The sequence below is a fragment of the Bradysia coprophila genome, assembly GCF_014529535.1.
Source record: "Bradysia coprophila strain Holo2 chromosome X unlocalized genomic scaffold, BU_Bcop_v1 contig_12, whole genome shotgun sequence".
Lineage (NCBI taxonomy): Eukaryota > Metazoa > Arthropoda > Insecta > Diptera > Sciaridae > Bradysia > Bradysia coprophila.
In genome coordinates this window covers 5,072,428-5,214,015 of record NW_023503293.1, presented here as the reverse complement: position 1 = coordinate 5,214,015, position 141,588 = coordinate 5,072,428, and the positions used below count along the sequence as shown (strand labels likewise).

Below are 141,588 nucleotides of genomic sequence, written 5' to 3'. Positions count from 1 at the left end.
AAAAAGAGAGAGGTATTGACGGCTGGATTCAAAATTGCATAATTTGCAAAGACGCTGTTTCGGCCTCAGTACACCACGGTGGCTCTCATCAGTTGTTCCGTAACATACCTTCACAAGACAGAATGAAACTCTCGATTGAAGAACTGGTAGGAGCTTCATTTTAGGAAACGTTGTCATGAAAGTATCATGAAATGCCTAGTATTCGCACTAAACGCGAAAGAAAGAAAGAAAGAAAATCACCAAAAACTGGTGCCCTAGGAACACAATAAAAGCCAACTTTAACACAGCTCAATAGTCAGATACCATCATCAGGTCAAGCCTTTCCATTAATACAACACTTCTTACCTTGGGTACGAGCTGCAGGCTTGATACTCAAAAATTCTTCCTTCGATATGAGTGCTCTTCGTTACAACAGGGGAAAACGCTTTTCGTACTTTTCGAGCTTCAACCCGGTTCTCAGACGTTATTACTGCTACTTCACAGAATTAAACAATGCCAGCTTCGCACGACTATTCCAAAACAGAAGAAAAACGACAATGAAAACAGGATCGACTCAGTCACTAGTTTTCACAGGCTGCTAGTTTACAAAAGCAATTACACAGACAACACTTTCATTCCATTTCATTTCATTTTCCATTTTATTTTCATTCTTCATTTCATTTTCTATTTCATTTTCAATTACATTTTCAATTTCATTTTCTATCTGCCGTTCAAAACCACTATCATTCAAATTTCACTTCAGTTTGACTTCAACTTCAACTTCGAATCCAAACTTCTTCACATCCGCTTGAAATCCTCGACCCGCACGGACTCAAATCAAAACTCCCGACTTACGAACCTGTCAATCAAACTGCGGAACTCACCAATATCCACTATTCCTACTTCGTCTGGACTTTCTACAGCATTTAACAGCACTTGATTCACAACATCGTTCTCATCTTCTTCATCGCTAGATATATCCTCATATGTCCCGTCTTCAGCTTGTATCGGTTCCTCAATACTGTTTGCAATTGATTTGGTTCCACCAACAGTCGAGTTCCCTTTACAATTCACAGTTGTTTTTCCAGATGTTTTTTCAACGTTTTCCGCATTTGTACTAGCACTGCAGTCAGTGGTCGTAATTGATTTTCCACCGGAGTCTTTCGATTTCTTTTCTTCAATGCAATCATTGTGTTCATTGCTTTTCCTCTTCAAGGTACTTTCAGAATTCAAGGTACTTTCAGAATTCAAAGCAAAAAGCTGAGAAAGATCCCCTTCTTCAAAACCTTCCACCAGCGCACTGACCGAGTCAAATTCTACAAACACATTCTCACGTACCCACTTTATATCACTGATGACGCCATCCCAAATAACTTTCTCGTTCCTGTTCACTCTATAGACGTGGTCATACAGTCCATTCATCTCGTTCGAGTACATCAACTTGAATCTATTCGAGATGCTCTCAAGACGATTCCACCACATGCGATAACACCGCCCATCCATTCTCGATTGAACATCCGCTTTGATATTGTTGATTGTTTTTGTTAAAGCCCAAAGTGCCAGTTCCAGAGCGCGTTTTTCACGTGCCATTTCAGAAATTTTTTTCTCATTTAGTGCCTCAACGTGCTTGCTTCCTGATGAACTTCCTGTCTTATGCATAATCGCGCCTTCCAAGAAATCTTTTCAAGTTTTTTGAACTCTCCAAAAGGAACTTTCATATTGTTGACTCGTTCAAGTAATCCTTTCCGGCACAGCTTATAATTATACTCTTTCAGATGCAGAATCACTGACTTCGTTGAATTCATCAAGCAAACACGGTTCATCTAAAAAATAAAACAGAAACTCTCTCATCCAGCAGCCAAAACAAACATCATAAAGACAGAACTCCAGCCACTCAAACTCACTAGAAACAACAAAACTCTCTCAATCACAAACCCCTTCAAAACTACTCAAGCCCTCTGCGCGAGTAACTACACTAGGAAATAAAACAATGATAAGTCGATCTGGTTGCACACAACCCTTTATTCTTCCTCCTTCACTTAGTCTGATTGACTAGACATTTCAAGACGTAACGAGAATTTTCGGTATCCCATTTGCTGAAAAACATCTTCACGATCTCAGACTTCCGATACATAGAATGATCAGGAAAGCTTTCTACATGCTTCCCACATGGGGAGCTCGGATCCTTAATTAACGCTTCGACGGACCGTTGTACATCAAAATTGTTAGTGGTTGCGACGTGAGAAAATTCACAGTCGTTACAGCGTACTTTGAAAATCGCATTCTTTATTGACGAGTGACGGCGTGCATCTTTCATTTTAGACAAAATCATTCTTCTATTACTTGACGAAGGCTTCGGAGCAAGCTTGACTCTCAATTCATTTTCATCCACAACCGCCTGAATCGGTTTGAATATGGAACTCACAAACGGACAAGAAACATACCGAAAACCACGGTTTTCTAACGACCGAGGAACTCCATTAAGAACAAAAGGTCTTACATGCACGTTCTCAATGATGAATTGTTCGGATAGCTGCTTCTCACCAATATATTAGTTAACATGCTCTTAGTACGCTCCACAAATTCAGATGACGTCACTTCATATGCTTTGCTGATCAATTGATGGACAACATTCATCTTTAAGCCAATAGGGTGGTACGAATGGTAATTCAAAATCATCAAACAACTATAGTGTTTCTTCAACCAGCGACTAGATATGGTTGAGTCCTCATTTCGTCTAAAGACGCAGTCCAGAAATTCCAAGTCCTTATTTGAATCCTCTTCAGTGACAGTTAATTCCATTCCTACGGTTCGTGATATGTTTTCTTTTATAGCTGATATTTGATCATCACGTATGGCTGCGAAGATATCATCAGCATACTTGTAGAAAAAAGAGACTACGGTAGCATCCAGTTCTCGTAGCGTTTCGTGAACAGCAAAGTTTGTCTGAATCTCAGCTAAAACTTGAGCCAACCTATTTCCCATCGCTAGGCCCTTCACTTGTTTAAATAATTTTCCTTGGAAAACGAAGAACGTTGCATCCACCGGCGTAAAACTCCAAACACTTCATGAACACATGCAAAGGACGGAAGTCGTTTCCGGAAATTACATAATAATACTGCAAGATGATCTTGAACGTTTCAGCAAGCTCGATGTTAGTAAACATGGACACGTAGTCGAATGAACCACAACTTATGACCTGGTTCCATCCTAAAGTTACGTAACTCCCGCGTTAAACCTTCAGAATTTTTGACGTCGTACTGATTTAGACAGGAAGCTATCAACTGTAGCTTCTCAAGCAGCCAACCCGACAGGAATTTCCCTATCATATCAGTTGAAGCTATGATTGGCCGTTAAAGGTACACTTTCCTTGTGTATTTTAGGACAGCCATAGAACAAAGGCATTACAAAAGATTCTGAAGAAACAAGGTTCCTTGCATTTCCATCTTTCTTTAAATACGGATTGATAAGATTTGCAGCTTCCAGGTAGGCCCGTTCGACTTCCAATTGTATTTCTGATTGACTTCTACCTTTGACGTGCTCATAATTTCCACTTGCAACATTCTCGTCAAGATAATCTTTCACCTTCTGCACATAATCCGCTCTATCCATGATCACGGTCTTTCCACCCTTATCTGACGAAAACAATTATCACACTTTTATTCTTCTGTAGAAACTCCTCCGTTTTGAAGCATCAAACTGTGTATGTAACACTGCGCCTCTGTCGGAGTTACTCCTGCATGATTTTGATTTTGATCACTAGCTAGGAGTTGCTTTCGTAGATTACTGAAACCGAAGTTGCTTCCATACCATTCAGCGTAGTTATTGCAGCCCATAACAATCTTGTTCATACAAACAAACGCATCAATCATGGACGAGAAGTCGAGGGGTCTACAATAATTGAACGAGCTTCCCAGCGACGCAATGAACTTCACTTGGACCGGTATATCGCGCTTCGTCAATACAACCACTGCTTCTTCATTGTAGTATATTCCGAGATATTCCAGGTTCTTCTTAATATTACCAGAATACCTCATCGTCTGGAACGCCTAGACAGACCCGCTTTTAGACTCTCACCAAACAGAAACACATCAAACAAAACGGTTATCAAAATTGTAAATCTAGTCGCAGTAACTGTATCAACATCATGCTGACATACCACAACTATGTCGGTTTTCTTTAACGTTACGATTTGGTAACGGACTAAATAGACAATAATGAAAAACCATACAGACAGGCAAACCAGACTTACAGAGCTTCACTTGCTCTTCCCTTTCCCTCTACAATCACGTTCAGTGAATGTGATAGACAATCTATCGAAACAAAGACGCTGTTTCGGCCTCAGTACACCACGGTGGCTCTCATCAGTTGTTCCGTAACATACCTTCACAAGACAGAATGAAACTCTCGATTGAAGAACTGGTAGGAGCTTCATTTTAGGAAACGTTGTCATGAAAGTATCATGAAATGCCTAGTATTCGCACTAAACGCGAAAGAAAGAAAGAAAGAAAATCACCAAAAACTGGTGCCCCTAGGAACACAATAAAAGCCAACTTTAACACAGCTCAATAGTCAGATACCATCATCAGGTCAAGCCTTTCCATTAATACAACACTTCTTACCTTGGGTACGAGCTGCAGGCTTGATACTCAAAAATTCTTCCTTTCGATATGAGTGCTCTTCGTTACAACAGGGGGAAAACGCTTTTCGTACTTTTCGAGCTTCAACCCGGTTCTCAGACGTTATTACTGCTACTTCACAGAATTAAACAATGCCAGCTTCGCACGACTATTCCAAAACAGAAGAAAAACGACAATGAAAACAGGATCGACTCAGTCACTAGTTTTCACAGGCTGCTAGTTTACAAAAGCAATTACACAGACAACACTTTCATTCCATTTCATTTCATTTTCCATTTTAATTTTCATTCTTCATTTCATTTTCTATTTCATTTTCAATTACATTTTTCAATTTCATTTTCTATCTGCCGTTCAAAACCACTATCATTCAAATTTCACTTCAGTTTGACTTCAACTTCAACTTCGAATCCAAACTTCTTCACATCCGCTTGAAATCCTCGACCCGCACGGACTCAAATCAAAACTCCCGACTTACGAACCTGTCAATCAAACTGCGGAACTCACCAATATCCACTATTCCTACTTCGTCTGGACTTTCTACAGCATTTAACAGCACTTGATTCACAACATCGTTCTCATCTTCTTCATCGCTAGATATATCCTCATATGTCCCGTCTTCAGCTTGTATCGGTTCCTCAATACTGTTTGCAATTGATTTGGTTCCACCAACAGTCCGAGTTCCCTTTACAATTCACAGTTGTTTTTCCAGATGTTTTTTCAACGTTTTCCGCATTTGTACTAGCACTGCAGTCAGTGGTCGTAATTGATTTTCCACCGGAGTCTTTCGATTTCTTTTCTTCAATGCAATCATTGTGTTCATTGCTTTTCCTCTTCAAGGTACTTTCAGAATTCAAGGTACTTTCAGAATTCAAAGCAAAAAGCTGAGAAAGATCCCCTTCTTCAAAACCTTCCACCAGCGCACTGACCGAGTCAAATTCTACAAACACATTCTCACGTACCCACTTTATATCACTGATGACGCCATCCCAAATAACTTTCTCGTTCCTGTTCACTCTATAGACGTGGTCATACAGTCCATTCATCTCGTTCGAGTACATCAACTTGAATCTATTCGAGATGCTCTCAAGACGATTCCACCACATGCGATAACACCGCCCATCCATTCTCGATTGAACATCCGCTTTGATATTGTTGATTGTTTTTGTTAAAGCCCAAAGTGCCAGTTCCAGAGCGCGTTTTTCACGTGCCATTTCAGAATTTTTTTTCTCATTTAGTGCCTCAACGTGCTTGCTTCCTGATGAACTTCCTGTCTTATGCATAATCGCGCCTTCCAAGAAATCTTTTTCAAGTTTTTTGAACTCTCCAAAAGGAACTTTCATATTGTTGACTCGTTCAAGTAATCCTTTCCGGCCACAGCTTATAATTATACTCTTTCAGATGCAGAATCACTGACTTCGTTGAATTCATCAAGCAAACACGGTTCATCTAAAAAATAAAACAGAAACTCTCTCATCCAGCAGCCAAAACAAACATCATAAAGACAGAACTCCAGCCACTCAAACTCACTAGAAACAACAAAACTCTCTCAATCACAAACCCCTTCAAAACTACTCAAGCCCTCTGCGCGAGTAACTACACTAGGAAATAAAACAATGATAAGTCGATCTGGTTGCACACAACCCTTTATTCTTCCTCCTTCACTTAGTCTGATTGACTAGACATTTCAAGACGTAACGAGAATTTTCGGTATCCCATTTGCTGAAAAACATCTTCACGATCTCAGACTTCCGATACATAGAATGATCAGGAAAGCTTTCTACATGCTTCCCACATGGGGAGCTCGGATCCTTAATTAACGCTTCGACGGACCGTTGTACATCAAAATTGTTAGTGGTTGCGACGTGAGAAAATTCACAGTCGTTACAGCGTACTTTGAAAATCGCATTCTTTATTGACGAGTGACGGCGTGCATCTTTCATTTTAGACAAAATCATTCTTCTATTACTTGACGAAGGCTTCGGAGCAAGCTTGACTCTCAATTCATTTTCATCCACAACCGCCTGAATCGGTTTGAATATGGAACTCACAAACGGACAAGAAACATACCGAAAACCACGGTTTTCTAACGACCGAGGAACTCCATTAAGAACAAAAGGTCTTACATGCACGTTCTCAATGATGAATTGTTCGGGATAGCTGCTTCTCACCAATATATTAGTTAACATGCTCTTAGTACGCTCCACAAATTCAGATGACGTCACTTCATATGCTTTGCTGATCAATTGATGGACAACATTCATCTTTAAGCCAATAGGGTGGTACGAATGGTAATTCAAAATCATCAAACAACTATAGTGTTTCTTCAACCAGCGACTAGATATGGTTGAGTCCTCATTTCGTCTAAAGACGCAGTCCAGAAATTCCAAGTCCTTATTTGAATCCTCTTCAGTGACAGTTAATTCCATTCCTACGGTTCGTGATATGTTTTCTTTTATAGCTGATATTTGATCATCACGTATGGCTGCGAAGATATCATCAGCATACTTGTAGAAAAAAGAGACTACGGTAGCATCCAGTTCTCGTAGCGTTTCGTGAACAGCAAAGTTTGTCTGAATCTCAGCTAAAACTTGAGCCAACCTATTTCCCATCGCTAGGCCCTTCACTTGTTTAAATAATTTTCCTTGGAAAACGAAGAACGTTGCATCCACGGCGTAAAACTCCAAACACTTCATGAACACATGCAAAGGGACGGAAGTCGTTTCCGAAATTACATAATAATACTGCAAGATGATCTTGAACGTTTCAGCAAGCTCGATGTTAGTAAACATGGACACGTAGTCGAATGAACACAACTTATGACCTGGTTCCATCCTAAAGTTACGTAACTCCCGCGTTAAACCTTCAGAATTTTTGACGTCGTACTGATTTAGACAGGAAGCTATCAACTGTAGCTTCTCAAGCAGCCAACCCGACAGGAATTTCCCTATCATATCAGTTGAAGCTATGATTGGCCGTAAAGGTACACTTTCCTTGTGTATTTTAGGACAGCCATAGAACAAAGGCATTACAAAAGATTCTGAAGAAACAAGGTTCCTTGCATTTCCATCTTTCTTTAAATACGGATTGATAAGATTTGCAGCTTCCAGGTAGGCCCGTTCGACTTCCAATTGTATTTCTGATTGACTTCTACCTTTGACGTGCTCATAATTTCCACTTGCAACATTCTCGTCAAGATAATCTTTCACCTTCTGCACATAATCCGCTCTATCCATGATCACGGTCTTTCCACCCTTATCTGACGAAACAATTATCACACTTTTATTCTTCTGTAGAAACTCCTCCGTTTGAAGCATCAAACTGTGTATGTAACACTGCGCCTCTGTCGGAGTTACTCCTGCATGATTTTGATTTTGATCACTAGCTAGGAGTTGCTTTCGTAGATTACTGAAACCGAAGTTGCTTCCATACCATTCAGCGTAGTTATTGCAGCCCATAACAATCTTGTTCATACAAACAAACGCATCAATCATGGACGAGAAGTCGAGGGGTCTACAATAATTGAACGAGCTTCCCAGCGACGCAATGAACTTCACTTGGACCGGTATATCGCGCTTCGTCAATACAACCACTGCTTCTTCATTGTAGTATATTCCGAGATATTCCAGGTTCTTCTTAATATTACCAGAATACCTCATCGTCTGGAACGCCTAGACAGACCCGCTTTTAGACTCTCACCAAACAGAAACACATCAAACAAAACGGTTATCAAAATTGTAAATCTAGTCGCAGTAACTGTATCAACATCATGCTGACATACCACAACTATGTCGGTTTTCTTTAACGTTACGATTTGGTAACGGACTAAATAGACAATAATGAAAAACCATACAGACAGGCAAACCAGACTTACAGAGCTTCACTTGCTCTTCCCTTTCCCTCTACAATCACGTTCAGTGAATGTGATAGACAATCTATCGAAACAAAGACGCTGTTTCGGCCTCAGTACACCACGGTGGCTCTCATCAGTTGTTCCGTAACATACCTTCACAAGACAGAATGAAACTCTCGATTGAAGAACTGGTAGGAGCTTCATTTTAGGAAACGTTGTCATGAAAGTATCATGAAATGCCTAGTATTCGCACTAAACGCGAAAGAAAGAAAGAAAGAAAATCACCAAAAACTGGTGCCCCTAGGAACACAATAAAAGCCAACTTTAACACAGCTCAATAGTCAGATACCATCATCAGGTCAAGCCTTTCCATTAATACAACACTTCTTACCTTGGGTACGAGCTGCAGGCTTGATACTCAAAAATTCTTCCTTCGATATGAGTGCTCTTCGTTACAACAGGGGGAAAACGCTTTTCGTACTTTTCGAGCTTCAACCCGGTTCTCAGACGTTATTACTGCTACTTCACAGAATTAAACAATGCCAGCTTCGCACGACTATTCCAAAACAGAAGAAAAACGACAATGAAAACAGGATCGACTCAGTCACTAGTTTTCACAGGCTGCTAGTTTACAAAAGCAATTACACAGACAACACTTTCATTCCATTTCATTTCATTTTCCATTTTATTTTCATTCTTCATTTCATTTTCTATTTCATTTTCAATTACATTTTCAATTTCATTTTCTATCTGCCGTTCAAAACCACTATCATTCAAATTTCACTTCAGTTTGACTTCAACTTCAACTTCGAATCCAAACTTCTTCACATCCGCTTGAAATCCTCGACCCGCACGGACTCAAATCAAAACTCCCGACTTACGAACCTGTCAATCAAACTGCGGAACTCACCAATATCCACTATTCCTACTTCGTCTGGACTTTCTACAGCATTTAACAGCACTTGATTCACAACATCGTTCTCATCTTCTTCATCGCTAGATATATCCTCATATGTCCCGTCTTCAGCTTGTATCGGTTCCTCAATACTGTTTGCAATTGATTTGGTTCCACCAACAGTCGAGTTCCCTTTACAATTCACAGTTGTTTTTCCAGATGTTTTTTCAACGTTTTCCGCATTTGTACTAGCACTGCAGTCAGTGGTCGTAATTGATTTTCCACCGGAGTCTTTCGATTTCTTTTCTTCAATGCAATCATTGTGTTCATTGCTTTTCCTCTTCAAGGTACTTTCAGAATTCAAGGTACTTTCAGAATTCAAAGCAAAAAGCTGAGAAAGATCCCCTTCTTCAAAACCTTCCACCAGCGCACTGACCGAGTCAAATTCTACAAACACATTCTCACGTACCCACTTTATATCACTGATGACGCCATCCCAAATAACTTTCTCGTTCCTGTTCACTCTATAGACGTGGTCATACAGTCCATTCATCTCGTTCGAGTACATCAACTTGAATCTATTCGAGATGCTCTCAAGACGATTCCACCACATGCGATAACACCGCCCATCCATTCTCGATTGAACATCCGCTTTGATATTGTTGATTGTTTTTGTTAAAGCCCAAAGTGCCAGTTCCAGAGCGCGTTTTTCACGTGCCATTTCAGAAATTTTTTTCTCATTTAGTGCCTCAACGTGCTTGCTTCCTGATGAACTTTCTGTCTTATGCATAATCGCGCCTTCCAAGAAATCTTTTTCAAGTTTTTTGAACTCTCCAAAAGGAACTTTCATATTGTTGACTCGTTCAAGTAATCCTTTCCGGCACAGCTTATAATTATACTCTTTCAGATGCAGAATCACTGACTTCGTTGAATTCATCAAGCAAACACGGTTCATCTAAAAAATAAAACAGAAACTCTCTCATCCAGCAGCCAAAACAAACATCATAAAGACAGAACTCCAGCCACTCAAACTCACTAGAAACAACAAAACTCTCTCAATCACAAACCCCTTCAAAACTACTCAAGCCCTCTGCGCGAGTAACTACACTAGGAAATAAAACAATGATAAGTCGATCTGGTTGCACACAACCCTTTATTCTTCCTCCTTCACTTAGTCTGATTGACTAGACATTTCAAGACGTAACGAGAATTTTCGGTATCCCATTTGCTGAAAAACATCTTCACGATCTCAGACTTCCGATACATAGAATGATCAGGAAAGCTTTCTACATGCTTCCCACATGGGGAGCTCGGATCCTTAATTAACGCTTCGACGGACCGTTGTACATCAAAATTGTTAGTGGTTGCGACGTGAGAAAATTCACAGTCGTTACAGCGTACTTTGAAAATCGCATTCTTTATTGACGAGTGACGGCGTGCATCTTTCATTTTAGACAAAATCATTCTTCTATTACTTGACGAAGGCTTCGGAGCAAGCTTGACTCTCAATTCATTTTCATCCACAACCGCCTGAATCGGTTTGAATATGGAACTCACAAACGGACAAGAAACATACCGAAAATCACGGTTTTCTAACGACCGAGGAACTCCATTAAGAACAAAAGGTCTTACATGCACGTTCTCAATGATGAATTGTTCGGGATAGCTGCTTCTCACCAATATATTAGTTAACATGCTCTTAGTACGCTCCACAAATTCAGATGACGTCACTTCATATGCTTTGCTGATCAATTGATGGACAACATTCATCTTTAAGCCAATAGGGTGGTACGAATGGTAATTCAAAATCATCAAACAACTATAGTGTTTCTTCAACCAGCGACTAGATATGGTTGAGTCCTCATTTCGTCTAAAGACGCAGTCCAGAAATTCCAAGTCCTTATTTGAATCCTCTTCAGTGACAGTTAATTCCATTCCTACGGTTCGTGATATGTTTTCTTTTATAGCTGATATTTGATCATCACGTATGGCTGCGAAGATATCATCAGCATACTTGTAGAAAAAAGAGACTACGGTAGCATCCAGTTCTCGTAGCGTTTCGTGAACAGCAAAGTTTGTCCGAATCTCAGCTAAAACTTGAGCCAACCTATTTCCCATCGCTAGGCCCTTCACTTGTTTAAATAATTTTCTTGGAAAACGAAGAACGTTGCATCCACGGCGTAAAACTCCAAACACTTCATGAACACATGCAAAGGGACGGAAGTCGTTTCCGAAATTACATAATAATACTGCAAGATGATCTTGAACGTTTCAGCAAGCTCGATGTTAGTAAACATGGACACGTAGTCGAATGAACACAACTTATGACCTGGTTCCATCCTAAAGTTACGTAACTCCCGCGTTAAACCTTCAGAATTTTTGACGTCGTACTGATTTAGACAGGAAGCTATCAACTGTAGCTTCTCAAGCAGCCAACCCGACAGGAATTTCCCTATCATATCAGTTGAAGCTATGATTGGCCGTAAAGGTACACTTTTCTTGTGTATTTTAGGACAGCCATAGAACAAAGGCATTACAAAAGATTCTGAAGAAACAAGGTTCCTTGCATTTCCATCTTTCTTTAAATACGGATTGATAAGATTTGCAGCTTCCAGGTAGGCCCGTTCGACTTCCAATTGTATTTCTGATTGACTTCTACCTTTGACGTGCTCATAATTTCCACTTGCAACATTCTCGTCAAGATAATCTTTCACCTTCTGCACATAATCCAAATCGAGCTAAACAGTTAATGGACGGTCGCTCTCTGATGACAGTTCAGACGAGAAAATACTTATTTTCTCAACTCTTGTTTCTCCATGGAGTGAACAAGAGTTTTTCGTTTAAGTTCTGTCAATTTTTAATTTTTAATAGTAGATTATTCACCTCTATCCACATGTTTATTTAGACACTTGGGGAGTTATTGCATGAGCCAAAGGCGAATGTTATAACCCCAAGTGTATATAAAATAGTATACATTACTCGGACCTAGAAGGTCTAATTTTTGGCCTTAGTGACATAATACACTATTTCTTTTTGCAACTGTCACTTTGTTTTGGTTTTGAAAAATAGTGAAACAAATTGTTGTGTTTGTTCCGTGGAAAAAAACGGTTACTCACGCCTCATACGGATATGTTCACCTCGGGAAGATAATAATAAAAAAAAAATTCTAACTCGAACGAATTGCGGCAAGAGCGTTCGCTCTTGATGGAACTTCCTATTTTCTCCCCTTGGTAAAGAAATAACCATTTCTCAAAATCAGTGACGAAAAGCAGAAGTTTCGCTGACTTAATTGAGAAAAACATTGCATGCAATCGAGTGAAAAAAATTTTTAGGGCCACGATGTGTGCTGTCGTGCTATTAGACATCCAGTGTCGAAAAAAGAATTTACGACCCAGTTGCATAAATAACTATTTACAGTTGAAACAGAGGGTGGCGTTTCAGATCGCTTTTCTTGTCTCATGCTATAAATTTTTGGTATAACTTCGCTAGTCCATAAAAGTAATGAGAAATAAAGAAAACAAAGTCAGTCATTTTAAATAGCCCCATTGTGACAAATTTCCACGAATTGTATGGCTTTTATATAGCCAAAAAAATGCCGTGTACATCTGTAGAAAACGACACGTTTTCATTTTTTGAACATTTTTCTATTTAATCGGTCTCTTGTCTCTCTTAAAACAATCAACAAAACCCAAATACTTTCACCGAATAGCATTGCCGATGCTAAGACGATAAATTTTCCAAGCCGAACGGAAAAAATACACTTTTCATTCATACAGTACAGATTGTGTTGGGGAAAATACAATATGCTTCTACTCATGTATACACATACAGACTTGAGTGATCAAATTAGCCGATTTTATTTTGTATAGGAAAAAATATCTTATGAGTGAAGTGAAGTTGAAAAAAAATGAAATTCAAATTTATATATATTGGAAAAATTCGAACAATACATTTTCTGGGGAGTGTTTGTTATGTTATCCTTAAGATTAGTATTATTATGTTCAGATACAGAATTTGATTACGTTCTAACAAGGGTAAAGGACACCATTTTTTTTATTGTCCTGGATCTTACACGTAGTATCTTTCAAGCGAAACATTCGATTACAAGTAGAACGAGGGAAACGACATTTTATTCATCGTACTAACTAAAGATTCCTAAGTCCCTGAAAAGTTATTTACATTTCATTTAATTCGTCCTTCAGAGCGTTACTGAAAACAAGGAATAATTTTATATATTTCCGCTCACTAGAACAGTGGAGATACTTTCAGTTCATTGTACGACTACGACATTTTCATATATTAGGACTAATCAATATGATCTACGAGATAAAATGGAAAATGTCATTTCAAATATGGTTCCTCTTTAAAATTTCAACATTATCAGTTATCAATTATCAGCTCTGCGCCTTAATATCTGAAAAAGAAAGAAAAACGATCTTAGATTTTATGTGGTAGATGGCGTCACCATCACCTTAAGCTTCTCTTTATGCTACAAGGACTACTACAGCGCGCTCTGGGCCTTTTCTCTTTCACTGAGAAAATACAGATTTATACTTGCTCCGCGACACTGTAAATAACGGTGGCAGATATTTTAAAAGTGGTAAAAGGTTCGAAGCGCAGCCGAGGTCTGTTTACCATTTTTAGCACACAACCCTCAACGTATTAAATGCATACAGTTCACTTTAGTTATATTTTTGTTACGGTTTATCGGAGCTGATAAATTTAATTATCGATAAACATATTATAGCCTCGCTAATCTTTCAATTTGAGATTACCCAAAAGTGTAACTATTCCCATATATTATTTTATTTAACTGGATCCGTACTACCGTACTCTGTACCTTCGTTTCGTAGACATACTAGAAAAATCACGAGTACACGGCAGCATCAGGCAACGCTGATTAAACGAATTAGAAAGAGCGTTGTTTATAGAATCGATGGTGTCTGATAAACTATTATAGGTGGCTGGCATCGTATATAGCCATTAATGGTCACTCTAGGTCCATTTAAATTACCATTTTCAGTTCGATCGTAAACGGTACGACTGTAGCAAGGAGTTCGATACAATTCTGGCCATTAATGGTCACTCGAGGCGGGTTTCATGCCGTTTTTGCTGGAAATATACCTTCTGAAAATTCGTTGTGTATAAAAAATGTACATTTTCAATGTTATGTGCATTGTAAACACTGGCGATGATTTACAAGTTGCAGACCTCTTTCCGATGACGCAAAGGGCTTGTTTTATCAGAAAAATATACTTAAAGAGGGCTTCACATTTGTTGTCCACACCAGCGACAAAAGTAAGTTATGCTAAAACAGTGTTTTGTCGTATGGTTTTGTAAAGCAAAGTCCAACAAAATCTATCTATCGAAACCATCTGAGAGCTTCGGTTGGCCTCAAGGGACTATAGACAGAGAATACCGACTGAAATAGCACAATCGTCACTATTCCACTACTATAATAGTTAACGGAGGTAGCCTTTGTTGATCAGCTAGAATTCTTTTACTTTCTCAAATTTTCCAGCCGTAAGTTATCGCCACATCGGCTAATTGCCTTCAATATTTTTTCCATAGGTAAATAAAAATTTTAACATTTCGGAATTTTTTATATGTACATAGAAAGGACATCGACCCTGGAAGCCAAAACCACTTTCAAAAAAATTCTTTGAAGCTTGTGTGGCTGGTGAAAGGTGAGCACCGAAAAATTGCAATTTTCTTACAAAAATTTCTCCAGTTACATAAGCCGTACAGGGTCGTGTGGGGTGTCATTACAAAGGTAATCACATGTACTATTGAGCCGAATAGAACTTATTGGTTTTAAAATTCATCCAGACTTACACTGTTCTTACAGAAATTTCTCGAGGTACACAAAACGTACATGGTCGTGTGGGGTATCGTTAGAAATAGAAGTTGAAAGGTTTTAGTGTCCATATTTAACCGCATATGCATCCAAACCCCATATCCCTATTTGGCCCAAAAGCACATAAAATTACCTTTCAAATGATACCCCACACGACCATGTACGTTTTATGTACATCGAGAAATTTCTGTAAGAACAGTGTAAGTCTTTGGTTGAAAACTTTAACTGTACATATTTCAGTGTGGATGAATTTTAAAACCAATAAGTCTCTATTCCCTGTATGGCTCGTGTAACTGGAGAAAATTGCAATTTTTCGGTTTTTGCTCCCCTTTCACCAGCCACACAAGCTTCGAAGAATTTTTTGGAGGAACAAAGAGATAACAAAACAAAAACGGCTTTCAGGTCACAGTGTTTTCCTGTAGTTGATTTTTTCGATCTATAAAATATTTGAGGATTGAAATGCTTTACTCGCCAACTACAAACGGTACTTCTGTAAAAGTAGGTTCACTATAAACATTAAGAGTAAACATAACAGCCCATCCATTTTTCGAATAACAAAATCGTAAAAGGTTACACATGGGTGTTACAAAAGACTCTCTTGAATATGATTGTCCATAACACACACAGATCCTGAGCGCCGAATAAATCGAAATCCATTGGTAAGTTGTTTTTTTTCCTTCATATATTTATATATTTCCAAATATTATTTGTATAAATATGTTCATTGATCAGCGTTACTACATGTATATTGTATATACTGTACATCGTGTAGTAAATATATTATTTTTCATCCGTGCGGCATGAATATCCCTATTTTCTCCACTCAAATGCAGTGAGAAGATGCCGTTTTGGTTGACGCCTCTCTCTGAGGTCAGAAATTTTTTATTTTCTCAAGTCTTGCTTTTCCCATGGGGCGAACAGGAGTTTCTTTTCTCTTTGCAACTATCAATTTTTTTTCGATTTAGAAAAATAGTGAATCAAACTGATGTGTTTGTTTCGTGGATAACAACTGTGATTCACGCCACGCACTCAGTGGGAAATATAGGAAATTCCAAGTTAAGCAAATGTTGGAATTTTCTATTTTCTCCCCTTGGTAAACAAATAGCTATTTCTCTGAAGAGCCATGAGATTTCTTAAACTTCGAGTGGTTCTATTTTCTTTGAATACAACAGTCAGTGGAGAGATCATTCATCGTTCTGTTTTTTTCTTCCATCGTATAGTTAAGAGTTGAATCCGTACAAAGAAATGCGAAATCAAAAAGAAAATACGAACGAGAAAAAAATATTAAATTTCGTTCACGACCAGATATATTTCTTCCCATTTCATTGTCTAGTAAATAAAGATTTGAGTGGAGTTTCTTTGCAAAAAAAAAAGAGGAAAAAAAGGTTTGCGAGTAGTGACTCGAATATAAAATGATTCCTTTCATCAGAATCTTCCATGAAACATCAACGTATGATATTACAAAAATTAATATGAACGCAAATAATTTTGTCATAAAAAAATTAAAAAGAAAAACCTCGAACGATTATTATTGTCTTTTGAATAGGATATGAGTGAGAAGAACGTTTTCATATGCAGCAGCCAATAAAACCATATTAGCGGATGATTGAATTTTATTGCTTTTTGAACAGAACTTTTAGATGAAGTTTTAAACAGCAAAAGTTTGTGTCTATTGCGCAAGTATACAAGAGAGAGATAAATACTTTGAAAACCGTACATTAAGTTCTTCCTCGAAATGTTGTTGCTTTTGAGGAGCGGGAAATTTGAAGCCCAAACCGAGCAATTGATATACATTCCCACTCCTCTGAGAAACACATTTCCAAGCAAGAACAAAACGTACTATATTTTACGTGTGTGCGCAATATATCCTATCTAAGGACGGAAGCAGAATAAATAACACTTCTACAGACTGTGACATCCACTAGTCAAAACAATAATTTCCAAGAATGTAATGTTACCTTACGTCTGCCGATATCGAATTCGGAATAGAAATTTTCAACCTATTGATGTTCGTCTATTTTTATTGAAAATAAAGAGAGTGTTCCGTTTTAACATTTAAAAGTTTCTAATAGCTAAACGCAAATTACTCATTACAGTAACTTTGTGAGCTGACAGACCGCAAATTTTTGAAAAAAATTCTGTTCGTTGAAAAAATGCGAAATAATAGTCAATTTTCGCATGAGCAGGCAATAAACTAGAATACGTTGGATGCTGCGACGTAATTCATTGACTCGGACACAATTTTGTGATTTTGTGTCCTTGTGTAATGAATTACTTTCGCAGCATCCAACGTAATCTACTATTACTTCGGATAATAATAATATTTTACATAATCTCGTTTTCGTGTGTTTTGGCTTCTCCTCGGATTTACAAAATTCACACAAAAACTCTACCTTGAGGGATTCTTTTGAAAAACAGCAGACCGAAATCGAACGCTTGGAATTTTTTATATGTTCCCAGTAAGGTATATTCGACCCTAGAAACCAAAACCACTTTTTAAAAAAAATCTTCTAAGCTTGTGTGGCATGTGGTGATTATAAACCGAAAACATGCACTTTTCTTACAAAAATGTCTCCAGTTACACGAGCCGTACAGGGTCGTGTGGGGTGTCATTAGTAAGGTAATTGAATGTACTTTAAGTAGTCTTACGGAAGTTTGCTGCCTTCTACGATGAAATGTAACCGCTTTAACATTTCTATTTCTCATATTTCATCGTAGATGCTTCCAAACCCACATAAGACTCTATTTGCCCTGGAAGAACGTACAATTACCTTTCTAATAACATCCACTCGACCATGTACATTTCAGTGTGGATGAATTTAAAACCCAATAAGGCTCTTTTCGCCCAATTACCTTTCTAATGCCACCCCACACGACCCTGTACGGCTCGTGTAACTGAAGAAATTTTTGTAAGAAAAGTTCATGTTTTCGGTTTTTGATCACCTCACACTAGCTACTCGAATTTTTTTTTTTGAAAGTGGTATTGGCTTCTGGAGTCGAATACCTTACTGGGCACATATACAAAATTCCAATGGAAAATGCGTCCGATTTCTGACTGCTGTTTTTCAGATGAATCACTCTTTTCATTTTTTTTATCCCGAGTTATGTAATGGATTTTACATGCCAAGGGCACCGAATTAAGTGATTGAAAATTATGGTTTTCGACACATGTAGCATGCGAAACAATTTATCAACTGTAATGTCATAATATTCACATTTTCGGTAACACCAAAATGGGCTAGATTTAAATATGTCATTTCCAGAACGTCAATTTATGAACTGAAAATTTCGATAATTATTCATATGCCCACCGTGAACTTCGATTATTTCTTGTTTATCCACTTAAAAATGACAGATTCTTGTCAGTGTACTAGATGTGTGATTTATTTGAAGCCTTCAAATTGAAAGTGTCTTTTGCGCGCACGATGTGTTGACGAACTCGCTTTGCTCGTATCATATCCACTAACAAGGTATGACCTACTTTCGAAAAAAATATGCACGTTTATAGGTGCTTAGTATAGATGCACTTTGCCGACGCACGTTGTGTCCCATGTCATTGCTCTTGTTACGATTCTGTTAAGCTCTCGGTATCTGGGATACATAAGATTGCCTCGGTTTAAAGTTGGATTTCTTTTATATGCTTCTAAAAGAAATGGTCAAATATACAACCAATAAAATAATTCGAATATCACAACCTTAAAAGCAAAAACAAAAAAAAGTTTATTCAACTTTTATTTTCCCTGATTTCAATCTGCTGAAAGTTTATTTCTCCGAAATCATGACCTGCCTTCACAACGAAAATCCATTTTCATATCACTAGCTTACCAATAATCAGTTCTAAGTCCAAGAATACCTTAGTCCTAAATTGTAAAGAAGAGAAAATCTTCTACCATTTATCAGGCTTCTTTCTCTATGAAATAAGGAAAACAATTTCCGAATAACAATTTCCAGTCACGTCGTCACACTGCAAAACTTATATATTTTACATATTTGCGAAACAATGGTATGCAGTACATGCATATAGGAGGGAACTACCATTTGCAGAAAATGGATACTCGTCAAGAAAATCGTTGGAACAACGAAACGTTATACAAATACAAAAATTCGTAATAGCTAGCTATCGAACTCCGAATCAGAATTTAGCTATTCCAATTTCTTTGGATTTCTTATTGAGATGTCCTCCAACTTAATTAACTGGATTTATTCAAAGGACGTTAGTCTCTTTGTTGGTGAACCATCTAAAGAACCCGAATTTTCAGCATAGTATTGTCTTAAATTACAGCAAAATGCGTAGAACTGAGGATTTTCAATGATTTTCTCAGAAATTTCTTTGATTTTAAGAGGATTTTCTATTCCTTTTTTGCTTGATTTCAAGTTTTTCCATCAATTTTTACAGTGTTTATTTTCAACTCTTTTGGAATTTCTTGGTTTTTTAAGGATGTTTTTTTGGTTTTCTGAGAACTTTCTTGGAAATTTTCCAGTTTTCCAAAATTCTCAAAAGAGTTTCCAAGGATTTTTTAGTCTTTCAGCCATTTGCAAAAATATATGGTAGAACGAATGAAGTAAAAGATTTTGCATCAATAAACAAAAGAAGACACAGATTGGCTGACTATCTATACATACTGCTACGCCCTTACCGTAAGTAAAAGGTTAACACATTCGCTCCACTTATTTCAGTGATTGAATTCACATTTTGTCACATTGAAGTCGTTTTCGACATACTTATATGATAACAACACCATAAAACTAGATACTTTAACTTCGTCTTTGTACTCGATATCTCGACTCGACCAAATATTGAAAAAAATGTGAATCGAAAAAAGTTATTTTTTCATATTCGAGTACAAATCACAAAAAGCGATACATCCACCAGTCCATGAATCTGAACTTAATATGATGTTTAACATAGAAATTTTCTTATTCCGACATAATTTAGCCAGTGGTGATTCAGTTGAACTTGTTAAAAAGTTGTTAGATAAGATAAGTTGTTAGATACATTTAATTGACGACGATTTCGGTTATATTCTGGTACTAGAAAATGGAGAAAAGTTTTGAAGTTATTGATATTGGCCTAACGACAACCGAATGGCTTGTAAACAGGATTCATTTAAAATTATGTTTTACCGTTTTTGAACATTTGAATCATTTATTTTGTTGTCATTTAGATAACGGCTCTTCACCTGAAATATTTAACAAGTTTCATATTTACCCTCAAAAACATTGAACAACAGCAGACTTCACAAATTATGTGTCAAATCGAATTTCCACCTAATGTTTTTAAATCTCTTAAACCTGTGCACGAGAGTCTAAACGCGCGATAAATACGATTAGTACACCGACATCAAGCTCTTTGGTTACGACGAAGCTGTAAAGAATTATTTGTTCGAAGAAATTAGTTCTGTCGAAAAATTGGAGGGTGAGAGTGTTGCAATTAGCAGCTGTTGTCTAGAACTTAACCTATGGTCCCATTTTTTCTGATAAAAAATTATAAAAAAACGAGCCATCAGAACAGTCGGAGCGTTTGCTGCGACTGAGCCCCGTATGAACCTGTATACCTATTGCGCTCGTGACCCTAGAGCGTCTGTCACCCTACTTTGACCGTAAGCCTATTGCGCCCGTAATAGTAAAATTATTATGAAATGTTAACATCGTAGAAATTGCGCATACGACGTTCCTTTCAAATGTAACACAAATTTCAAATTGACCTAAAATTTTAATTTATTGATTATAAATACACATACGGCTTAGTAGCGGTCTCAATCCAAGAACCCAAACTCCAAAAACATTGTATTCGGCCTTCGATTACAAATAAAAATTGCGAAAATCCGATGAGATTTACTCGAGTTATAAGCGAAATATACTTAGAGCCGAGGCCGAGTAGCGGCCTTAGTCCAAAGACCCAAATTTAAATTTTTTTTCAACAACGTTCTATTCGGTGTTCGATTTTATTTATTTATTTATCACATCTTTTAACGTCGATCTAATACAGACAGACGGTACATATAAACAAGTAATCAAAATAGCGAAATTATCAAAAAGTAAATGAAAAGAAAAACAGTCCAATTACAGTTAAATGAAAACGAAAAAAAATAAAAGAAAAGAAAACAAGACAAAAATGCAGTCTATATCACAGGTAACTGAAGGCTTAGTCAAACAAAAAGAAAACGAGAGGTAGAGAAGTATAAAATCCAAAACCATATAACAAATCGGAAGAACAGAAAAAACCAAAACAGTCGACAAGAACAGTACATAAAACCTCAGTCTACGAACAATAGACAGAGTGGTCCAATCTCCAAACACATGATCAGGAACATTTTTCAGCGCAGTCCGAAAATGAATACGAGGCAACGACGGGCCTTATTGAACGGTGACATTGTCAAATATTGTCTACTGTGAACTCTAATCGTAATGAAATCAGCATAACGAGCCGCTCTCTCCGTCCTGTTCAATGTAATCATCGATCGTAAATGCGGTGACTTCAATTTTCCAACAATTAATGAATGCATAAAGAGGATCGTGGCATTGATACGTCGTCGAACCAAACTACCATTTTTAACTGAGCACATCTGTCCGTGTATGGTGGCGAAATATAGTCTTCCGTCAGATGGCGTCTATCGTCGCCCAACATAAACCAGACGAACTGTTTTTGTACACTTTCTAGCCTGTTCTTACCTTACAAATAAAACAAAAATTAGGAAAATGGGATGAAATTTACTCGAGTTATATGCAAAATACACTTAGCGCCGCAATACCACAATTGCAAGATACATTAAAAGTGTGTATTACAGTGAGATCAACATTAAGGTTACACTTTAAGGTTATCGGGTTACAAGCCACTCGATTTGCAACACATTTTTTTTTCAGCGTAAGTACTCTTTTTTATTACCTAGCAACACTGCAACTACGACAGAGTAGAGTTAACCAGGCAGGAGCGCTGTTTGGTATAGGGACCTGAATAATCTAGTAGCCCTATATTTTTGCGTATACAATTTTTTTATTTATGTTAGTGTTCATTTGAGTTCATTTTCATACAGTGTATTAGGTCACTTATTTGAAAATGAGCCGCTCACCGCTCTTGTCTGGTTTATTTTACTCTGCCGTGCTGCAACTCTTTCTTTTCGAATGCATGCGGTGCGTTGTTAACCTCGGCTTCGCCCGGGGAAAAAAGGATAGGATTCTGGTTTGAAATTTTCTTAAACGTTTCGCTGATATCATCCGAATAATAAATGTTTTCAGATCGACGAATCTGAAGAATTTAATTAAATTTCAAGAAATTACTCATATTTGAATGGTACACCGGGTTTTCAATCAAACATATTCCCAATATTGTCTGAAAAATTATTAATCTTCAGCATTTTCTTTAATTTCTAATATTCCCATTAAAAACAAGTCACATTGATTGAACCGAACATTTTATTGATACACAGACACTAAAACTTCCGACTAAACAAAATTCAAAATGTGCGCCGAAAAGTGGAAATGAAAAATGATACCAACGTGGCAATATGAAAAATCAATTTCCCATTTTATACATCATTCTGTCGGTTCTGTCAAACAATAACATTTCATAAAAAAAAATATTGTAAGTGCATTCGCAATCTAAATTGTAAAAGAAATATCACAAAAAGAAATAAATTTCACAAAGTTTTGCCATCGTCATCAATTGATATTCGAAATATCTGAATAATTGGTATGTTAAATTAGATAAATTAACCGAATCATTTAGTCGTTCTATACAAAATTTAAAAGAAAAATTCGTAAAAGTGTATAAGTCAAGTGTTTTGTTTCGTTTTAATACGAAAAGAATTCAATTTCTGTAAGTATAGTGAAAATAATTCTAAAAATTGATGTTATTCTATTAGCAGCTAGTGGCAGTGTTTCCTTGAAACCGAATTGAAAGTGCTTCAATGATGTATATTGAATTGATTACACTTTGCAAAAAGAAAGAAGAAAAAAAATTGTTTGTGCAATGATTTTTCCAATGAAACCTTTCAAATGTTGTTTCCATGCCATGATTAAATTGTTATTTTGGTGAGTGGTTTGTGAATTGGTAATTGTTTCGTACATTAATAAGGACAGTTTTGCGAAACTTGCCCACACACACACACACACTGTCTAAGTTGTCTAAGCTTGTATACATTCATCTGATGTATGTATATGTAAAGCTACTTTTCCTAACTAGTGGTTAACTATCGCGACTTCGTCGCTTATTTTCCACGTCGTTTAGGAAAAACGTTGTTCCTAACTTATGCTAAAATGCTCTTTTAGCGAATTCGTTTCCAGCTCCTCATTCACTAAAAAAACATTTTAGCATGCGTTAGGTAAATAACTATTATCAGTCGTTTCAAGAACAGCAAACTCTCCTATTAAATCTGTTAATTGACTGAATTGATTTCCCATTCCAATTATTTTCATTTTATGAATAAATCTTATGCTGGGTTCAGTTCCATGCATGGCTGGATGTGAAGAACCAATGTTTAAAGAAAGCTTAGCAACAATGTGTTGATAAAAATAACCGGCAATATTGAATATGTTACAGGCTCCGCTTAGAATATTGTAAAGTAATCCAATAGATCACACCGGTCAGAACCGGAATCATTCGTTTATCGATTCACAAAGTATTTACAAATCAGTACTCAGGGTGAGAGTGGAAAAAATTTGAAAATTTGTGACATATCTTACTCTTTTGTTTGACCTCCCAGTTTTCCCTCAGTTGTCTCACATTGTATGGATACTTCTTTTTTTCATTAAAACGGCTCAATCCTGGTGTCATGTCAGTCAGAAACGGTGCAGCAAGAAGGTAGAAAATATATCTAGTTTTTCGACGTTCATTGGAAAATGGAAAACTCTAATATGTAAGCGACAGTAAGGGGTAAGAATCACTGCACTGTTAGGTTAGGTAGTTGTTATTCAGCGGTTGGCTTTTTTTTAGAGTAAACAGCCTCAATACAAATACAAATCACATGCTCTACGGGGAAACAGTGGTCAAGTCAATTTATTCACTGAAATTTGCAAAACACCTAATTGGTCCTTTGTACATAGCCTCCGAACTACAGATCCCGTAGCAAAGTTATATATGGACGTGTTGTTCATCATAAGCCATAGGGAACCATTCTTCTTTACGTGTGTTTGATGTAGGACCTCAAGTTTCAGATGATTCCCTGGTTCATAATAAACAACACGTCCATATATAACATTACGTCGGTTCTTGTTATTCGAACGTTATGCACAATTTACTTTGTCTGTTTTGCAGTCGACATTTTAACACTCAACGAAATTGGGTTGATAAAATTTCAAAGTTATGTGAATTGACATCCAGTCTATGTATTCCAGGTAGCACAACAATCGATCAGTCGCACCTTTTCAAATTCAATGGAATTTTTCGTTTTATCGAACAGTCGAATTACAGACAATACATCTCAAAGTGATGTATAAGCAAACAAACAGCCACTAAATTGAGAAAATTGAGATGCACGTATCACATTGTTTTTACCGTATTTGAGAGCACAACAACTACACAGTCTATTTACTATCTTATTGATAATATACAGCGTTAAAAATTATGTTGTTGACAAAAATGAAGTGTTTATCTCCACGTCACGTATAGATCATGCGAATGAAATTTTAAATAAAAAAATTCCAGTATTGACGTCATTCGATTCTATTTTGAATAAATTGTTCACAGAGAGCAAATTGAGAGTGTTTGTTAGATGCTACACTTGTTCAATATGGTTCAATTTTGTATGCAAAGTCAAAATGAGCAAAATACCTAATTGCCTTTCTTTTCTCAAACCTGACTCTATGCAAACACTCGTTTACAAGCATGTTCAAGGGCATGTTCACAATAGACGTCCACGAATCAAGGGGAAAAGTGTTGCCGCGAAAGATGGAATTCTAGTTAACCTAAAGGGACAAATTAGCTTCCATATTCCGACATGAAGACGTTTCTGTAGAAACGCTGGCCATAATTTAAACGAGTGTCTATTCTGGTTTTCGCAATGTAAACTTGTCCATTCCCTAATCTCCGAACGTATTTTATGAACGACTCCCAATAGGAAAGTTTAATCGATAACAATAACCGATATGTAAGTTGTAAATTTCATGTTTTGAACACGCTGTCATGTTGCCAAGCTAAAAATGTTTGTTGTTGTGTCTCCTAAAAGCAAATTATTTTTTTAAAATATTCCACTCGATGATAAAATAAATACTTTGGTAAGGTTATGGGGTCTGCAATACTGTGAACGTTTGTCTGTCGTTCTTGAACGAAATTCGGAAAACTTGTTAAATCAGAACAACTGATGAGATGAATGGTCAAGACCTCAAATCTCCGCTCTCTACAGTTCCATAAATGTTCACACAAAACTCAAAAACTTGACGATCTCCCGCCTGCAATAACTTCTCTGAGTCTCTATTAATTGATTTATTAATTTGACATATTGAAGGAATTAAATAATAGTGATTAAAAGTAAAACTTTCGTTACCAGTGCATGTAGTGCCTTAAAAAGACATTAAACACTCGATCCACAACTATTTTATGAACATCACAAAGCTGAGATCCATTTCAGGACAGGTACTAACGTTGTACCTGATAGATCAATTTTCAACTAGTCTGTTAAGAGCAACAGTTAAAGTTCACTAATACACTTTGGACGCCAATTTTGATTGTCTATAATGTAACCTGGCTCAGATCGACATTACACTTACCTTCCAAACACTCAAATACAAAACGGTGAAACAATGTGGCATTGGTTTCAGATAATCACTTAGAACTTATGTGCACCCTTGTGCTCCCTTATTATTTAACAAATAAAATTTAATTATTAAAATTGTGCAGTGCAGCCTTATGGATTATCTCATAACGCCGTTAATAAATGCGCTACCTCTTGCTATATTTAATTATAATGGAAGATGTGGGACAATATGGAAATCCGTTTTCCATTTACTTTTTATTAATATGAAAAAATTGTCGATTTTAATAAGATTATTCAAATGAGCACCATAATCAGTTGGATCTATGATTTCAACGCTTTTTAGAGACCTTGCAAATTATATCCAGCTCCATTTTTCGTTTATTTCCTTACTATTTAACTACGTACGTTGGTCATTTTGGTATCCTTAAAAGCAAATGTTTATTTGATGATTAACGGTAGATGCGAAATTTCTAAAAAAATCCACAAATAGTGTCTCAATAGCAGATTTATTTTCAACCCGATTTTTTCCTGCATTGTTCCCGTGCATAGAGATCAAGGATTCGGTAAAGCCGGAGGCCCGGTTTAGTCAATTGATACTGATTTTAACTAAGCTAATTGGGTATCCTTCACAGGTTCTGTCACGCTATTAGGGAATCCTTAAACGAAGTTTTGGGTTTGACATTTTTCCGTGAAACGGATGGGAAGGTCTCAATTTCGTCTAATTTTACAGTCGAAGGAAACTGAATACCGGGATGTTTTCTGATATGACAGTTTGTTGGGTCCACATATTTAACCTAACAAATGAAAACCTAGATTTGTATGTTTCGTTACTATCGTGCTGAGTCTGGTGCGCGCATTCCCAAAAAAAAGACAGTCATCACACTCACTCCTAAATATCAGAAAACATTAATTCCTCCACTGTAATGACTTTATTACGCAATTCGAGAAAGACTCATAATCATAAAATCATTCAAGTGTTTTGGTTAAAATTGTAGGGTTGGACTTTCGTTTGTCTCCGTTCTTTTTAAAACTATTTTCAAACGGAAAGCGTGATTGTCGATGTAATTATTAATTCTATTACTTCTTTCGTTTAAAGTGTTGGCTAGTGTTCGATAAAAAATCTTTCACTTCATTAGTTTTCTGTTCACATCATTTTTCTATAAGAGTTAGCACTGCTCACTAGAGTTCATTGCTTATTTTTGACGACATTGTCGATGACAAATGATTATCCGGTTTGTGATATTCCGTATTCCGAAATCCACGAAATCGTATCGAGGAGATCATATTCATAACGGACTCGTAATAGAATGAGGCGTTTCATATATATATATATATATATATATATATATATATATATATATATATATATATATATATAACGGAAAAAAATCGCTTGATAGTGTCATACAATGTGATCTGTTGATCATACAATCCAGTCTTGTTGATGGTAAAATTCACCTATAATCCACTTATGAATAAATGCGCTCATTTGGAATGAGTCGAAATATTCGGATAGAAGTGCAGACTAAACAGTGCAGTAGTACAGACTTTTGAGGTGGAAACATGTGCATAGTTGGAATTTTATTATTACGATAATTTCTATCTGATGAATGAACCATTGTATCATTCTTAAGGGTATGGTTTTCTGCTTGTGAGACATTTCAACGATCTGAGATTGGATAGTTGCAATAGTAGAATTTTCAGTCAGTTTTTCATCAGTTTCTGAAGAGAACAGTCTACTAGTTCTTACCACAGTCTTACATCGATTTTTTCAAGAGAACAGTTCTCCAGTTAGAATCTTTTATCACTTTTTGAGCAATAGTGTTTATACAAAGTTGATATTGGCTTAACGATAGAGCAAAGTGTTGTCTATACATGAATCTGTTAATAAAAGTGCAGTTGGAACCAAATTGTTTTTTTTTTCATTATTATTTCCGTAAGTGCAAACATAAGTGAGTCCCCGAATCACATTAAATCCCATCTAACCGGGCCCTGTCCGGGTTTCACAGGTTTTAAAATTTAAATCATTGAGTCAAAACGCATTTAACGGAAATAAATATTTATTATTGATTCAGTGATGCGAGGCTTTATACCGGCTAATAGTAGCATAATAGACCAAAAATTCTGTTTAAACATTTTCAACTTAAAAATAAATATTTTTTTTATATATCTATCCACTTTGCAGAAACCGTATAATGGATCACACCATAATGCATGAATCGAGCACCCCAACATCACCAACATTGTCTGGAGAGGGCTTTGTGAAGAAATATTACAGAAAAGCGGCGCACAGGTAAGTCCCATTTGTGCTATGTGCTAGAGAAAGCACGGTAAAGAAGCAGGAAATTTTAATTTTTCTTTTTGCTAAATATTTTTCTGTGCCATTAAGTACACCGTCAATATCTTATTATATTAAGTATATTATGTGGAATGGGAACGTTGAATAGATCTTTTTTGTAAGGAAATGGAAGAAGATTGGAACCGTGTAACATTAACAACATGGAGTACAATGTATATACCATGCATGACACGTGCATCTATTCGATTGTTATATAGAGACGCAATTTATCGATAAAAAAAGGGAAATAAATTCACTTCCCGATTAATATTCATTTTGTAGCTGGTACTCCGCTACAGTTTAAAGCGTCTAAATTTAGCTTTTTACATACACAGCGAGATCGCGGACCATAATTACAATAAAATGATAATAAATAAATGAAATAATCTATTCGCTTGATTTATGCGACGCATGACCCAATAAATCTTCCATGTGTATACACATATATGTACATATTACACATGGATGTGCTTCATAAACTGTATAAACTGTGTACAAGCGGTGTGTTGTGTGAGTTCGGATTTTATTTTGTAAATATTCTATCCAGATCCACCACATGAACGTTTCCATGCGGAGCGCATCATAATTACCATCTCGGAATATCAAATATTTTGTGTTCATAGTCGAACAATTTTGTTATAAATTGAACATTTAAGACATTGATGCAGCAGCATTCTCACTATAATGTTATTTATATTGAAGTGAATTTATTGAATGCATGGAAATTTGTGCGCTTCGATATATATATATATAAATTCTGATCATCAATAGCCGTTCCGAGAACATTTAACATGCAAGAGATGCACAAAAGATGGATTTTCCAACATTGAAACGCACCAGCCATGCATCTGTTATTCTCGTTTTCAATTTTGAAAAAAGAAAATATTGAAATTGGAATCGATTGCACAGTATACAAGCAAAAGCTGACTAAGTTGATCAAATTGATTTTTTATTGTCACTTTTCCGTATGAAAGGGAAACGGCTCGAATAGCAATGAAATTTAGTTGGGGCTATTTCGATTGCTTCCCAGAAATTCATTTATTTAGGCTGGCTTCGTTCAATTTCAATATTCAGTCGGATGCTTGCCATCAGCATGTACTCAGCATTCTCGGAATCAGACATGCTCATAAAGCGCACAAAATTTTCATAATTAGTTCTTGGTATTATATTGATATAGCGTTCTTCTGATACGTGTGGTATTTATGCATCAAGTTGCTTAATGAGCTGTTTGCTTAATGGGCTGTTTACGCAATTTACGAATAGCTTACGAGTGTTATTTTAATATTGCAATGGTATAGCTTTTCGGCACCAGTTATGAGATAAAAATGTTATCTTCATCTGCGTTCATATGAGCCAAGCCAGCTGAAAAACTGCTGAAACAAATTGCGTCACGAATTTGGTTGGGGTTAACTTTAGCATACTTTCCTGCATTATTGTAATGAATTGATTAGCAGATTAAGAGGTTCCGAGCCTACGCTGAAATTGTAGCCTACATTTCTGCGTTTCGAAATTTTTGATCGCTGATATCTTTTTACGAGAGCCCTTTTTGAAAAATGTACGACCACATTTTCGAGTAAAAATATGTCAGCTTTGAATAAAAAATAAAATTGTCTGTGAAAGTTCCATGTGCTTTGAGAAAACTGTACCGATGCCCCAAATTTGCATCAAAGGTACACATTTCTCAAAGCACATGGAACTTTCACAGACAATTTTATTTTTTATTCAAAGCTGACATATTTTTACTCGAAAATGTGGTCGTACATTTTTCAAAAAGGGCTCTCGTAAAAAGATATCAGCGATCAAAAATTTCGAAACGCAGAAATGTAGGCTACAATTTCAGCGTAGGCTCGGAACCTCTTAAGAGAGCTCACCCCTTGGCAATTTTCTAGCCTACATTTGTGCGCAAAAATATTCGTTTTTGATGACTTCTCTGAACCAAAATCTTTTTTTGAAAAAGTAAAACCATTAAAGCATGCAAAAATGTGTTACTTTTGAGAGAAAAATTGGTTTGGGGATGATAACTTATTCCACTTGGAGAAACCTTTGCAAATGTGTAAATTTATGTGTTTTGCAAAGGTTTCTCCTAGTGGGTTAAGTTATCGACCACAAACCAATTTTTCCCTTAAAAGTAACACATTTTTGCATGCTTTAATGGTTCTACTTTTTCAAAAAAAGATTTTGGTTCAGAGAAATCATCAAAAAACGAATATTTTTGCGCACAAATATAGGCTAGAAAATTGCCAAGGGGTGAGCGCTCTTAACCCTTATACTAACTTGTAATTTTTACAAAAGTCCAAAGATATGTCAATTTTTAGAAATTATAACGGGTATCAAGTCATATATTGATTTTAAAGTTCATACACAAGGTATGTACCACTACCACTTAGTAACCATTAAGTTACTTCTCACCGAGTTACATACAACATTTTCCGTTAAAAAAAACAGCAAACGTTAACTGTTCGTCGCTGAATTGACACACCTTGTTGCGTTTGTATACAATGATACCTTTATGATCTTGTTCGTCGTTCTTACACAAACAATCCGTCTGATTTTGTGTTTGCAATGCGTCGTCACAATTGCATCATTCCGTGTAACAAACTTTGCAATTGCATCTGTGAAAAATTTCTGAATCACATTGAGTCAATCGACTAAACCCAAACAAAATAATGAAAAAAAATCAAATTTTTTAAGGTCAATTTTCGCAAGTTCGTTCATTCTTCTCACACTCGATACATGTGTTTAATCCAACCCAACGCCAATGATAACAAAAATTTTGTTTTTGAATAAGTCCTGACCAGCTTCATTAATTGCGATAACCTTTAATCGATGGAATGAAAATTGCAATTACTAAACATAAAACAATCAATTTTTGCACAGAGTCACTCACTGCTTTAGAAAGCACAAACTAATAGTGGCTATTAATAGTCCTATTGCGATAACGTTCTCTGCAGGAACGAATATATAAACGATCTCAGAGGGGCTGAGTCAATTAAAACGTTTTTTTTTATTTTAAATTGTACTAAATCTTTATTTATTCACCTGACCGGTTTCACTAGCTACGCTAGTATCTTCAGAGGTTGATAACTGATAACTGTTTAAAAATAAACCACATCTCTTCAGGCCATGGCGACAGTTGCAAAGAAATGACCAACCTCTATGAAGTGCATGTACAAGTCTAGTGGCACTTTCATCTCATTTCATCACCTGTACTAAAACCGGTACTAATACCTGAAGTATGAATACGGAATACCGACTATCGACTAAAACTGAAAAATTGAAAGGAAATGTTTGATTGGCCTGAATCATTTCAGAAAAACCGGTATTAATTGGTACGGTACACGGGATACCGAATACCGGTATAGTGTAAACCTGTATAGCAGGGCATACGTTTGTAAAATTAATTCGTACAAATTCTCGAAATCCTTAAAAATTCCAAAATTAGGAATTTTCAGAAATTTAAATTCTTGAAATCTTTGAAAATGGACGAAAATCTAAAAATCTACAATTTTCAGAATTTCAACCCTAACGACGATTGAAATTTAAATTTTGATACCTATCATACATTATAAACAAGAACAAACATCAATTTTTGTTTAATGCAAAAGGCATTAAAAACTTCGTCGTTAGATAATTTCATAAATATTAATTATTCATTGAAAATTGTCGTAATGAAATTAAAAGCTTCAAAACTTTTGTTTATGAATTAAATTCTGATGTAACAACAATGACAAATTTACACATTTTTTTCGAAATACCTCTCACTGAGCTCCTTTTCAAGTCACACTTTGTTAAATTTTGACAACACCAAGCTTCCGTTCGGAACGTATATTATAATATATATTACAATATGGTGCCATTAATCCATAAAACATGAAAATGTAGCTGGAGAAAACAACAATAAAATGGCATTGTGTTCGCATCTTTTTGTGATTCTGTTGTTGTTTTCACGAGAGTAAAATTTCACGGGGGTCCACCAGTCACACGAGCCATAAACAAATACAATATCGCAAGACGTTATGTTTATTTTGATTACCGAACCACTTACTAATAGAATTCATTTATTAACTTTTTAACATTAACTTTTCGGATGGAAAAAGCCGTAGCAAAATAATGACGAGCTTTTCTTTTCAGTGTATTATGGATCTGTAAGTTAGACGTACAATGCAGCTGAAAGAAAATAAATTTAAGATTCCATCTCTGAGCAGGTCTCTGAGCTAAATTCCGCACGTATTTATTCCGTTCATTTCCTTCTCAGAATTTTATTGTAATCGTATGAAAATGAATGCCTATACCTCTTTAATGCCAGTAGCTGTTGTTCAGCTTTATCTAAACATGAACTGCGAAGTTTCTTCTCATTTGAAATATCTTTTGTTTATCTAAAGACATTTTCAACATGTAAATATTATGGAATTTACTATAATCCATTACTACGTAATATCGTGTACAGTGTATATAGCAAGCAGCCATAGAAAGATAATTTTTTCCACAGAAAATGATAAAATTCAAAGGAGTATCTTCCGGTCAGAATGCATATATAAAGTGGGAGATAAACATGTTCAGCTTTGCTTTAATATAATCCGCTTTCGGCTATCTTGAAAAATAGAGACTATACTGCAACCCTTGCTGCAACTGTATTTGAGCACAATAATTGTTGAACTGATATGCATGCGAAGTAAATTTACCCATAGTCTTCAAAAACACTAAACTAATAAACGTGCCATGTTGAACAAGTTCACTGATGGTAAACAGGAACAAACACTGCTACATTGGATGATCAAACTTTAAACCGTAGAATTTAGAAAGCTTATGGAGCTTAGCCTTAGCTTATCACATTCTCACATAGAATTGGGCTGACAGTGCTGTTCTGTTCCTCAACGGATCGAGATTTGTGTGTGACGTTTTTTTTTTTTTGAACAGAACAATCTCGAAAAAACTCTATCAATGGGATCGGACGAATGTTTTTCTGTCGTTTCTCAACAGTCAGCTTCACACAATTTACTGAAATGTTCCATCAAATAAATCGAACAAAACAAGTGTCAGTAACATTGATTTTATCGACAATAATATTTTTGTGGAAAGATAAGGAAATTGTACGATTTGCTTTTTTTGTGTGTACTACTCGTATGCGATTTACACATAATCGTCGCGTCAGTCATATTTGAACAGTTGTGTGTTATACACGGTGTTATTAAATATTAATCTATTTGTTTTTTCATTCGGTTCTGTGGTGAATATACAACACAGCCAAGCTTAATGAGCAGTAATTAACGTTCAAATCGTTTTGTTTTGTTAATATAAAAAAGAAGAACATCAACTTTGAAGTGTTACTGAATTGCATAGTATAGTCGTAGTGAATGAACAATCGTACCTGTAGTCATTTAAAAATATTATTAATTAGAGCCTAAGAACACAAAATGCCTGAAATTTCTCAAGATGCATTCGAAGATAAATATCCCGGCATTCCACCGATTTCACCGCAAGAGTTACGCATTCGGGCCAATTCGTTCGGCAATAAAAAACTTCTGTTAGATGTCCCATCCGAAAATGGCAGCAGCCGATGTAACAATGATCGGAAAAAGAAATTGAGCGAAGGCGATTTCGATAGCTTTCATCATGTTGGAGTATCCGATCTCGCTTATGGCTATAAACGGGAGAGTTCTCATAGGTAAACAAAATTATTGATTGCAATCTATTCACCAGCTTATCTTGCAATGTGCATTGTGAGCGGGATCTGATTTTAAATTTAAAGCAAACAGCAAGTATACGTAAAATTCACTTATTTGTTCCACAAATAACCATCAGAGCACGGCACATAATATGGGATAAAGACATGTTTTCCATCAGTATCAACGTGCTTTTAAGTAGGTCATTAACATATATGAATAATACGAACGTTGTGTTTAAATTAGCCGACTTAGTGACCAACTGAAGCTGTTATAACACATAAATAATGAGACGCAAAACATTTGCGTACACTTGACCGATTGGCTCTACGCATATATATCGAGCGTGGACCATCTCTTCTCTATATGTTTTCGTTTCTAAATATAAATTTTCTTGTGGAAATATTTTATGATTTTCAGTTGCAGTGGAAATTATATTTATTTTTGTAAAACGGTTTAATGAACCTTCAACCGAGTCAGCAGCATCGTAATGGCAATGGATGGTCTATTCGAATGGTATACAAAGACACTAAGTGAAATAAGTGTGGGGCGAGTTATGCTGGTTAAGGTGAAACGTTCGTCATTTTAAACCACGTAATGCAAACTGAATTCAGTGAAATGAATGAAATCCTTTATACGTTGGAAAATAGACTCGAGCAAAGGAAAATTTAATTAGTTGGTCCTCTACTTCACTACAGTTCAAACTTAATTTTACATTGTTAGAGAGACCTACGTAAAATGCTGTTTGTCTGATGTTGTGGAAGCTGTTTTATTGTACACAATATGGAAGGGATATTGACTTTTTTGTGTTGGCTGGTTAACAATATTCGTAAGAGATTTTGCCGTTTGTTTGGTTTTCTTTTCTTTGAGTAGATTTCGCAGAATTAATCTGAAAACTATGTAGAAATCATGGGTAAAATTTGAAGTAGAAATCGAACCATCTACAACATAACATTGGACATTATATCGTCCATGTTCGTTACTCCTGCTGGTTACTTTTCGCATTTCACTCATTCTCATTTCGATATTACATCACTATTTCGGTTAAACTGTGACTCAAGTTAGCCGTTTGTGGATGGTTGTGGTTCTCTCTGTTTGAAATATACATCGAAGTAAAATGGTATAAGACGATTAAATGGGAAATAATCTGTCATCAAACTTGAATCCCTTTTTATCGAATTCTTTATGGATTCGGTTCAGCAATAACTTCTGTAAGTTTATTGATATTAGTTTCTTGTTTGAAAGAGCCATTTCTAAATAGAAATTGTCTCAAGATAGATGAGAAGTTTCTGTAATTTCAGTTTGTTTTTTGGCTCACACTTATACAAAATACATTATTGCGTGGTGTAGAAGGTGTGAAAAACAACAGAAAAACGGAATGTAAACTGGAGGCAGGCGGATATTCAGTTGTTGGATTTAAAAATGTATATCATTTGCAGACGACAAGAGTACATCACTTAGCGTGAAAGTAACACTAGTAGTCACAGAGTACTCACAAAATTCTCAAACACCATTAATTTGCCCATTTTCTCACCTGAACATTTACAGACATTTTTCCTTTTGTTTCTCGTAGAGGTGGAACACCATTTTCATGAGTCGGTAACCTATTTTGAAATCCAAAGAAATTGCGTTTAATTTAGGCAATGTTGGAAGCAATTTTTACCATACTTTTTCTCCGCTGTAAGTACAGCCATCGGCACCATCTAATTTTATTGTTATTCGAAGTAACTCCGTAATTTCCGACCAAACGACTGGCGAAGATCAGAACTCTAAAATTAGGTAGTGTAGGTTTAAAATAAATTGTGGCTGAACGATTTTCTCCTATCGTCTCACGTACCTGTGCTTGCTTTCATAGTAGCATGGTCTCTTAAATTTAATCAGCCGTTACTCCACCCATATTCTTCCTAATTTGACGCATAATTAAACGCCTGATTTCAACTAATCCAATAGTTAACAAAAATCTGTAGACATGATATTTGAATTAATTAGTTCGGCTTATCGTCATGAGTCATTTGCGCAAACTCTTTATCGAATCGTTAGTTTGTTTAACAATATTACTCATTGCCAGTGTAAATGTCTGTGTTATTTATCGAAGTCATAAAATTTTATATTATAATCCGCTGCCCAACCACAAATCACTTAGAAAATTGTTCACATGAAAACTATAAATAAAACTAAAAATGGTAGAAATATTACCAATCATATTGGAATTAATGGTGAACTTGTTGTGCAACACTGTAAATAATCCAATGAATTTTACCTATTTTGCCTACAAATAATTTCGTATTCTCTCTGTCGCTATGATTTTATTATAAATATTATAAATATCGGTTAACTACCACACGAAATTCTCTGATTTACATTTCTATATTAAGAAACATATTTCTATAAATAAAACACTGCGCTTCGGTAAACATTGCGGATAGTAATATATGGATGACCTTGAAATTTAAAGTTAATAAAAATGTTTACTTAATGCCTCTCATATGCAAATGGAATATTTTTCGTTAAACAAATCGAGACGTTGCTATCTTTTGCGTTTCTGAGTTTTTTTTTTTTTTGTTCTTCTTTTAATTAGAAACAAAAATACAAAAGCTCGAATTTCAGACTGTGAATAAGTGAAATCGAATAATCAATAGATTCGGGTGTTTTTCGTTCTCATTTATTTGTTTTTCTAATTATAATTCTCTTTAAAGATCTTATATTAATATACCGGATGGTCAAACAGAGCATTTTGTACGAATATATGCTAATTTCGATAGCTGCAAGCTACGTTCTTCCGATTGAACGTAGTAATAATTAGAAATCTAATTGAAATTGGAATTTCGAAATGGTTTACGAAATGTATTAATTGGCAATTTTCACTTATCGAATATTAAGCAGATAAATAAACAGACGAAAAATAGGTTTTGCTGAGTCATTTGATAAAAAGAATTATGTTTTTCCTAACTAGTAGGATCGCTAGTAGATATCGCCTCCGGCTCGTGCTGGAAACCCCTCATTCGCAAAAACTGTCTTTTAGCATTCACTAGGAGAACAAATAACTATTACACTTCAATATCAGAGAAAAAGTTTTTCGTATTTATTTTTGAGAGAATGAATCTATTGAATCCGAACAGAAAAATGAAGCTGATACACAGGCGGAGAAAAATAAGAAGATACAATTACTATCCGATTCTTTGTATTCATACCATTATGTATGTACGAAATGTATGTAACTTGGATATCACATGTGGAATGTAACATCAATTGGATCGTAATGCGACATCTTTCTACCACTGTACCGATATACCACTGTATTTAAGATAACACTCGGTTCCACTGTATAAAGTATAACCATTACTACAACAACGATTTCTTCGAGAGTCATGATCTGTGGCGAATTATCCCTGCCCAGACTAAAAAATCTCCAAATTTTCAAAAAAATATATTTTTTTAAACTTAAAAGCTTAAAACTATGATAAAGCCTTTTAATGCGTTCCATGGATTTAGTCAGTATTCTTCTTCACCGCCCATTACTACCATAAAGACACGAAACTGATGATAATCTGGCATCAAAGTATTTGATTTTGAACTGACATTGAACACCGAATTTCAGGTGGTGAAATTACATGAAATTTTTTATTAATTTATCAGCTGCACAAGTTGTTTTTTAATGTTTTTTTCAGTAAAACGGTGTTGTTGTTTATTTACGGTTGAAAATGTTGTGATATAATGCGGTAAACTTGTTTTTCGTTAGAAAATTTTTGGCGTCCATTTGTTTGTTTACAAAATTTAATTTAGATCAACCGTCCAGCTTGTTATGTGTAAAAATTTATGGAATATTTTTTTGCATCAAATTTTTTAATCTATTTTCGGCATGACGTTAAGAGCAGATAAATCGTATGTTCGAATGCACAATAGATTTTCGAACAGAAGAAAGTTCTTTTTCATGGAATTCGGAAAAAGACGTTCTATGATTGTCATTTCGAATCTCAACGATTGACTGTCGTTCTCTTAAATTCAACTTCATTTTCTGAATTCAGAAATTAGGATTTTTTTAAAGAATTCGATATCTGAAAATAAGGTCCTAATGGTGTCTGTTTTTCCAAGAACTTTCCACTGTAAAGGAAATTTCTTAAGCGTCTCTTGTAATAGTAATGTATGTACAAAGGTTTTTTTGTAAGCCTATGTCTGATAAGTACTTATATTTGATATCGTGCAGACAGCATTCACTTCTTTTGACCTACGGTTTTTTTTTAATAGATTGATGCCAAACCTTCTGCTACATAATAGAGTCAGAGTACAACGTCGTTATAACCAGTCTGCTAAAATAAAGACATGTACAACAGTCAACATACCTACTGAAACGGTTTGAATAAATCATCAGATTCAACATTTACATTCAACATTTCTATTATCTCTTTAAATATTACTTAAGTTGGATTGTGTTAGCTACTATGGACACAATTCAAAGTGATCATCTTTTCAGTCGATTTTATGACCGAATAATACAAATAGTTAAGACATCCGTATATATTCGTATATGAAAGTGTGTTTCAATGGTATTGTTGGCCCTGTTGAATATTGAGCGTTATGAATGTACTGTCTGGTATAAGCTGTGTTGTTTTTATCAACATTTTGGTGAACGTTAGAATGGAAATTGTGTAAACAATATTTAGAGGAAGAACCAAAATTAATCAAATCGTCTGAGTCGGACAAATTGGATTCTGAAAATCTCAAATCATAGAAAAGTTAGGATTTTTATTTATTTATCAACATGGCTAAAGTGTTGCCTACATTCGGGCACAAAATTATTATTATTTTTGATGAGAATTTTAAGCTCGCATCCTTTTTGGAAAAAGTACGACCAACATTTGGTGTTAAAATGTGTTAGCTTCCCGTAAAAAATTCAAATGTTTGTGGACCGAGAAAACTCAAAATTTGTGTCAATTTTCATGAAATATTGAGTTTTCTCGGACTGAGGTGACACCACCACAAACATTTCAATTTTTTACTGGAAGCTAACACATTTTAACATTAAACTATTGTCGTACTCTTTGCAAGCCCGAAATCATCATCAAAATAATAATAAAACAAGGCATCAGAACAGTCGGAGCGTTTGCTGCGACTTAGCCCTGTACAACCCGTAATCCTATTTCGTCCGCAACCATAATACGTCCGTAGCCCTAATAAGCCCGGAACCCTAATACGTCTACAACCCTCTAATGCGTCTGTTACCAAAATGCAAGTCAAGTTGGGCATTGTCAAATTTACTGAAACTGTTCATTTTTAAAATTGCGCATAGCGCAATTACGAAAGCCCGTACGAAGTACCTTTCAAATAAAACCAACAATTTACGACATTATTTTAGAAACCCAAAATTTTTTGCCAACTTTCCATTGGGTATTCAATTACCTCTCAAATGAAACAAAAACTAGCAAAATCGGATGAGATTTACTCGATTTATGTGCAAAAAACACTTAGGGCCGAGTAACGACCTTTGAGCCCTCCCAACAAGCCCACGTTGCATCTTACCCAAAAACAATGTTCAGCAACTTTGTTCTACTCGTCAATACCTTTCATTTAATATATCACAAGCAGCTATTGCGTGCGTATTTCGGTAGATATCGTCGAAAGACTGAAAAAGACCTATAGGGCCCTAGCTCTGGAGGGGCCGACCCTACCATGCCCATTTTCAAACTTGACCTTACTTTTGTCGATACCAATCGAAAAAAAAAGAAAAAAAGGTTGTGATTTACTCAAGCTAGAGGGGTCACGGACGGACGGACGGACGGACATTTTTTTTATTGCGGATTCGTCATCTATGAACATAACCGAATGCTTTGCCCTTACTGTCTGCTTCCAATTCGACGTGTTACAAACGGCATATTAATCTTATAAGCCCCCAGTACTTCGTACGGGGCTAAAAATTGCCCGAATGTAGGCAACAAGTTAGCATGTGTAGATTCCTCTTAACTTGCTATCCTACAAATTGGAGTCAAACTCAATTTTACATTTACAAAATGTTAGTAGCATGTGTCACAAATGCAGTGACGAAAGTGTGATGTCTTCGCTTCCACTACGTTCACTGCACTACAGGGTATTTTTATAAAATCTCTGCTATTACAACAAACCGTTTGCTATAATATACAAACTGCGGCATTAAAAAAAATGATGTCTAATTTTAATATCGTAATAATCGCTGTCAACATTAACGTTAAATCAAAATATATGTAAAAATCGGCTTTGTCAAGCAATTTAAAATGATTCACTTTATAGTTTCCTACATTGCCCATGTGGTGCTATAATAATATTTGTAAAAATTGTAGTGATATTAGTGCAAAACTTTACGGCAGAGAAGGGCGAACACAACACAGCACATATGAACAACATTTCATTTTATTTTATATTTTTTTTTGTTGATTGAACGTACTGGTCGTTGGTTGTAGGATTTTGAATTTTATGTGTGCCTTTTTCTAGACATTTTTTTTTCTCAGTGTACGTGAACCGTTTTAAGTGAATGCATCGGTTGTCGTTTATGGCGCGTGTGGAATAGCAATTTATAATTTCTTTGTTTTTAATAAAATTATCAGCGTTCGTCGATTTTAAAAGCCAAACGGCACATACTCAAAGACTTCATTTTGTGGATATAATTGTGTGTTGTGCATTGTTTTTGATAGAATTGAATTAATCGCCGATATTGTTTTAAAGAGGCAACATCATTAACCTGTACGAAGCTTAAGTAATGAGTTACTCCAACTATTTTCTTTAACTTAATTTCAAGCAATGCGTGAATTAGCACTAAAGTTAAAAGGAAAATTCTAGTTACATATCAACAACAACAACAGCAATAACAACAAAAAAATGCTGAAAGAGTTTTGTTGATGTTGATGAAAACAAAAACAAATGTGTGTGCGTTGAACACAATTGTTTTTTTTTTGCTTCATTTCTTTCTGGTTCACAGATATTGTAGAGCATGACACCATTTATTATATTGTTCAGTATACATGATAACCTTGAAGTGATTATGGCTTACTTTCGACTGATAGCAGCGGAATGGATATAATTTGTGTTCAATAACATTAGCGTCAATCGTTTTCTTTAACTTTTTTTTTGCTGCTAACTGTTCGTTCATTAATCCGACGACAACGTAATGATTTATAGCGACTTGAATTTTTAACTTTCCATTCGGTCAGCCTGCTAGTCGATACAATGAAGATTAACCTTTCACAGACGGCTACTACATACGTTATCGACCAGAGCCTATTTTTAGGAATTTAATTCCGAAAAATTCCATAAAATTGGTTTAAAATCTCAAAGATTAAAAACAAAAATTTAGAAATTTTTATGGAATTAAACTCCTAAAAATAGGCCCTGATCGACAGTCACAACCATAAAAAAACAGCCATGAACTATAATGGCAAAAAGTTTGTTAAAGCCAATGATTGTGTGTGAATCTTTTGAAAAAACTTCGATCAGAGGAAGTTAGCCGTATCAGAGATATGATTTCCGTCTGTGAAAGGTTAAAGGCGATTTTTTTTTCCTTAAAAATATTTTCTTTTGTCTCAACTAAAGTAGCTGTATAGTGATTATTTCGATTATTTTGCTGTTATCACAGTGTCCATGTGCCTTGTGTAAACAGTATGACAATATGCATAAAACTGAGATAAGAGCATTTAGTTTACACTATACGATTAGTCGACAAAAGATGATAATAGAGTCCAATCGTTCGATGTTCAACATTCTCTGCTACACTGGTTTTCTGATAAGGTTGAAACTTTAGGGTTCAAGGGCAAGTTGAAATAATTATCACGGCTTTTTCGGTTAAGGCATCAATGTTTTCAATACGGCACGGGCTAGAGTGTTCTTGTTGTCATAATTTATACATGAGAAAAAGTAGCGTCGAGCAGAGATATGTTCATTCCCCGTCCATTGCACAAGGAAAGATTCTAGAAATGTCAGAGTCAGTCGTATGTACTCTCTCATAAATTTTAAACAATAAACTGATACCGAAAAAGTCATCCAGTCATCCGTCAGTTAATAAATTCCGTTGCATTCAATCTACAAAGGTAGATGTTATTCTCCTCCGTGGTCGAATTGGCTGGGTATTGATTCGGTTAGGATTCGCTACAGAAATTATTGAGTTTCGAATAGATGTCACAAATAAGATTCACGCAGTTACATGACATAGTGTGTACAAACAATAGTTTAATAGTTTGGTCCAAAGAACTTCAAATAGTTTTCGTGGCGCTATTTGAAGCGACAGTGAATTGTCTCTACCATTAATGAGAATAGCTCACTATAACATTACATTCAATCCGCCCCAAGGGGCGAATAGCACATACAATAATAATCTTGCCCCGGGCGTTAGTCAGTATCGAAAGTTAAAAATGGCAAAAAAATGTGAATCCATTTTTGTAAGAAGCTTTTCCGGATTCGACTCAATTTTAAAGAGCTTTCCCGTAACAATATGAATGGAATGTTCTCACGTTTATATATTGCCATTATAATACCCAAAGTGTTTCAGCCAACAATGGAATATTTTCGTTTATTTCAACATTCCGAATACAATTTTTTTTTTGCCAGGAGATATATCACCTCACCACACATCCTTTTCGTTCATTTTCAATTTCAAATAAAACATTGAACCCAAGAAAAGCTAACTTTCCACTCGAGGTTCATATAAAACGCGACCTCTTGTTTAATGCAAAGTTTTAATTAACTCGTTTTGTTGATGTTACAGTTTCCTCTCTCGCACAACAGCTCACGAACAGAAAATGAAATATGAAATGTTACACCTTTATTGCGTGTACCTGTCCAATCAACCTCTAGACTACTCGTACACCGTAAGCCGTCCTAAAAAGTTATATACATATCGTCCCAGTTACAGGCTATGTCTGAGTGGATGCTTCATTTCTCAACCTGAATATAGTTCTAAATAAGTTCGTCCGACTATTTTATTACAGTGACAACAGTGTTTCATTAACTATAAATTTACTGAGCGAAATTTCGTTGGTTGCCTTTTATTGTTGACGGTAGCAAAGCGGCTACACCTCTCTCTCACCCATACCTCTTAATTGTACATTAACATTTAAACGAAATATTTTATCGGATTTGTGTTAAATGTTCGCCAGGTTTCTGAACTTGAACGGAATGAACAGCATATAGGTTTTTTTTTATGGCGTTTTCTCCATCCAATTCATGTCTTATCTCAATTGCAAGAGCCAAAATATAATGAGTTTTATTGAATATGGCACGAGACTATAATACATTTAATATAGCCGACGATCCACCTAAATGAAAATAAACTTCAATTGTCGCTATCGTTGATAAGCCGTAAATACATATATCTACATGTGAAACAAAAGAGGATTTTGTTAAAATGTACTGCTTTCAGTGCGGCAGCGGCATACATATACGTAGGATATAAAATATATGTTCGAATAAAGTGGCATGATAAGCAGCAATATAATTAAAATGTTTCTTAGATTACCTCATTTATTCGGAAATAAATTGAAAATGTTGTATGCTGTTGCTGAAAAAGTTCAATGATACGTTATCGCAGACATACTTTGTACTTCACAAATGATGTGACGCTGTTATAATTTGATGTGATAAAAATAAAATAACGAGAGCGACAAGTGTTGTAGTTGATGAAGTTGTTAAATTAATTTTTTTTTGTGTTGTTTTTTGTTGAGACATTTTCAGTGTCTCTACATTCACCTCGTTTACATATTCAATTTAAAAAAAATTCAACTGAACAACCTTTTACTTTAAAACCTACACACATTATTCCGTCCGACTGCTAATTGTTATTTATCCACCGCTATATTACAATCTAATAACGTGTGCTGGTGGAGCCAGTCATTCACCACAAACCATGCTGTAACCCCCAACAAAATTACCATTCACCTTTTACAAGATATCGTATATTATACACTACACATGCATTTTCGGGTGTCGTATACCAAATAAAGTGACGGCATCCGACGGAAATTTCGTAACATTAATGTTGGAAGACAATAGTGTGGTTGGTTGGTTTTATCGACAACAATATTCAGCATAATAAGCTAGCTTCTATGTCAATTTATTCATAACTTTTGGATAGAAAATAGCCCCGAGGTGTTTATGCATGGATTATCAGGTCTTTCTCCAGAAGTAATATGTCTTCAGGGTGGATGTTGCCTCTTTTTTAATTAAGAAACACATAACTTGCAGATAATAAAACAGTAAACCGACAGTAACATTCGATTGTGTAAATTGCTAGTTGCATTTGTGTAAACAATTTAAAATAAAATTTAAAAAAAAAACTTTTCTGTGATGCTATTGAAAGACAGTGACGATACGATTGTGATGCCAGCTAATTGTAGTGATAAAGTTTCGTCCAATTTAAACGGTGTATTGAGTCCGATCAATGGCAATCATGAGAATGACATCTTAAAGCATAACTTATGCTCAATGTCACCGTGTTCAAATTCATCGGAAACATTACCGCTTCCGACCGTGAATGATGCTAGTCCGGAAAACATTGTACCGTATAATGTAGCTGATCGACAGCGAATATTGAGACACACATCGCACGATACATGCTATGAGGATGATTTGTATATTCTTGAGCCAAAATCGGCGCCGCATGAGTAAGTGTATTTAACGATGTTGACATGAAAATATAAATTCGTTTAAAGAAAAAATTAAAAATAAATTAAGATGTCGGGTTTTGTATAAATATGCCTGCCGGTGTTGCTTACCTAGGCGAAAATATTTATAAATATTGCACTTGAAATGTTTCCAATAAATTTTCTCTTTTATTTTCATCATTTTTTTTTCCTTGCTTTGTTTTGCATGCACTCGATGGCATGCCGGTAAAAACATGGTATTTGGAAAATGAATTGATTATCAATTTACCGTGTTAAGCGATACTGTACGAAAGTTCCTCAGATATTGATCTTTAAACCAAAAGCGGAAGAAAATGCCAATCCATTTCTTCGGAAAAAGATCATCATATTAATGTCAAAGAAAGATCTTTAAAGGGAATTCTTCACTGTGACCACATTAACTCGCGCTGTAGAGTTCCACGAATATTATCGACTAAGACATTGTTCACATTCAATCATAAATCATCTGTGCATAGCAAACACATACACACCGCTGTTCTTACAATGTTATTACATTACATTACATTAGTGCATCTCGTGGGGTTCTGTTTCTATAGAAATATAAAATAACAGCGTCGACTGTTGTTCTTAATATTATTTTGTAAATTGCAACAAAAAATAGAGTGATTCCGATGAGGAAACGCTTTTAATGCGGTTGAAGATGAGTGGAAATGTTATACCATACGCTCATTTTCTTGGAATTTTCCGAATAACTCAACTCCGTAAGGATATTACATTATACCTATTATTGCGTGCAATAACAATCTGACAGCATAAAATACTATTAGATGCACAATTGTAGAATTTTTCGTCTATTCCGCGGATGCAGTGCCACCAGTCGAAATGGAAACAAAAACATAGCTAACGCCGACCCGTACGAAACACCTATTCGTATCAAAAGCCTTTAATGTGAAACTCTTTATTTCTCTTACTTCATTCTCTTCTCTACTGAAAAGCTATTCGCCCTTTAAAATCACTTACATTATCCACTCTTTGCCTTGTTATCTTATACAAATAAATTGCCGGAGGCTATATACCGCTATATTTACCTATATTTTCCTATGAATAAACATTTCACAGATGAATATAGCTATATATGCCTGTATATAGCTCAATATAGAATATAGATATATATATAGATGTCTACATATATGAAATGCCTGAAACACCCCACACACATAACCAATTACTTCTATGTTAACAGAAACTCTCTAAGTACCATTTTCTCAAGATACATCACTTTTAATAAAATCCAATATGGCCGCCGGCAGCCATTTTGTTAGGACACCGGAAGTACTACCGACGCTTTACATTTGTTAATACCTTTCAAACAAAAAAATTCATGAAATTCGGTCAAAATTTACTCGAGATATTGACAAAATACTCCACGTTCACTGTACGGCCGAGTAGCCAGATAAGAGCTCACTCCAAGAGACCTAGCTCACGCTAATCCAATCCAATTGTAAATATCTTTCATTTGATGTATTGTAAATATCTTTCATTTGATGTAAAACTGACAAGTGTAATGCTTAAATGTCGTCGAAAAACAGTTAGGCACTTATTGGGCCCCAGCTCCGGAAAGGTCGATCCAAAATCACCCATCTTCGAGCTTAGTCTGTCTTTTGACATTACCAAATAAGGAAAAAAAGAATTTTTAAAATCGGATGCGTTTTACTCAAGTTAGAGAACCCACAGACAGACGGACATTTTTTTTCACTGATTTGACATCTCTGGACAACCACAATAGGTTTCCCCTTACTCAGAGAGTCCAATTCGACGTGTTACAAACGTATGCGTAAACCTATATGACCCCAGTACTTCGTACGGGTATAAAAAGGAAGTTTTATGCTTGCTTTTCCAGATAATGTGAAAATCCCCTATTTTGACAGAGTTTATATTTGCAAAACATTAAGGAGGATGCAGCTAAACATCTGATTTCACTGCCACAGAAATTTTGGGTTGGATCTGGATGAAAATAATTTGTTTTCAGTTTCAATTCTCACTTGACTTGCGAGGGAAAAATCCACATTGTGTGCAAATAGTGGCCTATTTTAACGAGAAGGAGTAGTAGATTTCAACACAACCGATTCAATTCCTTCCCTACCGATTTACTAATTCATACACCGATACACTCTCCCACCGAATCCTCGGTACTCACTGTAAAATTCGTACCCGAACTAATTTCGGTATAAGTTTTGCGGCTCATCGTATATAATGTGAATCATTAGCAAATATGTCTTCGGGTTGAAAGTTTCAATTTAACACTGGCTAATACAATTTATAAACTATTTAATTCAGACTAATGTGAGTACATTAAAACTTTGCATTCGTTTGAATGTATCTTACTGAGTAATTGTTATTAAGGATCACACTAAATGAAACTTTTGGTAGGGACGGGTTTTTTTCTGGTATATGGTTGAGTGTACATATAACTATATATCATACGGTTTAACCCGAATAATCAACAAATTTAATTGGTATTAGTAGGTAAGATTTAACTCTAATAGCATTAAATCAGCATACAAATTAATGCGGTTTAAGTCATAATCCCATACATACGTGGAATGCCGTATGAAAACTAATCTTCGGGACCTTGTCGCACGATATCAGCCCGACCGGTTTAGCATACATATATTATACTGCCTTTTGATGCTATTACTTTTTACCTGTCATTTCAGATTGGTATGTAAATTGAAATTTTAATTTACATCTTATGAACGAAACATAAAAAATAATTGAAAGAGGCAATGCGAACACTGAACGTAATCGGAACACTCTGTGTGCGATGTGCCGGGTGGGGTGACTACAGTCAACCGTGTAAAACTTCATTTGTCATCAATCTGAATTTTACAATCCGGAAATTTTATTCATGGTGTAAATAAATTGTGCCAGCATCATCATCAACAAACTGTTGCGTTAAAAACGGGTCAGAGCTGAATTGCAGACATTTCGGTAACCGGATGGCTTCATTCATCGATTTCATTCTGGTGTTGTACACACTTTTACCAGCAGCAACTGGCCTTTTTTGGCCGTTTCGATAAAACATTTGATTTTTTTTTTGCTGTTGCGCACACAAATATGATAACTGAACGAACATAAAAGCAACAAACTTTTTATATTACTTTTGGGGATGAAATGGTTTTTATGTCAGATCCGAATGTTATTAACATCCTGGTTACATTATAACTCCTTTGCACTGACGCTTTTATTACACAACTTTGTGCTTTGTGGAAACAAATCGAAAAGTTTTTTTTTTATTCTTCAATTACCATATACAGTGCATATAAACCGTCAAGTCAATATTATCATTTCTCGGCAGTCTTGATGCATTAATAAATATGTAAGCAAATTATACGTAACCATGAAAAATGTTCTGTAATTTGTAAATGTGTTTTAATCAAATTTCTTTCGACAAAATCGTTTTGCTTGATGCGACATTCATTTATTTGTAATGCAATCCTTTGATGTACATAGCAATGAAAAACTTGTTAATAAAAAAACTACTTCTACGTCTGCATCAAACAATTTCATTTTAATGCTGTGTATTCCATGCAGTGAAGATGCTTTGTTCATATACATTTAATACATTAACATGCATTCAAATTTTCGCATCAATCTTATGAAAGTCTTTTCAAAGTCACCCGCTATTCACCATCTTACAGAAGCATGTCATGGTTATGGTTCTAGGATTTTGTTAACATCGCAGAATATTTAATTTCAAAGAGTATTTGAAATGCAATTACTTCAACATCTTCCGTTGTTCCAATTTAAAAAAATATATCCAAAATAGCATACGTTACAATCACAAAACACTTTAACATCGGTTTGTTTACCGATTCGATTTCTAACATTTTCATAGGCGTATATATCGGCGCTTTAAATACTTTCACGCGAAGTTAAATTTTCTCGAAATATTGAAGTTTTGATGTTGTATACATACCATGAATCCTCACCGTGCTCCACATGTTTATTTATAAAATCTGCGGTCAACTCGCCATCTCGAATTTAAATTACCCATTTTTTCTTCTTTCAAAAATGGGTTAAAAAACAAATAGGTTTCACAGTTCGTTTAACTTAAATAATCTGAAAAATTGAGGTCCAGAGGATGACAAATGTTTCCCTTACGTGCAACACTTCCATTAAATTTTCATTTCCTGGCTCTTGTAAGAAAAGTAAATTTTGATAGACGCGAGACGCCACATAACTTAGATTATGATTTCGAATGATATTCCATTTCATCACGCCTATGTATACACAAAAACTGTTACATGTCTCGAACCTAATTTCGATAAATGGTAATGGATAGCCATAATTTTCAAATTTTAAGTATAGCAATAATCGAACGGTGGAAAATGCAACAGCAAAACTTTCTACCACTAATGGTGTTAATATTGGAGGGCGTGAAAAGTTGTGGTTGTTCTCGGGAAAGTAATAAAAAAATTGTGCTTCGTGAAGTCATGCTTCAGTTATTTTTGTTATTTAATGGTACACTACACATAAAAGAAAATTTATTGTAGACTCGTTACAAAGAAATTAAAAGTTCACCTCAGCACGGACATTATTATTATGTGCATAAGGTGTACTGAAATAAGACTTACATTGTAAATGGAGTCAATAAAGTCATATTGTTGGATATTGGATTGATAGTTTTTCCTCGCACTAAAGTACGAGAAAAATGTTCTTCTTGCACTAGTGCATGAAAAATGTTGTGATTGCTAAAATATAATTTTACACAAAGCCACGGATTATTTTTCGGGAAAACGTTTTCCTATGTTTCCTAATTTCAGTTGTGGAAAAATTGAGGAAAAAAAGTCTTTCTAAAAGTACTCGAAATTGCAAGCAGCTTGACTAAAAACAATTCGCTCGGCTTCCTTTCGAGTTAACAATCTGACATCTAGTCTAATACCTTCGTACGACACTTGGTACTTAAATATTTCGATCCTACTAATGAAATTGTATAATTAATAATAATTGTGAAAGATTATCGTGTATAGGTCGCGGGTTCAAATCTCGTCAGGTACATGAAAATCGAACAAAAAATAATTCCGGATGGATTCTAATTTTAATTCCCAAAAAGAGTCGGTCGCGTACTATTCATCTCTGAAAGATATAAATCTGGACTGTGTTCACATTTCTATCTTTGAACACATGACATACGAAAACTATCCACTTCGTTGAGTGTATAACTTAATTACGTGTCCAAGCTTAAAAGCGTTGTTTACATTTTGATTGTAAGATACGTAATCGTTCAGCACAAGCCGTATGTTACACTCTTTTCTACATCGCATCGGTTCAAAAAGGCACTGACCAATACCCCACTTTCAAAAAATAAGACATGCGATGAACGATTTATCTTCATTTTCTTTTAACACTTCACCAGAATAATTTTATTTTCTCTGTCGAAATCTTTATTGCACCTTAATGTTACTGTCAGAAGCATGTGTAACACTCTTGATTGACTTTATGGCTCGTTTTCGTACATTATTTGTTACAACTGCACGGGCTACAATTTTTGGCACTGCAATGTGGAAAATAAGTTGCGAAGTGAAAATGAATAAATTTCGTTGTACAAATGTGACAACTGCATACACTCTTTTCGTATATTTATATTATGTTCGAGTGCTAGATGAGCCAATAAATATGTTAAGCTTCAAATGGTGAAGTAACAACATTGTTATGATGTTCGACATTTGCTGGATTATCGGAAAAAGTTCAATTTTAATGAAAGGAAAATTACAAACAAATGAAAAGGAAATGTACTCAAATCGGCAGGAGGACAATTTTACAATGAGTCTTAAATTTCAATGTTCAAATTCTTCTCCGAAGAAGGATGGACCACTTTGTCTATTCGATTGAACTATACAAAGTTACCCATTTTATGCACCGTGATATCAATAGTGCAACCACAACCATAGATGGAATAGTTGACCTATGACATCCTCTTAAAATACTATTGGATAAATCACTGTCAAATTAAATGCAAATCGACAATCACATGTTTGTGCAAGTAAAACGCAAAACTTCCATCGTCTGTTCATATGAGCAATACTTTGTCGAAGATTTCGATTCAATCTCATCGCTTTTAACTCTATTAAAGAGGCCAACCATATAATATGTAGGTGGAAAACCACATTTCCAAAGAATAACACGTTTTACTTACATGACAAACACATCCCATTGAACATGCAAAACGTTGAACAATGTAAGCACACAGCCCCACCGTCACAACGTAATACAAATTTTATCCTTTTCGTAGAGATGTGTATAGCAAAGATCTGGAATCGGCTTGTAAATAAACGGATGTGATATAAACTACGACTTTCGATTCGGAAGCGTAAATTAAAATCCGACGTAGATAAAACGAATGTCATGTTTATCGTTCAGTTTCAGGCGTGTCTCATTTTAAATGCCGAACAGTGAGCCATACACACATCAGAATGTATGTTGTATAATGTAATGCCGAAATGCTTTTTTAAATCGGAATGAAAACAGAACACGTTATTTATGAGTCGAAAATACAATTACAGTAAACATCCTTTAAGTGTATGTTATAATGTGTTACGCGATTCTAAATTATGATTCGCTTATGACCTTAATCTTGACATTCAAACGAATCTATTTTCATAACGCCAATTTATGATACTCATTTTAATATGATAGAAAGATGAGACATATTAAGCTTTTTCTCGACATTATGTGTGTGTTTAATGAATGACACACATTTTCCCTTCCATTTTCCCTTAGGAAAAACGCATAAAATTCACATGCTTCTGAATGTAATGTTTAGCAAACAAGTGCGAAGTAAAATATAGAAAACCACACTGTCATGCACAGGCAGACATTGCAGCTGATTCAGAAAAATTTATATTTTTCCACTAGAAGTCGTTTTTTGTCGAAGCTTTTGAACGCCGCTTTTATCCCTATGTATGACCCTCAATCGATAATTATTTGTTTACCAAGGAAAAAAATGAAATTGCAATAAGAGTGACGTTTGCTTCAGTTGGAATTTCCTATTTCTTCCCGAGGTAATCACATAATTTTATCTGATACATTTGTCGAAAACCGTACTTTTCATGTTTCAAACACTATACTTTTGACACCCTCAGCATCGGGCCTCGGTTTAAAAATGAAAGACCTCGTTTTCGTGTGTATAACTCTACTTTTCATATTCCTAGTTATATGTAAAATGCTGTTACGTAACTAGGGATAAAAAATGAAAAGTAGAATTTTCGTGTGAAACAAACGTAAACGAAACTGTGTTCATACATTGGTTGCCACATTAAAACCGAATACTAAATGCTTACCAACGTATATACGATCTGTGAAACATGAATTTAAACTAAATACGAAATGAAAATTACAGATTGCCCTTGATTCGACTCCTGTCCCCACTGGGATGCCATCCGGTGACCTCTCGGTTGTGAGTCGAATCCTCTGCCGTTCTTACAAATGTGACGGACGAAATGTAATTTCTCAAATCGCTTCATGTTTCCTTGTGACTTATTGTTCTCTGTTTGACACTTGATTAACGTACAAGACATCTATCATCAATGCCATGAAGTACTACTCTACAAGTGCCTTAAGAAGCTACATCACTTCGAAACTTTTCATCTTTTTATCCCGAGTTATGTAATGTATTTTATATGGCTCTGTGTGGTATGCCCAACATGACACATCAAGCTCGGAGAGGAAGTTTGTGTTTATCTTTGCATCGACATATAAAAAATGATCTGCACCTATGCACAGTTGTAGCTTGAAACATGAAAAGTACGGTTTTCGACGCATGTACGTAAATAAAAATGTTCTCACCGGTACTGTCATCAGATAGAGCGGTAAGTTCTCACCGCATTTGAGTGAAGAAAATAAGGTTATTCACGCCGCACGGATAAAAAATATTTTTTGTTTTAACAAAATGTATCACTAGCAATTGAACTATTGGCGAATTTTAGGAAAGACCATATCTCTACAATCCTCTATAATCTGCTCCAGCTTTTGAACGAATTCGGCGAATTTGACGGAGTTCAACTCAATCTGTAAAATCATTTATAATCCGCTTCAAAATAAGCGGCTTGAGTCGCTGGCAAGTCTGGCTACGCAGTATGTTAGATATGAAAGTAAATTAAATGCTTATTTGCTTGGAAAGTTGTAATTTTGTATTTATAACAACTACGTCAATATGGAAAGACTCGCATGCACCATAATGCGTTTTCAAAGCGTTTTAATGCTTGTGACAATCGTGTTATAAAACTTAAATGTAGCTGTGGGTGAACACTCCTCACTTTTCAACTACATTTTCATTTTATTTCTTGTCCATGGTCGAACGGTTTGCGGCTTATACTCCTTTTAGAAATGTTATTCAATATAAATAGACCTCGTGATGACGTGATAGACTTTTCTAAAAATGTTTTTTCCGAGTTTATAATTTTAAACACTCCAGCGGGTTAGACTGCTATTTAATGCAAACGATGACACATATATAAATATGTAAGGACATACGCACACGGTAAAATGTGAAAGGGACATCAAATGACGTCGACGGTATATTCATTTTGGACCGATTTGATGGAACCATTTATTTTCATCGGAAGGTCTTTCTTGTTGCCATTTAAGCCGTTTAAAATTAGGGAGAGACACGATGAATTTTGTAGGATGTTTGGGATAGGTTATGGACGTGGATGTAGTATGTATGTATTCACATTATGTAATCGTTAATTAATATGGTTTAAAAATAAATTATCTCAGTCAGTTCGTTCAGATGTATGGTGAAATGTGTGGGTATGAATTCTCTGAAATACACTTTGTGTAACCAATTTAGAAAGGATACACAAATTAATAGAACTTGTTTGAAGGAATGAGATTGCTATTTACGAAAATAGTTTCATTCATAATAACAATGGCACTTACACCATGAATGGGTACATCGGGATAGTGTGAAAATCATTTTATGAAAACAACAAAACTTGCACACGTACCGTTCAACGTTTCAAATGATTGATTCGTGTAATGCGATGAAAGCAGAAGCTTTGAATGACTTTATACGCTTAAAATTAGCTGTTTGACTATACTTTACTGTTCTGTTGTGAGGGAATTTTACGTTGCAGCACACATATGAACGGGAAAACAATGGCATACACATTTTCGATTATGATCAATGTGTTAGCTTTATCAATTCACCAGAGTGGAAAATCATCTCATTCAATTGCCTTAATGCAATTAGTTGCCGACGTAAAGTTAAACAAAAACAAATACATTGTATCAGCGCTGGATTAACCTGATGGGCTAGGAAGGGGCTCAGTCCTCTGACACTGGAATAAAGGTGGCGCTGGTAAAGGGAAAATACCTTTTCGCAATTCCGGTCCATAATCATCACCTTTCCATGCATCCATTTAATGTCGTTTTGAAGGTATTTATTTCACTGTATTCCCGGACACAGCGCAATATGAACTTTTTTTCGCACGCAGTGCGTTATCAACTTGTTTTTCGCACGCAGTGCGATATCAACTTTTTTTTCGCACGCTAAAGAACCTATTACCTTCAACGAAGGCTAAATTTTTATAAATAAAAATCTTGCATTGACCAGAAATCGAACCCCCGACACCAAAAGGTTTTTGAGCACAAAGCAGCGACTATAGCCATTCGGCTATAGAGTCACACAATTATTCCGAACGTATTGTTGAAGCGTATATATTAAGCATTGACTACTCGATTTCATTCAACGCGTCTCTTTACATCACATTGCAATGTGTATTATAATGCAGCCTTCTTGATCGTTCAAATGAATTTCTGTATACACAAGAATTTTGGAGCAAAATGTAGGACATGTTTTGCATTGGAAAGTTGATTATGGCCCGAAATTGCGAAAAACGTTGTATCTACCACGGTAGGTATGCCGGTATTTTTTCGCACACGACGTCTTGTCGACCTCGGCTTCGCCTCGGGTCGACAATCGACATCTAGTGCGAAAAAATACCTTCATACCTACCTTGGTAGATAAATAACTATTACAGACTGTCAGACTAATAGCGAAAAATAGCGTCAAGAGATCCAGTAGAGCCCATGGCTCTGAAAATGGAAATCCGGCGCTGTAAGTTATAACATGAAAACACTGGAAATGAGTTTTAAGTAGGAAGGTCGATGGTTGATGCATGAGGACTTCGATGTGACATATTGTATTGATCTCACTAATAAATTGTAATTTGTGAGTACGACATTCATTGTGATTGAGGGGTTTCATGTCATAACTAGATGGTAGCCGTGACCGTAGATATCGGTTAGTATTGGCCGTAAAATTAGAAACGATAATCACATGCAGTGCATCGACCTCCAACTTAAGATGCGTTGAAATCATTTCAATGAAATGTAAACTCTTCAATTCTGCTAAAGCTTGTATCACGGCATTGAATTGATGACACTCGCCCGATGTCGTCAACTTGATTAGATTTGGACACAATGTATGTTGTTTAATGTACTGTGACCAGACCTCGCACTCAAAAATGGCGTGCCTTATTAAGGAAATAAGGAGGTTTTTTTAAAAAAATAAGGAGAAAATAAGGAATTTTTCGGTTGAAATTAAGGAGAAAATAAGGAGCTTGGAAGTAAATTTTTGGGTAAAAATCTTGATGATTTTTTATACGCACACCCCCTGCACGCTTTTTTAGGCTCATAATCAAAAATTACGAAGTTTTTCAAAAATTCCCATACCCATATTCAACGATTTTACACTAATTTAATCCACTTAAATCCACTTAAACGCAATGAGCCACGTTCAGAAACGAAACGTTCATGACATCTGGGTAAACTTTCACGACCAAAGTACATCGTGAGAAATCTAACCTCAAAGTTAAACTTGACAGCGTTAACTCAACGAAACGAATGTTCACTCAGTAAAGAATTTTTCGTTCCTGAACGTGGCCTGAACGAATTACCATGGTTTAATAGTAAAAGTTAATTTGAAATTATTAACCTTAGCTTACCGCTACTTTCTTATACCATGTCAATTGTTTATTTTGTGGACTGTGAATATTTACGTGTAAATATTAATACAAATAATCCACACAACCCACAAAATAAGACTATGGCTCTTTACAACATTCCATTGGTTGTAGGTCGTGTTTTGAACCTCAGGATAAGACTGTACATTTCTCAATATGCTACATTCCTTAATTTTCTTTTAGGTGAAGTAGAGATTTGAGGTCAGAATTATATCAAATTTGTAAACAACACAATAATTTGATCAAATGAATTTAAGTTTATGTAGGTCTTGTTTTTTTGTGTGATCTACCACCAAATAGTTTGTTGGGAAAGTTTCCCTCTTAGTACATCAGTGAAATAATAAAATAATGATTCTTCCCATAGATGACTTGGAACAGGTAGATTCCATTGACCTTTTCAAGCCTCCAAGCACACAAGTGGCGTCCACCAAAATTTTGAAACTTTGGGACCCCCTCCCCCACTGTGCTCTATTGTCGTTAGATTGTTTCTTAGACTGACTTTTTGTAAAGTCGATGTTTTGACTGACTTAGTATGACCGCGCTTTTTAGCGTGAGACAGAGGCAATTCTTTCCAAACATTCGTCCGTTACCTTCAATTCTTCAATCCATTGAGTGGGAAGGTAGCAAAATTACTGTAATCCACGTGGATATTTTTCTTCAGTAAAATCGACAACAAGGAACTACATTTCTATGGTTTGTTTACTAGCAGTAGGAGATCGGGTGAAGATTTACGATGACCCTATTGCTCAGTATTCTGCCGCGCAGCGATTTTTTTTTTATTATCTGTTATCCAAAAATGTAGTTTTCTCGTCAAAATTATTGAAAGATAAGGAAAAAAAAGGAACTTTTTCAAAAATAAGGAGGAATAAGGTGGTTTTTTCAAAAATAAGGAAAATCAGGAAAATAAGGAGTAGTACGACCCCTGTGTGACGTTAATTTCGGTTGCATAAACTGGGGGAATGTTCTGATTGAAGTGAAATTCAATTATGTCCGTTAGGGTGTGTCGATTTCAATTTTTGTTTTTAGTGATTCCGGATTCCGCCCTACCGCGATGCACCCTCGCACTAGCAATAATAATCAGCGAAAAGTTTTTTTTTATAAGTCAATATAAGCTTGCACCGTCACTTTTTCAAAAATTTTCGAGCTACATGAGATAGCTGGATTATGGGTCGAAACCAAAAAAAAACTACAGATGCTTTTGCAAAGTTTTCACTCTGTACGGCATCTAGAGGGTCTACTAGAACATACAAAAATTAAAAAAAGTTAAAAAAATGTTTTACCGTCATTTTGGTATAGCATCAAGTTTCACCGAGGTGGAATTGTCAAGAATTTTGTAAGTGGAAAAGTCATCTCTTCTGGGTGAATTTTTTTCAAGCTATTGTTGTGATAGCTCATTTTGTAGGTATTTCAATAGCGCATCCAGCAAACATACAGTTTAGATAGATAAATTTAAATATTTTTTGGTTTCGCTGTTGGAAGGCCCAAAAATTGGGCATTTCTTCGAGTATGGAGACAATTAACATTTTAAATACAGCAAGTAAATGAAAAATTTTGACAGAAATTCAAATATTATTCATGAATAACACATTAAAAAGCTGAAAATATTAAGATTTCGTTTTTTAAGAGAAGCCAATTTGTTATGTTTTCGAAAATACCCAAAGAAATGCCCCATTTTTGGGCCTTCCAACAGTGAAACCAAAAAATATTTAAATTTATCTATCGAAACTGTACGTTTGCTGGATGCGCTATTGAAATACCTACAAAATGAGCTATCACAACAATAGCTTGAAAAAAATTCACCCAGAAGAGATGACTTTTCCACTTACAAAATTCCTGAAAATTCCACCTCGGTGAAACTTGGTGCTATACCAAAATGACGGTAAAACATTTTTTTAACTTTTTTTAATTTTTGTATGTTCTAGTAGACCCTCTAGATGCCGTACAGAGTGAAAACTCTGCAAAAGCATCTGTAGTTTTTTTTTTGGTTTCGACCCATAATCCAGCTATCTCATGTAGCTCGAAAATTTTTGAAAAAGTGACGGTGCAAGCTTATATTGACTTATAAAAAAAAACTTTTCGCTGATTATTATTGCTAGTGCGAGGGTGCATCGCGGTAGGGCGGAATCCGGAATCACTAAAAACAAAAATTGAAATCGACACACCCTAATGTCCGTGGGTAAAATCAATGCGATAATGGTCGTGATTGATTTGTAATCTCGGTTGTTCGAAATATCAGCAGATTTTTCATATGAAAAGAGAAGTTTGTTAGGCCATATAATTCGACAAAGTGGTTAGAAAGGCTAAACAAAACGTTTGCGCAAACTTTATCCTAGAAACAATAAGTCTTACACCCAAGAACGAGACCCCCTTATTCACATCAAACATTTTCAATTTGCAGAATTTTCGTGAATCGATCACTTCACCTGGAAAATATCAAGTTTTATGGCTTCGACATGGATTATACACTGGCAGGTAATTTGCTAACCTCCAAATTCCTTCTAGTCAAAAAGTTTGATTAATGAAAACCAACAACCAATTTAGAGTACAAATCGCCGCAATACGAAACACTTGGCTTTGACTTGGTCAAAGAACGTTTGGTCAACATGGGATATCCGAAAGAAATTCTCCAGTTCGAATACGATCCATCGTTCCCCGTGCGTGGATTATGGTTTGATACAATGTACGGCAATTTGTTGAAAGTGGATGCATACGGAAACATTCTAATTTGTGTGCACGGTTTTGAGTTTTTAAAGCAGTAAGTACCGAACAACACCACACATCACCCGAACCATTCCAGGTTATTAAATTTTGATCCTTGTACAGTTCCCAAGTGTATGAAGTGTATCCGAACAAATTTCTACAATTGGATGAGTCTCGAGTGTATGTCTTAAACACACTGTTCAATCTGCCGGAAACTTATCTTCTGGCGTGTCTCGTGGATTTCTTTACAAATTCGCCGGAATACATTCGTGAGAAGACAGGCGTGCGAGCTGGTTGCCTATTCATGTCGTTTCAGTCAATTTTCCAGGATGTCCGTAGTGCCATGGACTATGTTCACATTCACGGTGATCTGAAGGCGAAAACAACTCAAGTAAATGAACCCTCAATAGGTAAACGTACCCGGAACGTAATCATCACATCATTTTATTCCACAGAACTTGGATGAATATGTGAAAAAGGATCCACGCCTACCAATGGTTCTGTCGCGTATCCGAGAGTCTGGCGCCAAAGTTTTTCTTCTCACAAACAGCGAATTTAATTTTACCAACAAAATAATGACATACTTGATGGACTTTCCGCACGGAGCTAAGCCAGACGAACCGCATCGACACTGGACCACTTATTTCGATATTATTGTTGTGGATGCACGGAAACCGTTGTTTTTCGGCGAGGGCACCATTTTGAGACAGGTGGATTCAACAACAGGAGCATTGCGTGTCGGTACACACATGGGTCCGCTGGAACAGGGTCAGGTTTACTCGGGCGGTTCATGTGATGTGTTCACACAATTGTTGGGTGCTAAAGGCAAAGACGTTCTGTATGTTGGCGATCATATTTTCGGTGATATTTTGAAGAGCAAGAAAATACGCGGCTGGAGAACATTTTTGATCGTACCCGAATTGGTTCAAGAATTACACGTATGGACGGACAAATGTCAATTGTTTGCGGAGCTGCAAAATTTGGACGTTAGTTTGGGCGATATGTACAAGTAAGTTGGTATAGATATCAGTGAAATTTACGTGAGAATAACACCGATTTTGCCGGCAACAGAAATTTAGACTCAAGTACTCATGAAAAACCGGACATATCAAAATTACGAGCTTCTATTAGAGATGTTACACACAAAATGGATCTTGCCTACGGCATGATGGGATCGTTATTCCGTTCTGGTTCTCGTCAAACTTTCTTTTCTAGTCAGGTACGTTTTAAACGTCTACAATAATTCCCAATGGCGGCCACATGACAAAAAAACATTTTCATTTTCAGGTGGTTAGATACGCTGATTTGTATGCCGCAACGTTTCTCAATCTTATTTATTATCCGTTTTCGTACATGTTCCGAGCGCCAGCCATGCTTTTGCCTCACGAATCAACTGTAGCCCACGAACAGCGATTCATTATGGACGCTCCGATGATATCACGAACAAGATCACGCATGGGATTGGGATCGTTGAGCACCATGGATTCCATACAGAAAGTGGACGATATTAAGGATGTTCAGGTGAGAGTCGGATGTTGTAGCAAACCATAATTCAAACTAACAAAAAAAAAAATTGTATTCCGTTCCAGACCAATTCAGTGCCTCATACTCGTCCCGAAACACCGCGATCCGTTACACACAATCACGATGAAGATTGTTCGGATGAGGAAAGCGATCCGATCAAAGTGGAAGAAGAGGAGTGATTACTATTTGCACAACGAATGCTGCTGCTGCCGCTATTCGCTTAGAATATTTTCTTTTTCTCTTTCATTTCAATAAAATTTATCGAAGCAACAAATTAACAAATTGAAACATACACACCCGCGCGCGCGTTTATTATCCAATAATAATTTGTCAAACGTACGTTATTTAGCAATAGAGAGTTGTGTGCACATTATTCTATTATATTGAAGCATGTCGGAAGTGCATCGTTCGTTTTACTTTCTAAGTTGTGTAGCCTAATCAAGAAGAAAACAACAAATTCAATTGCGCGGCTAGAATTTATTTTTTATTTTTTAAGAATTGATTGTATCTCCAAAAAGCAATGTCTATAATCCATTTATGAATTCGCAGTTAGTAGCACAAGAAGCAATAATTTACAAGTAAAAAAATCAAAAAAAAAAAGAAACAAAAAAAATATTAGAAAATTCGTTTAGTGTCAATTCAATTAGTCATCGAATGAAACGAATCAAATAATACAATAATTTACAGGTTGTCCTCATAATGGATATTATGTTACGAATTGTGAATGTAGTGAAGTAAAATAAATTAAAATTTAAATTTAAAGTAAACAAAAATAATTTTCTCATCACTTACATTGCATCTAAATACTTCGTAGTGCCTGTTTTCATGTTTATAATCGAATTTTTGTTAAGTTTTTTTAAAGTAAAATCTTCATTTTGTTTTTTATTTTTTGTTTTATTTTCATTTCATTTGTTAGGGCCCCGTCCCGCCAGAACGCCATGCTCCAAAAGTTTTCGGCGACTTATCACTTGCTGTTCCGTTGATTGTAAAGCGGACTCTCGGGAGAGGACAACATCAAGCAGTGCCTATCTTCAGGTATTTAATTCCTACAAATACCATTCAATTCATAGAGAAACAAAAATTTCTTAAAATACCTAAATTTTCAAATTAGGGATTTTTTCGGTTTTCTTTTGGCAGCTGCTATTTGCACTCGAGCTAAAGGTAGGTGGAAATAAATCTCTGCACCTAGGCCTGTTGCGCGTTTAATAACTGAGTTAGGTTGGATTCTAATCACACTATTTATGAATTGTAGTATATTACTGGGATGGATTTCCTTTATAATACTCGGCGGATGTACCCTACCAGATATCTAGCTCTATGGATAATGTAGGCCGGACATTCACACAGTAAGTGCTGGGCGTTCTCTAATTGGTCGTATTTGTCACACATAGGAGAGTTTGTTATACCTATCGTGTGTAGGTGTTTCTTCAGTTTGCAGTGCCCTGTAAGTATTCCTATTCGTTTTGGATTTTGCCTATTGAGTGATAAGTAGAACCTAACATAATTCCTGCTTATTTGAATAAATGTTTTCGCTGGCCTTGCCTGGTCCTTAGTTGATTCAAAAAATGTTTAAACTTTTCATTCTTCCAACTATTTATGCATTTGTACTGCTCAGAGTTGCTTACTCAAACACCTGGGCCAAGAAGCCTATTGTTCGATCTGTTTCTAGCCAATTTGTCTACCAAATCGTTACCTTCGATCCCACTATGACTTGGGATCCATACTAATGGTTGTGCAACCGTTGTTGCCCGGTTATACACCTATAAAAAAAATATTTGCGTATGGTAACTCTGCTGTTCATTTTACAACATAGCTGAACATTAGTTTTCAGCATATCTGTATATTCTACGTAATTGTTGAATGTTGAACGGAATGACAGTACTATGTACAGCTAAGATGTACTACTGCACTGTTAAGTTACCAAATGTACTTGTCGCGAATTTGTACAGCAGAGCAGTACATGATTTGTGACAGATCCAAAGTACTATTGAGATGTAAAATGTACAATATAGCTGAACGAATGACAGTTTGAATGTAAGTCGTGGTAGCTGAACGAATGACAGTTTGAATAATTCAAATTGAATGTAGGTCGTGGAAACTTCCATAATATCAAGACTAAAAACTGCATGACATTTCAACACAATTCTAGATTTATTCTTAATTCATAAATTCAGCGGTGAATAAATGAACTGGAATAATGAAAGATTTTTTTTAGTGTAATTGACGGTAAAAGCTGTCGTTGTAGATAGCAGATTTTCTGATGCCTCTACTCGCATCTTTTATCCTTCCGGATATCAATTTAAAGCATTTCATATTCCTTATGCGATGGAATCTTTGATGAAATCACATCAAAAAAATTTATGACTAACTATTTTCAGGGTCGGTAAAATTTCTATTAAAGTACGCTAAATGTAGAAACCAGATTTTATGTAAATAAGACGGATTATGTGCAACTGACGTTTTATTAACGCACCGAGTTATACATAAATAACTATTTTCGTAAACAAATTATAGATTTGCAACGGTTTCGCCGAACAAAATGATCCAAGCACGAACCGACTATTATTCAAACGTAACCTCACTTAAGTTTCGTTAAATGTTTCGTTCATTCATTCATGTGTATGAAATTTTTTTAACGTGGATGGCCAACGCACTGCTCCTAGCATGAACACTACTTTGACAAATATCCAATTTGGAGGCTTTTGTGATGACAGCTACCGCTTAAGATTGATTGTATTGTGTGTTTTAACTCATACAACGAAAACAAGTCAAAACAAGTTTTGGACTAAGTTCGGACAATCAGTTTCAATAAATGAAAACTACTAATTGAAAAAACACATTTTTCGAAAAAAAAACAAAGTTTCCATGGTTCTGGATAAATAGAGTAGGGTAATTTTTGTTAAGAATAGAAGCCACTCCATCGGTGGAATTTGTGTCATGTACAGGTACAAATTTAGGATTAATTTTAACGAAATCTACTAAAAAAAATAAAAAAAATTTCTAGTATTTCTCAATTATTTTCGATATTTTGACATTTTACATTACAGCACAGCAGTATAAGAATATTTTTTTTTTCAATTTAGTTAATTTAGTTAATATAATTTAACGTACTAAATAATATAACAATGAAAAATGGTGGATTTTGACTATATTTTCTGTACAATTTTTAATTTTGGATCAGGGAATCAACGTTCGCTTAACTGTACATTTATACAGCTCTGCTGTAAATATTACTGCTACGTTAACATAATGTACTTGTCGCGAATTTGTACAGTACATTCGTACAAAGACTACAGCTAAGCTGGACAAGATTTTTTTAGGTGTAGTTTAACCTAGGTCAATTAACCGTTGGATAACCGTTAAACAACGAAAAAGTTAAAAATTATAGTTGCTCTACCTTCAATTTTTAACTTTTTCGTTGTTTAACTGTTATCCAACGGTTAATTGACCTAGGTTAAACTATAACCGGGCAACAACGGTTGCACAACTGCTGTGCCAACGTTGCTACAACGTTATTTTAACGAATAAGTTATTTTTTCCGAAATGCTACTATATTACCACGATTTCCGATTTATGCACCGTAACGTGGTTACCCGAGTGCAAAGAGTCAAATAGTAACTATTTTTGAATCCAAGTGCAAATTGTCAAAATGAACACTATTCGTATCCGGAGGCAAATGACTATTCCTTCGTTTCAACTAGCAAAAGAAAATGCTTTTCAAACAAAAATTTTATTTCGGTAGATTCATCAAGAAAATAATTTCAGTGAATGATATCAAACTGAACAAAAATAATCATTTTTTTTCCTTCCGACTCTCTAAGATTTTCACATTTAATACGCACATTATCTGATATCCATTCAATTTCTAGACATTTTCAGTTTTACTTTCGTTTTGTCGCATGACTATCATCAACGCACTTCTAGTGCGTTGCCATCTTGCAACATTCAGAAAAAAATTGTATCGAATCCGCGAAATATTAAAGAAAACACCATTGTCGCACTTTTTTAAACATAAATTATTTATTTTTGTTTCGTTTTTTTTTTTACAAAGAAATTAATCTAATTAGTTTTCAGATTTATAACAAATCAAATACGTTTGAAACCGCATTAGCATCGTCATTTTCAAAAGTTTTCAAAATTGAAGCACAATTTCCTCTCTGAATTTCTATTGAATATTGTTGTATCAAGAAATTTGTCGAGCGCTTTTCTCCAGTTTTTCGTTCCAACAGTTTTCCGATTTTACTAATGAATTTCTTAGTGTCCTCTCCCATTGGCCCGAACGTTTCGAAAGCGATAGGAGTGAAAATGTAGTCACGTTTTAATGCCATGTAGTGATTGTGTTTATGACGTTCTGACGATCTGCGACTCTTCAGTCTTTTCATTTCAAAATTAAAATCAAAATTTTCGAAAATATTTCTGATATTATGGTAAATGGCAACTTTTTTCCAAATTATATTAACATTGAAGGTAATGCAGATTCCGACTTTCAGGTGAATTTAGTTTCGATATGTTACCAGATATTGAACTCCAAATTAGTTTTAACAAAGTTATGTTAAAATAATATTGAACTCGCTTGCGTCAAATTGCAGCTAGTGGCAATATTACAAAAATGAATTCACCTGAAAATCGGAATCCATAATTTCTCTGATCCGTTGAGGGTTTACATTACCCAATAACCTTTCAGTGTTTATATACTTTGCTTTTTACCTATCGAGTATAACTGTAGTTCCCTAGGCCTGTTCAGGGCCTATTTTAAGCGAATTAAATGCTTAAAAATTCTTAAATTTTAAGAAAGATTTTGACTAAATAACCCCTCAGATTGCTTTTATCGAAATACCTGTATGTTCGTTTTAGGACTCTCTCAGTTCTTATTCATGTTTCTAGCCAACCAACCATCTTCGTATGATATTTAAGAATTTTTGTGATTTTTTGTGAATTTTTAGTACATTTAAGAATGTAATTCCTTAAAATATGTCCTGATGACACACAGCGACGCGAAGGTGACCTAATTCAAATATGTTTTACTGTGTCACTACGTTTTGCCTCCGTTTACGCCTACACCTCTTTTCTATTGTTTAAAAACATTTGTCAGGCAAGATGGTGGCAAAACGGAGTAAATGTGAATTCATCCTTAGAATAAGGTATCACCGTCACGTCGCGGAAAATACTAAGAATCGAAACTATTTTGTCATAGTTTCGGATCAACGACCGTGATTTGAATTGGACCTGAATATTGTAAATTACTACTATGCTAAAAAAAACTGCAACAACGGCAACGGAATACTTACGGTTTCGTACTGCATTTTGTCTTCGAACACACTCCACGTGAATTGTATAGTTTTCTGCAGAAAATATAAATGAAATTATTTTTTTTAATGATAAAAAAATATGTTCTCAAGGTGTGAATTTCACCTCCTGCTGTATAACCTCATTTAGAACGATATATGATACGCCGGCGGCTATTCTTTTCTTTTTTACAATGTCTTGTATTTTCTACAATATCTTGTCGATTTTTCTGGCGACCATACACGCATAATGGCAACTGTCTGATAAATCCATCAATGAAATCAAAAAAATGTTAGAACAACAAAATATTTTTGGACAACATCGTTACCTTCTTTTTCGGAGAACGGTGTTTCGTAATCTTTACGGGTGAGCCGATGTCTTCAGAGGTGGTTCCAGACGTTACATCATCGTCGCCGGAATCGGATGTCGACGCTGTAATCTGTGTTAAATGTGTTAAAAATAATCTTCATGAATTTATGGCTTTTTTTAATTAAACATCATTTATGGCTCTAGTGACGAGTGTCTCTATATATTCCTAATAATTTTCAACAATATCTTGCATCTCGTCACCTCTTTCGAATTTCGATTTAAAATTATCGTTCATGGTGCTATGACTTATATTGATGACAAAGCACGATAAAAACATAGCTAACGCCGACCCGTACGAAACACCTATTCGTATCAAAAGCCTTTACTGTGGAACTCTTCATTTCTCTTACTTTATTTTCTTCTCTACTGAAATGCTATTCGCCCTTTAAAATCACTTACATTATCCACTCTTTGCCTTGTTATCATATACAAATAAATTGCCAGAGGCAATATATACAGCCCCGTACGAAGTCATCTTTCATAAATTTCTATTTAAACAGCTATTTACCTATATTTTATATATTATTTATCTCTATATGCCTGTACATAGCTCAATATAGGTGAATATAGATATATATAGATGTCTATATATATGGAATGCCTGAAACACCCCACACACATAACCAATTACTTCTATGTTAACAGAAACTCTCTAAGTATCATTTTCCCCAAGATACATAACTTTTAATAAAATCCAATATGGCCGCCGGCAGCCATTTTGTTAGGAGACCGGAAATAGTACAGACGCTTTACATTCGTTAATACCTTTCAAACAAAAAAAAAATCATGAAATTCGGTCAAAATTTACTCGAGATATTGACAAAATACTCCACGTTCACTGTACGGCCGAGTAGCCAGATAAGAGCTCACTCCAAGAGCTTTTTTTTAAACTTTTTTTTCCCTGGTTGGTAGGTTAATACATACCTATCTAATAAAGCGAAAACAGACGAAATATGTTCAAAATTGGCCGACCTACAAGCAAAAATTGCTTGCCGCCCTGTGCCTGGTTCACACCAAGGGGTTTAACTCAGCCGCAATTATTTTGAATGTGTTAAAAGGTAGGTTTTCTATTTGTGTAACAACGTTTTACTTTCAAAGGGACAAACAGCAGAGCTAAGTTTTAGTTTGTGCTATGTCAAACTGAAGTCAAACGGGTTTTTATAGGTAAGGTCAGGGCAGGCGCTGAGTTGGAATACAAAATTGTATGAGGAAATTGAAAAAAAAACGGTATTTAAACATCTCAAATATAGCTAAGTACGGCCCTGATTTCAGTGCATTGGATTAGGTTAGGTCATAATCAAGGATCGTTATGAGGTACTCTTTGTTTATAGAGATAATTCTGATAGGCAGTCTTGTATGAAAATCCAATAAGACAGCGAAGAATAGGTTGGATTTGAAGACAGATTTGCAAGTCAGAATTATCTCTGTAAACTTCTACTGACCAACCTTATTTCGTTAAATATGCGTAGAAGCATTATGATATTAAGGCGAAGCTGTGGGCAATACGGAAGCGTGACCTTTCATTTTTATATTGAGTTTTATCAACTTTGAAACTCAATATAAAAAAGAAAGGTCACACTTCCGTATGATTATTGCCCACAGCTTCGCCTTAATAGCATAATGCTTCTAAGCATATTTAACGAAATAAGGTTTGTCAACCAAAGAGCCACGAAGGTTTGAAAAAAATCAGATGAAGATCAGGTCAGGTTGCTTCAAACCAAAAACCTTACCTGACCTGATTCAACTTTTAGTTCTCAAATAAATATTTTTCAACAGCTCACTTTCACAACTTTACTGCCAAAAATAAAAAGACAACCAGAAAAAAGTTGTTCCACAAAATTGTCAAGGGAGCTAGCAATTCTATAGAGCCATCGATCATTCGGATCGGATGTGGCTTGAATCTCAGTTGTTCGATACCTTGGCAAATTCATTCTTAAGAGCTTTTGACAGAAAATAATTTTTTTTTAGAAAAAGTGAAAGATACGTGTTTACTAGAATTGAAAGACGAATCCAACGAGCTATCACTCATTAAAATCGGAGACCGCTTGTTCCCCAATAGTCTGAAGTCTTGGCGATATGACTCTTAATGTTCTCAAGAGTGGCTGGTTTTTAAGAATTAGTCACTGTATCACATTTTCAATAATTCAATAATTATCGATAATAATCAAAGTATCGAAAATCGATATATTTATCGTTTAATTATCAAAAATCGATAGAACCTCATTTGTAAGTATTTTTATTGATTTATCGAAATACAGTGAACGACATCTCAAATGTCTCACTGTCAAATTTTTCTGAGAATTTTTTTGTGTCATTGCAAATTTACAATGACATTCTCTGAAAAAAATGACAGTGAGACATTTGAGATGTCGTTCACTGTATCGAATTTTTTGTAATTAATTTTCGATAGAAGAACGTATGCACGAATGCATGCACGTGATAGTGGTGAAACCGTTTAAAGATGTAAAAATATAATTGTTTGTATATAAAAAAAATAGAAAAATAGAAAAAATTATAAATAGTTGTTACTCCCTTTCGCGATGGTACCTCGAGTGAGAAGCTTAAATTTTTTGATTTTGTACACAGAAAATGCATTTAATTGAAACCCACTCGAGTCAGATCTTTATTAAATTCTGGATCTGGAAGAAAAGAATTTACTTACCAATAATGGGACAAAATTTATGCCCAATGAAAGCGGCCTTAAAAATCCGTAATACAAAAATTCAGACACAGTAGGACAATTTATGTTTTAAAAATAATTGGAATTATAATTTATTTAATCAAAAAAAAACAAAAAAAACGCAATCAATCATCTCTCATTGTCATCGTATAAAACTAAGTTTTTTTCTTTCGCTAAACAAACAAAAAAAAAGTTGAACTTCAAAAATATTGTTGCGTTCGCCATTTATAAAATTGGTTTTTTAAAAATTTTGTCTCAAAAAGGATTGCATAGAGGTCCTAAAACATCAATTCGAAAAAATTGCACAGCAATGAAATAAAACAAAACAATCCGTTCGTTTGAGAGTCATTTTGTTTTCTTTTTATACAAAAATATTTTTCTTTTCTTTTTTCATTTTCTTCTTTATTTATTTTTCTTCTTTTTCTCTTTTTTAGTGATCCTTAATTTCTTGCTCTCTCTTTCTACCTATATACGAAAATAATTACAAACAAAAAATGATAATTACAACGCAACGATACGTAATAGTTTAGATTACATTTGATGCTGCGAAAGTGATTCATTATATGAGGAACAATTTTGGGACAACAACCAAACTCACAAAAGTGATCTTTGAACAACAAACTTCGGTAGTTACCAGGGCATAGTTTTGAGAAATCATTTTTAGTTTTTTCTTTGCAAGTTCTCGAAATTCAGAAAATTAACAAATTGGCGACTTTAAATTACTTTAAACTTCTTGCATTTTCATGTTTTTTTTTGAAATTTAAGAAAAACCAGAAAATTCAAGGAATATTTTACAGTTGGAGGCAGTGGAATTTCAGCATGAATTTGCTTCAGCTGTTTTTCAGCTGATCCACACAGACAAGCAAAACTGTTTATACGTCCTTATACGGTTTTACCACTATCATGTGTGTGCATAGACATCTTCAACCGTAATATATAAACAGTTGTGTGGATCAGCTGAAAACCAGTTGACTCAAATTCATGCTGAAATTTCACTGTCTCTGAGTGTACGACTTTTCGAACAATTTCTAACTATCTTTTCGAGAACTGTAAAGGTTGCATTTCCGAGCCGCAGGTTTAAAACAAACAGTTACCGAAGCAAGTTGTTTGAAAAAGACACATGATCGAGTTTGCGAGTATCAAAATGTCGTTTCCGAATTAATAAATTACGTAGCAGCATCCAATGTATTCCTGTCCCATGCGAAAATTGATTATCAAAAAACAAAAATATTCTTCGTGCAATGGATCATTTTCGCCGCGGGCAAACTACAATGTAATGATCAATTTTCGCATGGGCGAGGCAATAAAATAGAAAAAAAAAATGCAACAAACTCTATGGACTGGACATGAAAAATGTTGGTTCGTTGTCGATAAATCAGCACGGATCGTTAAAAAAAAAATGATTTTTCGACGATAACTGATGGTGTGTGGTCAAGGAATCAATGTAAAGAAAAAGACTTTTTTTTGGAATTGTATGTACCGAGGCAATTTATGTGGAAGAAAAACTGATTGGAAATTCAACACAAATTCGTTTCAACAAAATAAAAATAAATTAAAAACAAAAATTCCGTTTCAAAATCAACAACACTTTTCTTCTCGTTACCGACAAAATGTCAAATATGTTTGATGGATGTAGCTTGTCTGTCTAATCTGTATCCTCGTCGTCAATCTCTTCCGTTCGATTAAAACAAAAATGAAAATGTTCCCTAAGTATGTACAGTCAGCCGGCGGCGCTTTTAATTTATATGACGAAACAGTTTGTTGGATGTAAAAATGTAAAATTATATGAGGGAGGATATTGTAAAAAGGAAGGATGATTTGTCTCTTGAATCATTTTTCTTTTACTTTAATTAAATTCGCTTCTACCACTTCTTTTTATGCTCGTCCATTGATACACCACCCGGTCCTAATGATACAATCATCAGTAGTCCTCCGATGACGGATAATGTCTGAAACAGAGAATTCACAAAATTTTAAACTTCTGAAAAAAACAGACATGTGTAGAACGCTCACCTGGAAGAAGTCGTACTTCAAGAAGTCCCTCAGCGGTTTGTATGCGGGTATTGTCCACCATGCATTATGGTACAGATTAAGTACGGTCAATAACAACACCAACGTCAACGCTGCCAATTTTGTCTTATAACCAATGGTCACCAAAACCATCAAAATTGAGCCGACAATGTCTTGAACGATCTAAAACGACGGAATTGATTAGGACCGATTTCGGCAAAGAATTTTTCTTTATGACAGATCGATCGATCGACTCACCTGCAGAAAACTGAGCTCAAATCGAATCAATGTAATGAACATGAATACGAGCAGGCATCGTCCAGCAAGTTGCATTACATTTTTCGGCTTATTTTCACCGAGTGACGGAACACCAGCGAATAAACTTCGTCCTTCCACTCGAGATTCGGCCAATACCAGCAGCAGTGCGCCGATCAGCGCCAAATTCCGGAGTAAGAATTGAATATCCCATAGAATTGAGTAAGCTACAGTCTGTGGTAGACAAAACAACATTAATGTGTTATGTTGCTATGGTACGAATGCAGTCGCCTGCAACCGCATCGGATTTGTACTCACTTGTAAAACAACAATGAAAAACAGTAGTCCACAGGCAATTTCGACTTTCAATCGTCCCATGACCATGACACAACCACCCAATTGACCAAATAAATTAACTATGACGAAAACTGTAGCTAAGAACTGTAATGGATGAACACCAATAATGTGAAGAGACGAGGGAGAAAATTTTATCAGTGTTAGAGCTACGTACCTTTCCACATCCCCAACTCATATCCATGTATTCCCTTTGTTCATTCCATTGGAAGTACATTCGTAATCCATCTTCGAGGAACGTTGCTATTAAACATAGTCGGGCTAGTGTTGGTAGGACGTATTTTCCTTTCCTAATCACCTGCAATGTAAATAAACATAAAATTGTTAGAAGCATTCCATATGGTGGTACCAGACACAGTTCGGATCTCAATGTTGTTTCAAGTGATTTTTTTTTATTAAATCGAACGAAGTCATTGCCCGGCAAATCAAATAATAATTGTCATGCTGACGATCCTAGGGATTTGTTTGACGTACATTTAGAATGTTGGTGAGACTCAACGAATTCGTTAAAAAATCGTACGAATTGTTAATGTCAAAACCGATAAAATGGGAAGAGTTTCACCACACCACCACGTATGATCTCTACACTTCACACAACTTTGTTTGAGGTGTCGTCGAGTATTTGATACAAAATATGGTGCTTGAATAGTTGAAACATTTCGCTTTATAAGAGAATACTATCCAAGGTCCATTGCCTATTTTTATCTATTGTCGGTAAGAGTGGACTATAGTACATCTACGAAGTAGTGCAGTCATGTAATACCTCTTCAAAAACTCGTTGCTTTATAACTATAAAATCAAGTTTGCACCGTTGTGTAACATGAGAAGGGAATGTGACTAATAATTAGAATCGAAAACCGGCCCGCTCGCAATACTGAAAGCACCAACGTGTCTAATCTATTCGGACAGTACACGCAGATCAATATCAGTGAACTATTTGATGAAACAATCGAAGCCAATCGACAGATATTGATGTGAAGGATTCATTTATTATGACAGCAATGAATTCTTCACATCGGCGAGGACAGAGGACAATGCTTAGACCAAGGCATGGTTGCGTTGAGCGAGATTTGAAGGCGAAAAAATACCGAGAGCTAGGCGTCAGGGTTTCAAAAATGTATGCCGAATAGAGCCAGTAATAGATAGCAGTGCCCGAACCTGTTGATAACAGGGATGCCATGATACGAAATCGTTATCAGCTGATTGTAATTTACACGTGGGTCAAATATTACTTTCACTTTGGAATTAAAGAAAAATCAAAAAAAAAAATTGCCGACGTCGTCGAACAATGAAAAGTTGTCAAGTCAGATAGAATTAGATTAGAAACTACAACCAGACATCATTCGAAGTGCATTCAATACACTATACTATACAATACAAAGCTAAATTCAAAGTGTTGATGTTTTGTGTTGTGTGTTTTTTCTAAATCAAATAGAAGTGCTCCACATTCACTACGGATCTGGAGCATCTAAAGTCGTGTTTACTATCTGATAAGAATGACGAATTTATTAGCATCCCGTCAAAATCCTTTTTTTCCCGACTTTGTTTGCTATTATAGCCTTTCGTCACACGTAAAAGGGGATACGTGTCCTTTATGGTGATTGCATTATACTGACACAACTCGTTGTCTGAATGAATTGGCTTATGAATTTAAATATCGCCATATATACGGAAGACGAATGTAAAAAAAACTGTTTACGTGGAGCATAGAAATCGAACGTCCGACTTTATGTTAAAACCAAAGTTTTCAACAGTGATGAGACCTGAGTGACAGTGATTAAAGACCACTTTTTCACAGAACGACATTATGTTGTTGTCTTGCTGATACTTTCTGTTATCTATTTGTTCTTTGGCCTACAGCCTGCCAAAAAAACGTAATTCATTCGGGTAATTGTACAGCGAAACGTACAAATCATTGCACTCCACATTTTTTATTGCTAAATGTCCTTCTACAAACAGCCAATCATTAATAACCAACCAACAAGTTTGTGGAAAACGATGACGTTGACACAAATTTTGAACAAAATACCAAAATATTTACGCGCCGTCAACAGAATATTTTTACGATCGAATAATAAAACGCAACACTTTAATAAACACTCAATTTTGCACTTACTTGATCCGCTATGTCCTCTGTTTTCGCGAGATATTCGTTCGGAATGTTCATATTGTCAAATAAATGAAGAAAATCTAAGTTAAAATTGGTTGTTTCACTAGCGGCGTAGCGACAATTCGAAATATTTTTGGCAACAGAACTGTATAATATGTGTTGTCGTTGGTGTACGGGTAAAAATGGTGAAAGTGATGTGGAACATTTATCAGATGAATTGTTTGACGTTTCGTCGGACTGCTGACACTACTGATTACTTTGATGTGGTGGTTCCGGTCAAATTGTGTTCGGAATTACATTTTATTGTTACACCACCGGGTTTAGCCGATCGAAGTGGGTCGGATAATTTTGAATAAATAAAAATCGGATTTTCACAGCAAAGTATTTCGTTTTCATCGCAACGAAACGATTTAAAATTGAAATCAAATTCAAAACATTGCGCTGGTTGAATTCATTGCTGAATCATTTTTGCTGAAATCGCTGAAATGATGTCATAAACGTCCAAAATGAACATTGACAGCTGTCAAACACCTCTTGTTTTGTGTTTGTCAGTATACGATTTCCAACGATTTGTTTGGTGATATCATAAATCTCTGGCGCAATTATCGCTCCGCCGAGGAAAAGGAACACAACATTCATCACCCAACACCACGTTTCGAAAAAAATTACCTTTGACATTGGTTGTCCGTCAACAAAATGATTGAAATCACCTGTAATGATCGACTCGGCAAAAAGGTGAGTGTCTTTCACCGGGAATGGTCGAGAAACGATGTGACATTATTTTTACATTCATCCACTTTGCAGGTTCGAGTGAAATGCAATCCGGAAGATACCATTGGCGATCTAAAGAAACTCATAGCTGCCCAGACCGGAACGAAATACGATAAAATTATATTGAAGAAATGGTACACAATCTTTAAGGATCAAATCAAGCTGTGTGATTGTAAGTGTTGCGGTTTACATCAGAATTTACATTTTTCTTTACTCTGCGTTTCCGTTAGTCCCAGTTGAAAGGTAGAAGTTCTACTGTAGGGCTTACTGTCGTCTGTTGGCTAGAAGTAACATCGATTCCTTGACCGTGTAGAAGCAGTAACGTTGACAGTTTTGTTCACTTAATCTAATCAGCTTATACACCGTTTTACAACGTTTAACAAAGCATTTCAACCTCTAACAGATTGAGAAATTTCCCTAAATACACCAACTCATGTCATTCAATTGTCTTAATAGAAGCATCCAACCTACGTTGTGGCGTCTAAAACAAAAGTTAAAATTTTGGCTCAGTAGCGTCTGTTCCTTTGACATCTTTGTGAAGTTGGATGTAAACCATTTCCCGATCATTGTGCAGCTGTTTTGATGATCACACACTCTATCAAGCAAATACCTTTTGTTTAAACCATTCACCTTCAATCTACGCTGTCTGCTCTGCTCTGTCGACTGTGATGTCAATCGTTGTGTACATACATTCAAAGAGCATGTCGAGACGGTCTACCTAATTGCGTTTTCGCAAATCGATTTAAAAATTCGACTAGAAAAATCCGGTATATTTCCTCAATTGGGAGCAGTATTGTGGCATCGCTTGCATTATTTGATGGAAACAGTGCCTTGTTATCGCAGACTTTACTCATAAACCTTTGTTTTGAATATATGGATCTATTTCCGTTGATTAATTATTATGGAGCGTTTGAAGGTTTGATTCCGGTACGGCCTCTAGTTTTATGCAGAGTATCTTTTGGAGAAAATTTTGAGTTTTAGCTCAGACCCTGATCAGAATTAGTGTAACCAACCAACACGTAAATTTCTAAACTTGTTAGCCAACAGATGTTTTAAGGCGTAAATAATAAGCGAAACATTAACTACTCAATCCTAACCAATGGTTAGTAACCATCCATGTAAACTTCTGAATTACCATCCACTTTTGACTCAACATGCATTACCTTACGCATTGGTGTGATTAAAAGACATTTCTGTTAACAGGCGATTTTTCTTTTATTTTCAGACGAAATCCACGACGGAATGAACCTAGAACTGTACTATCAATAAGCCAACAACAAAAAAATAATAAAAACAAATTTCTAACGTAAATCCAATGTTTTGTTATAAACTATTCTCGTGTAGCTGCAATGGAAACATGTAGACTGGACTATAACTGGAAACGGAATACTGTGGACCAAAATTCTCGCGGATTTCAAATTGTCTATCTCTCTTCCAGCACAGAGCTAAGGTCAGAACAAAAATAAGACACAAACGAAAATTAATTTTCCATCGAAAAGTTTGCTCATTTTCGTTCCGAACTTACCATAAAGTTGTTCGAAGTCGTTTTCCATCAAAATTCCGCTCATATTTATAGCAGCACTGGACAAATAATGCGACTGAAAACCGAGTCGATAATTTGAAAACATTTCCGTTCTCATTATGTTTGAAATTAAAAATTTCACCAAATAATAATTGGAGTGCATGGAAATTGATGTGAACAATGGAATTGAGTTTTACACAGGTCGTAAAATATAATAAATTAGTTTTGCCATTTTCGAACAACCGGTAAACATTACGTGCACATCGACTGATTAGTGTGAGCGGAGTACTTTGATAAAAAAAAAATAAAATCGATTGAAACGAACAACTGGTGGAATGCGTAAACGGGAAAAAAGTATTTTGACGGGATGCTAACAAATTCGTCATTCTTATCAGATAGTAAACACAATATTAGATCCTTCAGATCCGTTGTCGGCTGTGGTTGCGTTAAAATCTAGTAACTTTGTGTGAAATAACTCATGCATTATATTAGCAATGCCCTACGAAGAGTTGCATGTTCTTTGAAACATTTCGATGACTAAGGGCGAGTGAAATTTTTGTTTTTTTAATATTTTTTGTATTTTGGGACCTTAACGATCTGTTTTGGAATGTTTATTTTTCATTTTATCATTTTAAATTGCCAGTGTGGGTGGCGTTCATAATATATCAGACATTCATGTTTTATAATGGCATTGTGTGGGACAAGGACAGACTGCTGGGACAGTTATTCATTGAGCAATATTTATTGCCACAATAAATTTGAATATTTGTTACGAAATCAATTCAGAAAAACATAGAAATAACATCGCAATGAACGATACTTTCGGAATGATATGACTGATGCCTGATGCACCTTTACGCATAAAGTATTTCCTCTCAAGCAAATTGATATATTACCATGCCATGCTTTGCAAATATTGTGAATTGTTAAATTAAATATTTAACAAATCGTATAAATTCTTAGAATTTCATGTGGAAATAACTCGGTTTCTTTACCTCTAGTAGGATCGGGGAAGTACTAGGTGTATAACACAGAGTTTCAGAGTAACTGAGATATTTTTTGTTGACTATATCGTTTCATAGGACATCAGGGGAAGTCCGCATAAAGAATGGCTTCATATAAAAACTCTTGATGTCTGCGAAAATACACAGTTAGTGGTTCGCATTTGATCGAAACAATTCAAATTTTTTTTTATACATATTATAAAAAATAAAGTCAATCAATTAATAGGGGCTATTTGAGGGATTTAAAATATTAAAATATTAATAATTTTAGTTTGACATTCTAAGGTTATAATTTAACTAATTTTTATAAATATAACAAATTGACTTCTCTTAAAAAACTAAGTTTTACTATTTTCAGCTTTTAAATGTGTTATTCATGATTAATAATCGATTTTCTGTCAAAAAATTTTATTTACTCGCTGCATTTAAAATGTTAATTGTCTCCATACTCGTAAAAATGCCCCGTTTTTGAGCCTTCCAACAGCGAAACCAATAAATTTTTAGATTTACCTATCGAAAGTGTACGCTTGCTAGATTCGCTATTGAAAACCCTACAAAATGAGCTATCACAACATTAGTTTGACTAAAATCTACCTAGAAGAGATGATTTTTTCACATACAAAATTCTTGAAATAATGGTGAGATGCATTGATGCAGTCTCTTTTAAGACCTTCAAGTTTTTTGATATAGTCAACAGTCGATTCTCGCCAATAGTCAGCCGCTTTCCTTATGCCCACGCATATATCATCACCTTGTATCAAATAGAAGGACATTACGTTCCTAACTGTTTTAGTCACACTCGAAGAGGTAAGGTAAAGTCAGTTTTCATGCCTTGGACATAAATTTCCTCGTAATTTAGGCCCTCAGCATGAGAAGTTGTTTGTCGGTCTCACTTCGTTCGGGCTACAGCTCACGAAATTCTCTAAAATCTACCGTCCACAATTTCAGGTGCTGTTTTTCAACTTTTTTGGATTTCAGCAATTCATCGAACTTTTTGTTAATGCATACAGACTAATAGACTGTTATGATCAGAGCGAGAAAACCGAAGACTAGTTATTATAACTTGCCTTGAGGTACTTGTCAAAGTATTTGCTTCTCTTTCAACGCGGTGCGTTGAGAGCGAGAGGTCAGAAGACCAGTTTATTTTAACTTGCTTTGGGGTACTTGTCAAAATATCTGCTTCTCTTTCATCATAACACTCTATAGACCAACGAGTGAGTATAACAATGGGGAATGTATAACATAAATTGAACTGTGCCTGATTCGGGATGGGTCGGGTTTTCAAATCACTTTTATCGTGTCGCGTCGGGTCTTATATATTTTTTTTATGTTCATACGAAAATTGTTCAAAACCTAAAAGAAATAAGTCATATAATTGCCCAGTAATATTAAATATAAATCTTTCATATTCGAGTTTCAATTTCGCGGGTTTGAAAATTCATATCGGGTCAGGTTTAAAATCATTCGGGCTTAGAGTTATCGGTTTTCAAAAATTTAATTCGGGTTGGGTCGGCGAATGCCAATCACACATTGTTTGTATTTATCAACGAACAAAATTTATTTCAATTCAAAAGAAACAAAATTTCATACAGTAATACGATAAGTCTAATTTAGGAAATACAATGTGAAGATGCCAATGAAACCAGATGGAAAACTAACAACAACAAATTTATACGAATACGATCCTATTTACACCACTACCGCATCAAATACATTCCGCTGTTTAAATTGCGAAACGAACAAAAAAAAAGTCGACGGAATTAATTTAAGAGTGATGTCGTGACTGATTAATGTATTTTCATGCTTCGGGCCCGATAAGGCTCGGAACGGGTCGGGTTCGGCCAGACCGGAACCCGAACTTGATTTATCCCGAACCTGAAAAATTATTTCGGGTTCAACTCGAACTTGAATTTTCGATTTCGGGTTTAATCCGAACCCGACCTGAACCCGAAATTGTTCAACCCGAATGTGACCTGAACCTGAATTTTCAATTTCGAGTTCGACCCGAACCTGAACTGAACCCGAAATTTTAAATTTAATCAGGTCGGGTTCGGGTAACCCGAAATTTTTGACTTTTTTTAGTGTATAGTCACTTCGTTCGGCCTACAATCCGCGAAATTGCCTAAAATCAATCGTCCAAAACAGGTACACAAACAACCTATCCGAGTGTTAAAATATAAATTTATGTGAGCCTATCCAAGAAGAAAAACGAAACGACAGGAAGAAAATCTGCAGCGCCGTCTGTCAGCGTAGTATTGCATTGTGCTGACAATCGTTGTCATTTTTTCAAACGAAAGTGATTCTTCTTCTCAGTTATCAATTTGAAACTGCTATTAGAATTTCGATAAAACAACACGCCCATCCAATATCAAATCAACTCAAATAGCATACGCACTAGAAGGTAAGTGGACATGATTTTCCTAAATCACCTAAATCACTGTTCGAAATCCTATAAGATTGGAACAAAAGAGTAAACAAATCGTGGCCCGTTCAGATTCCGTTTTTGTGCAATGAAAAATGTAACTTTGCTCAAATGTCCGTTTTTGTGTATTACGTGCGTTCAGTTCAAAATTGGATTTTGTTTTCATTTCGATAAGTTCCATTACTATCAATTCCCAAAATCGGCAAACTCATAACAAAATTGTGTTTTTTAAAAAACGATTTTTGGCTCTGCTTTACGTTCTCTCTGTTGAATCCATGTACAGATAACAGAAAGAAATGAGAAAAATGAAATTTAAGATAAAAGGATTCGGAACGCTCGTTATTTAGGTATGACAACTCTAACCGACCACTTTCTGTCCAAACAGAGAATATTAACACAACATTATAGTGTCAGTCCACTGACTGTTTTGGACTCCGACAGTATATTCATTCGTCACTCGTAAACCTTCAAATTATATACAATTTTGAATTCTTCTTCCTATCATCTCAAGTTGTCTCAAGAGATTCTCAACTGATTTTTTGTTTGTATACTACTCAAGCTGCTAGCCAACAAAAGAACGCATGTAAAATCGGTATCAAAAATTGTGTCAGTCGACATGCGCATTGTCATTATCCCATTGAAAGCAAGCTCTACGAAAAGAAATAAAATCTTGTTACTCAACTCCTTTCAGTTAAAGTGCATTCATGTCCGGAATAACCGAATGCCGAAAAAAAATTGCCTCGAAAAACATCGATTTCTTCAAATGGAATTCGGAAGTTGAATCACAAGATTACGTCCATGGTCATTACCATTTTGACGAGTGGGAAGTTGGAGGCTCGCGACAAGAAGTCAAGAACCTAATTCCCGCTAGTCAAACTGTCCAACTTTTACCGCAATTGTCTGAGCAAATGTATCAGATAATGAAATCATTTCCATTCCATGGCCCATTTTATAGCTTCCACTAGACGTGCAAGTTAGACGAGAATTTTCTGTTTCGATTCTTGCTTTCTCTTCCGGTGTCGCGGGCGCCCAAAAATTTCTCATAAATTATAAATGGACACATACATTGGGAAGTCAGTGGGCATTTGGGATGAAAAGCCCATTTTATAGCTTCCGCTTCCGCTAGGAAAGTGGAAAGAGCTGCGAGTAAAAATTTCAAAATAAAAGCGTCGAAACAAGGACGTAATCTTATTATCATTCGCTGGAACCTATAAAAGTTGGTCATTGCTTCATGACATCAGAGGTAACGCATTTCCTGTGACCTTCGCCAGTAAAATCATTCGAAGATAATATCAGTTCAATGTAGGTTTTGTTACTGATATTTTGTTTGAATGTGTTTAATGACGCAACATTTATCGTTGCATTATTCGGAGTCATCTTCGTAGTAATCTTCGTTTTCCCCAAAATTTCACTCAATTATTTTTAATTCATTTTTTCAGTAAATTTAATCAACGCTCTATTTCGTTGTGGATAGTTTGAATTTCGTTTATCTTCTGCTTATCCTACACTCGCGGAATTTTGAAAACCGACACATTTTCTGTTTTGTGGTTTACTGGTTTTTTGTGAATTTTGCATGTATTTTTCTATGAAGAAATCAGAAACTCAAATAAAACACTGTGACAGGAAATGTGTCGGTTTTCAAAATTCCGTGCGTGTATTTCGAAACAACAATAATCCGATTTTTGAGTCAGGTTTAGAGAGGGTTTTTTCTTCCAAGGTTGAATCGTTGAGAATAATGTGCGACAGTTTGAAATTAATGGATGTTCATCCGGCTTTGTGCATTTTTAGGAAGTCTTTGGGGAGCTGTAGGTTTAATTATTTGTTGCGTACTTGCAGGACTTTTTCGCTGCGCGATCGTTTGAAAAGTGTTGACGAGATTTTCTGTTCTACGCTTGAGGCGATTACGAATGTTAGGTTGTCAGATTTTGCTTGGGATCAAGCTTCTCTTCCTTTAGTTTTTGGTGGATTGGGGATTCGGAAAGTTGAAGACTTGGCAATGCCTGCCTATCTGTCATCTGTGTATTCATCATCTGATTTGTCGAATGAAATTTTGAGTAAATTTAATTTGCGAATAATTGATGATGACATTTCAAGCATAGTAGATATCATTCCTAACGATTTTATTCCAGATAATGATGAAATGAGAAAGGTGCAACGAAACTGGGACCTACCGGTGATTAGGAGCAGTTTTAGCGAGATGTTAGATTCTAGTGAACCTGTTACTCGTGCTAGACTACTTGCGTCATCTACCAAAGAATCTTCAAAGTGGCTGCAGGTTGTCCCATCGAGTCAACTAGGTTTACTATTAGATAACAATGCAGCGAGAATTGCTGTTGGTCTTCGTTTAGGATCCCAGTTGTGTGAAGAGTACAAGTGTAATTGTGGTAATGTGGTTAAGAAGGACGGTTTGCATGGTTTATAGTGCAAATTAAAGATAGGGATTATTGCTAAACACGATTCTGTCAATAATGTTTTTGGTCATGCATTTTCCTCTGCAGGATTTCCCAATATTTTGCAACCACCTGGTATTTCTAGAGACGACGGTAAAAGACCTGATGGTATGACAGTAGTTCCGTGGATTCATGGAAAATCACTTTTATGGGATGTAACAATACGTGATTTGGCTCCTTCATACATCAGTGAATCCTCTAAGAAAGCAGGGTCTATTGCAGATAAAGCGGAGAGATTTAAGCATAATCATTATATACGTCTTAAAGAAAACTATTTATTTACCCCCCTTGCCTTTGAATCATTAGGTTGCATGGGTCCAGAAACAAAGAAATTTATTGACAAGTTGGGATCGTTGATGAAGAGAGCATCAGGGGAGTCACGTTCCAAAGATTATCTGTTGCAGAAAATTTCTATTGCTATACAAAGAGGCAATGCGGCATGTATTCTTGGAACTTTAGGAAGTAATAGAGCGGATGATTTTTATTTATTGTAATATTTGTTGATTGAAAAATTGGTTTTTTTACTGACTGGCGCCGTATGCGAGCAGTTTTTTTTCGCTTTGAATAAATAAATTGAAAAAAAAAATCAAAAACAATAAAAATTCATCGAAAACAAATAAATCGAAAATCTCAATTCATTAAAACCGCTGAATGGGTGAGATCGTATCACCGTTACTGTATGCAATGAGCTTTATTAGCATTTATGCTCCAGATGACATATTGTCGTGGAATGCATTAAAACATGTCGTCTTTCAGTGTATAGAAACGAAAAAGAAATATCCATAAATACACACACTGAAACCAAAGGCGTTCTAATCTATATTATGCATGGCTCGAGTGTTTTTTTTATTCTCTCTACAATTTGGATGCCAATAGGGATAATTGTTTTCAACTGAAGTGCTTTTGGAATATATCCAAACTATAATGTTGGTGGGTCGTGTGGGTTTTGTCATATAGGACTGTGACCTTTTTGAGGTTCCATGCCGCCAGGTTAACCGCGAAATGGTTGACTGTTTTTTAGACCCGTACGAAGTATTGGGGTCTTATGCGTTTACGCATACGTCCGTAACACGTCGAATTGGACTCCCTGAGTAAGGGAGTCCGTCTGCACGATAACTTGAGTAAAACGCATCCGATTTTGAAAATTCTTTTTTTTCCCGTTTGGTAATGTCAAAAGACAGGCTAAGTTCGAAGATGAGTGATTTTGGATCGACCTTTCCCGAGCTGTGGCCCAATAAGTGCTTTACGGTTTTTCGAAGATATCTCCGGACATTCAAACGTTACACTTGTAACTGATACGTCAAATAAAAGGTATTTACAATACCGATCGACAAAAAAAAAGTTTATGGAAATCGGATGACCGACTCGTGAGTTAGACCCCTTGGTGTGAAACAGGCACAGGGCGGCAAGCAGTTTTTGCTTGTAGGTCGGCCACATTTCAACATATTTCGTCTGTTTTAGCTTTATTAGATAGGTATTGACCGTACCAATCAGGGAAAAAAAAGTTTTTGAAATTATGTTCTCCGGAGCGTGAGCTAGGTCTCTTGGAGTGAGCTCTTATCTGGCTACTCGGCCGTACAGTGAACGTGGAGTATTTTGTCAATATCTCGAGTAAATTTTGACCGAATTTCATGATTTTTTTTTTGTTTGAAAGGTATTAAGGAATGTAAAGCGTCGGTCAAATTTCCGGTCTCCTAACAAAATGGCTGCCGGTGGCCATATTGGATTTTAATAAAAGTGATATATATTGGGAAAAATGGTACTTAGAGTGTTTCTGTTAACATGGAAATAATTTGTTATGTGTGTGGGGTGTTTCAGGCATTCCATTTATGGACATCTATATATTATTATTATTATTATTATTCTTTTATTAAACACTCATTGGTTACAGATTTTTTTGCAACTTAGACACAATTTTAAGTGGTCAGCTAGTTTCAAGCTTTTCAAACTTTGAAATAAAATAAAATAATCTATATATATCTATATTCACCTATATTGAGCTAATGTGAAATGTTTATTTATAGGAAAATATAGGTAAATATAGCGGTATATAGCTGTTTAAATAGGAATTAATGAAAGTTGACTTCGTACGGGGCTGTCTATATTGCCTCCGGCAATTTATTTGTATATGCTAACAAGGCAAAGAAAGATAATGTAAGTGATTTTAAAGGGCGAATAGCTTTTCAGTAGAGAATGAAGTAAAAGAAATGAAGAGTTTCACAGTAAAGGCTTTTGATACGAATAGGTGTTTCGTACGGGTCGGCGTTAGCTATGTTTTTTTTACTGTTTCTCTCTCGCAAAAATTGAATTTTATTTTTGTCATCGCGTTTGATGTATACATGTAACTGATCAATGAATCGTTTACCAAATGGTCTAACACGTAGATGAAAACTATTACAATAAATTGTTGGATGAATTGGATATTGGGATATATTAGTCATTCATCCGAACGAACTGTGGTAAAAACATGACGTCACTTTGTGAGGCACAGCATTTTTTTGTTCACTCATTCTATATGTCAACATTTCGTAACCTGTTGATGTTGTTGTTTAATGACTAAACATTTTTTTCGTACGAAACTTATTAATTCGTAGGCTTGATGAACAAAATATCAACTGAAGAAAAACAAAAATTGGTAGAGTCGACCCGAAGGGATTCACATTTCAAAAATTTTTGTTCTTGCTCTTGAGAACTCACGTTCTTTTCTAAGAATAAACAAAAGTTTTTCTAAATCAAAAACATTTATACTAAAAATTGTTCGTTTGCTATCACAACAAACAAAGTCGATTTCAATACCGCATAATTTGGCAAATTATCACAAGTTGCCTTAAAAATACCAAAACTATTTTAGAACAATTTAACAACAACAAAGTGTTGCTAGTGGCTATAAGATAAGCTATATCGACAACACCAGCGTCATTGCAGATTGCTATTATTATCGTTAATTATTGAATTAGAATCGAAAACATTTAAATATTTCGCAAGTGTCAGCAGGGCCGGGCTGGCTATATGATGAAATCGAGCAAGTCCGATTGCAGCTCTCACTTTTTCATTCTCACTTCCTCATCTTTAGATTAAAACTTTCCTTGTGGAATCCTATGCGCTCTTTGATAGAAGCTGTGGAAAATCTAGATAATCGAAAATATGGTTCTCCGTTCAAGTAGTAACTTCCAGACAATTTTCGAATTTCAGAGATACTTCCTATACCCATTGCAGCATTCGAGGCAACATATGATTTTCTACAACTAAACTTATTAGAACATTCTTTTCGGATATCTCCCCCAGCATACAAAATATTAGACTAAATGTTATGAATTGCGTCACCCCTTGTCAGTCAACTAAATTTTTAACATGTTTAAACATTTTTTTCTTTCTGTTAGGAAAAAAAATGGAAAATGAATCGAAGTTCGATGCCTCTTTGTCAGGCCAGGAATTTCAAGCGCATAGTTCCAGTTCTAGTGGCACCCGTAATTTGAATTTGTCATATGGACAGGCATTTTCAGCGGACGCGTTCGATTCAATAAACCAGAACGTACTGATACCAAACGTGAATGAAAATGTTAATCGGGCCGTATTGAACGAGAATCCAGATGGGACCGTTAATGGACAGCAAGGGCCAATGGATCGAAATATTACAATGTCATTGGAACGTCCAACAATTTCAACCATCCCTACACCACCACGCCAACGAAGAAGACTTGATTCTTCTTCTGGATCAGAATTATCCGGTAAGTCATTTAACGATTTTTTTGCATGTTTTCTGGCTTAATTGTTTCTGGGTTAATTGTTTATTTGTCTTCCAGTTTCGTCCGATGGATTTGGAGAAGGTTGTGAATGTTTTTTTTTTTTGTCAAATCCAATTATAAATAACATTTTTGACAATTTCAGCAAGGCGCGCTCGGAATGTCATCCAAGCGGACATCAAGGACGAGCTTGATTACTTTCGAAAAGCTGCTAGAGACATGGAAAAACTCCCACAGGCGTCGGACGAATTGGAAAGACTGTACCGACAGTTATTTGACCTACGGCAAACAGTATTTCTTGATTTGACGCAAAAACTCATTGCCAATTCGCGCAATCGTACACAAATTTGAATAATTTGATTAATTAATTTGAAAAATCGTGTATCGCGTGTGTGTCTGAACGGATGATAAAAAAACTTGCATTTTCTTTTAAATACCGCAGTTTTTAATTAAATACCAAATTAGCTAATTACCTGAATCAAATGCCTTGAGAAGGCTTACAAACGGTATTCGTATCGCCATGCAATCATTAAATCTATGACTTCGTCGTGACTTTGTCGTTGCAGAATATATTTTCGAGAAATCAAATCTAAGACTTCCTTAGTTTGCGTGGAGCTGACGCCCCTTCAAAAGGCGCTGTACAAAAGCTTCATTGCATCGGATTCGATAAAGAATAAATGTTTTGAACAAATCGGAAGTGAAAGCGAGTCTGACTGCATTGAGTAACATCACTTCGCTGAAGAAACTGTGCAATCATCCGGATTTGATCTACGACAAAATTATGGAACGGGCTGAGGGTTTCGAGAATGCTGCTAAAATTCTGCCGGCCGATTACAGCGTGAAGTGTGTTCATGACCCTTTTTCTATCGCGAAAATCGAATTTTGAAAATATTTTCGTTTCAGAGAACTGCGACCCGAACTCGGCAGCAAGATTATGTTGCTGGATGTGATGTTAGCGAGCATCAAAGCCAATACGACCGACAAAATTGTGCTGGTGTCAAATTACACCCAAACTCTGGACCTGTTCGAAAAACTGTGCCGTAAACGAGGCTACCGTTACGTTCGTCTGGACGGCTCAATGACAATAAAGAAACGAAGCAAAGTGGTCGACGAATTCAACAAACTCGAATCGGATCAATTCATTTTCATGTTCAGCTCGAAGGCTGGCGGTTGCGGTTTGAATCTCATAGGCGCCAATCGACTCATCATGTTCGACCCGGACTGGAATCTAGCTAATGGCGAACAAGCTATGGCACGAGTGTGGAGAGATGGCCAGAAGAAACCTTGTTTCATATACAGACTGCTGATGGTAATGGCTGTCTGGTCGGTTATGAAGGGCATATGAAAAATCGATTTTTTATTTGCAGACCGGATCGATTGAAGAGAAAATCTTTCAACGGCAAGCACACAAAAAGGCACTGTCGAATACAGTGGTCGATCAAAATGAAGATGGGGAACGACATTTCACAAAGGACGATCTGCGGCACCTGTTTCGACTGGAGGAGAACTGTCTGTCCGACACTCATGAGAAGTAAGTGGATCTCGCACTGGTTTTCATTTTCCCACCAAACTCATACCAAACCGTTTCAATCTCTCCCCACTAGATTCAAATGTAAACGTTGCTTCAATAACGTTCAATCGAAACTACCTTCGGACACACCCGCCCTGAACAAAAATAAAGTTTTACCGAAAATGCACCCAAAAATTGATTGCTGTTCTCAATAGAGGGACCCTAGAGGAGTTCAAAACGATGGTCCGTTAAGCTGGACCAGATCCTTCCCCAACCCATACAATTTTTTCGTTAGTTGTATGGGTGTGGGGAAGCATCTGGTCCAGCTTAACGGACCATCGTTTTGAACTCCTCTAGGGTCCCTCTATTGAGAACAGCAATCAATTTTTGGGTGCATTTTCGGTAAAACTTTATTTTTGTTCAGGGGGGGTGTGCGGAGGACTCCGATTGTACGTCCGCTCTGTCACAGTGGTACCATTGCACAAATAACAAAGGACTGCCGGATACGATTCTGACTAACGCATGGGAAGTGGCCAAATGTGTCTCGTTTGTCTTCCACCATCGATCGAGCGGTGGAGCAGTTGAACCGGTCAGCGACACTAAGGCAACGAAGGTAAAGCGTAAAATTATCGATGAAGATGAGAATGAAGAGTACGTTGAATCGGATATTTCTGAAGACGATGACGGAAAGTGATGACGAGGAAAGTGTTGAAGCAACCATAGTGGTATGTGAAGTCATTTTTTGTTTTTTTTTAAAATTCGAAATCACCGCCCGAGCCAGAGAATTTTTTTTGTGATTTTTTTTGTTAAATGGAGAAAATAAAGATTTTATTACCCGCACATCCCGTACTGGGATGTTAAAAGTTAATTCCTTGAGTACTTACTAAGATTGTTGTTATCGCTAGTTTAGGGAGGCAATATACTGTTCACGTTCAGATACTCAGAAGCACACTAAGACTCAAGTAGTGAAGTTCTTAGTTCAATGCTATAGATATCAAGGCCATCCTCACAGAACGGCAACTTGGTAAAGTAAACGCACAGTTTAGGATGGTCTTGTTCTACGATTTATTTTTCGACACATCACATCCCACATCGAAACATCACACATTGTCGTCTTATGGTAAAGTAAAAAAACATGAAGTTCCGTCCCACTGTTCCAATAACTCCTCCGGCGGCAGTTCCTCCTTCGGAACCATTGGAACAGTATGGTATGTCGACACCGGCAATAAATATTTCTGCAGCGCATCGTAACTGATTGTGGGATCATATTCCCGTTCGATGGTGAAAATGTCCTGCGGAAATTCTTTGAAATTGACCAATTCCTTGATGACTGTGGACGATTGCAACAGCGTTGCAATGGCCGATGAGCCAGTCCAAAAAAATATTCGCCTTGCGGAATAACAGCCAACTCACAGCCGTCCGAATTGTGGTTCATTGTTTGTAACAGGGCCGCATGGCACAGGTCGGCGGAAGGACCTGCGATTATAAATTCCGGCTTGATTCGGGAATTATTTCGAATCGTGGATAGTCCCCGCAGTCGATGATTTTGCATGTGTACAGACACTTTCTGTGCGGCTCCTTGATGTGACCGTAGATTCTTGTCGACACAAAGCCAATCGGATAAATCCAATTTTCCGTATGATATCCGGGACGATCAACAATTATTGCGCCCAAGTCATGAATGGACAAGTTTCCGATTGTTATCGGATAGATGGGACGACCATTTTGATTGATGGAAATCGTCTGAACGAATTGCTGTTGATTCTGTTGAGCCGATTCCATTTTCTTCGTCGCTTTGGCTGTGGGACTGACGCGACTCTTCGAACTGGCTTCGGAATTGGAACGTTTCTTAATCTTCTTGGTCACATTGCCAGTTTCTTCACTTTTGATTGGTTTCAGTTCGTTCAACAGATCACTGTCGTGTTCCATTAATCGTTTGAATAAAAAGCGCCGCTCTTCCTTGACGCAGAGAATGCTTTCCTGGATCTGAACAACTTGGTAACATAGCGCTGCATTTGTCTATGGTTGCATCATAGAAGAGTCTTAGTCACGGCAAATGTTTACTGTTAGTAATGTGTCGAGTACGAGTATACTTGATGGTTTTCTTCAGTCGCAAATATTTCGACCACTACTACATCGACAAATAATAATAATTGGAGTGCATGGAAATTGACGTGAACAATGGAATTGAGTTTTACACAGGTCGTAAAATATAAGAAATTAGTTTTGCCATTTTCGAACAACCAGCAAACATTATGTGCACATCGACTGATTAGTGTGAGCGGAGTAGTTTGATGGAAAAAAAAACCGACTGAAACACACAATTGGTATGAGTAAACGTCGAGGTATGTTCCAATGATCCAAAACTGATCAGAATTCTGAACGATATTTTTAAAATACAAATTGGAATAATGGCTACGAGGAGAAGTGAGTTCCCAAAATGGATTATCAAAGGTAAATTACTGCGTTACATCGTAAGCATGCCGAATATTTAGACAAAATTCTTGAATGCTGAGAGCAAGTACGACAGGACCGTCCAGTCTGACTTCACAGCATTCATACAAGCTCCATGGCCGTAAAGTAGGGTGGGATACTGAAATAGGCATAAGACTTGAGTTTACCGACCATGACTTACTATATACAATAGGGTGGAGTGATTTAAAAAAATTATTTTATTTCCAAAATGGACATGGTGTGCCATGGCCGCTGGAACCAGCTGATCATTTTTCCGAAAACCATTTTTTTAAGTGTTACATTTTAAGGTTGCCGCACGACCAATTTTTGAGTAGTTCTTTTACAGAACGATGAATGAAACGTTTATCGGGGGCACTGCTATTCAAAAATACAAGTCGGCTCCCCTGCTTATGTCCGGATAGAATCTACAAAGCATGACATATGAAATCGAGTGAGGTGTGTGCCTGAACAAAAGGTAATGCTATGTAGAATTCCAGACAGGAAATCAGTTCAAACATAATCGATTTCGGAGCGTATGGTGTTTAATACGACTTAAAAAGCAACCCTGACAATGACCTTGCATATTTCCAATATGTGCTCACATTTCCGGTAAATATTCGTGGATATCTATGGCAGTTTAGTACTCGGATTACTTATTTCTCACCTTGTTCTGAGAAACACTGCACGCATTGTATGGTAACCAAAGAAGAGCGCTCGGTTATCAATCGAAAGAGAAACTTAAGGCTTTGGTACAATTGGGACTAAACATATCTTGCCCGTTTCTCTTCCATATACTCATTGACGAGTATAATCTGAAGTGAATCATAACTCGCCAATCAACGTAATAATCGCCTTTTCTTCCTCTTTACACATCCATTCCTGTCCATCTCTGTCCATCTGTGTTTCAGATTGACATCAATTGGATGGTCATTCGCAATAATTCGGAATTAAGACATGAAAGCATCTGCAGAGAATTTTCTGCTCTGCTCAGAAATTCTTAACACTTTTGAATAAGTGAATACTTTGGTAGACAACCAGGAACATCTCCGGTTGTACGTCAGTTTGAATCGAAAAATGTGACTATCGCGAGTCAACTGTCTCACCATTAAGCTCTGGGTTGGAGTCGTGGTGTGGATGACTGAATCATTTATCGAACACAAGAAATTCATTGAATTGAATTCTGTCCTTGATTGAATTACTGTTTGTAAAACAGTTAACCATTTGCGGATGTGCATGCCTAGCGAATTGCTGCTTTCAATCAACAACACATAATTACAATTGAAACAAAAATCTATATTTTCTTATCGACTTGCATTTGAACTAGCCTAGGAATGGTGGTGCTATCGTCTTCATTCTTCTCAAATTCGTAAGCTTGCGGCGTTGTTTTATCCAAAATTTCGCTGTGATCCGTCCAGAATTTCTCACGTATCATGTCCACATGGAGCGGTACGATAAACTGTTTTGCATTTTTCATTCCTTCGGCTTGGACTTTCTTCCGCAGTAAAGTGGTTCCCTTCCGGTACATGGATGGCAGATTATTGTAATTGATTCCGAATTTGGAAAACAGCAACTCATTCTTGTCGGCTGAGAACGTGCCACGGAGTTCAGCTTCAGCCTTGGTGTGCGGAGAAATGTCTGAGTAAGATTTTATAACCGAGGCGCAATTTCATAATCACCTGTGCATTGGTCAATCCCGCCTTAAGAACTAAATTCCAAAACGCCGTGTTATATAAATTGTTGATGTGCACGTCTGCCTGTCTCCAACTGAGGTAGTCTTTCAAATTCTGATCCGATGGATACAGCACTATTCTCCCATCGAAACTGGGCGGATATTTCAATTTGTCCGAGTCGAACCATTTCGCCCAATTGAAACAGTAGGATGCAGTGAAAAGACTGCAAACATTTGACATAATCTTAGCGGACCGGCGATTGTACAAATTTGTTGATTTGTGGAAGACAAACGAATACTCGTCACTTTGTCCGTACGCCAGGACAATATCACAGAATTCCTGCATCACTGTGGTAGCGGCATGGTTCATCAGATTTAAACCTATTTTGCCATGCAAAGACGACCGGGGCAAACTGTAGTTAGAATTTGTATATTCAGAGACAGTGGCAAGATCTCTCACCTCGATCATCATTCGGTTTAACGAATTGATGTTTGTCTGAGAATTTGTGAAATGCTTTGCCATCAATTCGTACCACAATCCAAACGTTCGGAATTATTTTGTCATCCAGTTCAAATGTTCGAACGTAATCGAATTTGCTGTTTGCCATTTTCGCAGATGTTTACCGAAAAGCAATTCGTTGGATCACATTTAGGTTGTTGTTCAATTGGAGGTTCAACACCTTTGCAGTAAATACATCAAAAACATAAACAACACGACATTACTCGACGTTTCACTGTGGATACGAACCCATAATATCCTTAAAGGTTATGAGACTTTGTTTATTTTATAATTGCTGAATTTTGCTGAATGAATGCGTCCAATGGATTCGCATTGGGTAACATTGCTTCGCAAAATAGAAATGGCGGGAATTTCTTTTGTAGTTGATGGAGATTTATTTCCAATATTTTACTGTATATGAGAACACCAACAGGGTACAATGTACAATAAATGAAGATTTTCAGAAACGACGGGTGACTTTCAATTAGTCCCGCATCGATATATATCGAAGGGGAATTCATCTGCATCTGGTTTATCATTGCGGTGTTCCAAAGATTTTGTAAGAGGAAATTATATTTTGGTAGAGCCGATTATTTACTGCAGTGGTATGTACGCGAGATAAAAACCATCAGTGACGACGACCAGTCAGTGAGAGTTTTCTTTTCCTCACACATACGTTAAACAGTAGCAATAAAACACGTTTTTCGTAGCCAGAGCTGACTATCTACACTGTGCAGTAGCAATGAAATGTTTATTTTTGTTTGATGTCTTGTTTGTGAGAAAAGAACATTCATTGGGCTGTGATCTCTGTCTATCGAGTGTCAATTTCACAGTTGAGTACAACAAATTGCCTTAAGTGTTAACCTAAAAGAACCAAAGTTTGAATCGTTCAAAGTGCACTCATCATTTTGACCGTGACCTTTTTTTGGTCTCATTGCTTCTGCTCTATTGACAGAATCACTTTTAGTTTTGAAACAAAAATATAATAACTTGCTCAGTCGCGTGTTATCAACTGAATGTCGCTGACCTTTTCATGTTTTCTAAGTGAAATACAAGCGCGTTTTGTGACACGTAAAACCAGAACGAACCAAATAAACAAACGTAAAAGTGGCTACAAAATGCAGACATTGATGCGTTTGCTTCTGCTGTTTGTTGGGTATGTCTAAGCTTGGCTTCAATTTTGAATAATTTGGCCACCAAAAATGTATATGTCTTCATCAGCTTCGATGCATTCGTCGTACCAACCTGTTCGTTGACTGTTGTCGCCCATTCAATTCAAAAAGAGACCAATCGATTCCCGGATGATTTTGCATTCGGTGCGGCAACGGCAGCTTTTCAAATCGAAGGAGCATGGAACGAAGATGGTAAAGGTCCGAGTATTTGGGATCAAATGACACACGTCCATCCGGAAAAAATTGCTGACCGGTCGAATGCAGACGTTGGACCGAATTCCTATCATCTGTACGAGGCCGATATCAATGCGCTGAAACAAACTGGGGTATGTTTCCCCTTGATTCAGTTCGGCCTTTAACCAGTAGAACTAACAAACAGAAACTGTTTCAAGGTCAATTTCTATCGCTTTTCCATCGCTTGGTCGCGAATACTTCCCGATGGTGATGCTGGATCTCTAAATGTTAATGGCATCAAATATTACAACAATTTGATCGATAAATTAATTGAAAATGGCATCGAACCGATGGTCACCATGTACCACTACGACTTGCCGCAAAATCTGCAGTATCTCGGCGGATTGGTGAATCCGAAAATTTCCGACTACTTCAAAGAGTACTCCTACATCTTGTTTTCACATTTCGGTGATCGGGTGAGTATACCTCCATGGTTCTCGTTTTGTTGCGAATTTTAAAGTCTCAAATGGTACAACATCCTTTAGGTAAAACGATGGATTACTTTTAACGAGCCATTTGATTTTTGTACAGAGGGATATGGTGAAGCTATTCAAGCGCCTCTGATCTATATGCCCGGTGTCGGTGAATATTATTGCATCGACAATGTTATCAAGTCACATGCCGCGACATATCATTTGTACCAGAAATATTACAAGAGCAAATTTGATGGACAAATTGGAATTACTTTGAGTAGCCGTTTCTTCTACTCCACCACCAATGACACTGATGTTATTGACAGAGCGATGCAGTATCAGGTAACTGCATGAAATCAAATTGAAAACTGGTCTTGATCATGTGATCAGATCACAGCAGTAACAGTTGTAGATTGGTGCACAGAAATCTTCATGGTGCGTTGCATAAGACGCTATATAAAAGAGTCACCATGTAATGTAGAGTCGAGTTCCTATTCCTATCAGATCTCCAAATAGTCGCGGGACTTTTAAAAAGATGTTTTCGATTAGTGTGAGTGGTGTGAGGCGCCTTAAGCAACGAAATCGTGAACCATTTTTCACCATATAGAAACTCATGCTGTATTCGAGTACAGGACAACAGTTACAGTGTCATCTATCCATTTCTGATCCCTTTCAGTTAGGTTGGATAAGTCACCCCATATTCAGCAAGTCTGGTGGCTATCCACCTGTTATGATTGAGGAAATAGCCAGCAACAGTGTTCGCGAAGGTCGACCATGGTCACGTCTACCATACATGACCAATGCACAAAAAAGATTTATCCAAGGAACGGCCGACTTTTTCGGTTTGAATTATTACACCAGCCGATACGTGAAGACAGCCGACAGCCCGCAGGGTCACAATCCGTCATGGGACCATGATTCGAATTTGGAATATGACATTGATCCAGTGTGGAAACGTGCAAAGTCGACGTGGTTATACTCCGTGCCGCAGGGTTTAAGAGACTTATTGCGATGGATACGGGACGAGTACGATAATGTGGAAGTGATAATAACTGAAAACGGGTGGTCTGACGACGGTGAAATTGAAGATACCGGTCGCATTGAGTATTTAAACGATCATTTGCAGCAGATTCTGATGGCCATTCATGAAGACTCATGCAATGTTCGCGGATATGCTGTTTGGAGTATTATCGACAATTTTGAATGGCTACGTGGGTACACGTAAGTGTGATAATGAATGCTGTGGGTGTTCTGTTCGCTAAGAAATTGTTTTCTTTTTCAGCGAAAAGTTTGGATTATTTAGGGTCGATGTTAATACTACCGAAAAGGCTCGGATTCCGAAACAGTCAGCCGATTTTTATCGACGCGTCATTCAAACAAAAACCATTCCTCAAAGATAATTTCTTTTTTCATCAAATAAACATCAAATTGATTAACATCCTGAATAAATCGACAAAATTTTAAGCTTTATTCCGCTGTTTCTCTTCCAAATTGAATCTCCATCCTGGCACGATCGCTTGGTCCGCTTCAAGACTTTTCGACGAACGGTTCGACACTGAACGAGATCTTTCCGATGGGGCTTTGTTCACTGGTTTCGTTGTTATTCGAATGTCGAGGGCGAACAACACCTCAGCTTTGAATGCTTCCCACTGGGTGATCTGAGATTATTATTTTTTGTGTGTGGATATTAACAGAGGAACGGAGAACTAGACAGTCAGTTCAAACCTTTTCGGCTACGGAAACCTTGCTGACATTCCACAGAAACTCCAAAATTCCGATGAGAATCGACACTCCCAATCCACAAGCTAATACTAAAAATACGCCACCAACATTGGCCATGCCCAGTTCTGGAGTTGCAGTAGCGCCCTGTTTACCCTCATCGCAATTTACTGCAACAGTAAAAATAGAATATAGAAAATGTAGTGTGAATGGAGATTGCCTTCCTGCAGAATCTTTGGGAGATGCTTATTACGAGTTGAGGAAGGGTTGTACTCAGGTGATGTACTTATGGCCGGGTATCAAGTACCCTTCATTAAATCTTTTCACTTAAAGCCTATTAACACTCAAGATCGAAATGGGATTATGAGTAAACTCAACCAAGTGTTCTGAGATCAGCAGTATCTCTCACATGTTTCAGAATTTTTTTTGATACATTGCTTCGAATAGATCCACACAAACAGACCACAATTGTCATTCGTGTTCGTACAACGCTTACCTTTTAGATTTTCGTCTTTCCACCACTTCGTTTTCAGACGTTGAAGTGTTCCATCTTCTTGCAGCTTCAAGACCGCTTCACTTATGAGACTTCGATATGGTGAATCTGAAAAATAACCATCAGAACCAATGTGGTCGGTGGACTTGTAGCTTCAAAGAAGAAACAAAGACTTACTAACTGGCATCGCTATTCCGTAACCTTTTGAGTCTAACAAACCACCGACTTGTGTTAAATTGCAATTTCGATTGGAGTGGTACTCAATCAAGGTGGATTCCATGAGAAAGGCATACATACGATTTCCCCTTTTCACTCGGTCCACTCCTTCTTCGTTGTTCTGAGCGAATACCGACGGTTCGGCCGACTCCATAGCAGCCCACATTCGTTGGTATGTGGAAAAATTGGATTTCTGATGAAAGTAAAACAAATTGCTGCTGATTCGTCCGTTACCTTGAAGAATGCCATTGTGCTTCCGTCCTTTACACCACCATACTTAATCTTGCTCTGTTTCGCTAAATCCTCCGCACTCTCAATGCTAGCCTCCATTCGTTCCATTGTGAGAAAAGCAGCCAAATTAGCCGTGTAAGAGGAAATAACAATCAGAGCAAAGAACCACCATAATCCAGCCGCCAGACGAGTTGAAATTGCCCTACGCGTGTAAATGAATCGATCAATGTACAGTTGATTTGATGCGAAAAGTAGTCTGTATTTTGTGCCAACTCACTTAGGGAGAATGTCACAACCCTGCTGCATAATGGATCCAGCTGTTAACCAAATACAGTTGTGCATATTCCAAATTGTTTCCAATTCGTCGGGATCAGTATTGCAAGGATGGGGATTCTCCCAATCGTCAGCCGCAGTTCTGAAAATTGTGAATTAAAGTTAGCGACGTAAGGGTAACGTTGGCAGTAAAGGTATCTAACTTAGCCAAAAAGAATAGTAGCACTGAAATGCACAGATACGCTGTTGCCATGTAAATCCACACGCTCAGCGACAACGGAGACATAAACGAAAACAAATCCGGAGGCTCTTTATGAGGTTTGGCATAGAGGATGCTTATGCCTGCCAGAAAAAAAGAATGTTGAACTGCAAGCATCCGATACCACCATTCAATGATCGATGTTCATACCTAAAGTCATAAAAGGCATAGTAAAATCCACCTGGGTGCGTCGTTCATAGGTAATGGTTAGGTCACATATCGCCAAATCTGCTTTCTTTGCTCAAATTAGGACAAAAAATTCAAATTATTTTCAATTTAAATAAATAACAAAGGAGGTGAGAGAATGAGCAGGACGATCAATGCGAGCTGTAAAAGCATGTCTCGCTGCTCATCAACTCTTACACTTCGATTGTTTTTCATGCAACATTTTGTAAGCAAAAATTGTTATCACCAACTCGATCAAGAAGACGTTTCACGAGTCCATTCCACTTTTTCGTTTTCTTATCATACGATCCTTGCTTATTATCGTCAACAAGTTCCAGTTTATAGGAAAATTTAATATTCAATGCGAGTGTTTCGATGACATCTTTTGAGTAACCTTCAAATTCTTCGTTGCCCTCCAATTTTTCGCCCTCTTTCGCTATCCTTTCAGTGAAAAGAAAAGTAGTTTATTAGTGCAAAGAACCGGGTCAGAAAGTGAGGATTTGCATTTAAGTTAAGCAAACCACATTCTACCAGAAATAAATGTTGGGGGTCATCCAATCCACAAAGGACGTACACATGATTATGGGCATTTTGACAACTACTTTCTCAATGTATAAATAACATGACGTGTGTCGCAGAGAAGACCCTCCCGTTCCTGTGTACATTCTCTTTGGATTGCTACTTCCACGTGTAAAATCGTAGATTTTCTGCAGCATGTGTTTTAAGTCAAGATTGATATGAACAATAAATCTTGAAGGGAAGTTTTTCTATCAGTTAGATCATTCAAAATCCCATTTGATAGGACAGTTCACATAATTTCATCCAAATAAAGTCCTAGCCTAGCATCTCTACAACATATCACATCCGACGCGCCGCAGAAACTCCACACTAAAAAACTTTACTTAAAAAAATCGATTGAAAAGTACCTCCTGGTCAAAAAAGGCGCTCCAATTATGGACGCAACGATAACCGTTTTATTCTGCAATGACTGGGTCACCTGGGAAAAGACTTCTGCCGATGTTCTTGTATAAGCAATTTTCATTGTCAGGGGATCAAGAATAGCAATTTTCTTGAAGCCGACCTCTTTGTTCAGTTCCAAAACTTCCATATGAAAGTCAGTGCGATGTCCATCATTATCGAAGCAAATGCGACCACTCATACCTCTGTGGGTTTTCTATAATGGTAAATTCCTTGTTTAAGTGGACGAAAACTTCTATTTTGGTAATTAAGGAAGTCAGAGCACCTCTTTAAGTGCTTTAACCAATTGCAGGCCCTGATTCCATTTATCATTTTGACGGCAATTTGATTGATGTGATCGAATAGGTACTGCAGCATTCGATTCGTTGAATACAACCAAAAAGGTCTGTACTGCATCATAGAATAGGGCTGTTTCCGTTTTAATTCGATCCGCATAAATCCCTGTGTATCCCCTCCGTCCCCTTTCAGCTTGTTGCCAATTCGTAACGGCCTCTCTCACTTCTTCACTCAATGGATCCATCAGACGTATCGCCGTGATATTGGCACGGAAAAAACCTAATTCTTTGTAATCCAGAAAATGAGAGTCAAGCGATGTGATGATATAACTCTGGAAGTAGTGGAAGGCAGTTAGTTAGTGCCAGGTTGGGCGCTCATTTTATTTTGACTGAACCTGATATTCTTCCATCATTTTAACACCAAAAGCTTGTTTAAATATTTTAATTGCTTTCTCGGGCTCACAGTCAATTACAATGTGATTTTCTTGTGAAGTTTCGATAAATTTCAGTATTGGTTGATAGTCTTCATCTTCAGGTAGCTGAAGTATTGTTATTGCATTATCGTCCGGTCCATGATTCTCCAATACGTCTTGAAGTCTTTCCAAACCTTTTCATCCATTTCACAAAAAATATTTTACAATTTGAGGAGTGATAGGATTTTCAAGTTCAAGACAGTATAAGAGACACACATGCCATCTTGAAAGTTATTAGTCAACATTAAGATATAAGTCAGAGTATTTCGGTACAATAACTTTCTGCTCCCGTAACAAAGTGTGTCATGCGTGATGACTATTTGCATCTCTTTCTCTCACATTTTCAACCATATCTTGCATCTTTTTCGCACATGTGACATACTTTATAAACGATCCCTTAATAGCCAAGGCGACGAAATGAATTTATGACAAACTCACTTTCATTGTTGTCGTAAAGTAAGGTAAATCCATTCCACTCATAATCGTCAATAATTTGAGCCAGCGCTTGTGCGAACAGATTGTTTTCGGGGAAAAAATTTAGCGTATAGGCATGTTGCATGGCTGCATCCCGTACTTCTCCCGGACTCCAATTAGATAGGATGTGTGGTATACCCAATTCATTGCAGACCGAACCAACAATTTCTTGGATTTTATTCATTGCTAAGTTTCATCAGTTCCATAGAAGCGATTGTGTTTAACTTACTTGATGTTTGAATGGAATTCGGTCCGAATATAGCGACAACACCATCGGATGCTAATTCACATGCTGAAAGCATTCAGATGTTAAAATTCACATTTTATATTTAAAATGTAAAATAACAAACCAATTTTTTCCGCTCCAAAACTATCATCTGGGTCGACCCGATGCACTAATGGAATGAATTGGAACCTATGATTTTCACTATTTTTTCGATCTAGTGCATTACGAAATACAGTCTCTAAATCGCTATTGGTCTCTGTAAATATGCCACCTATCCAAAAAGACACAAATTAATTTGAACAATCGCGAAATGACGCATTCGAATTGGAATATCAAAAAAAGAAGAAAATATTGCAGACTTGACTTTCAAAACACATTTTCTTTGTCACAAAAAATTTTACCTATACGAACAGGTATTCCACCATAACCATACGCAAAGGAACATATGTGAAAAAAAGCAATGAAATAATTTAGAAAAATCATTTTCACTGGAAGACAATGATCACAAAAATTCCTTAAAAATTGAAAAATGTATTTGCGACATCACTGATATTTTCGGACTGCCGTAAGTGTAAAATGAAATGGTTTCTCTCGACGTGGAAAATCACTCTTTTCACACACCGAATGAAAACAACAGAAATCATTAAATTTTTTCCCAAGCGGTGAGTCTCTCACTCCATACACGTTTTGAATGCATTTTCTTTTAACGAGTTGGAACTAATTTTAGATTTTATTGCTTCGACTCTCCAATACATCACAGATGAAACGTTTCGGCAGTAAATATGAAGATCGTTTATTGTTAGTAGTCAATCGGTTTGATTGAAATTAAAATCAATTGGCACGCACCTAATAATCGTAATAGCATTTAAATAAACAAATCAGATTTAATGAGGCTTTTTAAGTCACTGAACGTAAACAGTAAACACATTACAATGTTGCCATCATGTGATTCTGTTCTGGTGTAGTATGTTACTTCTTTAAATTACTTCTATGCTAATTCGTGTTTTGTGCAAAAATAATTATTAAAAAAATAATAATTCTTCATGCAGCAGTGCAGCACTATTGCCTTCACTTGACACTGATTCGAATGTTTTACGATTTGAGTTGATGAGCTGATACGATTACTCAAAGCTTTGGATTACTCCATGGCCATAGAACCTTTTCTTTTGTATCATAATATGAATTACAATTCAGAAAAGAGACATGCCACGATAGTGCCTCTTAAAAAATTTATTTCATTTACTTAGCTCTGTCTTAATTGGGCTTACGATGTTTTTGTTTAAATAAGGAAAAATAGCTATTTTGCCAACTAGTTAGTAAATGGGATGTTTTCCGCAATAGATGTGAGTTTGCCGATACTAGCCGAAGGCGACACATTGTATGCGCAAAACCAGTGTCACTTTTAATTCGCTAATGTGGCATGACTCGTTTCTGTATAAAGAGTAATAAAATATCGTATTGATAGACATGTAAATTGTGGACTTTGGACCCTAAAGTAAATCTTTAATATCTCATTCACCTGACTATGAATGGTTAGAATATTGGTCATGTTGTTGCATTGTTTCATAATAGTTGATGCATTTTTGTTGGATGGGAACAACAGACGCGTTTAAAAGTAGGAAATTTGGCACCAAATTTACTCTTCAGCCACGCCAGGGTACACATTTTTAAATGTAATCAGCCACCATATTCAAACGAAAGTGAACGAAAGGTGTACAATTTTATCGCATTATCCCACACTTCAACTCATTCAGAATGCAGCGACAGTATCATAAAATCAACAAATTTTTATCAAACAAGGCATGTCTTTTTCGAAAAACGCAAAAAAAAAAATGAAAATGTCGTTCTATCCAATCCCTTTTCGTTCAAAGTCAATTAATTCAAACAAAGTGAGGGTGAAAATCTCTCTTAAAAATGAAGTGTTTGCGATAACGTAATGTTATATCATCTTCACTTCATGCTGTAAATGTATACGACGAGCATATACAATACGCTTTAGATACGTATGCATAATAAAAATGTGTATATGCATGAGGGGGTGGAGTGAAATGCTAATTTCCGAGCAGGGTGTTTACAAGCAATATAAAAGCTTTTAAAATTGTGTTAGCTTAAGTGTGAAGCTTTTAAATTATTTAAATAGCAATTTGTTTTAACACGCCACTCATAGATATGTATTAAGCGAAAATACTTTCTAGCAGAATAAATAGATGGTTCGGATGAGATAAGAAGTTTAACTTTCACTTATAAATACACGGGGTGATACACTATGTTTTAGTGTTAAAATATTTCCTATTGGATAAGAGCGGTGTGTATCATTTTTGAATAATTATTCGAAGACTTAATGCGAAATGGCACACGGAAATTTATTTTAAATTCATAAAACGATTGTTGGTGGGTGGCTGTTTTTTTACTGGGTGGGGAAGGGCGCAGGTTGAACGATTGAAGAATGTGGAGTTGATGTGAAAATGCAAATAAATCATAATGGGCTTAGTTTTATAAATTTTATAGACAGTTTGTAATGTAAATTGGTATGGTGCGACAAAAAGGGTGTTCAAATATGTAAATGAATCCTTTTGAACTTAAATCAGCTACATTAAATGAATATAAATATTGATAGGATGGGTTTTTTTTGCATTCATTTTAATACACACTTTTATCTGTGACACTTTTCGTAATAGAATAATGAATTCAATGAATTTTTTCTCTGTCGTGTATGCTTTTCCCTTTGTTGGAATGTGTTTGATTTACATCGGGAAAAATATTGCATTTGAACTCATTTAATAATAACGATATGACTATCCACACGAATCGGAGTAGAAAGACACATTTGAAAATAGTCAAAAAAAAGGTCTAACTAATCGCATTTTGTTTCGTATTTTTGAGACTAGGCGCTGTTTCAATGATTCTCTGCATCTGCAGTAATAGATGGTGAGAGGAGAACATTTTTATCAGGGTTAGTTGTCAATATTTATGATCCTGCAGCCCACTTATTGTCACAATGTTTTTGTAATAATTCAATCTCAAAAGGTTAGAATTAGTATTTCATTTCAGTATCTAGTTTAGTCCTTTATCTAGTGAATGAGCTGTTGGAATCATCATAAAATCTAGTGGAACGAAACCTATTGCAATAATTTCCGGGACTTTCCAACTTGGAATTAGTCTCAATCCTAAAACTTCGAACCGGAAATTGAAAAGCATTCTTAAAGATCTAATTATTACCAGAACGTGTGGCAGGAAGTTCTACCAACTAACAATATTTGTCAAATTAAGACCAGCCTGAATCATACAGAAGAAAAAAATCTACAGGGCAGCGACAGCCTGGTGTCAAGTTGAAAATTACTGTTATGTAAGACATTAGGTACTAGATTCAAAAACACACACCATTATGGGAAACTGCAAGGGACCTGCACCATGAGACCGTAAAACAGAAACGAGAAGTGTTGGAAATGATTTCAATTAAGAGAGCTAAAAATGCAGTCAACAAACAAACCGATTCGATCATGCTTTCGTCCGCTTACAGCAATTTAATTCAATCGAATTCAGCCGCCAATTAATAATTCAGTTGGTCGGTATCGGGTAATCTGGCACACGGTAAACTCTGACAGAATCCTACAACGATCATGTGTAGCAGGATTTTGTGTTGATGTGTTTTGCTTGAAAATTATGAATATTTCAACTAACAGTAGATAAAATCTTGTTGCTAACACGTTAGTAAATGGGGTTTTGCACACACATCTAGTGCGCAAGACAAGCCCATTTACTAACTAGTTAGCAAAATAGCTATAAATTCTTAATCTGCTCATCACCGAAAGAAGTACTAGATTCACTCTGCTGAAATCAGATTTTTGTCTAAAATTTGTGTCTACATTTAGGCTAGATATCAATAAGGCGTCTGACTTTTCTCAGAGAGGATACTTCGAGGCGTGGTTTCTAAGTCATGTTAAGCCGGTGCTCGACGCTGCACTTCTTATTTACCGTAGAAGGCGGTAAGTGAGGTCTCTAAACAAACAAACAAAACAAACAGTGTTACGATGGTTAAAGTTTTACACGAGTGCTAAAGTGGAAAAAATTATAACTTATATCGGAGCTATATCAATATTCTGAGGGTTAATAGTTGTCCTGGAAAATACAAATGCAAAACATAAGACTGAATCACCTTACGAAATCGATAACTTTTTCACAGAGGTACAAGAATCTTCAATGAGCCTTTAAATAGTGTGCCCTCTGGCACAATTTTTTTTTTTTTTTACAAAATAAACATAAATGACACTCTTGCCGCACGCAATCTAAAATCCATTAGTCTTCGATCGTGCATCGTATACATCGTGCAACAAAGAACATCCAACGAAATGGATTCATCAGAAAGAGTGAAATTATTTAAATATATCTATCATTTCCGGTCATCCCCGCCTACACAAAACCACACAAAATCCTAATTTAATAAAAATTATGTTGTCCCCAATGGGCAAAAGGCAGATCTTTTTCTTCGTCAAGTCACACAAAAAACGTCTTTTTTATCTTAACTCAACAAATTGCCCCAACATGAAAATCATTTTAAAATTTCTCATTCTGAAACACTTCGTTCTGTGTGTGTATATTGTATTATATATGCTGACATGAGTGATACATTACGTATCATATATAGCTGATTGAATTAAGATCAACTCCTTTGCATTTTGATATGAACCTTTCATCACGTTATACTGGAACATTTATCCGCTTTTTAATTAGCTCAAACAAATTATTTAATTGTTAATATCGCTGTTATAATCATAATATACCTACCCGCAGAACAAGTTTTTTTTTCTTTCTCTGTTTCTACCTGTTTTATAAACGAAAACATTTGGAAATTCTGTAATTTATTAGTGGCTTCATACATGGCTCGTTACAAATGTGTCAATACGAGATGTACTCCCTTTTGTAGACAATGATCTGACCCGGATTTTTTGTTGGATCCTTTTTTTTTAATTGAATCCTACATTTCAATTAGGTGCTGAGGACATTGCATTTCATTGGAATTTGGGGTCATCTACCGCGCATAAGAAAAATAGTTATAATTTTTTACAAGTTTAAGTTCTTGTGAAATTTCCAAAAAAAATTATTTGAATTTACTTCCTGTGTTTTTAAGTTGATCCACACAAATAATCAAAACTGTTTATACGTCTTGATTGTACGTGCGGATAGCTGAAAAACAGATGAAGCAAATTCATGCTGAAAAACAGTTGAAGCAAATTCATGCCAAAAATTCACTGCCCCTGACTGTAACTGAAACTTAGGACCGGATTGCAGTTATTTGTAGTTAATTCTCGGGGTTAAGTAGTTTTTTCAAAAACCTTACACCCGAAAACTTTAGCTTAGAAACTTTTATTCCCTTACTTACGCACCACAGTTTCTCAATCCACTTAAAAGACTTCTTATATACTTATCATGTACGTACCTTCGTACATGTTAAGCACATTCATACTGATACTGCTGTCTCGCGTGCATAAGTGTATTGTGTAATCGAGCTAAAGTGTTTTTTTTAGTTCGGAACATATTTGAGATTTTTAAGAGTTCTAAAAGTCATCGAATCCCTTAGCGAATTCAAATTCAACGCCAAATATCATAGATTAGGAAACACTTAATTCACTGGGAACTAGACATGGGATGAGTTTTAAAACTCTGATAAATCTAAAATTGTTCTCTTTAAAGGTGAACACACTTATGTTTTAATGTGATTTCATATGGATTGTATTGGGTTGTATTTCTGGATTGAATAACGTTGAAAACAGAAGAAAAAAATTCTAAGCTAGGTTCATCGGGTGCACCTCTGAGAAATCCGAACAAATAATTTGCATAACAACGGTACTCTGGGAAAAGTGACAATAAATAATTGATTTAACTTTCTTATGCAAATTAATTATTCGAATTTTCTTTGAGAAAAGGTTTCTATCCGAATCCTTTATAAGTTAAGGTTCTTATACGAATTATTTGTCAATTACGTTTTTCATGAAAATTATTTGTTGTCATTTTTTGGAAGTTCTTATGAATTTTACTTTTGGCGGATTTTATTCATTTTTCAAAAGTTAAGGTTCATATGTAAAATATTCATCCAATAATGACGTCCAAATTTTTCAGTGCGGCCCCCTTATAGGTCTGTTTCAAGGTCATACGAATTGTCAAATTTCATCCATAGAGACCGGTCAGTGAAAGTTCATGTTTACAGTTACTTGTAACAAACCTATTGCATTTGACTGCAGTTTCGTCGAGTGATTAAAATTTACTGACAGCACTAGCTGTCTAAATCAGTTCGAAAAACGTTTAAAATATTGTCTACATCGTTAGACACGTAACAAAGTTAATTTTCTTAAATTTTATTCAGAAGAATAAAAAAAATATTTTGTTAAAATTGTGAGAAATTTCAAGAAATATTTATCAAATTTCTCAAAGAATTCTCAAAATTCTCAAAAATAGTCCTTGGTACCTGTGTGCTAAACCATTTAATTGTGATTTTGAACTGTTATTCCCAATTTTAATTAAACCTGGTTTTATATTTTGTTGTTATAGGAATCCCTTGGAGAGGGGCGTTTTTTTAAATAAGAGGACCGAAGAGACTATTTTTTTCTATTAGCAAATAATTTTCTCAGGCTGACTTGGGATCATTCCCAAGCTTGATTCTTTCTCCTTCTGACGAAATTTACTATTTTGACTGGTTTTACTAAGTTAGAGCTGATTTGAATTCACACTGAACTATTTCACTTCAATGAAGCGATTAATCACGGAGAATTCTTCACCATAAAGCAAATGCACTTCACCCAGATACGATCATAATTCACGATAAAGTTCCTCGTGAACAGTCGTGTTGTTTTGAAGTTTCACAATAGCATTTAAACGTATATACTCTTGAGAAACCTAAAAATACTTTTCCAAAAATAAAATTGTTGGAGAGGAACTAGGAACTGAAATGTGTTGTCGCAGTTATGAACGCCAGAAAAATAAAATAGTTTTTTCGGAGAGAGAATTTCCAATTTTTCGTTTTTCTTTTGCTTTCAGTTATCATTTTCAGTCTAAAAAAATCGACGACACCGTTAGCACTTAGTTACACGTCAAAACTATAATGATCTTAATTTAGTTTTCGGTGTTGCGGTATGGCTTTAAGTAAATTAATTTTGTTGTTTATAACCGGTACCATATTGAAAACGTCTGCCGAAGGACAATATAAAATAGGTAAATATAATCTCGACTAAGTGTTTAAAATGCGACATATCATTTCACTGAACAAGCTGTCTTTAAAAACGAAGCTCTATCATAAAAGTGCGTAATATACAGTGAATCATAAAGGAAAAATGTCACAATCATGGCAATTATAAATATAAATAATTCGCTATGGATACGACGCGCTTAAGTCGTTTTAAAAATAGCACGAATGATCCATACAGTGTATGACAGTATGATATATACACTGTGCATGGAAGTGCACCAATGAGCGATTTTTATGAGTTTTAAATTTTCTATATCAACAACATCATTGCTGATATGAAGCTCGAAATGACTTTATGAAAATCGCTTTATTTTTAATGCACAAGTGATTCCATACCAAAGTATCATTAATTTCTAGAGGGCTTGCTTAACACTAGATTATGAATAAAGACTGTAATCTATTCGAAAAAGGTGCCATATTTCATGAAGATAATCGCGAGGCTGAGGTAGCGTTTCGCAATGCAATTATACGAGAAAATGTGTACAACACGAACAAACGGATTGAATTCATACCAATAGTAAAATTGGTCGAGCGAGACGACAGTTTGAAGGCGAAGAAAATTGGTACGTATTCCGAGTTATCCACAAAACCTATATTTCTTTTTCACAAATTCTGTTTCTGCCTTTAACCGTAGCTTGTGATTTAATATCTGAAGGTGTAATTGCAATATTTGGGCCTAGTTCATCTCAGACAACAAGTAAGCGGGATAAAGGTTCGATCTTAAACGTTTAATAGGAGAATTTTGAAAACAATTACAGAAATCGTCGGCTCAATCTGTAATGAGTTCGGTGTGCCACATATTCTAGCGAATTGGCTGCCAGAGGATGAAGTGGATATTTCCGAAAATCATCGATACACCCGTAACTTTTTCCCTGAAAATAATTTCTATGCCAAGGCACTATCGCAGATCATCGTTGACTATGAATGGAAGGAATTTACATTGATCTACGAAACTGCTGACTGTAGGTTTTCGACTTCAATTTCTTTCTTTCTTTCTATTTTTGCAGCGAAAATAGGATGCATAATCAGTTGATTTGCTGATTCGAAAACATTGTGTACTGATCAGGTTCGTTATAGCGTTGGAGCGTCTGGTGGAAATATTACAAATGCACGATCCCCAGGACAGTCCAATAACGATTCGTCAGTTACCTCCCGATACGGATGATTATATGCCGTTCCTAAAAGAAATTAAGGCTTCAACCGAAAAGCGAATGATTATTGACTGTTCACCGGAGAAAGTTACGGAACTGCTGAAGCAAGCAATTATCGTAAATATGACGAAAGATTACCAGGTATGCTAGATTTCCTTCAAACAAAAGACACATCACTAAACGATGTTCGTTTAACCGGAAAAAAGAGTTACATAATCACGTCTCTCGACTCGCATATGCTGGACTTTCCTGACTTAAAATCTATCGAGTCCAATATCACAACTCTACGTATAATGAATCTTAAAAGTCTGGAAGTGGAGGCAGCTGTGCACGATTGGCGGCAGGATGCTAAAAAAAATCAGGATTATACAGTAATCTCTGCAGATCGCATAAAAACCGAAGCGGCTCTATTCAACGACGCAGCACGTGTATTCTCGACGGCCTTTCGTGAATCGAGTTCAAATCGAACCATTTATCCATCGTTGTTACGATGTACTGGAAAAGAGTACGGAGATGATGAGGTCGATTATGAATCGAAAATAACTCATTCCGGAAAATGGGAATACGGAATGCAAATCTTACAGACGATGGATCAGATAACAGAATTGGGAATGACTGGCCGAATAGTCTTTGACGGCGACGGTAAACGGAAAGATTTTTATATGGAAATTTTAGAGCTAAGCAAGCTAGGCGACGGATTTAAAAAAATCGCCACAATGGACCCGAAGCATGTGCACATTAATTACACAAGAACCGAAGCTGAAATTACCTCTCAAGTTGCACAGGTTTTACAAAATAAAATAGTGACTGTTGTTGCTTTACGTGGAAAGCCATATCTCGATTATAGGTAAGTATAAAAAAATTCTGGTTTTTAAACAGATCTGAAGAGGCTGTTCCAATCTGTCTAGAACCGCAAAAGAAGGTGAAGTCCTTGTGGGCAACGATAAATATGAAGGATATTCTAAGGACTTAATCGACAGCATCGCAATACACTTGAACTTTACTTATAAATTTGTACTCGAGCCCAACAATGCATATGGATCATACAATAAAGACACTAAGAAATGGAATGGACTGATCAGGTTTCTACTAGATGGAGTGAGTATATTGATGTAAGGGGCCGTTCATAAATTACGTAACGCAAAAATTGATAATTTTCAGACCCCCCCCCCCGGGTCTGTAACGCTAAAATGTATGGAACTTTAAAAAAAATGTATGGACCGTAACGCCAGGTCAACACCCCCCCCCCGGGTATTTGCGTTACGTAATTTATGAACGGCCCCTAAACAAAAAGTCTGCACTCAATTTTCAATCCACTTTTCTACATCAAAAGAAAGCTGACATGGCCATTTGTGATTTAACCATAACATATGAACGACGTTCGGCAGTCGATTTTACAATGCCGTTTATGACCTTAGGTAGGTAATAGTTTTCATCATGCATGACTACCTCTAATCATTTTGAGTTTTATATTACTGTCCATTGACAGGAATTAGTATACTCTATGCAAAACCGAAAAAAGAATCACCGGGTCTATTCTCGTTCATGTATCCGTTGTCTACGACCGTTTGGCTATTGATGGCAATAGCATATCTCTGCTTGTCAATTTTGCTTTATTTTCTGGCTATGTAAGTTGAAAGTTTAGTTAAAGTTGTCTAGTAGTCGGGGGCTCCACTGTACTTAGACTATTGGGGCACCTAGTTGACTATACTGTTGGTAGAGAAAACTTTAACCAGGAGTTATGATGAGGACAGACTATTTTAGACACTCTCAACTCATTCAAATTTAAAGGATTGCTGTGGACGACTGGCAATTACCGGCACCAGTTGCAACCGGTGAGGCGAGCTCATCGCAAAGCGAATCAAGTGACGAATCGGACAGTCAATTATTGGAAACCATCTGGAACATGCACAATTGGATTTGGTTGGTAGCCGGGTCAATCATGCAACAGGGATGCGATATACTGCCAAGGTGAGTGCGGCTATAATCAACATGGAGAACCAAATCAACAGCAAAATACCGTCTCTAGAGCCATATCAACACGTGTAACGGCTGGCCTTTGGTGGTTTTTCGCACTGATAGTTATTTCGTCGTACACGGCCAATTTAGCTGCTTTCCTAACACAGGAACGTATGGAAGAAAGTATTGAAAATGCCGAAGATTTGGCGAAGCAAAGTGAAATTAAATATGGAGCTGTGATTGGTGGAAGTACAATGGCTTTTTTTAAGGTACCTAACAACACTGATTTTGTGAGAAAAGAGATTGGTTCTCATCACTCATCCCCAACCTTTTTGGTTCCTCAGAATTCGAACCATTCCACCTATCAACGTATGTGGACTGCTATGGAATCGGCTTCACCTTCTGTTTTTGCCGAAAACAACGCTGAAGGTATCGACAGAGTATTGAATGGTAATCGAAAGTACGCATTTCTGATGGAGTCTACTTCTATTGACTACACGACTGCACGAGAATGTAATTTAATGAATGTTGGTACATGGTTAGATTCAAAAGGATACGGAATAGCGATGCCAATGGGTGAGTTAAATTAAGCAGATCCAGTGACCTAGCACAGTGTTTACTCCATTATTGTCAACAGATTCACCATATCGAACACTCATTAGTCAAGCCGTTTTAAGGTTGCAAGAAGGAGGAAAACTTCAACAATTAAAAAAAAAGTGGTGGGAGGGAGGTATAATAGAAACAGCAGTTCATCTGCAGATTGTAGAACGATCAGAGAATTTAATTTCGATATTTGTCCAATCCATAATAACAGAAAATGCGTGTCCTAAAGACGAGAAATCAGAAGATGTACAACTGAAAATGGGTAATGTTGGCGGCTGTTTCCTAGTATTACTCGGTGGTATCGGTATTGCAATTTTATTAGGAATTTACGAATTCTTTTGGAATATAAACAAAATGTCAGTGGAACGTAAGGTAAGTGCAAAGAGACGAACTGTCTTCTACACATTATCTCTTACCTTTGCAACTTTTTGTAGGTTCCTCGGTGGCAGATATTCAAGGAGGAAATAAAATTTGCGGTTGATTTACGTAAGACAAAGAAACCGGTTGCTGAGAACTCGTCGGAAAAAGGATCACTAGCAAATATGTCGACAAAAAGTATAGACACGGGTCGTGGATTACGTTCAGGTTATCAAATTGGCCTGGAACGTATAAATAATGATCTAATGTAACAAGAGTTTCATTAGCAAATTTCACTGTTTTAAATAAACATTTTACAATATGACGGAAAGAAATTAATCAACGATAAGTATATTAACGAGCTACAGCTATACGCAGGGATTATCACATAACATATGTAACTAAAATAAGGAAAATAGTTCAGAATATATGGAAAGTAAGACAAAGATGAAATGTTTGTCTACCTCATTTTCATCGTTATGGAGAATAATTCAAAGATTCTGTGTTTAAATGTTACGACGGACGTTGTGGATAAACCGTACTTAGAATGTGCACAGTTTTCACATAAAATACGCGTGAGGCCTCAAATGATGCAGGTTCGATTCCCATAACCGACAAAATATCAAATGGAATTTTTCTAACGAGATAGCATTCAGTATCGGTAACTTCCTAAAGTTCACTCAAGCTTCAAAAGTTTGTGTAGTTTGGTTGCTGGAAAGATGTACACATTAAGGCGAGACATCAGTTATTTTCCCAAGTTTCCTCAGAAATATTTGCATTTACTTTAAGACGAATCCACACATGGCTAAATTGTTGCCTACATTTCGGCGCAAAATTATTATTATTTTGATGATAATTTTGGACTCGAAGTCTTTTTCGAAAATGTACATTCATCATTTGGTGTTAAAATGTGTTAGCTTTCAGCAAAACTTTTTCGAAAAAGGCTTCGAGTCCAAAATTATCATCAAAGTAATAATAATTTTGCCCCAAAATGTAGGCAACAATTTAGCCAAGTGTAAAGAGGCATCGATGCTTAGCTAAAATTGTAGCCTACATTTGCGTGTTAGTCAAAATACTTTTTTAAATATACGACCGCAATAACGACCACGAATGTGTTAGCTTTAAACGTAAACTGTTTAACGAAATTTCCATAAATAGCTTAGTTCTCTCAAGGCTGGTCTATTTTCTTTTAAAAACTAACACATTCGTGGTCGTTATTGCGGTCTTACATTCTTGAAAAAGAATCGATGCCTCTTAAGGTGTGGTTCCGGAAGTCAAATTAGTCCAAATGAACTTAATATCGGCAGTAAAATGATGTTAAATAAACAACTGAACAAGTTCAATTTCTGACTCCAGTTAGGATTCCAGTTAATTTCAGAAAAAGAAGTTCGCAAAATTTGCTTTCTTTACCTTTCATTATATTTTTTAAATCCTAACGTAACCCACTTCAATCTTACTAACCCCCACCTACTTTTTCCGAAAACTATAATTCTAAATCTAACAGGAAAAAAAACTGTCGCGACATTCTCCAACGCGTATGACTTTTCTTGTTGTAATGGCTAATTGTAATCAGAGCTGCGAAATCATTCAGACATTGAAAATAAATTTGCACTCACGGAAAAAGTGAAAGTTTCTCTCTCATGTTCTCCGTTGAAGAATATAATTTCCACAATTTGTTCGCCGATAAGACTTGCAGAAACAGCTTCCATTGGGCAATAATGTGCTGGTCTAACATGGCCATTGTTATACATAGTCTAACAGCAACGCAAAAATGACCTACCTCAACTACACAACTGCTTTGGAAATAATTTCATGAAAGCCCAACAGAATAGACAATTGTATAATTTTCAATTTTGTTCAAACAATTTTATTAAACGACGTGAAATGGAAATTTATTAGTAGACTTATATGGGTTGATATCTCTAAACGCGATATGAAAGTACATGCTCAAATATATCCAATATTCAAGTAGGTGTTTAAATTCATGGTGTTTCACTTATCTAAATTGCTTTTGATTTGTTATTTTATTTTATATAGTCATTTAATAGAGGTATGCATACCATATCGTATCCGTTGATAATATAGCACCTACGTTCAATGGTTTGAACTGTGTGTCTTAAATGGCTTTTATTTAATCACCACTCTCGAGAGGTTTGTACGTTTTGTTGTTTTTCAACATTTCGTTCCTTTTTTTATATTAAGAGGTTGTGTTGTTGTTTGGTTAAAAATTTGTTAAACCAAGAGATAAACCAATCGATCGAACAATATTGTTATTGTGGTTTGGGTTAATTCTGTATGGTTGGACAAAGTTGTGGCTGTTATTTTTCCATATTTAAGAGAAAAAATGTGTTAAACAACATTTTAATGGATTGTAATATACATGCAATCGCCTTATAATGGTAAATTTATCTCCGAAGTGTATCTGATCAAAAGTCAAATTATTGGATAACTTTTTTTTTCTTCGTCGTCTCTCTCTTTTATTTTTTGTATTTATTCACATTTTCCTTTGAAATTTATTTCGCGTTTGTAAGGTGAAGTTGTTCAATGTTCATTTTAAATTTTATCACTTTCAGCGTTTTCGTAATTTGATAAAGATCGAAATATTTATTGATGTTTTTTCGTAAACAAAAAAAAATAATAAAAATTCTGATGAGATGAACCTACCAAGAATGTCGATCGATGGTGAAATTTTCCGTTCTGGTTCTCTAAACAAATGACACTGAGTAAGGTGTTCTATTCACGGTTGCGGTTGAATGAATTTTAACTGAGCATTTCGATGCACTTTTGATATTTTTGGATATTATTAGTCAGTTCGGAACAAGGTTCTACAAAAATTTTTGATTTTCATCCGTACCGTCGGTGACATTGGTGCATAGCCCATCCTGTCTACAGAGAGAGTGGTGGAAAACTGGTTGTGGTTTTATTCGACAGTGCCTGAAATTCTAATAACAACTGTACAAAAATTTGGTACCCTAAGTGCAAGTGAAGCCGGCAGAGACACGCTCAATTAAAAAAAAACGTGATTTTCAAACAGTCATAAGGGCGTACATTACTTGAGGGATGAAGCTAATAAATAGTTCTAGCAGTATAGCAACAGTTCCTCTACCAATAACCAAAAAATATTTTTGGAGACCAACTACATAGAGGCCGACAGTAGCTCAAAGTTTTCCTCTCATATTTGGTAAAATTAACAGGTTTCAAAGTCACCTGAGACGCACTTTATTAATTTTTTTTTAAATTAAAATGTTTAATTCTGAAATGCTGGAAGTCTCAGCTGTCCATCGACACCACACATGCAATGACTCATGTCAACAGTGTAGATGTTTTGGGTGAATAGGTCCTTCTACAGCGAAGTTTTGTGCATGATTTGAAATATCTATAAATTCAGGGCTCTGAGCTGACTAATAATATCCAAAAATATCAAAAGTGCATCGAAATGCTCAGTTAAAATTCATTCAACCGCACCGTGATTGTTACGATATTATTAAATAAGAAACGCCGAGTCGACTCAGCACAGTTTCCAAACATTTTGATAATTAATAGGATCGCCTAAAGCATCAATGGAAAATCGTTGTTGGATCCAGGATTCTTCTTCTAAACGGTGAGAACACTTTAAGTTATTTAGAGACTGTCTGGAACCACTCTTTGTGCCTAAATTTCATTTTGTAGTCGAATTAAACAAATGAGGAAATAAAGAACCTTAGCATTGAAATGTAAATTTTTGATGGCACTTTTTTGGCCAAATGGAGAGAAATTCAGAAGACAGAATGACGTCTGACAAGTCAAATCATGTTAGGTACGAAAATCATTATTTATTTGCCATAGAAATTATTCGGGGGCTGATGTAAACACTACGTTTGAACTGTAAAGATAGATGACTGGTCTTCGTTGTATGCAGACATTAACACAAACAATCTTTATCGGTAGCTCTTATCACTTAAGGCGCTTTTTAATTTAGTGTTAATGGTATGAGCTGTGCTATGGAGGAACACGCATAGAGTGATGCTCTGAAAATCTTAATCCCTCTCATATAAGACATTTATCGACAAAACTATTGCTATTAGCGTATGTGAATCGTCCATATGCCCTTTTTTAGTGATGCCCATGATGATATAAAAATGATAGATTAACGGAGTTTAATTATTCCCCGCAAAATACACAACAATCCAACTTCCAGAAAAGATCGAGACACATTTTTTTTCAACCCAAAAGCTGAATCGTAAATTTGGGATAATAACGACATTGACAATAAAAACATCTTAAATTAACATAATTCCCATTGTAATGCCCGAAAAAAATATCCAACAAATCAGCACGACAGAGGGTGTTAATATGCGACTACTTATATATGAATTACAATTCACTCAGATTAAAGATATCTGTACACAACATTAACCATATTATAGTCCATCAAAAACACTTTGGCGCAAAGAATTTACAATTTTCGAGATTGTGTATATACACAACAACATAGAGACATACAATAAAGTTAACTCACCCTCTTCTTTTGTAATAAAACACATGGATTCAGTTCAATACTAACAACAACAACAGCCCACCTTATATCCACATCAAATTGAAGCGACAAGGGTTGATTCGGTAGTACATTTATTAACATTGTATAATGTGTGAGGGTGATTTAACGCAATGATTTTCGATTGCATGTTATTGATGTGTATATATTGTATAGTATTAGCATCGTATAAGTAATGATCCTGTTCAGTGAAATATAATTCGAATATCTAAACATGTTCACCAATGCCCTTCGAAATCTATGGTGTTATATATACACGCGTAGTGTAATAATGCAGTTATTACTGGAGGATTAATGATTCATTTCTTTTTTATCAGTTTATCTACAATTTAATATTTTATAACAAAAAAAAACTTCTGAGTCTTTTTTACACTGCTAAGCACTATTGAGGATTACGCTTCCGATTTCCACTACTGCACGATTATCAATCGGATTTTATCTCAGTAAGAAAGAAACAAAAATAATTATCAGAAAAGTGCCACAGTGTCGTACATTTATTTGATAAGATTACGGTTTGAAACTATCAGATTCCATACAGTCTAGCTGGTTTGCATAATAAAATTGAATTTTGTAATTACTACGCATGCAATGAAATTAGTCTCGTTATAGGTATATAGTTCCTTTTCGTACATGCACTGCCGTGCAAGTCTGAGAATATTAATTTAACGTTTGACGCCATCACATTGACTACTTGGCCTGTTCGATTGTACTTTGGCTTGTGTTTAATCGGTGTAATTAAAGTAAACAAGCTAAAATGGTAAGAGGCAGTTGAATGGTATTCGATTGTAATTGTTGCACACGTGAATGGACTTGTCCAATATGTCACGGCACCTTGAACATCTCTTCCTCTATCGCCGGAACACACTCTATAACAAATGTGACCGATATCACTGCACTGATTTAATATGATCTGAAAGCTAATCGACGACAAAAAATAAGCGATAAGCGTTTTGGTAAAACATTTCTCGTCCCAGATAAAAAAGTCTTGATGCCTAGCCAATTACAAGAAAAATATACTAAAAAGCTTGCCTATTGAGTGCCATCTTCATACATTCTCAGCAAGAGCCGGACTACTTTCACTACTGTCTGAGAAAATCTTTGCAGAACATCTACACGAAAGAAATTCCTTGATCACGGTGTGCAGAGAGGATATTCATTCTTTCATTTGAAAACCATAATTTGTCACAACGGTTCAATAAAACTACAACGGTTCAGATCTAATTTACCATTTCCTTACGAACGGGTCTCACTTCTTCGTCAAAGTGGCTGTATCGTTAATATAGTCCGTGACTGCCAAAATGTGTGTAGTGTCCTATAGTGCATACACGAGCCAGTCACAAGATTGCATAAAAATGAGTAAACGTAACGTGAATACAAAAATAAACTTTCTTTCGCAAATTAACACTCTTATCGAGTCATATGCGTTAATGTTAACGACAGGTACTTTGCTAAATTTTGTTCTGATTTCAATTTACAATAATTGATCGATTCAGTATCAGCCGAAACAATAGTTGTATGGTTGTATCTAAAGACGAAAACATAACTTTTTTTTTCGATTCTATTTTTGATTATTTCACACGAAAAATCACACAACACCAAAGTGATATGTAAAATATCTGAAGATACGATTGCGCATATAATCATGGTATATACATATTTGTCACGACCTTAACGAAAGGTTGTTTTTTTGTTGTGTTTGTCAACAAAAGGGGATTTTACTAAAGGCCGATGCTATTCGGCACCGGTGTCAAATAGCATGCACTGTGTTGTGTGGCTATTTGACACCGGATGCGAATAGCCAATCAACACAGTGCATGCTATTTGACACCGGTGTCGAATAGCCAGACAACACAGTGCGTGCTATTTGCATCCGGTGTCGATTAGCCACACAACACAGTAGATGCTAATTGACACTAGTGTCGATTAGCCAGACAACACAGCTGATGCTATTCGACACCCACCTTTGGGAGCCAGAAATAAATTTCGCGCGCGCGAAATTTATTTCTGGCTCCCAAAGGTGGGTGTCGAATAGCATCAGCTGTGTTGTCTGGCTAATCTAGACTATATATTTTGTTTTCTAAAAAAAATCACAGGTTAACTAGAAACGAAAACTTTATTTGTTTAATAAGTGCTTTTCCCTAGCTGTAGATAAAGTATTTGAGTTTTTTTAACACTTCGCAAAGTTCATCAAACCACCATTTTTGATTTCTCTCACTTTTTCAGATGCATATCTTCGCATTGCATTTTTGAAATTGTGATAAAAAGATATCTAAATCACATTGGCGTCAAATTTTAACATTTCTAGCGTAACTTTATAGGAGAGACCTAATCATTAAGAACAGATACAGTATAGCTTCTAATTTTAACAGACTTTACTCATTAAATTATTTTTAATATAAGATCAGAAACACAAGCATATGGGATCCTAGTTTTAGACCACATACTTTTAAGGAATAAAAATTTAAACCTGACAAGAATTTATGTGATTTTGGGTCATGAACGATCAAGAAGGCTGCATTATAATACACATTGCAATGTGATGTAACGCGTTGAATGAAATCGAGTAGTCAATGCTTAGTATATACGCTTCAACAATACGTTCGGTATAATTGTGTGACTCTATACAAGGCTGTATACTTTGGGGAGGTCACGCAGACCGCCATTTTATTAGATATGCGGGAACACACCTTTTCCATACAAACAAATTCACCAAAATTAAATTTGTATGGCGTAGTGAATTTTTTGTATAAAACGTGGTGTGTAACCCGCGTATCTGCATCTGCGTGACCTCCCCAAAGTATACAGCCTTGACTCTATAGCCGTTTATAAAAATTTAGCCTTCGTTGAAGGTAATAGATTCTTTAGCGTGCGAAAAAAAGTTGGTATCGCACTGCGTGCGAAAAAAAAGTTCATATTGCACTGTGTCCGGGAATACAGTGAAATAAGTACCTTCAAAACGACATTAAATGGATGCATGGAAAGGTGATGATTATGGACCGGAATTGCGAAAAAAATTTTAAATTCTTAGAATTCGTTATTTTGTTGGAACTGTAAGACTGATATGCATTGAAAGTAATAAATGTTGGGAATTACGGGTTGAGCCTGGCATTGAAGATGTTTTGGTATGTTTCATTATTTCACTGATGATTTGGATCTGGTTGTGAATTTATAATTTCGGAAATCGTATACCGTATTGGAATGAAATTAAATTTGAAAAGAAAAATTTGGTTCACGGGTGGGGACCGAACCCACAACCTTCAACTTGCCGGGCTGATGCTCTATCCATTGGGCCACCGTGGACATCTTCTTTTCAACTCTAATTTTGAACCGTTCTTTCAAATGCTACGTCACAGCTCATATCGTGTGTTGCACACAAGCTGATCAATTGTCGAACTTTTCTACAACACACACATACTCAACATGTAACGCTGTCGCTTTCCGTACATACGAACATTTACTGTCTCCCGGCAAGTTGAAGGTTGTGGGTTCGGTCCCCACCCGTGAACCAAATTTTTCTTTTCAAATTTAATTTCATTCCAATACGGTTTACGATTTCTGATAATTATTGTACCAGTTCTAGTTACTTTAACTAACCATTAGTCAAAATTATAATTTCGCTATATTTCGATCCAGGTTTAGAACAATCATCAGACGGGGAACCAATATGATTTCGCTATTTCTTGAGTGCAAAATTGTTTTATTCTTTGATTTTTAATTTTCAGTTTTCTCTATACACTGAGAATATTTTTTACAATTGTCGGAAACTCCAATTAGAAATTCAGAATGTAATTATTTGAAAAGAGAACAACAACAACGGATCTCCAACGTTCAGAGCACCAACAATTTTTAGCTAATATGTCAATTTATCATCGTTACTAATATCGACCCCTCTTGACCTTCTTACACGAAATACCAACATTGCGGAAACCACAACCTATTGACATCAATATTTGAATTTCACATTTAATAGTAATTTTAACCATTGCGTATATTTAAAACCAAACAAATGAGTGCGTCTGGTGTCAATTAGCATGTACTGTGTTGTTGGGCTATTCGACACCGGTGTCAAATAGCATACACTGTGTTGTGTGGCTATTCGACACCGGTGTCAAATAGCATGCCCTGTGTTGTATGGCTATTCGACACCGGTGTCAAATAGCATGCACTGTGTTGTGTGGCTATTCGACACTGGTGTCGAATAGTCACTCCGTTTACTAAAAACATACAAAGATAGTAAATTTTACTCAGTACAATGGTGTTACACAAGGCAAGGGCATAGAATGAAATAGGACAAATACAAGTAGAAATTGGGTGGTTGACAAAAAATTCATTCATTTTTTTACGAAGGTACCAGCTTCAACATTTTGAATCTTATTAGTCAGACGTTTGCTTTATGCAAAAAAAGGAGAAACTGACAGCGATTATTTGCAACATTTATGTAATTAAGTCCCTAAAATAAGCTCTGCCTTAAAGAATATTAGTGATTCTTCGTGACGAAGAAAACACCATATCTTGGAAACTTGTTCCGAACGGCTATCATCTGTTATCGTGTTATTGACTTCTGAGTAATGCAATAGAAGTAAACAATTTGAAATCATTCTCTTGAAAATGTTTAGATCAAATAATGAATCAAATAGCATCAAAGAGAAAGAAGAGAAAGAACCAGCAGGAGTATACAATATTCCATGCAGTTCTTGTGATTCAATTTATTTGGGTGAATTACTACGTTTCGTGGAAAGAAAAAATGATCGCGAAGGAAATGTAAGACGACGTGAATACAAAAAATCTGCAGTAGCAAGACATGTCATACGTAACAAAAACCACAAAATCGATTGGGAAAATTCTAAAATAATAATAAAAGAGAGTAATTACCACCTGCGAAGCATTAAAGAAGGTTTAGCAATTCAGCAATACAACGATAATTTAATGGATGGTAATAAACGACCGATAAATTAATTCAATACTACCGATAAAAAATAATAAACTACCGATAAAAATAGTACCGATAAAAATCTTTATCGGTAGTTTATTATTTTGTATCGGTAAAATTGAATTTTTCTATCGGTCGAATATAATATCCCTAATTTAATGAACGTGGACAAAGGTTTAGTTTTAAGTCGAGCATGGGCTTCAATAACTCCAAAGATATCAGACTTCACTGATTTCACTTAGCAATCCTTTCAATATCATTCACATTTTATTCCCTGAAGACGAAAACTGTTTGTTTTACGAAAGATCGGAAAAAATAAAAAATATTTCAAAATATAACCACGTATCCAATTATTTATTAACAATGAATGTAAATAATGAAGTAGTAAAACTAGTGATATGCATGCCGTCTGTGAATTTTTAATGTGCTTCACAAACGCCCAGCTTTAAATTTGAGAAATTAAGCGAACCATTACTTAAATCAGCAACAAAACAAATGTTAAACTCTACTGTCCCACCTCTACTGGAAGCAGTGGCAGATGGAAGTCGTCACTTTGAAATTTTTTTGAGAGAATGGTGGTAGTTCACTGAATTTATTTAACTTAAACTAGAAACTCTCTCCAGTTTGTACCAGTTAAATCCAAATTTTCTCAGGGTCAGCCGTCAAAAATTATTGAATGAAAAAATTATCGAGAAATAGGCTCAGCTTAAATTTGTGTTTAATTTCTCTCATTTTACGTTTAACGTTTGACCAGTTAAAAAGAAGTTCTCTCCTAAGGCAACTCTCTGCAGCTACTATGTGCAATTGTTAGAGAGCTGCCTTAACTCTCCCCAAACACTCCACAGAAACAGCTGTGAAATTTGTTTGTTTACGACATTTTCTGTTGTTGCTGTTGTCACGAAAAAACACTGTCGATTGAATTCCAATTCTATTTGCCACTTTATAGCACGGATGGTTTCATTTAAACTATACCGAATCGGTGTGCACTGCACTTCCTAAAACGTTTTCTGATTATAGGTAAACAACTGACGATTGATTAAAATACTACACTCAAATCTCACTGAAATAAACGATTATTATCTAACGGAAAGTCTCGCTGTTGTCATTGATAATTAATTATGCAGACAAAGCACTGCTCCTAGCATAAACATAGAAAATGTTTGCAGGCTGATGAAATCAAAATATGTCTTGCATTTTTCTCGTTACGACAAGAGTCGGTTTTTCTTGATCCAAGGTAGAACACAATAATGATTCAAATCGTGCACACGTAAAATACTTTGAGACTTTTTGACGACTGACTGACGAGTGTTAATGCTAGAATCAGGATGTGTAAAACTTTATCACATTCCAAATAAAATAAAAAAAAATCATTAAAATTAACAGTAGCCGAATCTTCACCACAATTTGTTATTCCACTCTGCATTCATGTCATCCATTTGTCTAATTTGTTTTTTTTTTACAAAAACTTTCTGATTGACTCGACGAACACATTTTATTTTACATTAAAATACATATTAAACGTAAGGATTACCGGTCATTAATGTAGCACGATAATAATGCACAAAAAAGGCAATTATATCCGCAGCTGATTTCATCAAACTGGAGTTAACCGAATCGAACTAACCGAAACTGGCACAAAAAATCACAAGAGCGATTTTTATCGGGCCTTAGATTAAATAGACAATTCAACAAATAAAATCGAAAAAACCGATGACCGAGTACTATAAAATGTAAAATAAGTACACTACATGGGCAGTTGATATTATAAGAATCGAACAAATTTCCTAGAGATATAAAAATTCGGCAATTAATTTATAAAATCGTACTGATGGGCTAGGACGCGAATTATTGTGGTATTTATCGTCGCCGTTGAAACATGTATTTTCAACGAGTTTTTAAGTAAAAATTTGTGTTGTGAAGTTGCAATATTTTTTATGTGAATTTTGTGAGCTAGTGTATGTGTTCGTGTCTATGAATAAAGTTGAGAAAGAGCAGAAAATCCACTAAAATGATAGCAAACGAGAGATCAGACAATTTCAAGGACAATTTAAAAGAGGGATTCACCAATTTAGCCTATGAAAGTGAAAAAACCGATGTAAATGCTAACGAACAAAATGTGAATGGAAAAGTGAAACAAGATGTTGATTTCGACGATATTATACCACAATTCGGAAATTTCGGCAAATATCAGATAATTCTGTTCTTGTTACTCGGACCGTACACCCTCTTCTTTGTCTTCGTCTATTTCACACAAATATTTATTACATTAATACCGGAAAAGTACTGGTGTCATGTACCAGAACTACAGCATTTGGAGTTGGAGGCTCGGTAAAAACGAACGAAGTCGCGTCAAGGTCAATCAAAATTTACAAAAAAAATCTCTTTACGCAGAATGAACCTATCGATACCATTGATTGATGGCGAATTCAGTAAATGCACTATGTACGCTGTAAATTACACTCAGTTACTTATAGACAACATTCGTGAACCAGATCCCACATGGGAAACACAATCGTGTGTAAATGGGTTTGAATTTGATCATTCCGAAATTACCTACACGACGATTGCCACAGAGGTAATTCCTAAGAGTAGTTATATCTAGAGAGGAAATTTCGAACAAAATTATACGTAAAATATGTGGTCCCAACATGAAATACGACATGTTTATTGGTGTGTGTGTTTGCCCTCTTAATTAAGAGGGCAAATTGAACTATCAAAAGCGAAATAGTGTCAACGCATACATGTATTGGTGTTAAATTATACGAAATGTGTATATTATACAAACTGATGTTGGGACCACATTTCGTCGTACGAATTTCCTCTCTAGGTATAATTACTCTAAGGGTAATTCCAAGTAAATGACTCGGTCATAAGATATATATATATTCGTTAACACTGTAATCAACAGCTAGAATGGGTGTGCGAAAATGATATACTACCTACAATAGCGCAGGTAAAATAGATACAAAGACACTGTAGAAAATACCGGTTACCTAAATGGTCGGTCTTGTTCCGTAGTCACTATTTTTCCTCGGAGCCATTACTGGTGGTCTTTCGTTAGGTTGGATTGCCGATCGATTCGGACGGGTTCCAGCTCTCGTTGGTGCAAATGTAGTTGGTGGCGCAGCTGGTATCATAACTGCATTCGCTAATAGTTTTTGGTCGTTCACAGTTTGTCGTTATTTTGCTGGATTCGCATTCGATAATTGCTTCACTTTGATGTACATATTAGGTAAACATCTGAGGGCATTCAATTTACTGTATACTACGAGAGAGTATTGGTGTGACAGAACATATTTTCCGATCTCTAGTGATGAAAAAGTCACTGTATGTGCACCAACACACTCTCGTATATCATAGTAAAATATGTTTTAAAATAGGCCAATATACACTCGGTGTGTAATTTCCTCGTATTGCGCACTCAGTGTACACCTCTTGTGTGATAATCTAACTTGTTTTTATAGTGCTTGAGTACGTTGGTCCGAAATGGCGTACATTCGTGGCGAACATGTGTACAGCTATCTATTTCGGAATTGGTGCTTTAGTCATGCCTTGGATTGCATTTTATGTCAATGATTGGAAAATACTAACGATTGTATTGTCTGCTCCATTACTTTTTGCTATTTTCACTCCTTGGCTTGTTCCCGAATCAGCGAGGTACGAATAGGCAAACCATTTTTTATATTTACCGAATACCGAAATGTCCTCTTATGCATTCCCAGGTGGCTGGTTTCGCAAAATAAAATGGAAAAAGCAACGAGAATTATTGAGAAATTCGAGCGAGTGAACAAAAAGACAATTCCGACGGAAACGTTCAAACAATTTTTGGATACATGCCATCGAAACAATGAAGAGCTTAAGGACAAGACGTATTCATTTTTCGATTTGTTTAAGACGCCTCATCTACGGAAAATTGCTCTCTTAACTATTGTCATTTATATGTCTACATCGCTGGTCTACGATGGTTACATTCGTAGTATCACAACAATCGGATTTAACGTGTTCGTGGCCTTCACTTTGGTACGTTTACTTTGGAAATTTGTTTGATTTTCCGCCCTACTAATTTTATGAACAATCTTTGCAGGCTTCTGCCACTGAATTTCCAGCTTCGTTTATTTTAACATTTATATTGGATAAATGGGGACGGCGGTGGTTGATGTTTGGTACGATGGGGCTGTGCGCATTATGTAGCTTAGCTCTGTCATTTACCATTAACGGAAATGGTAATTTATCCCAAAAACATATGTTTACAGTTACAACGGTTTAATGAAATTTTTGTGTATTTGTACCTATGTAGTGATAGTTTCAGTTGTTCTGATGATAGTCGGACGATTCTTCGTCAACTGTTCATACAACATAGCGCAACAGATTTCTGCTGAATACCTACCAACAGTGGTAAGAGGAATCGGCGTTGCATTTATCCACAATTTAGGCTACGTAGCAAACTTGTTGTCACCGGTCGTTATTTACTTACAATCAATCAATTCATCGCTGCCGTTTTATATTTTAACGATTGTGGGTCTGATCGGAGGCTCGGCGATTCTGGTGCTGCCGGAAACAATGGATAAGGCTTTGCCGCAAACGTTAGAAGATGGTGAAAATTTCGGCCTCGACGACACATTTTGGTATCCTTGTGTGAAGTAAAGTGTTTCTCGGTTAATTCAACGAAGTTCATTTTTATCGAATTCATTTACATTTTGTATAGGCCGAGAAAGAATTCTGATGCGGCTGAGTAAGCAACAAATTCTGGTTCGAAATTTTACATATGCGGCTGGTTTGCGGAAGTGGAATAGGATAGGATAGTCTGTGTTTATTTATTATAATATATTAAATGAGATCAATGTTACTACAACGCGATGCGATTTTTTTTTTGTTGCTACAAGTACACTCAATATTAGTGTCCACTTTATGCTTTTAAGCGATATATGAAGCCATGCTAGTCGCGGCAAAAAATCGCATGCCATTTTAGTAACGCATACCGTGTTAAATATACTAGGTTCCATGCTGTCAGATTGACAATACACTAAAAATAAAATTTTATTTTAAATTCCTGTCATCGATTGATCATTGAAATTATTGAAACATTAGTTTGTCAAGTCAGGACCGTCCACTGACTGTTCTCCTAAAATTTATATCTTCACTCAAATGGGACAGTACCTACCTAACAGATTTTACTCACTGCAACCCCGGAAAATGAGTCATTCCTTCATTGAACTGATCGTTCATACTCATGTCCTAAAGATTCACAAAAGTTTCATTTGGAAGCAAGTCTAAATGTACTAAAAACATTCAATTTTAATGCAAAAAACCATTTAAAATTAATTAATTATTGATTAATTAGGATACCAAAGGATCAATCTTCACTCGTTTCTGTGAAAAGCGAGGTGAATAGGTTTCAAGCAATAATAACACTTCGAAATTTAAAATAACCTACTTGCACCATAATAACACACAAAAGAACACAGAATGCATAAAACTTTTCATGTAACAATTTATTAAATAAGAGTCGAGAAAAACTGAATTCGTTCATGTATTTTGACAGTTAACGATGTTTGCTTTTCAAATCTTCGTTTGTTGTTCCATAAGTCATTTTTTTGTCGGAAGGTGTCGCCTACTTCTATTTCAAGTGTCAATTATTCTGTCATAAAGTGTATAACAACTTTACAGACCGGTTCTCTTTATACAAGAAAGCTAAAAATTTCAACAAAACTCCAAGGCACGATCCCCAACTCTAACAAATGAAAATCGAAAATCGCGGGCGGTATCGGGTAATCTGGCACACGAAACAAAAATATTAGATTCTTAAAGTCCATTTTTCACAATCTCGCCCACACAAACTTAATAAATGTTTGTTAGCTCTGTCATCAACTATTATCCCTTAAGTAAAATTTTGTGCGATTTCACCTTTTACGCAGTTGAAAATTGTGCTATTTAGCACTGTGTGCCAAATTACCCCACGCCCCCGCACTACAAATGAAGAGAGGTGCCAGTTAACATGATTGTAGGTTAAGCAATGCCTCCTTTTCCATATAGGCAAAAAAGGGAATTGCCCTTGGCGCCAAAACAGTATAGATGACACTGAGTGAGTATCGTAGATAGGAGTCCAGGTCAAAGATGTGCCTTGATCACCGTAGGACCTGTTGCAGTCACAAATTTATTCTACTTTGATTGTCCATATAAAACTGTTTCAATTCAGTCCATGCCCTCATAATTACGAATATATAAACGAAAATTGTGTTATACTCACAGATCCATGAAACAGTTCCTAATTACGCTAAATATCCCGCTATACATTACGCTAACAAAATAATTGGAACAAAAGAGAAAATAATTTCCAAAATTAAACATCAAAACTGTCATAGTATACATCACATTAATATATTAACCTCATTAAACACGTTGATTATCCCCATATCATTTTTTATTGTGATATGATTTTGCGTCCCAACGTCCGCCGTCACTTCATGCTTTTGTTGCTGTTGTTGTTGTTTTCTTTCGTTAATGTATACATAAAAAGTACAAAGTTAATTAGATCGTCCCCAAACACATAACACTATAATATAATTTGCGCATGGTGTCACAATTGTTTGACAATCAAAAATTTATTTAAACAAAAATGAAATTATAATTTCCAAGTTAATTAACAGTATGTGTCTAATAGCGTTGAACTTGCAACGACCGCATAAATATATCACCTGATTAAATTCGAGTATATTTCGGTCGGCCAAACGTTAAGATTATAATTTTCACATTTGTCTGAATTAAAGTACAAATACATCATGTACCCAATAATTGTGACATGCTTTGTGACAAAAAAAAAATTGTATAATCTTACCGAGTCAATTAGACATCTGAGTCAATTTTCTGAATGGCAGAAGTCTGATAAATTTAATTCGAAAAAAGAATCGTTCATACATCGGTGATTTTTAAGCCGGTTATATACATTTTCACTAAAACTATATGGTCGTTCAATATGTAGCCCAATTACGTCGTATAAATATTGTATTGAATTGGACATACTTATGTGGAGTGGACGCTATATACCTATATACAATGTATAATCGATGCAACAGCTACACAAATAAATTAGAAATTCATTTAAATTAATTAATTCATAATAAATAAACACAACGTTCACAACAAATTAGATAAGAAAATGTTTTTTTTTATTATTATTTTGGTTTGATGTATCCACAGATAGATAGAGGTGGTGGAGAGACGACGACGAAAAAACAACAACAACACGAAAACATAAAAGCATCGAGACAGTTTATGTTTTCAATAACTTAAGTTTTATCGTCGATTTTATACATACAAACATATAATGGTATACACACTACACACACTCCACGCGATCAAATAAACGCTTTCGTTATAATATGGACTGGAATATAGACTGGAATAGTGGAATTATACATTTATATTAAGCTCTTAATTGAAAGATTATGTTATTGTTTGAATCGAATGAAGGTGATAGATGCATTTTTGTGAGTCGAAAAGTGAATATAAAAACACAATCCAGTTGTATCCGAATAAATTAATTTGAATTTGAAAAAATATTAGAAATTTTGTGGACATATATTTGGTGAAGACATCAATGACAAGAGTTCAGAGGCACCGACCTTAATTTATGTTGTTTTGGGTGCGGGAAAGTGGTCTCCATACGACATATTAATTCAAGGTGTAATATAGGGTTGATTGGTTTGATGATGATTTGTTTATCGAAATTAGATTGACGTGTCGCACAAACAAAAACGAATGGAGTTTCCGTCAAAAATGGAATGGTAGTTGTGTGGTCCATTTGGGTCGTAGTGTTAGGGTCCATTTGGGTCGTAGTATTAGTTCAGAAACTGATTCTAATCGTCTGTTATCGACAAAAATATGAAATGACCTAATGCTAGTGTGGTCTTGTGAGTGGTTGGAATGTTCTGACTGTGAAATAATTACTTTGATCGCAACTGTCTGAAGATCATCCTTTGTTGGGCCCATTTTGCCTTTTCTCAACCATTAAGAGTGATATCTCCAAATCTTCAGGTGATTGGGAAACAAGCGGTCTCCGATTTTAATGAGTGATAGCTCGTTGGATTCGTCTTTCAATTCTAGGAAACACGTGTCTTTCACTTTTTCTTAAAAAAAATTTGTTTTCTGTGAAAAGCGCTCAAAAGTGAAGACATGCCAGAGGGTACCGAAAACAGTTTTTCGGCAATAACTCAAGAAAAAATTATTTTAAATGGTTGTAATGTTGTACGATTGTTGGCCTTGAAAAGACCTACAGGTAGAGTATACGCACCGCTTGGTGCTAGTTGATCCACTAGAGTTATGACTAGAAATATAGTGAATGTTCGGAGAGTCCGCCATCTCTGCAGCTTCGATGTACCACGGAACTGAGTATGGGGTGTTGTAGCTGGCCTCACCCACTATCGTTGCACATATAAATGAACCCAGTACTTTTGGGCTGCAAGCCTACAGAAGTCTTGAAAAAAAAGTTGGTGCCAAAATGTAGATTTTTTCCTTCTTTCTGAGGGCCCAACTGCCAGAAGAGCATCTGGAACGGTACTACGGCAATCATTTTTTATTGCCGAAAAACTGTTTTCGGTACCCTCTGACATGTCTTCACTTTTGAGCGCTTTTCAAAGAAAACAATTTTTTTAAAGAAAAAGTGAAAGACACGTGTTTCCTAGAATTGAAAGAGGAATCCAACGAGCTATCACTCATTAAAACCGCTTGTTTCCAAAGTTAAAAAAATCACCTGAAGATTTGGCGATATCACTCTTAAGTCTATTATTAGGCAATAACTTCTGAGTAAATGAACGGAAAGGCTCTTTGTCAAACGCTAGGCGATACTTTGAACAAGTATACCAAATCAACACGGGCCACGAGAGAAGATCTTGTAGCGTGGATACAATACATGAGTAATATCCAATTTTGGGACGCCACTTTCGTATGAGTATGAGGGAAAACTTGGCTAAATTAATTGAAAGCAATTCAAATATTTGCGAACTTCAGTGTAATTTGTTTCCTCACATCTGATTATTAAGCAATTTAAATCTAATATATTTCTAGCATTAAACTGACTGACTGACTGCACGCACACGATATCTCATTTGCTCATTTCCGTAAAATATACGATGTTCTGAAAATTTGACTGCTCAGCCCCAGTCTAAAAGGATGGAGTGCGTAAAAGTCATAAAGTTGTACATTTCACATAAAAAAGGAAATCCATTGACTATTTACGTATTCCAATAACATCCTAAAAACACATTTTCATAAAAATAAAAGTCTGAAAAAAAAAATTTAATTCAGTCTCTGATGTGTTACACAATATTGCTTTATTCCATGCTTCAATCTCTAGATAATTCGCTTTTTGAAATTCACATTCAAAACGAAATTAACTTGTAATGCATACAAATGCAAAATATAATAATTTTGCTCGCTTTGACACTTCAAAAGCCATATCCTATTCGTTATTCCCAACTATATATGTGGGGTTTAAAAAGCTTTTTCTCTGAATGCTTCCAACGAAACACATATTTATGGATTTGCTGTTGACTCATTATCCACCTGACACCACGTATTCAAAATCTTTTCATGCAATATGCACTGGTTGTACGCTGGTTGTAGCCTTATGGTATAATAGTTTTTTTTTAAATCATTTTTTTACCGACGTAATGTTGTGTCACTTAGTATTGCAGACGCATACTTTAGGACAATTGTTTAAACAAAAAGGATAAAAGACCAACAGGTGGTTCTCTAAAGATAAGTAGGTATTTGACTCTGTATTCATTTAATTGAACAATTGTAGATTTTCAAAAACGAAAGTTTTTACGTAAATATTTTCAATTTACACCCCATATTATTAGGCAAGCGCCCACCCATTCTTTTACAGCCAACTAATGTAGACGCGTTTTTCTGATCCCGACCGTAGATGGCAGTTTGCTTGTAAAAAAAAAACATTTTGACCCAACTTCGATGGCGCTATAAGTATAACATAAGATGAACAGAAAACTAATTGCGTCTGGAGAAAGATCCAGAGTAACGACGACATAAAATGAGAGGTAAATCTCACTACACTACACTACACCTTATTTGATAAACTCTATCAATCAAAAGTTTGGGTTATATATTCTCCTCACGCAAAATACTAAAAGCTCCCTGTCTAATTCCTTAATTCACACAATTATTCCCTTGACTGAAAGTCATGGGTCTTATGGATGATAAACACCCTAAAATGTTTGTCACACAATGATCACTACTATGATTGAAAATGCATGAATGTATGACCAAAAACCTTAAATACAGAAAATGTTTGTCACACTTTGATGATTCGTTGATAACACGATAACTTGAGTAATTTTCAACGGATTTCCAAAAACTTTTTTTTAATCGACGGGGAATTGAATTAATGAGGTTAAGTTCGAAGATGGGCTATTACGGTCGGGTGATCTTAGAGATATTCTCAAAAGAATTTTTGTCTGGTCGCTTGATTCCACGATAACTCGAGTAGCTTTCAACGGATTTCCAAAAACTTTTTTTTAATCGACGGGGAATTGAATTGATGAGGTTAAGTTCGAAGATGGGCTATTACGGTCGGGTGATCTTAGAGATATTCCCAAAAGAATTTTTGTCTCGTCCTTTGATAAAACGATAACTCGAGTAGTTTTCGACAGATTTCCAAAAACTTTTTTTTAATCGACGGGGAATTGAATTAATGAGGTTAAGTTCGAAGATGGGGTATTACGGTCGGGTGATCTTAGAGATATTCTCAAAAGAATTTTTGTCTGGTCGCTTGATTCCACGATAACTCGAGTAGCTTTCAACGGATTTCCAAAAACTTTTTTTTTAATCGACGGGGAATTGAATTAATGAGGTTAAGTTCGAACATGGGCTATTACGGTCGGGTGTTCTTAGAGATATTCCCAAAAGAATTTTTGTCTCGTCCTTTGATAACACGATAACTCGAGTAGTTTTCGACAGATTTCCAAAAACTTTTTTTTATTTGACAGGGAATAAAATTACGAAGGCTACGTTCGAAGATGGGTCGTAACGGGCTGGTGATCTTAGAGATATTCCCAAAAGAATTTTTGTCTCGTTCCTAGATAACACAATAACTTGACGTAATCCTCAACGGATTTCAAAAACTGTTTTTATTCGACGGGGAATTCCATTCCCGAGGATAAGTTCAAAGTTGGGCTATGACAGTGGGGGATCTCAGAGATATTCCTAAAAGAATTTTTGTATCGTCCCGTGATATTATCGTGTTATTAGTTGAGTAATTCTTAATGGTCCACAAAAGACAATTATCCTCCTAAGAAAGATATTTTTGGGTTAAGCTCGTTAATGGAATATACTGGAGTAATATTCTAGGACTTATTCCAAAATTTTGTGTGTGTAATATCTTTATATCGATGATAAGAAAAAAATTAAAGTTTGGACGAGTGTGAACTTTGCGGCCAGAGCGAAGCGAGGGCCGTAATCACACGAGTTTAATTTTTATTCAATATATAAGCAAGAAATTCGCCTCTTTCCAGGGCCTGCTAGAAGACAATAAAACTTAAGAGACATCGATGCTTAGCTAAAATTGTATCCTACATTTGCGTATCTCGTGCTGCCTTTTTGATGGTATCTTTTCATCAGAATCCTTTTTTCAAAACACACGACCGCAATAACGACCACGAATGTATTAGCTTTCAACTAAAAGTAGATTTGGTTGTAGTCACTTGACCAGTTCTGAAAAAAGTGATCAGTGTAACGAAATTTTCATAAACTGCCCAGTTTTCTCAGGGTTGGTCAAATTGCTACAACCAAATCTATTTTATGTTGAAAGCTGACACATTCGTGGTCGTTATTGCGGTTGTACATACTTGAAAAATGAATCTGGTGGAAATAGATTACCAAGAGACGGTATTTAAAAATCACCCAAATGTATACTTTTCAGCAAATCATCGATGCCTCTTAAGTACTGAAAATACGTATGAACCAGTATATGGTCAAGTGCTGGAATTTCTCATATACGTATTTTGTATCGAAAGTAGGGTACGCATACCCTGGTATACTTTTATGTACTTTTAGAGTGATTTTTTTGCTCGGATTACAAAAATCTTCTTGAGAAAAGTAGTCAATCAGTCAAGGGATCTGACCCATCCAAAAGATGGGGCCTAGTAGATATTATCATGAGTATTGACCTCGAAGTGGTAGCATTATGAAGATCAATGACTTGACAATCGAGCACAATGTAAACTTGGTCAAAATAAATGGCAAATCTATTACTTCAAAATCTTAAGTAACATAAGTAATGTTGACAAAGTGTTGTAATGCTTTGACTTGACCAAAATTCGTGAAAAAATTTCTTTTATTCAACGAATTGTTTTTAAGTAATGTTAATGTTTAGTAATGAGCGTGAAACTTGTGGAATTCGTTAAAGTGGAGATTACTACTTGTTATTTATAGTTTTAAAATTTGCCTTTTAACGTTTACGTTATGAAACCATCAGTATACGAAACCGTTAACAGTGAGTTGAGATGACGTTTTTTTTGCCATGAAACCAATTAATTGTCAGATTTTATTTTCAAATTTCTTTATTTGCGCCAAAATATCGCAATCATTTTAGTTGCATATATGTGAACGAAAGCTACACACTTGCTTCTGCGTAATATACCTAGTAACAGGGTCCATTTCTTGATCAAAAATAGATTAACCTGACCCTAATGTATTTTTGATCAAGACACAATCTAGCTAAACGCCAAATTTTGGCTTGAAACCTTAAAATCTTTAGCAGCCTGAGTAATGTGTGGCACAGAACCGGTTAAATTAATCTGCCTTCTATGTCATTAAGGGAAAAAATTTCCATGTACTTCATACCATCCTTTAAACGATTTCTTTTTCCGTTCGCTGTTTACGCCTAACAGTTTGCCACACCTTTAAATGTTAATAATATTCTAAATTAAAATGTTTTGAATTGGAAATCTTGTCAAAAAATGTTTATGCCATCTCAAAAACTGTGCTTGTAAAAGATAACGCAATGTGATCGATCATTTGGTTTGATCGCACATATATGCGAAGAACCATATTTTAGAACCAATTTTTATTATACACCAGATATGGAACGACAAAACATTAAAATAATTTTTATTTCATTCACCTTTTCGTTGGGTCTTGGATGGCAAAAAAAAACTAAAAAAAAAAAAAATTGGAAAATATTATACGTTTCATTCATACATAATAAATCCTGTCGTGAACCTGTTTCTTTCATTTTATATTAAATGAGCCAAGGCAACATCATCCTATCTGTCGTTTATTATACCTGCAACATATCACCTTGATATGTATAACCATATAATGTGTATATCGACGAACATTATAAAGTAAACTACGACGAAGAGGAAAAAAAACTTTTTTTGTTTTTAATTCTTCACCTTTTTGTGTCCGAAACGTTTTGGACATAATTTGGTAATTTGGTTAACAGATAAGATGACACCTTCACATACCAATAACAAGACAATTTATTTATTTAATATTTATTTACTATTAAAAGCTTTTGAGATAAGAGCCGACGACGAGACCGCGCCAATGAGTTCCTATAATTTATGTTTTTTTTTGTTATAGAGGAGGTTTCGATTCCTTATTAAAATGTATCTATAATCGCATTTAGATGGTCTCTCCCTAATTGACAATTTCACGACTTTCGTCAATGCTTTCAAAATGTTTTTGACCGCTGCATTGTTATGCGTTTCGTATCAGCGTTGATCTACTATCCCGTCATGGTTCACTATGTCCCTCCTCAACAACATTCGATCAGACTTTTCAGACTAAAAAAGTTCAACGAATGTGTCTAACTAAGAGTAAATGCCGACTCAATGTTAAGGTGTATGGAGTATTAATCACTTATCCGGAAGAGCTTTTGCATGAACAGTTTTAGTTTTTGTGTTTTTTTTTAAAATTATGTAACCACTGAGTCCCTTGTATGTAACCACAGTCAGGCCAGTCAGACTTTTCAAAAAAAAAAAAAAAAAAAATTGCCTCACTTTGAAGCACAAAAACATTCTTATCCCATTTTCCTATGACGGAAGCTCGTTTTGAGTGATTAATAAGCTCATCCTTTCCTCAGATTAAAAACTTTCAGAATTTTCATCCCAGCTAATGCTGATGCATTTCCCCGAAAAACTGATGCTGTTGTGAACGAATTGTAGAATTTTGACTAGTTTCACACAGGTTGCTGCGCAACAGATGCATTTACACTTATTGTGACCAGATCATCTTGTTTCAGCATATTTCCTAGATCATCTGATTCCAGTTGGAAATTAAAATTTAATTTTTTGTGGATGGATTGTCTCCAGAAAGCCGATCAATCATGAGCACCTCAATGATCTAATAAAAAGTCCTTAATTTATTTGCTGAAAAAATTCATTTATATCATCAAAAGTACTTAATGAAAAGCAGATATTTTTCGAGACGCAATAAAAATTGATTTCTATCCATAAATGAATATTATTAACGTTGATCAGGCCACTTTATTGAAATTTTACATTTATTTTTTTTACGATCAACAAACCTTTCTTCTGTTAATGTTTTTTAAAAGTTTCGCTTAACGATAGCAATGTGGAACTTATATTCAGAAAAAAAGGAACTGGTTTAGGCGTTATATGGCTTCATTCATAAGCGTCACAGCCACGAAAATAGTCTCATATACGTACGATCATTTAATTTATACTGCCATTTAGTTAAACAAAATGTTTTGACACTTTTTAAACTCGAATTTGAACCGCCCGAAAATTTTAGCAGACTTTTAAGTTTGACTTAGTCTTTGTGCTCATCACAGAAGTACATCAAGACTTTGGTCCATTTGAGGGTTTAAATGTTAAACGTTGATCCAGAAATCGACTACACAGCCCAGAGGTCAGTACAGAAAAAATATATTAATTTTTCCCCCTATGACATATTATGACATATTTTCTGGTTGAATTCATTTTAATTCTAATATCTCTCACAGTTTCACAGTGGGAAAGGAAATGGAAAGTTTAAGTGGAGAGTCTAGATCATTATTCTACTTCTACTTCAATATTTGCGCACTATTTTTAGGTGATATAACTTCACCCTGGTAAAATATCCATGAAATGTCATAGCTGTGAAGTTGGCTCACAAAGAAAAGAGCGCTGGCATTAGTAATTTTATGACGAAATGTACTATAATTATTATACGAAAATCCATTACATTTGATCTTTAGTTTCCGAATTGCACTTCCCTATAACGATCGCGTCCATGAAAGAGATCTTTTCCTTATAATTTGTAAGTAAAAAATGATTGAAAATAAATTTACTGGAAGCTTACCGGCTACTTAACCTGAAAAGGGACAATTTTGACAATAAAGGAAATAATAGTTTGTCATTACTTGTCATACTTGTCATTATTTAATTGTCTAAGAGTTATTTTTCACGAAAAGTAAAAAATTGGTTGGTTGGAAAAATAACTATTCTCGAAAGTTTTACTTTTCGTCTCTGAGTTGAGAAAAAGTCGTTATGCAATTCCGTCACAAAATGTTCAAGCATGATTTGATGTCCTTTTCGTCATACGATGTGTCTATCAAAACAACCACTTTTCGCAACTAGTTGCATAAATAACACTTAATGATTGGACTAAAAAAGCATAAAAAGATAAAATGTCTCAGATGTTTAAATACAGTCAAAGGCAGTCAATTTTCAGCAAAAATTAGCTTCAGCTGTTTTTCAGCTGATCCATACAAACAATCACAACCGTTTATACCTCTTTATACGGCTTTACCACTATCATGCGCGTGCGTGTAGCAGCTTCAACCGTATGAACAAGGAAAACCAGTTTTGATTGTATGTGTGAATCAGCTGAAAAACAGCTGAAGCAAATTTATGCTGAAAATTGACTGCCTTTGACTGTAAATGTAAATGTTTAAAAATTTGGCAATAAAACCTTGTAGTCAATTTTCGAGAATTTATTGAAAAATGAGAAACCTCAGAAGGAAATGCAATGTTACATGTTTCGATCAAGGTTTACAAAGGTGAAAAACCTCGAGACTTATACTTTGCACATGATTTGCAAGTTCATCGTGCGAGTCCTAAGATCTACAAGTCAAATTAACTCGCCGGTAACGTTTTTTTCCCGTTTTTATTTCGACTAATTTGTATATTTATTTGATCAAAGGAATTCTTTGATTTTTTTTATTACATTTTTTTCTCGAAAAATTAGAATTTTTATTTGAGCGGTCGACATTAATTTACACACTGTTGTCACATTAACTTAGTTCTTGTATTGATTGATGCATGTAATTAACGAATAAAATGTAAATGTGTGGGTTAAACGAAGAACGGCAAAGAATTACTGAAGTTGAAAAAAAAAGTTTTTAAAATATTAAGCGACAGGTAGATGTACCCCGAAAAAAAGGTAAATTAGATCTGTGGAGGGTAAACTATGTTTTTAACATTTAATAAAAGCGGTTTATAATTATCGCCGATTAATCTTATTTTTAAAATGAAAGTTATTTCAAAATTTCTATCTTATCAGTAAGTTGTGGTCCTAATACTGTTGTTGTTTATTTTTTATTCTTCCTTTTTATGTTTTACTCCTCGATTATGGTCAATTTTCTGGCAGGTGAAATGATAATCATACACAACTTCGAAATGATATATGAATGACCGTTTATGCGCTGCAAAGTGAATATGTATGCCATGGTGTTTTAATAATTTTGTTTTTATGAAATTTCCGTCTATAAATAATAACATTTTTGGATGTCGTGAATGTATCATTAAAATTTGGTTCACAAATATCCGATCAGAAGTGGACAAAAAGTAGTTTGCGAAAGTGAAGCTTCTTCATAGCAGCTACTTTTAAATCGTTGAAATAATAAAATTCGTTTGAAATCAAAGAGGAGAAAAGAATACATCACAGATTAAAATGCCAGACCCTGTCTTAGACCCGCAACTTGTCATTTTTGATTAAAAGAAAACAATCACAATTCCATTCATCAAGTTTCAAGATTTTTTTTGTTATTTTATTCAAAGGTCACTGTTATCCAAACAATACAAGAATCATTCAGAATCTACTACTTCTTTTTATCTAAGTATTTTCTCTGATGAAACAGTTATTTCTTTGCCGTGTGGAGACAATAGGAAATTCCAACAAGAGCGAATTTTCCACAAGGTGAACGCAACGTTTTCCATGTGTGCGTAGTGTGATTAAAACGTTAATTCATTTTAACATTTCTAAGGACAGAGTCAAAGCACCTAGCAGGGTAATAGAAAAAAATAAAGAAGTACTTTGTACTTTAATCGAAGTATGCGAATATTTCCATACCTTTTTTTTTTCTTAATGTCATTGCAAAATTACCATTAAGGCTGCAAATGGTATTATTCGTATTAAAATACTACTCTATTTGACGTGTGAAAACCTCTATTAACCTGCTAGGTGCTTTGACAGAGTGGTTCAGATGAGAAAAATAAGTTTAATCACAAAACACACAGTCAAACTTAGTCATTTTCTCACTTCAACTGAAACTTCGGGAGCCTTTGTTCAACAAAGTTTGTTGGGATGATTTCATTTTCTCGCTTGACTTTGGCCCTCGCCCACTGGCCACAAACAACACCCTCAAAATAAAAGTTCCCCCGTTGATCAAATAAAGATCAGCAGAGATTGTCTCTACTCATCGTGAGCTCTAGTATTCAACTTTTGGAATTAGATGAATGATATTTTTATGTAAACTTTTAGTAAAGTATATCTTATATCCTTTTGTACGAAACTTTATTAAGTTGCTCATACTGTTGGACATCTCCTATTTTCAGAGTCCATATTATTTACTCCTAATTTTCATCATAAACAAAACTACCAAATAGAAAACGATGAGACGGGGCGACAGGTAGCCAGTTCAAAGCGAAAGCAATAAGTCTCACGGATAATAATTGAGAAAGACATGTAAAGTCTCTATCATTTCATGAAACTAACATTAAAATGTAATCCGAAACCACGGTTCCATTTATGGTGTTTATTGTGTGATATGTGTGTGTTTCAGTTTCGGTCATTATTTTCATTGTAAAGTTAAACGTAATTTAGAACAGGAAATCATCGCATAACATTAAATTAAATTAATTAATTTTTGAAAATCATTCTAAAATCTAAACACATTCATGACGGATATTTTCAATTATTTTGTCCGAAAAAAAACAAATTGTGAAAATGAGAGAATAATATCTAAAATATCTCAATTAAGTACACCTTATAGCTGCACAGTCAGGAATAATTGGTCTCTGTGTTTTTTCTATTCGTATTTTTATTTTTGTATTAATTATTTTAATTGGAATTGAGCGAGCAGGTTCTATGTATCGAGGTAGCTTAGCTGTAAACGGTAGGTCAAATTATCAAACAAATTAGATTTTAATTATATGCCGTATGTGAAACTGAAACAGCAATGGATATTATGGTCAAACGAGAAAAAAAAAGAAGAATTGAGTTTGTTGTTTGCGGTATATTACGGTTCAGTTTGATCTTACACAAATACAAGATCTGCATAGTATGAAACTAAGTGCGTAGCCTTGATATAAAATTGACAATTTTTCCGATTCAAAACCTTTTATCATCACAAGTGACAATAGACCGAGAGTGCAGTCATTCATTTTCAGGGTATGCCATAAGAAACATTTACAAGGAGAGAAAAGTGAAGATCGACTTCTGATTTAGGAACTGTTGTGGTCTGATTCCACACAAAGTTTGATTAGCAAACGAAAATCTAGATTTTAAATTTTAGTATTTCATTCGTGTTGCGACAAAAAATTAGAAAATATCCTAGAATCTAGATTTTCAATTGTTCAATGACCTTAGCGTTTTCGAGAGCCAGAATTTCTTAGTTTTAGTTCCAAAGCTTCGAACACAACAGATTACAATAAATAATTTTCGATTTGTAGTGCTTTCAATGTGTTTTTATATGATCGTTAAATCTGCTACTTATTCTGATAACATCTTCTTGTGCTGGATGCAGAAACTTTATTACAGATAACCCCAACCACGCTTATGACACAATTTACTTCAGCCTTTTTCACCTGGTCCAGTTCCCTCATATACAGCCTCACTTTCTTGTAACTGTTCATACGGTTTTACCACTACCATACGCGCGAATGACTGTTAAAATCGTATAACATTTTCATTTCATTTCATTTATTTACGTTTTCAAGGATCACTCCTTATACTCTAAGCAATCAACAACTCACAAGTAATTCAAATGGACAGCCTCATCCACTAGTGATTAAATTAAAAGAACATAATTAAAGTAAACTTAACATCATTACAAGATTTAACCGAAACTCAACTAATAATAATACGGACTGTACGGTGTACACAGAAAGAAAGAAGAAGGATCATTAACAACCACATATAACCCCAACAGAGTACTCAAAAGAAGGACGGGTGCTTGTGTGTCACATTGAAAATCCGTAGGCGGTGGTACTCTCAGTTACAACAACGATTTACGTCATTCCAATCCTGTCAAAGCAACGGCGCTTGAAACTCACTAACGTATTTGACTGTTTGATTATAGTCGGCAGTGCATTATAACTAGAAACGGCATTGACGAAGAATGACCTGTTGTATTGGGAGGTCGAATGACGCGGTAATATCAGTACATGGGATCGTGTCGACTGTTGGAGCTTGTGGTACAGATATTCCGGGGCCTTGTTAATAAGTAACTTGAAGACTCAAACTTGTCTGCGATAATGTAAGTACTCCATGATTGGACAGCCAATCACCCGGTTTAAATATTCATTCAACGTCTCCCAATAGCGAATACGAAACGGGTGCACGCAGAGAACGCTCTTGTTAACACCCGAACTGAATCAACATCCAAATTTGTAGAGTATACTGAGTCACAATAAGTAAACAGTGGTATGATAAGAGACTTCACTAGCATTAATCTCGTTTGCCATGAAAGAATACCAGTACTCGGTCACACTCATACACTCATAAGGTAGTGTTGTTGTATGAGTGGACCAGCTGAAAAACAGCCCAAGCAAATAACGCCACAAAGCTTGTAGTTAACTGAAGTTTTAGCAAATATTTTTCTGATATAATTCTAGCCATCGCTTGTGATTTCTTGTCAGATGAAGCATTTTTAAAAAGAAATTCTTCAGTGTAATCGATGGTGAGTATTTATTTATTATTCAACGTTTGGTTTTACTCCATCAGTGTACTCTAATTAAAGTGAAGGCATTCCTAATTGTACGATTTCGTCAAGTAAAATTTTCTTGACTCAACGAATTCATGTAAACCTGAAGTTCTACAACAAGAAAAATTTTTCATCTAAAACCTATATGTGTCACCTACAAACCGCAACATTTTTCATCATTAACGTACACAGTGTGATCGTAAGTAGATCAGACCCCTTTTAGCACGATGCACAAAATGCACCTCTTCAGATAAAATCATCTACAGTAGTTTCAACCCCGACTGTTAATTACTTTCCATTTAATATCCTATGCAACAAATAGCTGAATTTAAAACATCTTTACAATATCGAAACGACCGTTTTTACGAAACCGAATTTCCACCCTTCCGCTTACATTCAATAAAAACATAAACTCGCATATGGTGGCCAAGATCAAACATTCGATAAAACAGGTCATTTGACACGGACATCAAAAACGGATTTTCTTATCTAGTCGTTTGATAAAACTATAAATTCTATATGGCTCTAATGTTCGATAAAACACATTTTTACTGTATCGCTAAAAGCGCAATTACCCACCTATTTTCAACCCCTAAACATTACATATACAAACTACACAACAAAAACCACTCATAAAACTAACAGCTCATATGCAATAATAAATGCACAACTACACAGCTACTTCGATATACAAATAAATAATCTGCGCTAATCTAATGCATGGATCATTTTATAGTTATAATGCGAATAGATTTAGGTTCGGGATTTTTTTTTTCTTTCATATTACAAATTTATTGTTAACTGATTTCTATCGATAATTATTATTTAGAGAAAAATATTTGATATTTTAATATGTCATTTTCATAATTTGAAATATTAATTTAAAATATTTGCTTGTGTGTATGGCCTTTCTGCGATATGTGTATGTGTGTGTGTGGTTTGTGTGTTTTTAAGCTCGTAATTGCTCTAATGTAACATGCAATTGTCGTTGTTTCTATTAATGATATTAATTTAACATAACATTTTCCACCATATTCTACCACGAATCCATGTGACTGACTGTCATTAGGGTGTCAGCAGGTTGTGAAAGAAAAATTGTTCTCAACTCAACTTGTTACCGAAGATATAGAGATCTCTTCCAACGCACTGACAACGTCTCTAACTATTAAGCAACGTTTTAATAGAATACCGCAGAACGTTTCTTATCGGGGAAACTGGATTCCTAAAGGCAGAGGCGTTGACTTGTTTTTCGGTTGTTGGGTGCAAGATCTACAAAGACGTGTTTCGCTTAAAAGTAGAACCCAGACAACTTTCGCTACATATACAGAACCCTGCCCCCCAGGTGTTCCGAATCGTTGACCCCATCAACCGAAATGCGAACTGTTTAATCCTTTAGAGTGTAAAAACTTTCTTAAAATTCTGGAAAAGTCGCGAAAATTTGGAAAGTGTTTCACGAATATGGTCTCTTCTTTAGACGGAAACCGAGTACAAGACTTAATATGCGCCGCAGGCGAAATTTTTCCTTTTCGATTGGAACAAATAGAATTGGAAGACCCCTTTTGAAACGGGTTACATAGTAGTTTCATTAGGCGTTTTTGTTGGCTTCACTGATTTTCGGCTAGGTAATGGACACAGAGGCTGGAAACTGAACAGGAAAATTTATTGGCAGCGTCCGAATATAATGACGAAGTTATTTAAAGTAAACCTTCTATACGTGAAAATCCAACGCATACTGAAACTCAGTATTGGGTCAAGGCATATTTGGATTGCACATCCCCTTCGGGTCGGGATGCAACTCTCCCACCCGTCAAAATAGCAATTTGGAAGCAGGGACGTAATCTACTATTACAACATTTTCTACGACAACTGTCACAATGAGAGACGTAGAAGTACCGTGAAAATTAAGAGAAGCAACGTTTGTGTTTTAATTAATTTCTGAGCCATTATTTTTGGTGCGATAATAATTCGACATTTTATGTCACGTTAACTTCGACAGGAAAGTTCAATTTTTACGGACTGCTCATATCGGCCGCAGTAGACATTCAGCGTACTTAAAAGTTAATTTTACGGCCGCATGATAAATTATCCTAAAGCGTCGCCTCGTTAGGATACGCTTACGACTAGTCCTAAAGAATTCAACTTTTCGTCGCTCGTATCGAAAAATACTATC

At 35.8% G+C, this 141,588-nt stretch overlaps 9 protein-coding genes and 1 pseudogene across 20 annotated transcripts; 7 read left to right on the top strand and 3 right to left on the bottom strand.

Moving 5' to 3' along the window:
• The first annotated feature begins 22,755 nt into the window (after positions 1 to 22,755).
• On the top strand, positions 22,756 to 60,354 carry LOC119067295 (cytosolic purine 5'-nucleotidase-like). Of its 10 annotated transcripts, XM_037170186.1 has the most exons (10): positions 40,297 to 40,637; positions 41,969 to 41,970; positions 44,114 to 44,532; positions 57,940 to 58,013; positions 58,083 to 58,296; positions 58,365 to 58,632; positions 58,697 to 59,250; positions 59,313 to 59,460; positions 59,529 to 59,762; positions 59,831 to 60,354. In XM_037170186.1, exons 3-10 carry the CDS (start codon positions 44,216 to 44,218, stop codon positions 59,942 to 59,944), a joined length of 1,923 nt encoding a protein of 640 aa, XP_037026081.1. In that variant the 5' UTR covers positions 40,297 to 40,637; positions 41,969 to 41,970; positions 44,114 to 44,215; the 3' UTR covers positions 59,945 to 60,354. The 10 variants fall into 10 exon arrangements, with proteins under 10 accessions (XP_037026089.1, XP_037026090.1, XP_037026091.1 ...); XM_037170194.1 differs by lacking the exons at positions 40,297 to 40,637; positions 41,969 to 41,970; positions 44,114 to 44,532 and adding exons at positions 22,756 to 22,911; positions 28,098 to 28,205; XM_037170195.1 differs by lacking the exons at positions 40,297 to 40,637; positions 41,969 to 41,970; positions 44,114 to 44,532 and adding exons at positions 22,924 to 23,037; positions 28,098 to 28,205.
• Positions 60,355 to 68,489: 8,135 nt separating this feature from the next.
• Positions 68,490 to 73,233, bottom strand: LOC119067310 (surfeit locus protein 4 homolog). The gene is made up of 6 exons (XM_037170218.1): positions 72,836 to 73,233; positions 70,877 to 71,017; positions 70,684 to 70,806; positions 70,369 to 70,599; positions 70,114 to 70,293; positions 68,490 to 70,049 (listed from the first exon to the last, which is right to left on the bottom strand). Exons 1-6 carry the CDS (start codon positions 72,884 to 72,886, stop codon positions 69,963 to 69,965), a joined length of 813 nt encoding a protein of 270 aa, XP_037026113.1. The 5' UTR covers positions 72,887 to 73,233; the 3' UTR covers positions 68,490 to 69,962.
• Positions 73,234 to 73,341: 108 nt separating this feature from the next.
• LOC119067318 (ubiquitin-like protein 5) lies at positions 73,342 to 74,877 on the top strand. The gene is made up of 3 exons (XM_037170229.1): positions 73,342 to 73,564; positions 73,634 to 73,772; positions 74,826 to 74,877. The coding sequence occupies exons 1-3, from the start codon at positions 73,526 to 73,528 to the stop codon at positions 74,867 to 74,869; spliced, it is 222 nt and encodes a 73-aa protein (XP_037026124.1). The 5' UTR covers positions 73,342 to 73,525; the 3' UTR covers positions 74,870 to 74,877.
• A 9,507-nt stretch (positions 74,878 to 84,384) lies between these two features.
• LOC119067210 lies at positions 84,385 to 85,415 on the top strand. The gene is made up of 3 exons (XM_037170055.1): positions 84,385 to 84,726; positions 84,802 to 84,825; positions 84,887 to 85,415. The coding sequence occupies exons 1-3, from the start codon at positions 84,387 to 84,389 to the stop codon at positions 85,090 to 85,092; spliced, it is 570 nt and encodes a 189-aa protein (XP_037025950.1). The 5' UTR covers positions 84,385 to 84,386; the 3' UTR covers positions 85,093 to 85,415.
• On the top strand, positions 85,146 to 87,094 carry LOC119067275 (annotated as a pseudogene).
• Positions 87,095 to 89,979: 2,885 nt separating this feature from the next.
• LOC119067267 (probable tRNA(His) guanylyltransferase) lies at positions 89,980 to 91,145 on the bottom strand. Its single transcript, XM_037170145.1, has 3 exons — positions 90,835 to 91,145; positions 90,382 to 90,755; positions 89,980 to 90,320 (listed from the first exon to the last, which is right to left on the bottom strand). Exons 1-3 carry the CDS (start codon positions 90,980 to 90,982, stop codon positions 89,997 to 89,999), a joined length of 846 nt encoding a protein of 281 aa, XP_037026040.1. The 5' UTR covers positions 90,983 to 91,145; the 3' UTR covers positions 89,980 to 89,996.
• A 476-nt stretch (positions 91,146 to 91,621) lies between these two features.
• LOC119067266 (myrosinase 1-like) lies at positions 91,622 to 94,162 on the top strand. Its single transcript, XM_037170144.1, has 6 exons — positions 91,622 to 92,029; positions 92,095 to 92,371; positions 92,438 to 92,695; positions 92,765 to 93,034; positions 93,369 to 93,913; positions 93,975 to 94,162. The coding sequence occupies exons 1-6, from the start codon at positions 91,890 to 91,892 to the stop codon at positions 94,090 to 94,092; spliced, it is 1,608 nt and encodes a 535-aa protein (XP_037026039.1). The 5' UTR covers positions 91,622 to 91,889; the 3' UTR covers positions 94,093 to 94,162.
• On the bottom strand, positions 94,079 to 99,079 carry LOC119067265 (glutamate receptor ionotropic, kainate 2-like). The gene is made up of 16 exons (XM_037170143.1): positions 98,876 to 99,079; positions 98,599 to 98,745; positions 98,478 to 98,540; positions 98,213 to 98,416; positions 97,697 to 97,908; positions 97,292 to 97,633; positions 96,975 to 97,222; positions 96,300 to 96,489; positions 96,034 to 96,118; positions 95,828 to 95,966; positions 95,629 to 95,766; positions 95,355 to 95,553; positions 95,082 to 95,313; positions 94,908 to 95,012; positions 94,418 to 94,581; positions 94,079 to 94,350 (listed from the first exon to the last, which is right to left on the bottom strand). The coding sequence occupies exons 1-16, from the start codon at positions 98,955 to 98,957 to the stop codon at positions 94,153 to 94,155; spliced, it is 2,748 nt and encodes a 915-aa protein (XP_037026038.1). The 5' UTR covers positions 98,958 to 99,079; the 3' UTR covers positions 94,079 to 94,152.
• A 6,427-nt stretch (positions 99,080 to 105,506) lies between these two features.
• Positions 105,507 to 110,229, top strand: LOC119067123 (glutamate receptor ionotropic, kainate 2-like). 3 transcript variants are annotated; one of them, XM_037169897.1, is made up of 15 exons: positions 105,507 to 105,680; positions 106,125 to 106,277; positions 106,349 to 106,411; positions 106,473 to 106,676; positions 106,792 to 107,006; positions 107,072 to 107,712; positions 107,774 to 107,963; positions 108,199 to 108,283; positions 108,355 to 108,493; positions 108,657 to 108,836; positions 108,895 to 109,093; positions 109,169 to 109,400; positions 109,462 to 109,554; positions 109,639 to 109,799; positions 109,862 to 110,229. In XM_037169897.1, the coding sequence occupies exons 1-15, from the start codon at positions 105,602 to 105,604 to the stop codon at positions 110,054 to 110,056; spliced, it is 2,829 nt and encodes a 942-aa protein (XP_037025792.1). In that variant the 5' UTR covers positions 105,507 to 105,601; the 3' UTR covers positions 110,057 to 110,229. The 3 variants fall into 3 exon arrangements, with proteins under 3 accessions (XP_037025792.1, XP_037025794.1, XP_037025793.1); XM_037169899.1 differs by lacking the exons at positions 105,507 to 105,680; positions 106,125 to 106,277; positions 106,349 to 106,411 and having other exon boundaries at positions 106,543 to 106,676; positions 106,781 to 107,006; XM_037169898.1 differs by lacking the exons at positions 105,507 to 105,680; positions 106,125 to 106,277; positions 106,349 to 106,411 and having other exon boundaries at positions 106,545 to 106,676; positions 106,760 to 107,006.
• A 10,636-nt stretch (positions 110,230 to 120,865) lies between these two features.
• On the top strand, positions 120,866 to 124,102 carry LOC119067153 (organic cation transporter protein-like). The gene is made up of 9 exons (XM_037169946.1): positions 120,866 to 121,576; positions 121,640 to 121,823; positions 122,157 to 122,201; positions 122,267 to 122,480; positions 122,713 to 122,905; positions 122,971 to 123,268; positions 123,333 to 123,471; positions 123,546 to 123,888; positions 123,954 to 124,102. The coding sequence occupies exons 1-9, from the start codon at positions 121,257 to 121,259 to the stop codon at positions 123,982 to 123,984; spliced, it is 1,767 nt and encodes a 588-aa protein (XP_037025841.1). The 5' UTR covers positions 120,866 to 121,256; the 3' UTR covers positions 123,985 to 124,102.
• The last annotated feature ends 17,486 nt before the right edge of the window (positions 124,103 to 141,588 follow it).

What these genes read in the sequence shown, in the direction of transcription:
- LOC119067123 (XM_037169897.1), top strand. Translation starts at nt 105,602, where the DNA reads ATGGCTTTAAGTAAATTAATTTTGTTGTTTATAACCGGTACCATATTG. An exon ending in TTGCTTTATTTTCTGGCTAT is followed by an intron (nt 108,494 to 108,656) that starts GTAAGTTGAAAG and finishes TCAAATTTAAAG; the next exon opens with GATTGCTGTGGACGACTGGC. An exon ending in GGATGCGATATACTGCCAAG is followed by an intron (nt 108,837 to 108,894) that starts GTGAGTGCGGCT and finishes TACCGTCTCTAG; the next exon opens with AGCCATATCAACACGTGTAA.
- LOC119067210 (XM_037170055.1), top strand. Translation starts at nt 84,387, where the DNA reads ATGGAAAATGAATCGAAGTTCGATGCCTCTTTGTCAGGCCAGGAATTT. An exon ending in TTCTGGATCAGAATTATCCG is followed by an intron (nt 84,727 to 84,801) that starts GTAAGTCATTTA and finishes TTTGTCTTCCAG; the next exon opens with TTTCGTCCGATGGATTTGGA. An exon ending in GTCCGATGGATTTGGAGAAG is followed by an intron (nt 84,826 to 84,886) that starts GTTGTGAATGTT and finishes TGACAATTTCAG; the next exon opens with CAAGGCGCGCTCGGAATGTC.
- LOC119067266 (XM_037170144.1), top strand. Translation starts at nt 91,890, where the DNA reads ATGTCGCTGACCTTTTCATGTTTTCTAAGTGAAATACAAGCGCGTTTT. An exon ending in TTGCTTCTGCTGTTTGTTGG is followed by an intron (nt 92,030 to 92,094) that starts GTATGTCTAAGC and finishes TGTCTTCATCAG; the next exon opens with CTTCGATGCATTCGTCGTAC. An exon ending in GAATGGCTACGTGGGTACAC is followed by an intron (nt 93,914 to 93,974) that starts GTAAGTGTGATA and finishes TTTCTTTTTCAG; the next exon opens with CGAAAAGTTTGGATTATTTA.
- LOC119067267 (XM_037170145.1), bottom strand. Translation starts at nt 90,982, where the DNA reads ATGGCAAACAGCAAATTCGATTACGTTCGAACATTTGAACTGGATGAC. An exon ending in TAAACCGAATGATGATCGAG is followed by an intron (nt 90,756 to 90,834) that starts GTGAGAGATCTT and finishes ATGGCAAAATAG; the next exon opens with GTTTAAATCTGATGAACCAT. An exon ending in CGGGATTGACCAATGCACAG is followed by an intron (nt 90,321 to 90,381) that starts GTGATTATGAAA and finishes CCGCACACCAAG; the next exon opens with GCTGAAGCTGAACTCCGTGG.
- LOC119067295 (XM_037170189.1), top strand. Translation starts at nt 44,216, where the DNA reads ATGCTATTGAAAGACAGTGACGATACGATTGTGATGCCAGCTAATTGT. An exon ending in CCAAAATCGGCGCCGCATGA is followed by an intron (nt 44,533 to 57,939) that starts GTAAGTGTATTT and finishes TTCAATTTGCAG; the next exon opens with AATTTTCGTGAATCGATCAC. An exon ending in TGAAGGCGAAAACAACTCAA is followed by an intron (nt 58,633 to 58,696) that starts GTAAATGAACCC and finishes TTTATTCCACAG; the next exon opens with AACTTGGATGAATATGTGAA.
- LOC119067318 (XM_037170229.1), top strand. Translation starts at nt 73,526, where the DNA reads ATGATTGAAATCACCTGTAATGATCGACTCGGCAAAAAG. An exon ending in ATGATCGACTCGGCAAAAAG is followed by an intron (nt 73,565 to 73,633) that starts GTGAGTGTCTTT and finishes TCCACTTTGCAG; the next exon opens with GTTCGAGTGAAATGCAATCC. An exon ending in TCAAATCAAGCTGTGTGATT is followed by an intron (nt 73,773 to 74,825) that starts GTAAGTGTTGCG and finishes TTTTATTTTCAG; the next exon opens with ACGAAATCCACGACGGAATG.
- LOC119067265 (XM_037170143.1), bottom strand. Translation starts at nt 98,957, where the DNA reads ATGATTTTTCTAAATTATTTCATTGCTTTTTTTCACATATGTTCCTTT. An exon ending in TGAAACGTCTTCTTGATCGA is followed by an intron (nt 96,119 to 96,299) that starts GTTGGTGATAAC and finishes ATTTGAGCAAAG; the next exon opens with AAAGCAGATTTGGCGATATG. An exon ending in CTACTATTCTTTTTGGCTAA is followed by an intron (nt 95,767 to 95,827) that starts GTTAGATACCTT and finishes CACAATTTTCAG; the next exon opens with AACTGCGGCTGACGATTGGG.
- LOC119067153 (XM_037169946.1), top strand. Translation starts at nt 121,257, where the DNA reads ATGATAGCAAACGAGAGATCAGACAATTTCAAGGACAATTTAAAAGAG. An exon ending in CTTGTTCCCGAATCAGCGAG is followed by an intron (nt 122,906 to 122,970) that starts GTACGAATAGGC and finishes ATGCATTCCCAG; the next exon opens with GTGGCTGGTTTCGCAAAATA. An exon ending in ATTTACCATTAACGGAAATG is followed by an intron (nt 123,472 to 123,545) that starts GTAATTTATCCC and finishes GTACCTATGTAG; the next exon opens with TGATAGTTTCAGTTGTTCTG.
- LOC119067310 (XM_037170218.1), bottom strand. Translation starts at nt 72,886, where the DNA reads ATGAACATTCCGAACGAATATCTCGCGAAAACAGAGGACATAGCGGAT. An exon ending in TTGAGCTCAGTTTTCTGCAG is followed by an intron (nt 70,294 to 70,368) that starts GTGAGTCGATCG and finishes CCGTCGTTTTAG; the next exon opens with ATCGTTCAAGACATTGTCGG. An exon ending in TGAAGTACGACTTCTTCCAG is followed by an intron (nt 70,050 to 70,113) that starts GTGAGCGTTCTA and finishes TCTCTGTTTCAG; the next exon opens with ACATTATCCGTCATCGGAGG.